General features: G+C 47.0%; 1 protein-coding gene and 1 pseudogene across 1 annotated transcript; one reads left to right on the top strand and one right to left on the bottom strand.

The window, feature by feature from the left end:
* Nucleotides 1-41,115: 41,115 nt before the first annotated feature.
* On the bottom strand, nucleotides 41,116-118,340 carry LOC101559401 (serine/arginine-rich splicing factor 12-like; annotated as a pseudogene).
* Nucleotides 118,339-119,523, top strand: KLF14 (KLF transcription factor 14). The gene has a single exon (XM_055129289.1). It carries the CDS (start codon nucleotides 118,339-118,341, stop codon nucleotides 119,521-119,523), a length of 1,185 nt encoding a protein of 394 aa, XP_054985264.1.
* The last annotated feature ends 1,409 nt before the right edge of the window (nucleotides 119,524-120,932 follow it).

Below are 120,932 nucleotides of genomic sequence, written 5' to 3'. Positions count from 1 at the left end.
CCTGGGCAGAGGGACGGGAACTCCGAGCTGTGTCCTGTGCAGTGAGGAGGCGCGGGATTCCAAAGGACTTCCTACCCCGTGCTCAGCGCCCTGCCTGGTGGATTCAGGAGACCGCTTCCCCGCCTCAGAAGGGCTCTGCTCGCCCTGCAGCCCTCCTCCCTGCCAACGGACGCCGCCGGCGGGTTTTTCAGAACACAGATTCAGTGACCAGTCGCCGTGTCTTGGGAATGTGCTAGTCTTTCGGAGGAGAGGAGGAACGGCTGGCAGACGGCAGCCGTGTGTGAAGAGGTACCAGAGGTACAGTTCCTTTCCTTCTGTGTCTGTGTGCAGCATCACTCCCCCCTCCTTGGTCCCAGCAGAAAAAGTTAGGCCAGGTGATTTTTAAATTGAGTTTCTATTTAAACTTAATTCAGTGTCCTAGCTGGATCTCTCAACACCAGTCAATATTCACCAGGGGAGAAAGAAGGCCAGCTTTTCGCCATACTTGCCGCCTGCCTCATGCAGAACCTTGTGGGGGCTCTGGAAGATGGGAGACCCCACCGGTGTGGGGCCGGGGGGTGCACAGAGGTGGGAGGGCCTAGTTACTGGAAGTGGGGAGTGTGGAGTATGGAACTGTTCCCTCCCTGAAGTGGAGACGTTGCTTGACCTCCTGACTCATTTCATAGGAATTGGGAAAACAACCTAGTGTGGTTTTCATTGTTAGTCCCGGAGAATTCCAGAAGATCTGGGTGTCTGCGGGTGCGAGGAGCTGGGGTGAGGCGGTGCCGCCACTTGCTGTTCCTCTCCTGCAGTTCAGTTCCTTGCTCCCGGGGCCCCGGCGCCTGTGCTCGGCTGCTCTGTGGACTGGGTGAGTACAGATGATAGTGCTTGCTAGCCCTGACAGTGCTTTGAATTTCTGGAGGTATTCCTTCCAGGGGAAACCCCTCAAAGATCAGTCCCCCCCCCCACCACCTGACTGTATCATGTGTTGACCGCATGTTATATTTGCCGGTAGGAAATTCTCTGAGGTGATCCCTAAAAAGAATCACCTGTAGGCAACAAGGGACGTTAAGATGGGTTTTGGCAGACTTGTAGCGTTTTGACGTGGGAGTATGGATTTAGGTGTAGTTTTCATTAAATGACTTTTTTTTTTTCTTTTGGTGGGGGTGTCACGTTCATTGACCCAAGGTATGGAAAGTAACTGTCTGTTCTAACAGGACTGACTCCGTTACTACTGGTTATTGAAGGGCCTAGTTTCCCACTAGTAATTTCCTACGTGTGTGCAGAGAAGCTTTAGATCCTGGCGTTTGTGTGTTCATGCTGCCAAATACGTTCAAGGTGTCAGAAAAGGAATCCGAGCATGATAGAGACTGGCCTTGAGGTGGCCGAGAGCTGCTGACAGTGTTAGCTCGCCGCTGCCTCCACTCAGGCTCACTCGCTTCTTCACGGCGAGCTGAGAAGCGTGACTTCAGAGCTGCCGCGTCTCTGGAGATGGCCGAGACGCGGAGTCGGTGGCGGCTTCTGTGCTCTGTTCGGTTCGGTGCTTTGCGTCTGGGTGATCGGGAATTCCTCACCTGTGAAAAGGATGGCTTGTGCATGTAGGGGGAAGCCAGGACCCGCCGCCCTCTCTCTGTCGCTCCCTGCTTTCCCGGGAGGTGCCCCCTCATCCCCACCTAGGAATCTGCAGTGGTCGGAAGCAAAGAGGAGGCACCGGAGCAGGAAGAAACTGTTCTGTGGGGGACTGGGTGGGGGCCTGGGATGCAGAAAATCAATTACTGCTAGTAAATAAGGGAGGAGAAAGGTTGGCCTCCAAACAGATACCCACAGAATCCCTAGATGTTTAACCACGTCTATTTGCAAAGTCTGTTGTTAATTCCGGTAAAGCCTCCACAACAATCAGTTGGGGAGAGTTTTCCCAATACTTAAAAAGCAAACAAACAAACAAAACCTTTTTTTTTCCTGTTCCATGGTGTGCATTACCAAGTAGAGCTGCAGAATCATCTGAACTCTATAATGTATAGTACTTGCAGCAGACTGGAAAATGATTCTGTATTGGCAGAAGAAATTTGGGGGCATAGCTAAGACTGTCTAACTAGAAAAGAAATAGTAATACTTTTTTAAAAAATAAAGTGTAGCCTTTATTACCCCTCAGCTAAATTTAAGTCAGTGCCCTAAGGTTCTGTGGGCGGGGGTGGGGGGGTAGAGGAGTGATTCTCGGGTCCATTAAAAGGCATATAAGGAAAGGGGTAAGAATATGACGATTTGCATTAGCCTGATCCATTATTGTGTCCAGAGTCAGTTGCACTTGATCCTGAGCAGGCGATACAGCAGCAGAGTCACTTCGTATGCCAGCCTGGGAAGGGCTGTCCTGCTCTGGGGCTTTTAAGCAGTGACAGTCTGATTCATTCTTCTGCTGCCTGGCTGGCCTCTGGGGGAATGCTAGGAACACTCCTGTGATAGGCTTAGGCGGAGTAAATAGATTCAAATAACCCCATTTCGTAAGGCTCACGATGAATGCATTTGGTTGGCTGGTGAGTTAGGTAAGGAGGAAATCTTGATTGCCAGGGTGATAAACTAGGCCTTGCCGGGGAAATTGGGAAAGTTTGGTGGTTGAGATCTCTTCGAAGACAATAGATCTGATGGTGGAGATAATTCCCTGAGCAAATGTGAGGTCCAGCTGGAGCAGGTCGAGAGCTCCAGGGGGCATAAAAAAAATGGACATGCCTCAGGTCCTCCTGGCACCTGCTGTCTTCCCCGCCCCCCCCCCCCCCGCACACCCCAAGCTTTCAGGGGGAGCTGATGTCAGGCAGAAGGGCAGCCAGCTAGGAGTGAGCAGGACGAAGAAGGCAGAGCGTGGCAGGGATGACAGGAACCTGCTGCAGAGGCTTGGCAGAGGGAGTGGGGGAAGAGGAAGTAGACAGGGTGTTGAAGACAGAGCTCTGACCTGCCAGCTAGGCTGGCCCCAAGGCCTATGTCCAAGGGGATGCAGGGCAGGTAGCCCTGCCCCCCAAGAAAGGTCTCCTAGGCCACATGCAGCAAAGAGCAGGTGATGCTGGCTGAGAAGGGGCAGGGCTGGCAGTCAGGCTAAGGGGAGGGCACCAGCGAGGAAGGAAGGTGCTCTGGTCATCCAGCCTAGAAACTGAGAGTGTGGCACTGACAGGCAGGGGACTCCAGGGAGATGAGAGAAGTGGGGAGAAGAAAAGAAGGGCAGTGGCCTTAGAGGTTATTCAGCAGCATCTCTCCCCGCTGAAAAAGGCAGTGGAGAGGGTAAGTGTTGTAGAGCGAAGGCCCACAGCGTTTGGGCCCAGACCCAGAGCACGGGGGAAGGCGGCCCATGGCAGCCCACGTGGAACAGGGGGCTTTGGGGTGATTTAGCAACAAACAGCCCTTACCTGTGTCAAGAGCAGTGGACCGTTTCCACGTGTAAATATGGTTTATTTTTATGACCATTTGGGAGAAAACGTTAAATATAGAATACTGCAAGGAAGAAACAGAATGTTTCTCACTGCCCCACACCCCAAAAGCCCTCTCAGCTGAGTATTTCCTTCCAGTATTTTCCTGCACACACACACACACACACACAAAATCATTATAGAGTTGCCATCATTCTGTGTAGGCATTTTGGGCATTTTTTTAAAAAAATGAGTACCTTTTTCACATGCTTGAAAATGCCTTAATAAACACTGGTTTTATAGCCTCTCATTTGGAAGTGTTTAATTTGCTTCTGATTTTTCCCCAAGTTATTTTTACATTAAAAGCCACTTTTTAATATCTGAATCTTAGGCTTTTGTAGAGCGGGGGGAGGGAGACCTATTTGAAGCTACTCTGCTCAGGGATTGACCCCAGCGGTACTCAGAGAACCATGTGATGCCAGAGATGAACCCCAAACTCCTGCATGCAACTTGGACAGATTTTTTAATGAATTCCTAAGGGTAAATTCCTGGCAGTAATAAGTGTGGAAGAAGTTTAACTTTTAAAAAGATCCTTGATATCCTTTGCCAATTTTTTCTCTAGAAAAAGTGCATGTACTGTGCACATAATGCACGTTCTAGCAATGTATCACATCAGCTGTCCTTCCCGACACAGCCTCATCAGTACTGTGTGAAGTTTGGAAGAAGTGCTTTAGACAGAAGTGTTGTTTTGGGTTCATTAATTTAACAGGTAGAGTGAGTATTCACTCTGGGCCAGGCATGTCGCACTTTATAATTGCTACTACTGGTGTAGAACTCAGCAGTTGTAGTTTTCCTTTTGTTAATGTTCTGTTCATAATCATTAATATATTCTCTATTGGGTGTGCCTTTGTCTTTTAATTTATTTGAGGCCATATATTGTGAGAGACAGAGACAAAGCACAAGTGCATTGTTTTTCCCAACTTCTTAGGCGTTTTAGTTTTGTTTGGAGTTATACACAACTTAAAAAAATTTTTTCAGTGGAAATTCGTTTTGCTATATTTTTTCCTTCATGACTTGTGCCGCCTTAGACGTGAGAAAATACTAGTCTGATTTTTTAAATTTCATTTTTATATACAACTTTATCAAATTAGAAGTGAAGTATAAGAAAAATTATGCAAATTTTTAAACGTAAGTCCCCAATTTTGTATGCTGCTATATTTTTTATTTCTTTCTGGGGATGTGGATGTTTGGCTACACTTGGCAGTGTTTAGGAAACCATATGCAATGCCGGGCATTAAACCCAGATCAGCCATGTGCAAGGCAAGTTCCCTAATGTCTCTGTAGCCCCTGAGTTGTATTTCTGTCCTGTCCAGCTAAGTTTCAGTATATTTCTAGTCTATATTTCAAGACTTTTCATTGTTATATCTTTGCTGACATTCTCTGCAGTTTTTCATTAGCACCCATGTGGAGGATGTGATCATACTTGCCCTCAACATTTTATTATGAAGAACCTCATACAGCACAAATGAGGACTTTCTCAAGAACCCCCACATACACACCAGCCTCAGCCTATAATAATTCATGACCTTTTCCTTTATTACCTAACTGCACATGTGATCACTTTTTAAACCTGCTGAATCATTACTTGAATTCAAAAGTGGAATACCAGAGACATTTTCTCCAGCTCTGTTTCCTAAAATTTCCTTACTTAATTTGTAAGTTGGACTTCCAGGAAACCTTTCACAGTTAGTATAGTAGGAGAGTGAACAGCACCATAAAGGCCAGGAAGGACCCGCTCTCTGGAATATGCTTTGGAAACTCAGTGTAAGATGAGTTGGTTTGTCAAAAAAGGTTCCTTGGCGAGAATACCAGCCTCAGATGCAGAAGAGTTGAAAGTGAAGCTTGCAGCAGGCACAAGATGCATGTAAGGGTGTGTGTCTGTGTCTGTCTCTCTGTCTGTCATGAGTGTGTGTCTGTGTGGGTGGGTCTGAGCCAGCCAGGGGTTCCTGAGCCACAAGGGACTTCAGAGGGGAATTTGGCCAGGGCTAGGGCCTCTTTCCCAATGACCACAGTTCCACCTTGGCGATTGTATGTCTCTGGCGTCATGGTGAATGTTGGGGCTGAGTCAAGTCCTAGCTCCTCTCCCAGCCCAGATGAGGCACACCAAAAGCTCCCGTGATCCTCAAGACTCCAGCACCCCTGCTCGGAGTTGCAGCCTATCCCCGTACCTCACACCAAGTGCAGGTGGGGCGAGCGCCAGCCCATCTTCCTGCACACCCACACCGGCCACTGACAGTGGCTGAATCCTTGTGCTGTTTCTTTCTTCCCCTGAACGAGCCTCCTTTTCCTCTTTGTAGAACAAGTTGATTTTATTTGACTAAGCCAGAGACTGTTTTCCTGGATCCACGTCTATTGTTCCCATCTAGAACACTGAATGTAGGTCAGCGCCCGCCCTGTTCTCAGAACCCTTCCAGCGTCCGTGAATAATCCTTTCCCCAGTCCTATGACTGACGGGCATCCGATGTGGAGAGTCGAAACCGTTGGCGCCTGAGAAAAGAATGTCAGGGTGTCATCGGGGCGCTCCGGGGAGGCTGCCTCGCCCAAGGAAACGGCTGGCTCACCAGCTCCTCACCCCACAACTCTTGCCTGGCCCTCAGGCTCCCCTCCCTCCACCCCCACCCAGGGGCCCCTTCGTGCAGCCCTCCCTGCCCATCCTGACCAAGGCTCTGAGTGGAAGGACATGGGGCCAGGGAGAGACAAGTGGGCATCCTGATAACGTCAGTGTTCCGAAGAGGCACCCCAAAGGGGTGCTTTGCAGACCCAGAGTGTTCCCCCTACTGCGGCCCCTCTCTTTCTTGGTCAATTGCCAACCACACTGCGTGCTGTGCATCCACCCCCCACCCCAACACCAGCATGGCAGCAGGCATGCCACAGGCCAGGCAGCCCGCCCCAGGGTGCCCTCACCCTGCCTCACCCCTCCCCCCCTGCCTCTCCCCCCACCGGGGCTGCCTTTCCCTCCACTTGTCTGTGATGGAGTTGGCGGGAGCAGAGGAGGGCAGTTAGGGCAGCCGGCCTGTCCGTGTGCCCCGCTGCTCCGGGGAAACCGAGAGGCCTGAGATCAGACTCTGTTCTCTCCACCTGGGCTTTATGAGTCAGCTCCGAAATCTGCAGCTAGCTGAAAAAGTTTACCTTCCAGGCCAGCTTGGCGGGAAGGACGGGGGTGAGGTCATGAGTGCCGGGGGGGAGTGATGCAGAGCAGAGCCCAGCCTGGCAGCCCTGGGAGGCACAGCGGGTGGCCCGAGAGCAGTGGCTTTCTGGTGGGCTTAATGCTGAGCCCGGGCGTGGGCATGGTCACTCTCAGGGGGACTAGGTAGCCGGTTAGAAAGGAGAAGCAGATGCTGGAGGCGAGACCTCTGGGCGCTGCAGAGCGTGAGGAAGAACCGGACAGTGCTCCCCGTGGGGGTCACAGCCCCTCAGGGGCCCAGGAGGCGTGTAGTAGACGGTCCTGTGGTCCGTCTCTGGCACAGCACTGTGGGAGAGCAGCCACCTAGGGACCCAGAGCGTCCCTGGCACCGACCAACCATACCACGTACCCAGACGCGCCGCCACGACCCCGAGTCCTGGGGTCAGGGTTATTAATAGAGGTGATTATCTCTGCATTTGGGTCTCTCGGCTCCATGCTGACGCGGACTGAGAGGAAAACCAGCCTTGTCCATCACAGGGACAGAAGAGTCACTGTGGTCATCACTGGGACAGGACAGGAGCGAACGGCCCCGGCCGGCCTGTGCCCAGGCCCCTGTTGTCTGGTGACTCTCCCTTGAGACTGCCAGTGCTCACGTCCCCTCGTGCCCTCCCAGCGTGGCGAGTGGAGGAGGTGGGATGGAGGCAGCAGCACCTGGCTTCCGAACCCCCATTTCTCGAGGCGCCCTCTGCCCGCCTCATCAATACTCAAGAGGGCCGTCGTTTTCCATGGGGAGCCCCCCAACTTTACCTATTATCATGGTGCAGCAGGTTCCAGCTCCTTGTTCCTGCCCAGCCCACCCCTGGGCCCTGCTGCTGTGCCGGTGGGCATGAGACATGGTCCCAAGCATGGCCGCCAGTGGGACAGCTGTGCCAGCTGCTCCCGGGACGACATGGCGGGGACTGGGGCGGGCCCTTGCCCTCTACTCAAGATGGGGCCAAGTGCTTCCACAGCATCCTGCGCTTGTCTGTTTGTGCATGAATCATCCCAGGCTCCAGTTTCTCCCCCTCCTGCTCCAGCCCCCAGAAGCCAGGACTGGTATTGTTTACTTTGCCCTGTACACCGGGCTCCCCTCTGCAGGGGCCTGCTGGGTGCAGGTGGGGGCAGTGGAGAGTCCCCTGCTGGTGTCCGGTGTTTGAAGCTCTCAGGCAGGGACAGCCCCCCCCCCACAGCAGTGCTGGCAAGTACCGCCCCCGTCCCCCTGCGTGGGGCTGGGTGTATGACCCAGGTGAGGAGTGTGGGGGAGGGAGACCCATCTCCTATACCAGCGCACCCTATCCAAACCCATAGCAGCCAAACCCTTGCCCAGGCCCCCAGTTTCTCTCCCTCTGCACACCCCCCCTGCCTCTACCCTTCTGGTCCCGGACCCCTACGCAGGGCTGACTCTTGTTCCCAAAGCAGCCTGACCACTGCCTTCAGGGGGACAGTGGGGCCTTTGGGGGCTGGGTCAGACCCACAAACTGTCAGCATCAGCCCCCTGTGGATGGGGAATGCAGTGTGGTTGCTGGAGGTGCGCTGTGAGCGGGCCTGGTCGCACGCAGCTGCAGCAGCTCTGGCTTGAGGACCTGCAGGCGCGGTGGCCGGGTCCCAGAGGCTCACTGACCCAGCTCCTTCGCACATGCGGGGCTTGCTCCGAGAGGAAGCCTCACCTCCACCTGGGCACGAGATGTGTGCTGGCTGTGGGGGCCACACCCAGCTGTTCTGGGGCACCACGTGGGGGGCCAGGATCCAACCTGGGCCTCCTGCCTGCCTGCAGAATCCATGCTGCAGCCCCGGAGCCACTTCCTGGCCCCAAGGGAAGGGTCAGGCCTCCCCGAAGGAGTGAACTGGGCCGCTTGGAGGGAACCTGAGACGTGGTGCGCTCCGCTGAGCGAGGGGCTTCTCTGGCTTCGTTCTTGCCCCCAGAGGCTGTGACAGGCCATCAGGGGAGGCCATCAGCGGACTGGGGAGTCCCCTCTAGTGAGCCAGGCCCTGGCAACACAGAGATGCCAAAGGAGGGGAGCAGAGGGCGGTGCCCTTGCCCTGCCCTTGTTCCGGAACCCACAGGAGGCAGAGCAGGTCTTGCAGCATGTGGGGAGAGGAGCCAAGTGAGGAGGCGCTGTTCTGGGGGATGAGCATGGGCAGGACAGAGGAGCAAGCATTGGCCACCCCGCTCGGGGACCTTTCTTCTGACCAGTGGGCTGGAGTCATAGCGCAGTGGGTAGAGCACTCACCTTGCAGGCGGCTGGCCAGGGTTTGATCCCCAGCATCTCATATGGTCCCCCGAGCCCACCAGGAGTGATCCTTGAGCACTAAGTCAGGAGTAAGGCCTGATCACCACTAGGTGTGGCCATAAATGGAGGAGGGAATGGTACTGCCCAGAGATACCCCCAGCCTGCAGGGCCCCCACAAGCCTCCCTGTCCCTGTGCGGCGGTTGGGGGAGGGCGGAGCTGGAAGCCAGCTCCCCCCTCTGCACATGGCACTGTGGCTTTGGGGGACACGGGCCAGCCCCCCAAAAAACTCGGCCACATAGGAGGGAGTGGCCCTCACCCCTTCTTTTGGGGAGAAGGAAACTTTGACCTTGGAGGAGGAGAGAAGGGGCTCCTGGGCTGAGTGGGGAGGAGCCTTGGGTACACAGGACACTTCTCCCCTTTACTGCCTTTGGGGACAGAAGGACCGGGACAGGGTGGTGGAGCCGGGGGCTCTTTGAAGCTGCCAGGAGGGCCCCACAGGGGGGGCAGTGCTCCCAGCCTAATTGCCCTGAGGGTGCCCCAACAGGAGTCCCTCAGAGCCCCTGGGCTGGCGCCGGGGGCCTGTGGAGTGAAAGGCAGGTCAGCAACTTTAAGCTGCGGGGCAGGGGGGCTACCAGTGGAGGCTTCCCCAGGTGCCACTTGGGGCAATCCCCCTGCCCAGCTCTCGTCCCTGACCCCTGTGAGGGCGAGGCTATGGGGCCTGGAGAACCCGGTGGGCCCCGCGGCCCGGCCGTGCTGAGCTTGCGTCTGGCCCCGGAGCAGACACGGAATGGAGAAGTGGGGATATTTTTAGTTGCCAGAGCTGCCGGGAGACAGGGCTCTGCCCCGCTCAGCCCGGCCTGGTGGTGGGGACGGGGACGTGGAGGGGGTCAGTGGGTCCCCCTGAGCTTTGCCCCTCGGGCTTTGCCTCCAGGCTGCCCCGGGCTGCCGCTGTGAGGAGGGCAGACCCGTGCCCGTGGGTGTCTCTGCGATGGGCTCTTCGGGTCTCCTCAGCCCTGCCCCGCCGCGGGGGGATTCTGCCAGGGCCGCCGCCGCCCTGGGTCCCCTTTATCTCAGAAACGCTTTTCCTGGGAAACAGGTTCCTGGTTCCTTTCCCTCTGCGGGTATTGGCGGCAGGGGTGGGGGCATGCGCATGTTGGCACCATGACCTCAGACGTCAGGCTTCGAAGGTGGGGGCCTCCCCGTCTCCCGGAGCTGGGCAGCTGCATCTGGGTGGGACCGGCCGGCTCGGTGTCCTTTGCGGACCTCAGGCTCTGTGGCTGTCACAGGGTATGGACGCTTTGTGGGGAGGGGTGGAATGGTTTCCCCGTGAGGGCACCCCCTTTTTCCTGTGCATGCTTGCAGGCTCTAGTGCGCTGGGGAGACAGTGGGTGCTCGAAAGGGGCGTGGGCCAGCCCCAGGGGCTCCTGCTTGTGCTTCTGCAGCTCAGCTGCCGCGTGGAGCTGTCAGGCTCTGAGGCCTGTGCCTCCTCCTTCCGGGTTCTCACCCCTCTTTGCTCACTGCAAAGCAGGGCGTGGGAAGGTTGGTGCGGGTGGGGGGACAAATCCCCCAGAGCCCAGTCACTGCCAGCTCTCCCAGGCTGGACTTTCAATTGGATGTGGCTACCGTGGGGGGAGGGGGAGCCAGTGGGCGCACAGTGTCCCTCCTGGTGGGGACCCTGCAGGCACTACCCCTCTCTCCTGCCCTATGGCCCACATAGCGCCATGCCCAGAACCCCAGAGCCCCGGATAGCTGAGGAGGGGGCACGGAAGTCATGGAGGGGCGAGGGGAGGGTAGTAGGCCACAGAGCTGCCCTGGAAATGTCCCACAGGGCACCTCCAGACCTGAGGGGTTGCCCAGCTGGGGGAGCAAACTAGGATGCAAAGCCTGGGTGAGAGCAGGTGTCTGAGCGTTCACCCCAGAACTTTGGCCAGGACTGAGCCGCCAGGAGAGCGAACCCTGAATAGATGTTCTGAGATCTGCTTTGCCATGAACCAAACGGTGAGGATGGCGGCTGGGGTTGGGGGTGGGGGGAGATGGGGAATGCGGGAAAAAGAGTGAGAAAGAAATGGCCATGAGTCATTTGGGATGGTCAGGGGCCAGCGTCCTGTCCAGGCTTCCTCCAGCAGACCTGGAAACTCCCTTTGCCCAGCCAGGGACTGGCTTAGGCAGAAGGGCTGTGTGTGGCTGCCACCGTGTGGCGGGCACGGGGCGCTGCCCCGGGATAGGGGGAGGGGTCCGTGTGGAACCCACAGGGGCTCCGGTGTCATGTGCAGACGTGGCCCCGCTGCCCGCTCAGCGCGTGTGTCTGTGTGCCGTCCTGCTCCTTCTGCCCTGGCTTCTGTCTGGTCTCGGCGCTGCTGCCTTGCAGCGAGCGCGTCCGGCCGCCAGTGCCCGCTTTCCCCCTCGCCTCTGGGCCTCTTGCAGGCTGTGGCCTGTCTCGGGCGGTTCCCCAGTCCAGGTCTCCGCCTATGCTCCTGTCCCTCATCCGTCCTCCCCACCGACGGCCCCGCTCGTCCTTCAGGTTCATCTCCCCATCCACCCCAAGACGGTAATATTCCCAGGATGTGACGGGAGGAATGCCGCTGAGCGCTGGGGTGCAGGCCTGGCTGTCCCTGTAGCGTGAGCCTGTCCCTCCCGTGAGCGCAGAGGGACGGCCTGAGTCGGTTCTAACCAGGTGCTCTTCCTTCTCCCACAAGATACAGGCAGAGCCCACCCGGGCGCCTGCAGCCTCTGTGACGCAGCAACGTGCCGTGCGTGTCGTGGGTCATCCGGAGGAGTGGGAGGAGGAAGGGGCCCCAGAACCCGCAGGGGTCTGTCCCCTCTGGTTCATCTCAGGGGGGGCAGAGCTCAGAGGGAAGGTGTCTCCTCTCCAGCCTCGCCCTTGCCCTCCACCCCGGCCTCCGCCCCCCACCCCCTAGGCCCAGGTGGCTGTGTGGCACTATGCTGGCAGCTCTAGAGTGCTGAGGGGAGGGGACGCTGTTCTGTGCCTGAAAGCACCTGGTAGTCCAGCGGACAGAGGAGAGGAAAGAGCACGGTGACGTGAAGGAACAAGAGAGCAGACGTGGCCTTGTCACAAGGCCGTGGGTGATCGGTTGCCAAATAAGTGGCTCGAGGACGTGGCGATACTTAGGCCAGATAATGCAGGGCAGACGCCTCCGCCCTGCACAGCCCCTGGTTGCTGGCGGCCCACAGCCCAGCCACGCGCCCTGGCCATGGCGGTGGCCCACACTTCCTGTACCCGAGGTCCCCACCTCGAGGCCTGAGCCTCCTCTTCCTGCCCACCCTGCCCTCTCCCTCTCCGTCCGGCCCAGACCTCCTGGCACACACCGTCGCCCCTCCCCCACTCCGAGCCTCCCCCCTCGGCCCTGCCTGGCACAGGGTGCAGAAGAGCCTCACATACCCCCTCGATGTCCCACATCTGTGACCTTCAAAGGAGGGGAGCCCCCCTCCCCACCCACCACGGAAACCATGGGGTGCCTGCCTTTCACACCTCGGTGCTTAAGGGTCCAAGCAGGCACCCAGCCTTCGAGTCAGTCAGCCTGGAAATCTTGGCCCCCACTCCTCCCCGCCCCCCCCACCCCCGTGTGCCCTGGAAGGGAGGGGCTCCACTGGTCAGGGGGCCACCTCAGTTGCATCGTGCCCGTGAAGGTTTTGATGTTTGAAACGAGCAAAGAATAAGAGCAGACTGCCCGGTCAGTGTGTGTGTTCGGTGGTGGTGGGGGGAAGGGCAGAGGTGCTGTCCTTCGCTCCCCCCAGGCCTCCTCTCGAGGGCCGGGGTTAATGGGGGACGCCCACCTGCCCAGAACTGGCTCTCTGGGCGCTGCCCTTGACCCGTCTCGGAGCTGCTGGTCTGTTGGGTCCATTCAGCTCTGCCCCTTCCCTCTGCCCGCGTGACTGGCAGTGACCCGGAAGATGGCAGCGCCCACACAGCAGGTGGCTTCGGAGCTGAGTCACCGCCCTGGGAACGGTGCCCTGGTGAGGCCGGCTCGGGCCAACGGGCTGCTCCCCCATCCCCCGGCTCTGTGAGGCCTGAGAGAGTGGCAGGCCAGCTAGAGAAGGTGAAATAAATAAGGCCCCTTGAGGGGCCACGGGGAATGGGTCCCATGGTGGGTGGTGTGTGTGTGTGTGTGTGTGTGTGTGTGTGTGTGTGTGTGTGTGTGTGTGTAAACACTCCGAAGCCACATAGTTGCAGAGGTCTTTTAAAATGGGGTGAAGGAGGTCTTGCAAAGATATTTAAGATTGACCTTGTGTGTTGTTTTAGCTTGTTCATTTTTAAAAGCTAGAGGCTGGCTGCTAAAAATTCTGGTATTTTATGCCCAGGGAAAAAATGTTTAACTATAGTGCTTATGAAAGGGAAGTTTGAACAATAATCTTTAATAGGCGTGTTTACTGCCCCAGTGACTCGTGGCCTCAGTCTGTTGGGGGACCCCGGGGAACTCCTGACCCCTCCCCCCCCGCCTGTCAGCTTTGCTGCTCCTCCAGATTTCCCAGAAAATAGCAGTTCTCCACATTTCCACAGCCAAGGGTCGCTCTTGGGATATGCCACCAGCTTGCTCAGTTCTTAGAAGGCCATGGCAGGCTGGGTGACAGTAATACATGTGCCATCCATAACTCACTGTCTGTCACCACTGTGAACCTTCCCATGTCAGAGGAGGAATCTTCCCACATCTGGATTTTTGACTCAGGAATGTGGGGCGGGGGAGCGTGGTACGCCCAGCTGTGCTCGGGGATCAGCCACAGGGTGTGGTTCTGGTGTCCAGGAGAACCCACCTTGGTTCTTGGGCCTCCAGGGACCACAGGGGAGCGAACTTGGGTCAGCTGCGTGCAAGGTGAGGGCCCTGCCCACTGTAACACCTCGTGGCTCCAACTCTGGATTTTTTTTTTTTAATCTATATATCTTCAAAGTTTTGCTTCTCTTCCCCTTTCTGCATAACTGGAGGAAACCCCACTTTCTTGGACAGGCTGCCTTGGGCCCTGGGTGCCTGTGCGTGCGTGGGGACTCGCCGGAGTGGCAGGCTTTTCCCATAAGTCCTCCGACGTCTCTATATCAGTTGCCAAGTGGCCGGTGACCTGGAGGCGGGGCGCTCGCGCTTCCTTTCCTGTTTCCTTGTCCTGAGTGCTGTGAGTGCGCAGCAGACTTGACCACGCAGAAGTGGGGGCAGCCAGAGGGCTCCCCGGTTTCCGAAGGCCCAAGAACCGAGGTGGGTTCTCCTGGACACCAGAACCACACCCTATGGCGCCTGCCCTGGGACCACGTCAGATCTGTGAAAGTGGAATTACAGCAAAAGTGGAATTACAGCACCGGGAGGTCAGAGGTCAATGATTTTAGAAGCCCTTCCGGTCCAAAGAAGCTCTCGGGGGCAGGATGGGGGGCGGGGGTAAGGGGGTATTAAAAGGTGCTAATGAGTTTAGGCTTTATTTTTTGAACGATTGCGGCGGGGTGCAAAGTATCCTGCCTCTGGGTAGAGGGTGCAGAAGAGGGGGGAACCTTCCAGAAAGGCGGGTGCGCAGGGAGCAGCCTCTGGGGCTGCCTCTACCCTTGGAGCCTGGGTGGAGGATGTCTGCTCGCAGGCAGGGATGAGGCAGGCCGGGGCCCTCCCCGCTCTTGTTTCTCCTGCCCTTCTGATGTCCCGCCAACGTTCTTGCCACTTCCCGGTGACTCAGACCGTGGCTCCTTTGGCAGAGCCGCAGCCCACCCTCGCTGTGACTAGTACTCAGGTGCGAGCAGAGCTGCCCTGATCTCTGTTCGAATCATTGTCCTGGAGAGTAGGAGAAATAGCAAAGCCCTTGGGCTGGGGTCTTGCTCTACCTCACCCACAGCGCCCAGATCAAGTCTGCAGGGTGGGGATGGGGGACACGGCTCCAGAGCCTCCCTGGACCTCCTGCCCTCAGAGGAATGCTTTGAGGGTGACTTGGGTCAGTTGAGAATTTGCTTTCCCTCAGTTTTTGGTCACCCGCAGACTCAGACCTCAGTCAGAAGTGAGAATCTCATTGCTTTGCTTTGCTTTGCTTTGTTTGGGGGCCACAGCTGGTGATGCTCAGGGCTTACTCCTGGTTCGGCTTTTGGGGATCTCCTGGCCATTGCCTGGGAGACCCTCTGGGGTGCTGAGGATCAAACTTGGGTTGGCCGCAAGCAAGGTAAGCGCCGTTACCCACAGTAGCATTACTCTGGCCCCAAGAGGTTTTATTATTATTATTATTATAATCGTTGCTGGTGAACCCCTCTCTATCTGATCTTTGACCTGGAAGAGTGCTCGCTTTAGACTACGCCCTTCTTAATAAGACAGACTTCAGAGTCTCCCCTCAAGCGAAAGAATTGGGAGTGTCATGTGAGGGCTCTGTACCTCCCTTGGCAGTGCTCTGGGACCGGCTAGAGGGAGACGAGGGAAGAGGGCGCAGGAAGAACGGGGCGCCCCTCTGCCTGCCTGAAACTCAAGGCTCTGCCTGCCCCCAGGAGAGGACTTGCCGACTCCTCAGCCGCCGGTGACCCTCCTGCCCCAGCCAGGTCACCCCCACACCAGTTCCCCATCGAGAGATGCTTATGACATTCCCTCCTGCCGCTCGGAGACCTGGGGAGAGCATAGGGAGCCAGGAGATAGGGGACAGGAGCAGGGCTTGCCCGGGCTGGGCCCTGAGTGTCCCTCCCCCCGCTCCTCCCCCCCCAGCCGGGGAGCAGCCTGGCCGCCTCCTTTCCAGGAGTCCGTGGGGTTCTGGCCAGAACCTTCCTCCAGGGGAATCTCAGTGCATCCTGCATACAGCGGCAGCTGGAGCCTCTCCAGCCGGAGGTCTCCTGGGAGGCACTGAGCTGTTCTGAGACTTGACCGTGGGGCTTTCTGCCCCATTGACCCGCCCCTGCCCCTCGCCCCCTAGGTCACACCTGGAGAAACAGCAGAGCCTGGGCCTTCTAAGACCCGTCTTGGAGATGAACGTCCAGTTCTTCCCTCTTTGTTCCCAATGCTGATGCTTTCCATAAGGCACTTCCAGGGGTGGAGTGGAGCCTTGGGGGCGGGGGGGGGGAGAGGTGGGAGGGGATGGGGCATGTATAAGTCTGTACCTCATGTACTGCACGCATCCTTGGCCTTAGTGATCAGGAGAAGGAACCATTTTTCCTTTGCACATTTAGAGACGGAAGCAGCCTCCGGGCCCAGGAGCATGACCTGAGGCTGGGGGACACACCTCCCCTTCCCCAAAGCTTCCAAGCAGTCTCTGCCCAGCTCAGAGGCTATTGGCTATAAAGGCAGCACACGATGGTGTTCGCCGGATAAAGGGGTCCCCAGCTGGGAAGGCAGCGACAAGTTACACAGACTTCCTGCTGGGCTGCCTGTCCTGAGGACTGGCTTGGGACAGCTCCAGGAACTAAGGTGCAAGAGAGTTGGTGCCCTATTGGGGGCCCCTTAGGGACAACGGGGCCACTGTAGAGCAAGTTAGAGCACCACAGGAATCCCTTCATGGTGCTGCTAATTGACTGCTCGTGGTCCAGGGGTCCAGGGTCCACTCCCACCACACTGCTCAGCCACCCAAACGGACAGTTCCATGTTCTGGCCTCGTGGTGCAGTGCTCCTTGTGTCTGGGAGTGCTGGAATCTCTTTGTTTTAAAATACTTTATATGGTAAACGTACAGCAAAAAACAGGTTGGGGGAGTGGCTTTTTTTTTTCATTTTTTGGTTCAAATAGGAAAAAATATACTGCTATGGTCACGGTTCTAAGGGTGACTTAAGTAGTCTCTGAGTGCTGGAATCTTCAGGGCCACAGGCAGTGACATGTGTGAGTGGGTGGGGGTGGGGATCAACCTTGGGTTCTTGCGCGCGCAGCACCTGTGACCCAGCCCGAGCTTCGGTCCGCCCCATATTCTCTGGTTTGGTTTGAGGTTTTGTTGTTGTTGTTGTTGTTGTTTGAGGGTCTCACCCGGTGGTGCTCAGGGCCTACTCCTGGCTCTGTGCTCAGAGATCACTTCTGGCAGGCTTGGAGGACCCTATGGTGTCCCGGGGATTGAACCCGGGCCAGCTGCATGCTCTGGCCCCATATCCTCTTTGGTGGAAGGTCTGGTCACAACTTCCGTTCTGGACTTGGGTGAGAACCCCCCCTCCCCGCCATGGTCCCCCAGTGCTGTGGAGAAGGCCCCAGTTCCACTTCCGGTGCTCACAGACCAGGCAGGAACATCAGAGGGAAGCTGGAACCTCATGCTCATGACCCACGGAGCTCACTGCGTTTTCCTGATCCAGCATTGGTGGGGGAGGGTTGTTCCCTCCCACCCACCCTTGGATGCACACACCCTGGAACTGGGGGCTGCAGGTGCCCTGGTTACAAAACCACAGGCGACAGGGAGGAGGCCAGGAGACGCCCAGTCAGGTCATTTGACCAGGTGTCGCCTCAGGGAAAGCTCCAAGATGGAGGGGAGGCTCTCCAGCAGCCAGGGCCTCTCCCAGATCACAAAAGGCCCGGGAAGGAGAGGAGGGTGCTCGGCCATGGGGACCCCCACCCACCACCACCCCCCGCCTCGGAACCTGTCCCCATTTGGGGGTCAGTCGATTTTGCCGATAATGCGTCCCTGCATTCCAGAAGCGGGCGTGTGACTCAGCAGAGCCACGTGGGGTCGAACTCGACCTTTCCCCGGCACGGCCTCTTCCTTCCCGCCCGCCCTGCTCGGCTCCGGTTGTCGCGAACCTTGGCTTTTTCCTGTGGCGAAGGCAGCCTGGGGTCTCCTTTTCCGAACCGCCCCTCTTCGGGTGGGAAGCCTCTGGCATCGTTCCCCAGCTCACGGGCCTGAGCGGGCCCCCCACTGAACCCACAGGGCCTGTGGAGAAGCGCGGGGCCGAGGGAGCCACCGAGGCAGCCCCTGCTGACCCCTGTGTCACCTGCCTGCCCTGAGAGGGGCCCGCCCGTGGCCCAGGCCACTCCCAAGTCCTCTGCGCTGTGATATCACGACTCGGGCCCCGCAGTAGGCGGTGGCCAGACAGGGCACGTGTGTGTCCTGCGCAGGGCAGAGTCACGGGACCGCGTCCTGGGGGAGGGGGCAGCTCTGGGTCCTGACCCCCAGGAATGGCCCCTCCTTGAGCTCCTAAGCCCTTCCCATTTGCCGTGGGGAGGACAGAAAGCTCTGTCACTTCCGAATGACCCTTTTTCCCCTCGGAAGGCCTATGGGACGCAGCTCCCTCTCCCCAGGAGCTGTGCCTTCTCCGGGGGGGGGGGGGGGGGGCACTGTTCTGCCTCTTCCAAGCGGCCAGTGCGTCCCCAGGCCTATCGGCCTGGCTGCACACTCAGGCCAGTGCTGCCCTCTGCAGGCCTCCTGGCGGCAGCGCTGCCTGAAGGTTGCAAAATCTGTGTTGAAAATAGAAACCTCCTCCTAGCTTCTGAGCAGGCGGCTCCCATGCCCGTCTTCCGTGACTGTATCTGCTGGGTGGTGCCATGTTTGGTTTCGTAAGACATCTCGCTGAACTGTGAGACGCGCAGTCTCTGATGGCGGTGGACAGTTTCCTCACTAGCCGCGGGCCCCGGTGCGCCCGGCCCTGCCGGAACTTTCCCAACCCCTGTGCCCCGGGAGGAAGGAGGAGGCAATCTTCAGCTTTCTGTTTTTGAAAATTCAGCCCTCTCTATGACATTGGTAGAGTGAAAAATTCAGCCCTCCCCCCGCCCCCGCCCTAGCGGAAAAAAAAAAAAAAGAAAAAGGACAAGCAGTGGCCCTTCTCACTTCCTCGTCACCCGGGCACTCGTCATCGGGGTTACAAACACCTTGCTGGCATTTTCATTGCAGATGCGGATCTCCTGAACTCAGGCCTCCTGAGGACTTGTCCCTGCCAGGGAACATCAGCCGGCGCCCCGGGCAGGAAGAGGCTGAGACGGGTAAGTCGGCCCCGAGGCGGGTGTGTGCTTCCCAGAGGCTTGTCCCCGGTCTCCTTAGACGGCGCCCGCATCCCGGCGCTTCGCCTTCTCAAGCCCCGCAGCACCCCGCTTACTGTCTGGAGGAACCTCTCTAAGGGGGCTGCCGCTTAAGGCCTGGATTCAGGTGTGACTGGGGAGGAGAGGCGGGCAGAGAGCGGCTAAGAGGCTCCTTTGGGCTCCTTCGGCTGGAGGTGTGAGGCGTCGAGGGGGCTTCATTCGATGCCCGTGCAGCGGCTGGGTGCGGGGGCAGCAAGAGCCCCCGGCGTTCAGGGGGGCCCGCCTCGGAGCCGTCGGTGTCCACGCCCCTCCTTGCGCAGTTGCCCGCTCAGATTGCTTCGTCTTATTGATCGTCTTGGCCTCTGGGAGCAGAGCCTGGCGTGGTGGCGGCTGTTGTCAGCCTCCTCCTGCAGAGCTGGAGACCGGGATGTGGACAGCTCGAGGGCACCCCTCCCCACCCCCGCCAGCCACGCACAGAGCTTGTCCCAGAGCTTGACGTGCCGTCCTCGGATGTCGGCCTTTGCCCCTGACCTTCGGGCGGAGGAGCGGTGCGGCCAGGCTTGGAGACAAGGGCACCTCAGCACCCTGTTGCTCGCTGCCATGATCCAGCGGATGGGGCACGTTCTCCGGGCCCCTGACTTTCCTTGGGAATCATGGGACGTGTCGCTGCTGCCCTTACTTTGCCTCCAGGCCCAGGGTTCCACCGACCCTCCCGTGCCTTCCCGTGCGGCCAAATCCTCTCGCTCGCTGACTGTCCCCGTGCCGGCTTGTTCGATGCTCCAGCTGCTCTCCTTGACTGAAGCTGCAGTCAGTGGTTTGTTTGCTCAAGTGCTTGTCAAAACTTGGGATCTCGGGTGCTTCCCACCCTCTCCCTGAAGATGCGCTGGGACGGTCCGTGTAAAGCTGGGGGCTGTCACCATTGCCGCCTGTGGGGGTAGTGAGGCTGAAAACTGCCGGTCCTCTGCCTTGGTTGGTATGGCGGCTGGTACGCAGGAGAGGGCCTCTGAGGGGCTTCAAAGGTGGAAGGGCTCTTGACGCTGCTATAAAGCACCAGGCGGCAGAATGAGGCAGCCTGCAGTCACACGTCAGGGTTGGAATTCTGCTTTGTGACCCAAAATGAGGTCATGTTGCCGCTCAGAATCTCTGCTCCCCTAGAGAACAGAGACCCCACCAACCAGGTTGGGCGCCGTGAAAACGCAGAATGCAGAGGACAGACAGGCCTGGCCATGGTTCGTGTGCTCCCATCTGGAAGCCCTTAGTACCATTCTGAGAAGTGTCCTGGCACCTCTCGGCTGGTTTTTGACACCCCTCCACCCCAGGCTCGCCTGATCCGTAAACACAGTGCCGCCCTGGCAGGGGGCTTTAACGATTCCCGACTTGCTGTGTGTCTGGAATGGCTTGTGACCCAAACACGCCGCTTCCACGCGAGAACTCGTGTGTACACTCTCGTGACCAAGATATCGAGGCTTAGAAAGCTGTCGGGGGATGGCCCAGGGTCACCGAGGCAGTAGCCCGTGGTAGACACAGCTCCTGCAGCACGACTTCCTGGTCCCTCTGCTCCCGGTGAGAGCCAGAATGACTTGCAGCTCTGACTCAGCACCGTGCGACCCACAGCGGCGCCAGGGGTCTGGCTGACGAGGGAGGGTTGCATCCTGATCCGTATCACTCGGAGCTCCGTTTTTTTACACAAGTGTCATCGTCAGATCCTGGCTGCTTGTGAAATCCAGCCCCAAGGCGGGGGCTTGGATCCAGGCTGCCCCAGCAAGAACAGACTGGCATTGCCCCCGCAGGGAAAACAATGGCCTTCCACAGCCCCGCCTTGGCCACACAGGAGTGACCCGGGTGGCTGATTGGTTCACCTGTCAGGCTCCCAACTTGACTGTCAGACTTTGGACGCACGAATATGGAGAAGGGCAGCTTGCCCCAGCGGGCGGGTAGGGCTTTGAAGTGGAAATACAGCCTCCCTTGCTTGTGGGCCAGAGATGCCAGGGATGGGTTTTGTTCTGGAAAGGGGGTGATTTTGACTCTGGGGACGATGGAGAGGGTGTGTGAGCAAGACTCCTTAGCCAACGGCATTCCTGCCCAGTGTCGCAGTGCTGTAAAATCATCGGTGGTCAGGAGAGAAACGCAAGCCAGAGCGAGGGTACAGAGTAGGGTGCTGGCCTTGTACTTGACCAACCCCAGGCTCGATTCCCAGCAGCTCCTGAGCACAGAGCCAGGAGCCCCAGAACCAATAGAAAAGACAACCAAAAGAAACACCCGGAGAAATTTCACCCGACAGTCTCCTGGACTAAAAATATGCAACAGTCAGATTGATTGTTGCAGGTTGGAGGCTCTGAGGGAATGGGAACAGTACTAATTAGTGAGTCTTGCACCGAAAGACATTAAAGGCCGCGGCTGTGCCATCCTGTTGTTCTGTGGGAGTCCTGGGAAGAGAATGAATGATCTCGTGTTACCGGCTGTGCTTTCTCATTTCGCTACAAGTGAACAGCACGATTTTCCCCCACTCTGAGTTTTGGTGCCCAGGCTCCTTCTGCAGGCCTATTTTAAGGAAACTGGCTGTTTGCGTGAAAGAATGTGAATGCAGGTCCCCAGATAGAAAATCCTTATGTCAGTGTGTTTCAAGGTACTTTACAGTTACGTATCAACTGACTGCCTCAGTTTCCTCCTGAGGACTTCAGAATTGCAGGAAGTCTGCTCAGTGTCTGATCCAGTGCTGGTTTTCTTGGACTTGACAGTGCCTTGTCAAGCCGGGCTGAGGTGGGGACGCATTACTCCCTGAGACTTCTTGATCCAAGTAAAGGATTTCCCCGACTTCCCACCAGGGGGAGACAGGCTGACTCCAGTGGCAGTTGCCTCCAGAGGGTAACACGTAAGGAATCCCAGCTGCACTCCCAACCCCGAGAGTGTGTGATGTCACTCTCACCTCCCTGGTGCCTGCACGAACTCTGCAGACAGCCGTGCAGTAACCAGGTCCCACCTGTCCCCTTTCTAGGCTGTCTCGCATTGACTTGCGAGCACATTCTGAAGACCGGAGATCATAAAGCTTCTTCAGGAAGCTGGTTTCATATGGTGGTTTAGATTTAAATAGTGATTGTCTAGCACCATTTGAAATCAGTGTTCTTGGGGGAGGCCAGCGGCGCGACTAGCCACGGAAGAAAGGAAGGGGACGGCGGGGAAGGATTCTAAGGGAGAGGCGGGGGTGGGGTGGGGATGCGGGCCAATCCACTCTGCCCACGACAGGGTCCTGTGGAGCAGATTATTATTGGGGGGGCGGGGGGTGTTTGGGGAAATGCAGACTCCTCCTGGGGACTCCTCCTGGGGACTCTGGAAATGCAAACTCCTCCTGCCTGGGTCCGAGGAGACAAGCGTGCGGCCCGGTTCATCTCACGGTCCTCCCAGCTCTCGCCGCCTCCTGTGACCCCTTAGAGGATGACTGATTTCTTTTGGTGTTCAGAGTCAATATAATTTTCTAGCACCATCTGAAATCGGTTATAATGATGGGGGAAGAGCACCGTGCAGCTGATTAGCGAGAGGAGACTTGCTGGTGACCTTTAGAGAAGAAGCAGGAGAAAAACAAGCAAAGCAGAAACCCCAGGAACTGGCATTTTATTTTTTCTTTCGGGTTTTAAGGGAACGTTCACGGCCCTGAATGGCAGGAGTTTGGATTACACTAACAAATAGTTCATCCTTTCCATATTCATGAAGTTTTAGAGAACTGCTGCAGAATTCGTGGGTTGAGGTTGTTTTGATAATTCCTGGGGTTGGTGGGGGGGCGGGGGAGATAGATAAAATCAGGGCTGCTGTTGATCACTTGAGAGTGCAGTGAGGGAGTGAGCTTGGCTCAAAGGGAAATAAAACGGGCATTTTTGTCCCCATCACTCCCATTCTGCAGGTGAGCAAACAGGGAACTAGATCATTGGCACTGTTATGCGGGAGCGGGGCCCGGCATTCCCTGGTGCAGTGTCTATACTCAGCTGCTATAACAGGGTGGTGTGCTCCCTTGCTTGGGGGCCACTAAACTGTTCCCGAGGGTCCCATCTCCTGGCATGCTACTTCCTGCCTTGGGTGTGGGCTGGACCATGGCTGCAGAGATGGGAACGTGATGGGAAGCTGCTGCAGACTGTGCTCCGGCCTTCTCTCTCTCTCTCTCTCTTCCTCCCTCCCTTCCTCTCTCTCCCTCTCCCCCTCCCCCTACCCCTCCCTCTCCCTCTCCCTCTTCCTCTCCCTCTTCCCCTCCCCTCCCTCTCCCTCTCCCCCTCCCCTCCCTCTCCTTCCCCTTCCCCCTCCCCCTCCCTCTCCCGCTCCCTCCCTCGTCCTTGCTGCCTCTGCACTCCTCTCCACCTCCTCTCTCGTAGGGAGGCGCCCAGTGGAGAGGCCCACGTGCAGTGGCTGCTGTCTGCGGTAGTGCATGGAGGCCAGAGCCTCCCCGCCCAGAGCCACGTGAGTGACGTGAAGTGAAGTGAAGTGATGCTGCCTCCAGCAAGCCGGGAGATGGCTGAGCTGCAGGACCCCCTTAAAGAAGTTGGCACTAGCAGGTGTGTGTGACGACGACCCCCGGTCTCAGACTCATGTGCCAGGCGGCTGCAGACTCATACAATACATAGACCCCTAACTTACACCGCTCATAATCATCCACAGCCCAGGTCCAACGCTGTGCTTTCACCACCTCATTGTTTTCATGGAGAACTTTGGAATAACTAGATTTCTAGAAAAAACTGCAAAGAGAGTCCACTGTTGGTTCTTTTCCGTTCCATCGTAACCCGTGTGCTTCATGGCTGACATCTTTATGCCATAGCATTCTTGCCAGTGCTGTGGAACCAGTACTAGAATGTCATTTGGCGACACGTTAGACTATTCACATTCTGTTAGTTTCCTCACTGATGTCTTTTATCTGTTACAGGCTAAGTCATATTTTCAATAGCTTAATATAGCAAGCCCATATAACTCAGTGTATATGTATGCACGTTGGTGTTTTTTGTATAGTGTTTTCCTATTATATATGTTTCCTGGTTTTGATCTGTATTTGCTAAAGATTGGGAGATCCACCTAGAAATAGAAATATTAGCCAAGTCTTTATCAGTCTTGGATACAATTATTTAGAAAAATAGCCATTTTAAGTTACTTGAAAGCTGCTGCTATGGGGGCCAGAGTGATAGTACACAAGCTAGGGCACTTGCCTTGCACATGGCCAGCCAAGGTTCAATCCCCGACATCCCATGTGGTCCTCCAAGCATCCCCAGAAGTGAGTCCTGAGTGCAGAGCCAGAAACAAGTCCAGACCATTGCCAAGAGTTCCCCCTCAAATCCATCCCTGCAAAAAAAGAAGAAGAAAACTGTTATGTGACATTACTGAGGGATGCAGGTAGAACCCGCTCCATAGAAAACATGTTGTGACCCTAAACCAGTCAAAGACACTTTGAAAGGACCAACACATCCTACTGAAAAGCTGTGTCTGGGTAAACAAATGTTGGGGATTTTAATTTCTTTTGTTTTTTAATTTTTATTTTGTGGCCACATACAGTGGTGTTCAGGGGTTACTTCTGGCTCTGCATTCAGGAATTACTCCTGGCAGTGCTCAGGGGACCATATGGGATGCTGGGGATCAAACCTGAGTTGACCATGTGCAAGGCAAACACCCTAACTACGGTACTATCACTCCTGGAGTTTCAATATCTTTGAGAATCAGTTATTACGGTATCATATTGGTGCAAAATTAATTTCTATTTTTATAACAAGTACTTTTCTTATAACTGTTTAAGTGGAAACTGGTAAATTAAGTATTAACTTACATTTTTTTCCACAATCCTCATGTACTGGCCAAAACTCTGGGTGGGTATATGTAATGTTGGATTTTTGTTTGTTGTGGGGATTTTTTTTTAACGTGAGTAGATTTTTACAATTTATCAGATACCACAACCACTTAATAGTTGTAAGTACACCACTATACAAAGTTCTCTGTAAAAGGATATTAAATTTATTTCCCTAATTACGTAACTAGCTACATTATAAGCAGTATTTTTAAGTGATTCTTAAGGAACAATCGGCATAAAAGGAGAACTTACTGAAAAAAATGTATGCATACAAGTTAAATTAAGGATAATGTTGCTTAAAGAACAAAGCATATCATTCTAGGACACCCATCGTCTCCTGGGTGAATTTTTCAGCTAGAATGTATGTATGAAAAAATCCAGGACTTAAAAATAGTAGATAGAAAAGCTTGTCAGATGCAATTAAGTGCAATTAAGAGAGACAGGATTTAAAAAATTCTGCTGGTCAACAAAAACAAATAATCTATAAAAACACTCCAAAAGAGTCTCCCCAGTGAAAGGTTTGTGCATGTGAGACCCAGCCTTGGTGGTTAGTGCTGAGCTCTTGGCCCGAGTGTGAGGAGCCAAGGGGTCAAGGCCACAGTCTTCCTTGTATCAGTGTTGAACACTGAGAAAAACAAGACCATAGAAGGTGTGGTGGGAGGAGAGGATGCCAGAGGACAGAAAAGTGAAGTATGATTAGGAAAAGAAGCAAAACAGTGTAATTGCCTGCACAATGATTTCCTGCCCAGAACTCCAAATTCATGAATCTTCTGAAATTTTATCCTTTGAAATAAGTGTTAATAAAAGAGTGCGTTAGTAAGTTTACTAAAAAACTGCATGCATATATATATATCTCTAACATATTAGCACATCGTTTCTGTCTGACCCTTAAAGACCATGGAAACCATAAGTCATCAAAGATTTCTGTTTTATCTGTCTTTGGTTATTAAAGCCAGAAGAATGTAGAAGTTAGACATGATAAACACGTCTCATGTTGCCAGAAATAGAATATAGAATAGACTCTGTACACTCCCTGGACAACATCCAACCTCAAGCGTCCTTAACACTTCTGTTAAGATAAAAGTCACGACATCTGCATTTCTGTGTTCATTGCAGCACTGTTTACAATAGCCAAAATCTGGAAAAAAACAGAGTGCCCAAAAACAGATGACTTTAAACAGTTAAAGAAACTTTGGTACATCTACACAATGGAATACCATGCAGCTGTTAGAAAAGATGAAGTCATGAAATTTGTATATAAATGAATCTACATGGAAAGTATCAAGTTCAGTAAATTGAGTCAGAGAGAGGGATAGACATAGAAAGATCGCACTCATCTGTGGAATATAAAATAACGTAGTGGGAGACTAACACCCAAGAGTTGTAGAGATAAGGATTAGGAGGTCTGCCTCACAGCTTGGAAACTGGCCTCACATGCTGGGGGAAAAGGCAGCTCAGAGAAGGGAACACCTAGTAGAGGATGTCGGGAGGATCCATTCAGGTTGGAAGATGCGAGCTGAAAGTAGATTATAGACCAAACATGAAGGCCACTCAGTACCTCTATTGCAAACTACAACACCCAAAAGGAGAGAGAACAAAAGGGAATGCCCTGCCACAGAGGCAGGGTGGGGTGGTGGGGGATGGGGTAGGGGTGGTGGGAGGGATACTGGGATCATTGGTGGAGGTGAATGGGCACTGGTGGAGGGATGGGTAAACGATCACTGTATGAGTAAAATGCAAACACAAAAGCTCATAAGTTTGTAACTGTACACCACAGTGATTCTCTAATAAAAATTTTTTAGAAAAAAGATAAAAGTCACCCAATATAAAATCTTTCATTTGAACCTTTTGGTGGTGGTGGCGGATTTTAGGGGCCACATAAGGTGGTCCTCAGGGACCACTCCCAGCTTGTTACGTAGGGAACATTCCTGGCAGTGCTCAGGGGACCATTCAGTTTTGGGATCAAACCCAGGCCCCCCACATGGCCACAGCCCATCAAGCTATCTCTCTGGCCTCCCAGTTGATCCATTTTTTTAAATGTACAATCCAGTGGCCTATAGTACACTCCTGGTACCATGCATGTACCACCACCATCTTATTCCAGAACATTTGCATTGGCAACCCCTACAAAGAACCCGGTTCCAAGACATTAGGGGACACTCCTCGTTCTCCTGGCAGTCAGTGGCCTGCGGTCTGAGAGTCAGCCCGTTGTGGGCCATCACACCACAGCCTCCAAGGCGCCTCTCACTTCACCTGTTTTGTTCTCTTCCAGCAACTGAGCAGGTCACGTTGTGTTGATCCCCGTGTTGATTTAGTGGGCACTGGGCTTTTGCCTTTTACCTTCCCATTTTATTTCAATCCAAGCCATGCATGTCATAGACTCAGCCAGTCAGAAGGTTTCTGCCTGCCCACAGCAGCCACTTTCTCCCCAGTGAGGCTTCCTTTTTCACTCTTCACTGGGTTTTCCATGTCCTCTTCTGCTCCAGGACATGAGGACTCCCCTCAAACTTACTCCCCTGCCAGTCTCTACCTCCACCCTGTCATCAAGGCAGGCTGTGGAGTCACCTCACAAATCCATGTTGATTATGACAGAAATGCTGCTGGCACATAGTGTGTCTGTTTCCTTATGCAAATCTCTGAACCTGAAGTGAATCAGGTCTTCACGTTCACTTGCATAACTGCCCATAACTTAAAGTCCTATTTTGGCGTCTGCAGACAGATCCAACCGACAGTCATTTGTGCTTTTTCTTGGAGCCAGCATCCTTCTGGGTGAGCTGCACGGGCTACCATCATTGTCCAGGGAATGGCACCTTGCTTGGGTTCCCATCCCTGGGTTCCAGGGCGGATGGATCTTTTCATCCTTCCCACTTCACCTCACATGCTTATTCTTCCTATGTTTTCTTAGGCTGATCCTGGCAGTCGTGTAGGTGTATATTTATGTAGGGGTCTCTACTAGTGGCTGGAGAGGGAGCCTGCAGGATGGGGGATGGAGGTCAGGGCCTAACATATGCTGGCCTCTGCTCCACACCGGGGCTGGTCTCCCAACCCTAGAAGGGGCTGTTTGAAGCTTGCGATTTTACTCCTGTGCTCATGTGACTGGTTATAGCATTCCCAGGTGGAAAAACAATTGCTCTCAGCTCTTTGCTCTCTGTGGCCTGATGTTGTTGAGGAGTCAGATTTCAGGCTCTTTATCTCTGGAACATTCTTGGTGATGTTCTGTTTACTCCTTGCGCTGTTGGCATCTTGTTACAGTGTACAGGGTGAAACTTATTCTTATGTAGTTGTCTCTGTCCTTCAACTCTAGAAAATGTCCCTCTTTTGAATAGGGACCAGCCACAAGCAAGGCAAGGACCCTTAATCCACGTACCATCTCTCTGGCTCCTACTATCTCTCTTCATTTTTTTTTAGATAGTATAGTGGGTAGGGAATTTGCCTTGCACGAGGTTAACCTGGGTTGATCCCCAGCACGCCATATGGTCCTTTAAATACCACCAGGAATGATCCCTGAGTACCCGTGTGGCCCAAAAACCTAATAATAGAAAATAGAATGATGACTGTGTGTGTGTGTGTGTGCGCGCGCATGCGCGCATGTGTGTCATGCACACATCTTTTTCTTTTTGGGCCATGTACCCTGTGGTGTTTGGGAGTTCCCTTCTGCTTAGTTGTCCTGAACTCAGTCCTTAGTGCTTAGGGGACATCCTGTGCCAGGGAGGGAACCCGGAGCCTGAAACATGCAAGACAAGAGCCTTACCGCCAAGTAGCATCCCTGGACGTGCCTTGTTCTTTTTGTTCCCAACTATATACCCAAAAGTTCATACTGAATTCTATTGTCTGTTAACATATCTTAATAACTTGAAAGGTTTTGTCATTATTTTAACCTCCACCCCCCATTTGAAGATCCACAAATGTTTCTTTGCTGTTTTCTCTGTTATTTAAAAGATTCATGCCCTCTAAGAAGAATTTGGGCCACTCCAGCGGGCGCCGGCTGGAGACTGCTTCGGACCCCAGACCGGGCTAACAACACCGGGGGGCCAAACGGAGAAGGTACAGCTGGCACGCCTTCTCCTAATGGAGCCCCGGCGACACTGAGCAGCTACTAACACAGCTCCGGTATGCGGGACTGGGACACCTCCAAACCTGATATACAAAATATATGCTCGGGAATGGCTCCACCATCCCTGAGCGTTCATTATCCCAGAGGCACAGAAACCAATCTCAGAACGCAGCGACTGCTAGCAGTTATAATCCCTTTGCTACCAGCAGTTTCTTGCAGAATGTCTCCAGACTGAGAACTAAGCCACGGCCCCATGCCTGCCCTGGAGGGGAAAGGTTTTTCTCTCTCGCCTTTTCCTTGCTGGGGGAGAAGGGTGTGGTGACTACCATATTATGAGGACCACTAATGAGAGAGACAAGCTTGCAATGGTCCAATTTCTGGAAGAAATTTCCCTGGACTTAGTTGCTAAAATACAGAAATCCAAAACCGTGTGGCCGCAATTGCTGCCGCGTGAACTCATATCTCTCCACAGCAGGTCTGTCTCTAGTGGGGAACTCCTAATAATAATAGTGAGTTTTTTGTTGAAATATTGAATGTAACCAAAGTAAAGAAAAAAATAAATTATTCATGACTTCTATTTAAAAAAAAAAAAGATTCATGCCCTCTAGATTCTCTGTATAATGTTTTTTTAGGCCCTCTTATTTGCATTTTTGGTTTTATCTTTATTTTGGGGGTCACACCTGACAATGTTCAGGGCTCACTCCTGGCTTTGTACTCAGGAATTACTCCTGGAAGTGCTCGCGGGGGTGTATGGGATGCCAGGATCGAACCTGGGTCGGCTGTACTCACTCCCCACTTGTACTACGGCTCTGGCCCTTTAGTTCCATCTTATATGTTGGAGTTTGCTCAGATGTCTGGGGACTCGACACTAGCTAAAACAGCTAGTTTTAGCTGTTGGTAAGTACCTAAGGTAGAGGCCGGAAGCTGCTAGGTGCTTTTTGCAGCCAGCAGGTTGTGTTCACCAGGTGTTTGGCAGAAAAGTGCCCTTCCCCCAGAGGTGCACGTCCCCCGCCCCTGAATCCATGACAGCAGAGCGACAGTGCCGTGGTTGTGCTTTCCAAGTTGTGTGGGGGGGAGGGGATGCATGTTTCTCCTGTCTCCTGCCTTACCCAGGCAGGGTCCGGTTTGAGGCTCAGCCCCATGGTGGATGGGGCGTTTGTGAGAGACGCTCTGTGGCTGGCTGTGCAGTGGAAGGAATAGCTGCCTGGGCCACGGGGCGCAGCCATTCCCAGAGGAAGCTGGAAGAGGCAGGAAACATGATCTCCCCGAGCTCCTGAGAAACTCAGCCTGCTGGCATTGGATGTGACCCCAGGGTGACCTGGCCGAAGACTTCAGACCTGCAAGTTGGGTCAGACAATAAATTGGTGCTATGAATCATGGCACTTTGTAAGGGCAGCCATGGAAAACGAATCTGGGGAGCCTGAGTGGAGATTCTTTTGGTCCAGAAGAAGGACCCTTGTCACTGCTATACTTTTCATTTGCCAGTGTTGGGGGACTCCTAAGTGGTGCTCAGGGACTCGGGAGCCCCACCAGGGATTCTCAGCCAACCGGACCCTGGGGTGCAGCTGCCGGGTGCACGTGTGCACTGCTGCTAGGTGTCGTGAGGTGCAGGCGTCAGTACCAGGGTCACCCAGGCCACTCATGCAGTGCTCGACTCTCCAGGGCCACACCAGCTGCTGCGCAGGGGCCTCCCGGGCTGCTCCCAGGAGTGCTCATGAGGCGCTGGGGAGGAGAAGGGTCAGGCACACGCGAGATGTGGGCTCTGTCCCCTGTCCTGTCTCCCCGCTCCACCTGTCACAAGTCTGGGGCTCAGTCACACAGAATCCGGGCACATTCTACACATGTTTCTTTGGGGGAGCAGCAAGGGGTCTCCTCACGGTGCTTGGGGCTCAGTGGCCACTCCAGGGGATGCCACCTTGACCGCAGTCAGCAGTGGCCTGGGCTCACATAGGAATCCAGCTCAGCAGCTTCTCACACACTGCAGGTTTGCACTGCAGCCCTTCACACCCGCTCCCCAACCCTACAGGATTATTTTTCCTTTGGTTTTGGGGCCACACCTGGCTGTGCTCAGGGCTTACTCCAGACTCCGCCCTCAGGGGACTCTCCTGGTGGGGCTCAGGGAACCAGCTCAGCTGTGTGCAAGGCCAGCTCTCTGCACCACCATCCTGTCTCTCCAGCCACCACCTAGAGGATTATTTTTTTACATTTATTTTAAATTTTATTGAATCACTGAGATATCCAGAGGATTTTTAAGAGAGCTCAGCAGCGGGTGACAGGTCGGCTTCCGGACCTCGGCTTTCACTTTTGAGAAGCCCAGCTTGTTTCTTGTCTCTGGTGAAAGGCAGAGCCACCACCCTCTCCTCCCATGGGAACCAGTATTCATGACAACACATAGAACTTCAGGTAACAGAAGGGCCACGGGTCCCCCAAGGCCCCCAAGAGTACTGGACCCTAAGTTCCAGAACACCTGGCTCAGGTCACCTCTGAGGTCACCTTTAGATCTAACCTTCTCAAGGCTGTCAGGCTTCAATATAAAAGGTTCCAAGGGACATTTCAAATCGCCACTGTGGAAATGAATGAAACCACTGCCAACGTGCCGTTTATCGGGAAACTGAAGTGAACCTGGAGCCCATGAGTCTGAATTCCGTTCAGGGCAACCAGCAGGCTTAGTGACATCAGTGGCCTGTGGCTGCCCAATAACTGATGAGCAAGATGAGGTCGGGGGACCGTCCTGGTGAGGGCTCAGACCCCCGGGGCCAAGGCTGCAGAACACTGTGGAAGGAACGAGCCAGATGGAACCCGAGACCTGGCTTCAGGCATCCAGTGCAGGCCGAGAGCCATGATCAGTTGCTCTCGTGACACCTAGTTTTCATCGTGCTGTCAACAGAAGGGAGGAAGGTCTCAAGAAGCACAGAGCAGGTCCTGGCATCACCGTGTACCCACCCCCCAGACCCAGCTCCCCAGGACTCCAGGACAGCCTAGACCTGTTCTACGTGCGTGGCCACGTGTCTGCGTAAGGAGGGGGGGAGTCTGCGTGTTGGCAGCTGCAGGTACGTGGCTGACGACAGAACGGCTCTCTGCATTGCCTAGAAACTGTGGAGTGGAAAACATTGGCTGGGCAGAGGTGATTGCTCACAAGGGGCTTTCTCCTTAGGGAAGGAAAAACCTTAGAGCGTGGAATCACCGAGGCAGTTCCAGCGCAGTCTACCATTGCTTTTCATTGAAGCTCCTCTGGTCCGCAGGCCGCCCCTGCACATTGGCCGCAAGCCAGTATCCTTGCCAGTGTTTGGTTACTTTTTTTTTTTTTAATACCACCTTCACCTGCCATCTTGTGTCCTCTGCTCCTGGGAGGGGAACCTGTCTCAGTTGGCTCTACCTGCATCAATGCAGTGTCCAGTGAAGGAGTGGATCTACCAACTGTACAAAAACGTGCCTGACCTCCCGCGCAGATTGAGGACATCCTGAGGGACCTGCTAGGGCGTTGCACAAGTAACAGTTGGTGACGACAGTAAAATCTCCAAATCTTTCTGAGGATCTCTACTACATGAGTAAGAAAGCTCTGCATGCAGGTGACCAGGATTTGATCCCTAGTACTACACGGGATCTCCTGAGCCAACTTCCAAGCATGATGTAGGCCCTGACACTCTGGTTGTGGCTCATAAACCCGAAAAGAAAAAAAAAGTCAACAAGAAAAGAGATCTGAAAGCATCTTAGGAGGAACAGAAAGGATAAGGGTGCAGAGTTCTGTTTGATTCTGATTGAGCACCATAGTCATCACTTGCTATTCCATTGATTAGATGTGTTTTCTTTCCCCAGAATTGGGCATATGAGTTGTCAAAGCCTCTGCCTTAGTTTCACAAAATTTGTGCATCCAAGCAACGAGAACCATTGTTTGACTAGAAAAGCAAGTAGAAGTTAACATTCTCAAGACTTGCCTCTTGCCCCGACCTAGACTCCAACCACTTCTCAGTTCTGCCAAGTGTCCATATGGGTAACCCGCCCAAGCAGTTGGAAATTCCCAGGAGCCCAGCAGCAGACCAAGGCATGGTCTCTTCCTGGCTGACCACTAGTGTCAGCGTCTCCTCTATCAAAGGCACCCTGCTTTGATGTCAAAGGTACATAAGCCTGAAGTTTGTTTATACGGGGGAGTTGTCAAACACTGACTTCTTCCTTCAGGCAGAAACTGAAAAATTCAAAATCTTCAGTGCAGAGAGGATTTAGTTAACAGTTGATTGGGATGCGGATACAGTTTTGCTGAGCTCAGGAAGACGGTCACGGGAGGGAGGGTCTTCCTTCTTGAGCTCCAGTGCTTGGAGCAGCTCTGAGTGAGAGTCATGTGCCCCTAGAGCAGCAGTGCGTTTCCTCAGTGCACCGTGGCTGACCACGTGCACTCTCTGGAGGAAGCCCGGGAGCCCAGCTGCACTGCCGCCATGCATTACCCCGCGGGGATGGATGCGACAACACCTCGAACCTGTGTGCCATTGTTCCATCTTTCTTGTGTAATGTTTTGTTTACAGTTTTGGGGCCACAGTTGTCCTCAGGATGTACCCCTAGCTTTGTACTCAGGGGTGACTCCTGGTGGTGCTCAGGACCGTACATGGTGAGGGAATCAAACCATGTGCATGGCCAAAGGTCCTGACCCCTTGTACTCTCTCTCCAGCCACCTGAGAATTTTCCTTCACACTCTCTTTTCTTCTCCATGCTTGCTTTATGTAGAGGCCAGCCTGCTGAGTAAATTATTATAGCAGAGAAGGCACAGCAGCCAATCATTCCTTTACACAGACACACACACACACACACACACACACACACACACACACACTGTGACATGGGCTTTGATCGTATTTACCCTGTACAGCTGGTGAAACAGGAAAAGTGCCAGATCTGTCCCACCCTCACCAAGGCAAATTGCCTGCCCAGTGCCATGGGAATGAATTTTCCTGAGGACAATGCTTAGAGTGCAGTGGCAATTGTGTTTTGTTAACAGTTGACAGAAGGTTTTTTTTTTTTTGGCATTTATTATTTTTTCCGGTTTTCATGATCTGCTTCTAGAGAAGTTTTGGGCATCACACCCCAAAACTTTGGACTTTTCCTGAGGTTCAAGAAAAAAACTGGAGCCAATTGCTTTGAAAAGGTTCATTCCATCCAGATGGCCTTCAGTGCCCAGTAGCCAATCCTGCCCACTGTGTGGGAACAGTGGGCACCGCCCTGGAATGTGGGTGTGCTCAGGTTGGTGGGGGCCAGCTGTGCAGACTTGAGGTCTCAGGATTAGCACTTCCTGAAGCTAGAGAAAAGATGAGCGGCTGTAGGCATGTGGCGCTTCCTCCTGGTGGCAGAGAGGGCCTGTTGGTGGACAAGACACACCTGTGCATTAAAAGTCATTGGAGGAAGTTGGAAAAGAGGAAGGAGGTGGTACTTCCATCACTTGAACAAACTGTGCGTCCCTGCAGATCCATCCATGCAAGTATGGCCCTGTACCAGTCTGTCAGCACCAAACATGTTGGACACCACCCACTGTGGATTGGGCAGAAGATGGTGCAGGCCTGGCAGAGACTTGAGTACCAGTCCTGTGCCAAAGGCTTGATGTGGCAGGAGGTGACAGGACAAAGGCACTAACGAATGCCAATTTGGGTGCCAGCCTTCTTAGCTGTTAGAACTGGTTTTGGGAAAAAAAAAAAGTATCGCCCTTGGGTATATTTTTTGTAGGAGGCATTTTCACTCAAAAAACAACCGCCTCTCCTTCAGGCTTCCTTCCTGTTAAACAGGCCAGAGGGGAAGGTCAAGGGCAGGCAGAAGAATGAGGACAAAGGAATAAGGTGTGGGTTCTACACAAAGCCCTGCTCTAATCCTAGCACACTTAGTTCCTGCCTATGCAAAGCAAACACAAAGCAGAGAAGGATGGGGGCCTGAGAGATAGTACAGTGAGCAAAGCACTTGCCTTGCACGCAGCCAGCCCCAGGTTCCATCCCTGGCACTCCATAAGGTCCCTCAAGCGCCACCAGGAGTGACCCACGAGCACAGAGTGAGGGTAAGCCCTGGGCACTGCTGGGTGTGAAACCAAAAATAGATGGGGTGGGGGGAAAGACTGGGAGACGAGTGAACAGGACTTCAGCACGGTCAGGAATAGGTACACAGTCCGCAGAGGGCAAAGTACCAGAGAGCTTTGAAGTGATCTTGAAATGGGTCCTGACTCCCCAAAGTGATATGAAAACAAACAGACCACAAGCTTCATCTTTCCTATCCAGATGGTACTGAACATGCATCTCCCTGAGATGCCTCAAGAGTGAAGGTAGCAGCTTTTGGGAGTGTGGGTGTTGAAAAGGCTCAGCTGAAAGAATGGCGCCCGTGGAGAGGAGTCGCTCTCACCTCTTCCCTGCAACTGGGCTTCCGGTGCAGTGAGACGCAGGGCCTGGCCTTTCCTGAGTGTTGGCTGCTCAAGGGAACAGAACATGGACTTGATGCTTCTATGTCCTCCGGAGACACGAGCCCCAGGAAGCTGGTTCCCCTCTCAGACACCCCAGCAGTCACAGACGGACCTCGCCCCTCAGTGCTCCGGCACCTCGGGACCGTCTCTGCTGACGCTGAGGCTTGTGACCCTGTCCCAGGTTGAATCACTTTTAATCGTCTGTCTTAAATTTTTCCGATTGACTACCAGTAAATGTTTGGTTTGTATCCCAGTTTTATAGAGCTGTTTCCCTGAGGTTGCGGAAAAAATGCCTTGGGTGTGAAGGAGTCTCGAGGGGAGGTGGTTTAAGAAGCGCTGCTCCAGACCAGGGGCTTTGAGGCCCTTCACACCTGCAGGCCAGCGTGGGAAGGAGGTAATAGAGCTGTTTCATCAAATTCGGAATTTGTGTTTTAATTCTAAAATCAAAGGTGCTTTCTTGCAGACAGGCCATGGTTCGTAGACCACCCCCCAATTGAAACCCCAGTCTAGATGCAAAGCAGAAATGGTGCCACATTGCTTTAGGCTGACTGCAGGAGCCGTGAGAAGCTGGTGTCCGCTGATGTGTGGGCCAACAGCCACACTGCTCTCTCCAGGCTAAGTCCTGGGAAAGCGAGAGCCTGGAAGGCCGGAGGTGGAAGGTGGTTTCATTAGGTGCAGATCAGCCCAAGTCAGCTGCTCGTATGGCTCCCCGCCTGCGTCCCCTGCCTCCACACGCTGTTCCCCTGTTTTGTTCCTCTGCAGGGTTTGGTAAGCACGAAGTTGCACTTTGTCCGGATTAAACACCTTTTGCCCCAACCTGCCCTGGACTGCCCCTCACTGGTTGGCAGGACTCGAAGGAATAAGCAATCCACCCATCTTCAGAGCCATGAGCGGGATCTGCACAGCGGGGAATCCCTCTCTAAAGAGGCTCAAGCTCAGCAGACTCCGCCAGAGCCCTCCCTGGAAGGAAGGTTGAAACCAGAGATCAGAGCCCTGGAAAACTCTTGGATTAAGGTTCAGAGCAGAGGGGCTGGAGTGATAGCACAGAGGGTAGGGCGTTTGCCTTGCATGCGGCCGACCCGGGTTCAAATCCCAGCATCCCATATGGTCCCCTGAGCATGGCCAGGGGTAATTCCTGAGTGCAGAGCCAGGAGTAACCCCTGTGCATCGCCAGGTATGACCCAAAAAGCAAAAAAAAAAAAAAAAAGGTTCAGAGCAGAATGGGTCACTGGCCTTATCACAATTCCTTCTCTTATAATTTTTTTTTAATTTTATTGAATCACCATGTGAAAAGTTACAAAGCTTTCAGGCCTAAGTCTTAGTCATACAATGATCGAACACCCATCCCTTCACCAGTGCACATGTTCCACCACCAAGAACCCCAGTAGACCTCCCATCCCACTCCCACCCCCCACCTGTGTGGCTGATGATTTTCACTTTACTTTCTCTTTACTTTGACTACATTCAATATTTCAACAGGAAACTCACTATTATTATTTGAAATTTGCCTCCAACAATTAGACCTGCCAAAAAGGCAGCATTTGATAATTTGTTTTCCATTGCTGAGAATGAAGAGCATATGAGGCCTTGGATTTCTGGTATTATAGTAACTAAGTCCAGAGAAATTTCTACCAGAAATTGCATCATTGCAAGCTCATACCTCTGTTTAGTGGGCTGTATAAAATGGCGGTTGCCATGCTGCCGCCGGGGAAAGGAAAAGCTGAGAGAAAAACCTTTCCCCTCCCAGGGTGGCATGGGGCCATAGCTTAGTTCACATTGTAAAGGCATTTCTGCAAGAAGCTGCTGGTGCCGAAAGTATTTAGTTGGCCTTTAGGATCATGGGTGTTCAGCATCGGAGGGGTCACGTGTGTGGCCGCTCAGATCACATCTGGGCGGAGAGCGGCCTCTCTTCTAATTTTCTAAAAAACGTTGGAGTCATATCCAGAATTACTAGGAGACTACTCCTTTATCAGTGCTCAGGGGAAACTTGTGGTACCAAGGATTAAACCCAGGCCCCAGTCCTTTGAGCATCTCCCTCGCTCTATAGTTCTTATGACATTTTAGTTCTTCTGAGCATCTTAGATACTGAAGTACAGCCGTTCTTCTAACAGCCTCTCACTTACTCATACACTCCACCTTGCTGGGGAATCACTCTTTTTTGTGTTTTCTCATCACCTGGATTACAAACTCTTAGTGAGATGTGAAAGTGAAATGACAAATGTGGAATAGCACCATGTGACTTGCACATGATAGGCCCTCGGGCTAAGCTGAACAAGCACAGAAAGTGTGTCCTAAGAGGATTAACCTACAGAAAACCATACATAAACCCAAGTCACTCGGTGTCTGCAGCCAAGCAGGCCCATGCTGATGTCAGAAACACACTAGGACAGACAGACGATCCTTTGTGGTCATTGTGCAGGGAACATGGCATTGCTGCTGCTGTTCCCTAGAAACAGGATAACCTTCCTTGACCTTATTCTGAAGGTGGTTTTCTGACTATCGAAGCACTTCCACTCATACTCAGGTGAGACCAGGGACTGGACACCTCCCAAACTCTACAGTTTAGCTACCCAATTTAGTGCAATTTGGACAACTTCGTCTCCCCAAGTCCTGCTCCTTGGGAGATCAAGGGAGGAGACAAGGGGTAAAACTTAAACTGGCACTTCACAAAGACCCCAGAAGGGAGGGAGTGTCCATGCACCCCTATCAATTTAACACATCCCATAGCTATTTGTGGAATTGAGTTTACACAAACGGTTCAGCACCATGGTCAGAGCCCAAAGAGTAACATATTCTGCTTGAAGTTAAATCCAGGCTGTAGGAAGAAAAATAAGGGCTCTCTTTAGTAGAAGCATTTTTCTTCTGAACGCCGAGCTCACACCACACACCTTGAGAATGCTTACACCACCCAGTTGGCAAGAACGCCTCTGACACTTTCTTGGCGGGAAAGTGGAATGGGACAGCGTCACTTTGAAGGCGGTTCAGCGCTGTCTTACAAAACCAACCTCACAAGCCCAGCTGTCACACTCCTGGGTATTTCCCTGAAGGAGTCGAAAAGTTAACATCGATACAAAAACCTGCATGCACAGGTTTATAGCAGCTTCATTCATAATCGCCAGAACTTGGAAGCAGCCAAGATGTTCTTTAGTTAGCGAACAGATAAAATGCTGCACCCAGACAAGGAAGTATTATTGAGCTACAAACCATGGGGGAAAAAAGCATAGTAATAAGTAAAAGAAGCCAATCTAAAAAACTATGATAGCACGATACCGGTTCTGTGGCATTCTGAATCGATCAAATTAATGAGATGTTGAATTCATGAGCAGTTACCAGGAGTTGGAGGTGCAACACAGAGGATTTTTAACTTGAAATAATCCCCTGGGTCCTATAATGGCTATATGTATGCATTTGGTAAACTCACAGAATGAATTCACAGTGCACTGAGGGCTTTGGTTTGATAATACGTCACTGTCATTTTATCAGTTAGAACCACTAGGTGATGGTTATTTCTCCCCACAATCCAGTGAGCCTCTGGATTACAGAGGAGAGGCTGGACCTGCTGAGGAAGAACAATGGGTGTGTGTGACTTGAGTCTTTCATTTTATACTGCTGGGAACCTAAAACTGGTCTTCAAAGGACTTCAGAAAATTCTTCTTTAGGGCTTTGCATGTGAGATCCCCAGGTTCAATCCCCGGCACCTCACTGTCTCCCAGGCACTGCTTGAAGTAGCCTCTGAGCACCACTGGATGTGATTCAAAAACCAAAAATTTACTCCCTGCCCCCTTCTGATGGCCCCAAAGGCAGCGTTAGGTCAGGCTGGAGTCCATGCTCTGAGGGGCGCCTTCTGTCCTCAGCAATGCCGGCTCCCAGGGTGGAATTCCCAAGCACAGGCCTCCATCGGAACTTAATCCACCAGGAGTCCTCACTCCAGAGCTACATGCATCCCTCATGTTGCTTTTCAATGCCAGCTGATCTGTGCTAGGGAAAGAGGATCTGTGAGCTGTGTAATTAGAGTAGTTGAGAAATCTTCCAAGACAAAGATGCTAGAGGGCTGACCTCAAGGGCCCTGGAAGGAGGAAGAAGATCTTTTCCCTTAAGAATCATTCCTGTGTCATTGCTAGCGGCTCTTCTAAGGGAAAGGCTAGGCCTTGGCAAGTACAGTGAGCCGAAGAGAGTTTGGGAGCTGGGAAGATGGCAAGGCAGCAGCTTGATCTGAACGCCCGAAGGATGCCAGGAGTGAACACCGCCTCCTCCCAGCCCCTGAGCCCTAGCCGGGAAATCCTCTGGATCTCTGTGTGCTTCGCATTACATAATTTATGCATTCCTAAAGAGAGAGGGAGAATTAAGCCTCATCAGGTTCTGCTGATTTGCATTTTAATTTTGGATTTTCTGCCCTGATGAAAATGAAAAGCTAGTGCTGTGAAAGTTCCTATCTCTTTTTGAGCTTTAATAATTCACTGCTAGGTCTGGTGTGAAGCACTGTGGACTCTCTTGCTTAGACATCACCACCCTCTCCGTGAAGCAGGTAGGTTACTGTCCCCTTTTTTCACAGTAGGAAATGGAAATGCAGTGTGGCAGAGCAACTTTGGCGTGCACGGTCCTTAAGACTGTCAGCAGTCAGCTCTGAACTCCTCTGACTTGGACAGATCTATCTCCTAAGGCTTCCAGAAACTTGCACCATAGCAGATATTTAAGCTGTGTATTGGGAAAGAAACCTTTTACACTGAACATAAAAGCAAAGTTACAAAAATCGAAGATCACATCAAATTTGTGGTTCCGCTCTAAAAGCAGCAGAGAGGAATCTCCAGGGGGTTTATTCCTGGATTCTCCTGCAGTAGGCTGTACAGGTGGGCTGTTTGTCTTCTTTATTAGTTTTGTTTGTTTTGAGCCACACCCAGCGATGTTCGGGGGGTCACTCCTGGCACTGCACTCAGAAATCACACCTGACAGTGCTCAGAGGACCCAGGGGATGCCAGGGATCAAATCTGGGTCAGTGGCCTGCAAGGCAAGCGCCCAACCTGCTGTAAGATTGCTCAGGCCCCATGTTTGTCTTCTTTTAGATGAAGAATGTGGCGTGGGTCCTAGAACCCATCGTCAATCAAGGGTGGGTTTGTTTGGGTTTTTTTTTTATCTTATGCCAAGTTTAGAGCCCAGAAAAGTAAGGTGTACAGGCCTTTCCCCAGAGATAGACCCCTGTTCAGTGAGACACAGGTGGTGAGGTACGAATCACATCCCTGACCAGCCCCAGAGGAAGGAAGACAACCACAGCAACGCTTCAGGACTCAGCGCTCCTCTCCTCCAGGTAGGGCATTTCACGCACCTGTAGGCTCATCCCAGGTGTCCTGAGAAGCAGAGGACAGCCACTCCCCTGCAGCCTGCTGTGCGCACTCATTAATTACTGGCTAGGAGTTGAGCACCTCTGGGCTTTCAGCCAAGCGTGCCTTCAGATTTTTTTTTCTCTCTGCAAGTTCCAAAAACCAGATGCCACTTTTATGGTGAAGTCTAATTTCTGTGGAATCTAGCGCCTGTGTCATGTTCATATTCAAGATACCCGCCTTCCTGTTGAATCCTCTGCACTCCTGTGACTCACCGTCAGGTTATGAAAGGCACCACGCCTTGCTGATCCTGCCCGCACAGCGTGTAAGTGCAAAGGGCATGTTCGTGTCTCCGACTTTGGAAAGACGCTTCCATGAAGCTAGTTAATAATAGACACAATAAGAGATTTGTCTAGCAAAACAATTAAAGAACAGATTCAAATTTTTAAGCTCCATGTGTATTTCTCCCACACCCCCACCCACCATAAATATAAATGTATGAAATCTTTAGCATTTTTATAGCATGAGACATAGCTGGAAAATTCAAAGGATAGCTTGTGTCTAATTCAGTCTTTGTAGCTTCAAACATTTAAAAGTGAAACCTAGGTATTACTGGGTGTTAATAAAGCAAAAATGAACCAATGTTCTCCTTTTTGCCCTGGTGGAAGTGGGACAGTGGAAAATTTCAAATAATTTCCCAGCATTCATCATATTCGGTGTTACCATAAAAAATGTTTATAACATCTGTATTTCAGAGTTCTTATGCCAGGATCTTCCTTCATCTTTCTCATCGAACAGATTACTAGTTTCATCTTGATTTCCTTCCTGAGCTAGTCTGTTTTTGAGGTGACCTTGATTGTGACTTTCCTGTTGACTTGGACTTTTTTTTTGTGAGGACTTGGACCTTGAATGCCCTCTAGAACCAGAATTTCTCCTTGGAGTACTTGACTGCCTTGCTGAGGTAGACCGCCTTGGAAGCGATTTGGAGCAAGACTTAGGCTGTAGGAAAATGACGTGTGCTGAGACTCTGTAAGACTATCAGACCGCCTCCAATTTCTTCCCCACGAAGAGCTTCTGCTTCGAGTTCTCCCCTGGCTGGGACTTCTTGATCTTTTATGATCACTCGGAGAACAAGGCTGACATTCTTTCGATTTTATCTGACCCGGTGTTTTGCAATCCCCCTGTGCAAACTATTTCAGTCTGCCAGCCACATACCCACTTTCTGTTGAGGTTATAAAGAGCATCTTCAGCATATCGAACATCTTCAAATTGAACATAAGCAATTCCTCTAGGGCAGCAGGTGTAGAAGTCAAGTGGAATAGTAGAATAATATAAAATATTTCATCCACATAATATAAAATATTTCATGCACAATGAAGCAACATTGTGCCCTGTGTAGTCCATGGTGCTTAAGGAAAAAAAGGGGGGGTCTTCTGGGTGTTTATGTGATAGCTCTTGTATTTCTCATGTAGGCACTGCTGCCACTTTTCTGCCTTGAGTGCTGATGTGAAGCCTGGCACTGCAGCAGCCTTCTTGCAGCTGTGAGGCAATATGCATACTAGTAACCAGCCACTCATAGGCTAAGGATGACAGAGAAAAATTATGGGATCCTGGATAGGGTCAAGAATGACCCTACTGCCTTTGTTACCTACCCGGAAACTCTTGGAAATTGACATCCACTACATTTGTTTAAATCACTACTAACGTATCTTGGATGCCTGCTGCCAAAAGCAGAAGTAGTTTTTATAATCCTACATCTTCATTTTTTCCCTAAGTCCTCAGAGGTGAACATAGCTCTTAAATTCAAAGATAATTAGACAGATTTACTTAATTTTAGGTCTATGCTTTGAGGATCTAAATAATTTACTGCATTCGTTACAATCATATATAAATACGTGAGTTAAAATGTGAAGAATCCCTGTTAATAATAATTACACATTGATAATAATTACAAGTTGTTGCTGGATCAGGATGAAGGGCATATATAGTATATTTATATATACCACATACACGTACATACTCCATAGTATGTATGTATATATAGTGTGCAAATACACGATTTATGGAGTTCCACCTTTTAGATGGCAAAAGTCACTAAGTCTGACCACTCCAGAGCTGGCAGGGTTTAAGGAATGATATCTCTATGCCACCGCTGCCCACAAGCACTTTTCCACATCTCTTCACCCTGTAGACGAACCTGTGCTGTGCTAAGAGAATCTTAACATGTACATTCGAGGGGTCTGTACTAGAACGTGTGCTGTAGAACTTCAGAAAAATTGAGATTTAATTGACATATACTAGTTTTACGTACAGCAGAAGCCAATACGGGCATATAGCATGGGAAGCTGGCATATGTCACCACAGATCTGCAGGTTTTTAAAGGTATACTCTTAGCAGCTTCCAGATACACAGTATCAGCCAGAATGGCCAAAGCATACACTACTTCCCCAGCACATTATTGAAGGTTGTTGCCTTTTAATCCCCATTTACTCTCATCCCACCCTACCATTCTGCCTCTGGCAACCCCCCCCCATCTGTTTTTCCTTGCTTTAGGCCGTGTTCTTGAGCTTCCCCCTATTATCAGTCAGAGAGTACAGCCATTAAAGCACTTACCTTGCATGTTAATTCGCCCCAGTTAACCGCTGGCACTGCAAATGTTTCCCCAAGCACCACCACGAATCACTCCTGATCACCTTCAGGTGTGGCCCCCCAAACCGAACCAAATAAGTTTAGGCATATTAGAGCATGCGCTATTGATCTGACTTCTTTCACTTGGCATAATAATGCCCATCTCAAATAGTCCTCATTTTTGTTGATGCAAGTGGGAAGATTTCACTCTTAGGTAGAATCAAGTCCTGTGAACGGGGAAGGATACATATATATTACTGAGATAGAACTTTTCTTTTATACTCCTGTATGATAGTGAGAAACTAGAGATAACTTAGGTGTCCATCAATAAGTGAATGGATAAAATTTTGTGAGACATGAAACTAGGGAGCTGGTACAGGGCTATGGCTTGGGTTCAAATCCCAACACCATACGATCCCCAAAGAACTGCCAACTATGTATACATACAACCTTGGAGGCCCACAGGCATCACCAAGTCCTATGGGTCCCCAGCAATGCAGGGCCTGAACAACTTTGACTGACTATTGCTGGGAGTGGCCTCCAGGTCCTCTGAGAACCTCTTTAGAGGTCCCCCCATAATTGTGAGGCATCATTAATATATTAAAGAGGAAGGGAGCCTGAAGAGGGTGCAGAAGTTAAGTCATTTGTCTTCCACACAACCAGCCCCAGTCAATTCCTAGCACTGCATATGGTCCCCTGAGCACCAACAAGAATCAGTCTGTGGCACACATTCAAAAGAACAAAAGCAACCAGTGCTGGCGTGGATGTGGGGAAAAAGGGATGCGCTTTCACTGTTGTGGGAATGCTGATTGATCCAGCTTTTCTGGAAAACAATATGGACAGTTCTTCAAAAATTAGAAATTGAGCTTCCATATAACCCCGCAATACCACTTCTGGGAATATATCCCGAGGATACAAAAAAGCACAGTAGAAATAACATCTGTACCTATATGTTCATTGCAACACTGTTCACAATACCCAAATTTGGAAACAACCCAAGTGCCCTAGAACAGATGACTGGTTAAAGAAACTTTGATACATCTACACAATGGAATACTATGCAGCTGTTAGGAGAGGTGAAGTCATGAAATTTGCTTATAAATGAATAGACATGGGGAGTCTCGTGCTAAGTGAAATGAGTCAGAAAAGAGAGGGACAGAGAAGGACTGCACTCATTTGTGGAGTATAGAATAACATCACATGAGGCTGACACCCACGGACAGTAGATACAAGGACCAGGAGGATTGCCCCATAGCTGGAAGACTGCTTCATGAGCGGAGGGGAGAAGGCAGATGTAATAGAGAAGGGATCACTAAGAAAATGAATCAGGATGGGAGATGCGTGCCAAAAGTAGATAATGGACCAAACATGATGACCTCTCAGTGTCTGTGTTGCAAGCCATAATGCCCAAAAGTAGAGAGAGAGTATGGGGTATTTTGTCTGCCATGGAGGCAAGGGGAGGGTGGGAAAGGGGGACTATATCCAGGATATTGGTGGTGTGGAATGTGCACTGGTGGAGGGATGGGTGCTTGATCATTGTGTGATTGTAACCCAAACATGAAAGCTTGTAACTCTCACAGTGATTCAATAAAATTTTTTTAAAAAAAGGGAATCAGTCTGGAGCACAAAGCCAGGAGTAAACCCCTGAACACACTAGGTGTGGCCCCAAAAACAGAAAATTCAAAAGGTCTATACAACATTCACCAACTCAGAAATGAATTTTCTGTAAATAACAATTCATACTAACTGGCTTAAACAAATAGGACATTTATCTTATTTCTCGGGCTGGAGCGATAGCACAGTGGGTAGGGCGTTTGCCTTGCACTCGGCCCACCCAGGTTTGATTCCTCCGCCCCTCTCGGAGAGCCCGGCAAGCTACCAAGAGTATCCCGCTCATACGGCAGAGCCTGGCAAGCTCCCCATGGCATATTCAATATGCCAAAAACAGTAACAACAAGTCTCACAATGGAGACATTACTGGTGCCCGCTCGAGCAAATCAATGAGCAACGGGATGACAGTGATACAGTGATCTTATTTCCCACAGTAGAAGTGCTGATGTGCAGTCAAGGACCCTGAACTATCTGCATAGTTTGTTGAGGGACCCAGTTTCCTGTGTTCAGAGTTACTTCATGGTTCAAGGTGGCTCTTGAATGGAGAGCCAGCTGTCATTGCCGTTTCAGCACTAAGGCAAAAATGCCTTCTAGTGAAGTCAGCTCCCTTTCAGTTAGGTAAATACTCCTGCATGCTGTTAAATGGGAAAAGCTTATCAAAGCCAGACTCATGACTTTTATCAGTGCACCTCTGGATCTTGCATAAGACAGAGTATATTGACCACTAAAGCTTGTGAAAAGATATATATGCATGAAAATAGATAAATGAATTGTATAGCCATTTAGATCCAAAAAGAAAAAATGGGAAAATATTTTTCACAATGTAATGTATGAGAGAAGATTGTGTCCCTAATTTTACTGAAAATGTCCATGTGTGCATTGTAAAAAAATACTTAAATATACTGATCTAGCAAGTGATTTTCTAAATCTGTGGTGAAATTGCCGATTTTTAGTAACTCCTTCGTACTTTCACATGTTTTCTAAATGCCTGTAGTGACCTTTTTCTAATTAAAAAGACAAATTTTAAAAATGAATAGCTCTGCATTAAGTTTAAAACTTCTTCATTGAATAGGAAAATTGATAAAACTAAAATGGGGATGGGGAAGCATTTGCAAATAATTTATCTGATAAAGGGTTAATACAAACCAATGAGAAAAAAACTACACAATATAACAGTAAAAATAAAGTCTGAGAAATGAGCAGAAATATTTCACAGTGGTCCATCACTTGCCTTAAACATGGCCAACCCGTGGGTTCAATTCCCAGCATCCCATACGGATCCCTGAGCACCAACAGGAGTTTTTTTTTTTTTGAGGACAGAGCCAGGATTTACCCCTGAGCATCTTTAGGTGTTCCCCTCCCACCCACACAAAAAGAAAGGACTAGAAGATAAGAATACACATCCCCCCATAAAGATATACAAATTAAAAGGTATAAGAAAAAATACTCAACATCCAGAAATGCACATCAACCCACCATGGGATATCACCTCTTACCTGTTCGAATGACATATAAAAAAAGCAAGTGATGAGAACAAGCCAGAAAGAGCCTCACTGACTCTGTAGGAATGCAGACGGAAACAGGTATGGAAAATGGGTTTTGTGAAAAGTTAAAAATAGTCCAACTACCACATAGTGTGGGGTTGCCACATCTAGGTGTTTATCCTGAGAAAACAAACAGTAGCTCAAATGTATATGCACTTCTCTGCTCATTGCAAAATAATTTAGAGTAGCCACATAATGGAAACAACCCTCACTGTCCACTGATAGCCGGATGAGTCATGGAATTGTGGAGCATATTTGAACATTGGAACATTCCCCATAAGACAGAAGCCTTGTCTCCTGCACCAGAGTGGATAACCCCCAGGGCATGGGGCACCATAAAATAAATCCTACCGAGGAAGACAATACATAACATTTATCTGTACTGTCTTTAAAGAGGTGTTTGAGAGACAAAATCATGCATTTTGGGGACAAAGTGAATGGAACTTGAGGCAAAATATACTCAGTGAAATATAAAAGGAAGTGAAAAACAATCCAGAATGGTTTCACTCAACTGTGGAATATAAATAAAGGAAATAAATCATCAAAACAGCAAAGCTAACTCCTAGAATTTGAGAGAGTCGTGGCTACCCACGGAGAAAGGAGAAAGTGACGGGAGGAGGGCAGGGGGACCCTTGGGGGGGATGGTTACCACTGGAACTTGAGGCTGGGTATAAGGGATCCTGTACACACATAGCTTTAATTCTGAAATTCTGAGCTGCTAGGAAGCAGTGACAAGTTCATTCAAAAGATGGTAAATAAGTTGAGGGAAGTATAAGCACAAAAGTGTATAAATCTGTAACTGTAAAAAAAAAAGATGGTAAATAAGCAATCAGGACTAATAGTTTGATAAAATAATTCTTTCAGGGGCCAGAGAGATAGTACATTGGGTAGGACACTTGCCTAGCATGTGGCTGACCAGGTTCAGTCCCCGGCATCCCATATGGACCCCAAGCACCACCAGAAGTAATTCTTGAGTACAGAACCAGGAGTAACCCCTGAGAATTACCAGGTGTGGCCCAAAAAAATAATTTAAAAATGTAATTAAGTGATATGACTGAGAGCTCCTTAAAAATGCATATTTGCTTTAAAAGAAACCATTTGAAATCAAGTTGATAGATACAGACTGGTCTTTGCCAAAGTAGAGATGGGGGCATAGATTAGAGTCAAGGTATAAATTACCACTTACAAAAATAATCCTGAGAATGTCGCATAGAGGCATGGTTAATGGAGATGTGAGGGAAAACTTATAGGGAAGGATCCAGCATAGAAGATAGATGTTAACCATATTTCCTGAGATTATTTTGCAGCACATACAAATGACAGTCACTTCAGTATATACACATTACCTATATGAAACTCATAGGCAGTGGCAATTATACTTCAATTTAAAAACAAACCTAAAAGAAAACAAGTCAGCATAAAAATCTGTTGGAAAAATATGCACGCAGACTCTGATCAAAAGACTACCTCTACAGCCTTTGGACCCTGCTGTGGAGCGAGCCTGATGGAAGAGCCCAAGGAAGCGCCCTTGGACTCCAAACAGCCCACTGAACTAATTCCGGCATGGGACCAGAGACCCCACGGTGCGCTGAAACAGTGGGAACCGGGCATCCCCCAATTCTTTTAACCTCTCTCTCTCTCCACTCCTCCCTCCTGAGCACAGCGCAGGATTCGCGGTTTTCCTGAGCGCAAAATGGAGACGCCGAGCCTCTCTCTAGGCTTCTCCATCTTATGAGCACCATAAAAGGGTAAAAGTTTGTAGTGATGTTATTTCTGGTTGTACTTTCCCTGGACTTTATACAGAAACCCATAACCCCGCGGCCGTGGCCGCGCGACCTAATGTCATCTTAGCATCAGCAATATGTAATATGTCCCTTTTTAATGGGTCGGACTTTTGTGGGAGATCCTAACAAGAATAGTAAGTCTGTTGCTGAAATATTGAAGGCAATCAAAACTGTAGCCATCTCTCTAGACTGAACTAAGCTATATCCCCACGCCAGCTGAGAAGAAATTTTCTTCTTTCTCGGGAAGAAACGCGGCGTGTCGTCAACTACAGTGTGATGTCCATTAAGCAAACAGACCTGGTGGCGTGGGAATGGGATATAAGGGGAAAAATTATGTACATGGAACAGTGGGACGCTGGTGGAATCTCGAGCCGGAGCCGATACCAGCGCAAGCCCTTCGGTTCCAGAAACTGCTTGCAGACACTCTACTAGTCTATCAACTAAGCCAGAGCCCCACGCCTGCCGATGACGTGAAATAACCATCCTTTTCGTTTTTTTTTCCCTTGTCAGGCAGCGTGGCGATTACTAAACAGGCATGAACTCGGTGGCGCGGGGCAAGGGGGAAAAAGAAAAGTTATGTAACAAACAGCGGGACTTAATATCTCTATATTCTTAGCAGTGGAGAACTATCAAATGCCTCCTTGGCAATAGGACTGCTCTCCTTTTTGGGGGGAAACCCCAACAACGGTAGTGAGTTGTGTGTTGAAACATGGAATGTAATCGAGATAAGGCATAAATGAAGTGAAACTTATCATGTACAAGGGTGGGGACTGGGGAGGTGGGAGGGGGCGGCAGATATACTGGGGGGGTTGGTGATGGAAGATGGGCACTGGTGAAGGGAAGGGTGTTTGAGAATTGTATAACCGACATAATCCTGAGAACTATGTAACCCTCCACATGGTGATTCAATAAAATTAAAAAAAAAAAAAGACTACCTCTACAACCTTTGAGAACATCAGTCACTGCAGTAAAGCAGCAGCTGCAAACTTCTGTTACATTCCTTCGTGTAGACAAAGAACTAGCACTGTAGCACTGTCCTCCCATTGTTCATCGATTTGCTCGAGCGGGCGCCAGTAACATCTCCATTGTGAGACTTGTTGTTACTGTTTTTGACAAAGAACTAAAAGAGAAATATTTTTAAAAAACAAAACACATTTACTGTTATGTCCCAGAACATCAGAGAGCTAAGGAATCAGCACTTAAGCAGGGACACTAGAGGTCACCATCCAAGTCAAGGAGAGGCCTCGGGACAAATGAACCACCCTGTTTGCTTTCACCTTGATCTAGGATCTCCAACTTCCCAAACTGTGGAAAATAACATTCGTGGTTTAAATCACCAGGCCCAGGGTACTTTGTTACAGAAGACCTTGCAGATGGCTAGTTTGGGTGTGGGACAGAGGACTGGGCCACATCTTGAGATGCCTAGGGTTTATGCTTGGCTCTGTGGTCACTTCTGGGAGTTGCTGGGAGACCACTGGTGGTACTGGGATTTGAACCAGGATTAATTACTAGCATTGCATGGAGGGCAAGTGTATGACTGTGATGGCTGATTTTTATGTCAACTTGACTAGGCTACAGTGCCCAGTTGTTTGATCCAATACCCATGTTGCTGCTAAGGTATTTTTCAGATGAGAGGAACACATAAATGAATAGACTTGGTGGGGACACAAGGAGGAGACCCCACCGTGCCAGTAGAAAGCAAGCCTTCCCTAAAACGCCCGGGTCCCCTGAAGAGGAAGAAGTTCTGACACAGCACTCCAGCACTCCACAACCAACATCGCCAGACGTTCCAGCCCACCTGCCTGGCACGTATCGCAGCCACGAATTGCCAACCCCTCTGTGAATTTGTAATCACATGAGCCAGTTCTTAAAATACGGTACATTTTAAAAATCCATAGATGCTTGCAAATAGTGACATTAAGTGAAACCTAACCAAAGAAGGCCTCAAACATGACTATTACTCAACATGTGGGGGGGGGCTTTGTTCCTCATCAATGTTAGGAAAACAAAAAAATGCTGTTAGTGAGATGACAGCATTTTCTCTTCCTCTCCCCTCTCTCTGCCCCTCCTTTCCTCTTCTCTTCCTGCTCTACACACACACACACACACACACACATACACACACACACACGCTACAGGCTTGGACATAGTGACTAAGAACTGATCATTCCATGTACTTGTTGCTTTTTGCTCTTGGTTTTATGTGTAACATGTTTACATATTTCAAAATTTGTGAATGGAAAGGATGGTTCAGTACTTGCATCCAAGTGAAATAATTCATCAGTGGGCCCCGTTCCTTCTTATGTTTTCAAGATGACATGGAGCTTTGCCGGGAGGCGGGGGGAGTGATGGGGTAACAGCCCGGAAGAATGAAGGCCAGCACCCTCCCATAGGACTTACTCTACACCCACAGTGTGCTGACAGCCAGTAAATTCCAGCAGAGTGAACAATGAGGGCTGTAATTGAGCTGGCTTTGTGAGAGGCATCCTGCACTTGCCTTTTGATCCTGCCTAATCTTGTTCTACCCTGTACGTTGACTGCCTCCCTCCTTTCTTCAGAAATGGCAGTTTTTCTTTCGACTCAGTTAAGTACATAAACGCAGCAGCGCTAATCCAGCAGCCAAGGGGAAGGTGGGGGAAAGGTGTTTGCCAAGGAGAAACAAAGGAGGGAAACATGAAAGAGGCAAATGGGGCGTGGAGGAATGTCCCCAGGCTCACCTGGAAGCAGCAGTGTGTAGGTGTCCTGTGAGGCTGGGGACGGAAGAGAGCTGAGTGACCCGGGGACTGCAGGCAAGCAAACTCCCCAGCAATGGGTTTTCTTGTCACCTTGCTCTGGAAAAATCACTGCCCGGATTCCTGCAGGAACGGGCTGTTGGAGACAAACTAGAGGCCCCTCAGCTCCCAGAAACAGTACAGGCCAGGTGTGGGGTGAGCAAATGGAGGAGCCCCCAAACTCTTTGGGTGGGAGGGAGGGAGTCCTGCCATCTGTCATTAAAGAAGCAGCACCTTTGGGCGGCTGTGGGAACCCACACGGAAACACACCAGCCACGTGTGGCTTCTGAGCCCTTGAATTATATTGCTAGTGAGGCTGAGCAGCCGAACTTGAAGTTTGATGTCATAAAATGGAATTAACCACATGTGGCCCAGGGCTGCCACATCGGCCCGGTCCAGCCTTGTGGCTTCAGAACACACCCGTGGGTCTCCGATCCTCTTACTCCTAGGAGCTCTGATTATGATTAATCACAGTCCTTACAATTCTCGTGACAGAACTCAAACTCCCGCCCCTCTTCCGATTTCTTTCATTCCAAAGGTGGCAATTTTTTTTTTATTCCCTTTTCATTTGATGTCTGGTCAGTTTAGAAGAATAGCTACGAGGAAGGTTTTAAGTAGGAGAAGTTAGCATTGGTCAAAACGGTGAAGAGAGAATTTGTGTTCAGTTGATTAAAAATGGGATGTTCTTACAATGTCCCGGGAGTTAGAATTTGAAACCAGGGCAGCAGACTGTTGAGCAAGATAATGACTTGGCACTTGGCTCCCAGCGCGAATGCATGCCCACAGCTCCATTAGCTTTCGTTAGGGAGAAAATAGGCGCTGGTGGTAACTGCCAGGGCTTCCGGGGAGGGGGGGGGAGCACTCTGCCCCTCCCTTCCTGACGACTTTAGAAGGCACCCGGCCCAGATGGGCTTCTGCTGTTTTGGATACATAGCTCAGGGGGGGAAGGTGGGGTTCCTTTGCGGAAAGAGATTAGAACTTTATAAAGCAAACATATCTCAAGGGAAGAAAAGGCAGTTCCAAGAGTTGGTCACAAGTGTCGTGTCAGTTCTTGTTGATGTGGGGCTACAGTCACCGATGCTCAGGGTTTATTCCTGGCTCTGTGCTCATGGATCGCTGAAGATGAAATCTGGGGGCTGGAGAGATAGCACAGCGGGTAGGGCGTTTGCCTTGCACGCGGCCGACCCGGGTTCAAATCCCAGCATCCCATATGGTCCCCTGAGCACGGCCAGGGGTAATTCCTGAGTACAGAGCCAGGAGTAACCCCTGTGCGTTGCCAGGTGTGACCCAAAAAGCAAAAAAAAAAAAAAAAAAAAAAGATGAAATCTGGGGGACCATATGGGGTGCTTGGGATCGAGCTGGGCAAGGCAAGTCCCTTTTCTGCGCTTGTTTCCCCGGCCCCACATGTCAGTGCTTAAGAGGATTATTGCCTCCAGGAAGGAAGGGAGCTAGTCTCAGTAAACCCTGTCACCAGCTTTCTAATGACTGTGACCTGAGTCATTTCTGAGGAATAAGTGAACAAATTCTTCCACTTTAACTACAGGATTATATTGCTCAAGTCCATCTGCCTGTAGCGTCGGGAAGGCTTCGCTTCACATTGTTTGGGGACCGGTCAGCCTGAGTCAGGCTGAGTAAGCACAGTTAACGAGCCATGCTGTTTTTTCTTGTTTACTTTTTACTCCATCCTCTCACTCAACCCACATTTTTCTTCTTCCCTCGAGACCACCTGAACACATGAGTAACATCCTCATTTTTTTTAAATCAAATCCAATATTTAAAAAAAATTATTTTAGGTACCATGATTTACAATACTGTTAATGGCAGGGATCATGCATCCAAAATTCTAGCACCACACTCTACTCAAATGTGTCTGCTTCCTTCTGTCATTGTCCCAGTACCTCCCTATTCACCCCAGCCCCATTTCCCCCCTTCCCCAGCCCACCTGTCATGGTGGGCTTTCCACTAAAGGATCAGTGCTCTAGTTTCTGTTGCCTTTGAACTTGTGTTATTCTTTTTCTGTCCCACATAGGAGAGTAAATTCTATGTGGGCCCCTCTCCTTTTGACTAACCTCTCCGCATGATAAATTTTATTGCACTTTAGAAAACATGATTGCAGTTGTGTTAACATGGCTGGGTTTGTTGTAGAAACAACCTAAGGCTAAAAGAACAAGAGCAAACTGCCACATTGGCAGAGGAACTCGATTAAGAGTATGGTGTGTGGGACTTCCTGTGCCAGCTGAAATCTGCTAGAGAATGAAGCAGTTTGTTTCGATAATTAGGCTGGGGCAACAGGGATACAGTGGCTGTCTTAACTAAAGAAATAGTCTAAACACATATGTAAAGATGGCACTCTGCATTAGTAATCAAAGCAAAAGTAGAATGAGACCATCATATACCTACCAGATTGGCAAGCAGTAAGAAGTACCCAAACTTTTAGATGTGTTACCCAGATGTGGGCATCACAGGACAGCTGGAACTCCTGTGGGGAGCACATTTTACCACCACTTTTGCAAACAGTTTGACATCTAATACAGATGGCTGTGAATTGACCAGTAACACAGCAGTCTTATCCCATAGTTTATGTTGGACTATGCATAGAAACTTTGTAAAGACCTAAGCTGGGAGCAGCAGAGATATAGTAGAACATCAAAATAAATACATAGCCAATGTATAAATATAGAAAGACCTTACAGATGCCATAGTTTTGGAAAGATCCATTTATATGAATCCAAATGAGCCTAAATTAAATAAGTATGCTTTGATGGTAAGAATTAAAGCAGATATTGTTATTATTATTATTATTATTATTATTATTATTATTATTATTGGTTTGATTTTGGGATCATACCCAGAAATGCTCAGAACTTACTCCTGACTCTGTACTCAGTAATCACTCCTGGCACCTCAAGGGACAGTATGGGGTGCTGGGGATCAAACCTAGGTCAGCCATATGCAAGACAATGCCCCAGCTGCTGTACTCTCTGGCCCAGGCATGGATATTATTAATTCAAACTTAGATCATTGGGAGGTCTTAGATCTTGAAATTATTTTATTTCTTAACCTGGGCAATACTTAAGAGTTCTTATCCTTTAATTACACTTTACACATATAATGCTGATTTTATAAAACTAGAGCAGAATTGACATGTAAGTTTAAATGCATAACATATTGATTTTTTATTTCAATAAGATTACCAGTTTAACTTTTTTTAATTTATTTTTTATTGAATCACCATGTGGAAAGTTACAAAGTTCTCAGGTTCATGTCTCAGTTATATAATGCTCAAACACCCATCCCTTCACCTGTGCCCATATTCCACCACCAAAGACCCCAGTATACCTCCCATCCCCCGCCCCCCACCCCCATCCCTGCCTGCTTAGTTGATAAATTTCACTTCATTTTCACTTTACCTTGATTACATTCCATATTTCAACACAACATTCACTATTGTTGGAGTTTTCCCCCAAGAAAGATAGCCCTACTGCCCATGCAGCATTTGATAATTAGTTTTCCATTGCTGAAACTGGAGAGATATGAAGTCCTGTTGTTTCAAGTACATAGAGTTTTTCCCCACTCCTTCCCGCGCCACCAAGTTCGTGTGTGCTTAATGAATAGTCCTCATCTTATGGCTGACACCACGCCGCCCTACGAGAAAAAAGGATATTTCCAGCCCTCTGCCGGCGTGGGGCTATAGCTTAGTTCAGTCTAGGACATGGTTACAAGTAGTTTCTGGGACCGGAAGTAGTCTAGTTAGGCTCCGGATTCTGGTTGATCAGCAACATCTCGGCCACTCAAAGTGTGGCCACCCGGGTCGAGTCTCGGCGGAGCATGCGCTGGTACTGGCCCGAGACTTCCCAAGTGTCCCACTGTTCAAAGTATATAGTTTTGTTTTGTTTTTACCCCTCCCATTCCCGCGCCTCTAAGTTCATGCCTGCTTAATAGACTTCATAATATGGTGGACACCACATCGCGTTTCTCCCAGAAAAGGGAAAAGAACCAAGAAAGAAGGATATTTCCTCACCTCGGCTGGTGTGGGGCTTTGGCTTACTTCACAGCCTAAACAAATAGCTGATACTTTGATTACCTTCAATATTTCAACAAAAAACACGGTACGCAGGAGATTGTTTCCATGGCTTGGAGGCTGGTCTCTCATTCTGGGTAACTCAGGGAAGGGACCACCAAGTAAAATGTGGTTGGAGGTCATGTGGAGGAAGAGTGATGTGGGCCGAATACAGACTAGAGACTGAACACAATGGCCACTCAACACCTTTATTGCAAACCACACCACCTAATCAGAGAGAGAGAACAAAAGGGAATTCCCTGCCATAGTGGCAGGGTGGGGTGGGGGGAGACGGGACTGGGGAGGGGGGGAGGGATGTTGGGTTTACGGGTGGTGGAGAATGGGCACTGGTGAAGGGATGGGTTATCGAACTTTGTATGGGGGAAACATGAGCACAAAGATGTATGGATCTGTAACTGTACCCTCACGATGACTCTCTAATTAAAAATAAACTAATAAAAAAAAAACACGGTACGATTATTTGGAGTTTCCCCCCACAGTAAGATCTGCTAAAAAGGAACCTGAGATACTAGGTCGCAGCCACGCGGTTTAGGATTTCCATATGAAGTCCAGGGAAAATTCTTTTGGTAATTGCATCACTGCAATCTTTTACTTCCCTTTCGTGGTGCTCATATGATGGAGAAGCCTGGAGAGAAGAACCGTGCCCCGCTGGCAGCGCATGGGCCAGTAGCTACGATCACACAGTTTGGAGGCATTTTGGGAGCGCTGCTCGTGTCCAAAGGAGTTCAGTTGCCTCCGGGGTCGAGCTCTCGCGGTGGCAGAAAAGACCAGTTTAACTTCATCATGTCTCATAGTCACAATTTCTCTTTAGAATTTAGCAACTTTGAAGCTAATAATACATTTCTTTTTAGATCCCAAATATAAGTGAGATCTATGGTAACTTTTTCTTGGCTTGACTTCTTTTACTTAGATAATACCCCCAAGTCATTTCTGTCTTGTTTTAAGGCAAGATTCTAGTCTCATTTCAGAGCTGGATAATGTGATGTAATAAATGTGATGTAATAAACATGGGAGTGTATATATCTTTTTTTAAAAATCCTCTCCGTTTCTTCTGACTCTCAGAGGTAGAATTGTTTGTTCATGTGAGTTCTGGTTAAATTTTATGTGGCATTTCCATTTGTTTTCTGTAGGGGCTGAAACCACCTACTTTCCTGTCAAGAGTGCCCTAGGGCTTCCACTTCCCTCATCCTTGTCAGCATTTGTCTCATATCTTTTTGGTGCCAAGAACTCTAAATCGCTTGAGAGATGCTGTAGTGAAGTTTGGACTGGTGCTGTCCTAGCAACGCTGATGTTGGGCATCTCTTGACATACACACTGACCACTTGGTACTTACTGGCATGCACCGGATGTTTGACTTGGGAAATTGTTCACCTCCTCTACTCATTTTTTTGGAAAAGTTGGATTTAGTTTTGTTAATCAAATGGTGTATATCCTCTATCAAGACAGGGATATAGATATAGACATGTCTGAATACAGACATATTTTAATTTTTTGGTTCATATGTGGTAATGCTTAGGACCCACTCCTACTCCTGTTTTGGTGCTCCAGGTTTCCTCCTGGTGATATTTGAGAACATGTAGTGGCAGGGATCTAATCTAACCCAGGGCTCTCACATTAAGGTGTAGCATTACTTCCAGCCCTTCGAGCACAGGGTGTCCACAAGTGGATGTACTCATACATGAGCTGAATGTGTGAGACCCTGGGTTCAGTTCCTGGCACCCCCTAAGAGTGGGCCCTCCCTGTTCTCTGAAATCCCTACTGTTATATTGCTGCTTAGCTCTCCCTTCAATTTTTTTATATTTGCTTAATATAAACATATTAAGTGCTTCAAAATATTACATGCTCATAATTGTTAAATCTTCAGGATTGATTCTGTATCAATTATACAGTGCCCATCTTTGTCTTCATTACTGTATTTGGCTTAAAACACATACTCGTCAGATCTCACCCCACTTTCTTAAGTGCTTTCACCTGCTCGGAATATCTTCTTCCTTCACTTTGAGCTGGTATGTCTTTAAAACCAGTGAGTCTCTTACAGGCAGCATTTAGTTGGACTCCATCCAGTACTCCATTCCTTGGGACTAGTGAATTCAGACCATTTACACTTAGAATTATCAGTGATAAGTGAGGACTTCCTAATGCCTGGTGTTTGTGCCTATCTCTGTGCATTGGTAGTTTCCCCTGGTGGTATACTTCTTTCCCCATGTTATCTTTAGGACATTTTAATAGGTTTTTACTTTGTGATAGCTATGATGCCTTTTTATTCGACATCTCACACAACTTTGATGGTCTATAACAGTTTCACTCTTTCACCCCAATTTTTTATTCTTTTGGACATGATTATTTGCCATTTTTCAGGTTTGCCACTTTTATTGAAGTCATGATGCATGATGAGGACCTCCGGAACCCAGCCACGTCCATGCTCAGGGCCACTCTCCACACATTCGGACGAGCCTCACACATGGGGGAGCCGGCAGAGGAACCCAGGTGTGCAGGACCTGGGGCTGAGATCTCCAAGGCTGCTCGGATGGGGATTGGGCCCTCTTCCACCCAGATCCCCCATTTTCCAGTAGCTAGGCAGTCACACCCAGAGACTGCCCCCCACCCCGCACCGTGTAATCCCATCAACAGCCAACATCCAGAGACTATAAAACCAAGCTCCCGGAAGAGAGCAATGTAGTCTCTTGTCCCCAGGGCCCTGGATGTCTTCACCGGGGCCCCTCGGAGGGGATGCACAATGCCATGTGACATCTAATAGCCTAGTTCTCCCTCTTGGAGAACCTGACAAGCTACCAAGAGTCTATTGGGAGATTGGGAGAGCCTGGCAAGCTCCCCGTGGTGTATTCATATCTAAAATACAGTAACATAGCAGAGCCTGGCAAGCTCCCCGTGGTGTATTTGATATGCCAAAAACAGTAACAATAGGTCTCATTCCCCTGACCCTGAAAGAGCTTCCATTCATTGGGAAAGGCGAGTAAGGAGAGGCTGCTAAAATATCGGGGCTGAGTGTGATAGAGACATTACTGGTGCCTGCTCGAATAAATTGAGGAACAACCAGATGACAGTGATACAGTGACAGTGATGCATGATAACATAAAATTCAGATCTTAATAATTAAAAGTAAATAAGTAGTTTTTGCATGGGATGCTGGGATCCAACCCAGGTCAGGCCTTTCATTTTTTTTTTAACTTTTTTTTTTATTATTTTATTTTATTAAATCACCGTGTGGAAGATTACAATGCTTTCGGGCTTAGGTCTCAGTTATACAATGCTGAAACAACCATCCCATCACCAGTGCCCATATACCACCACCAAAAAAAAAAAAGAAAACCCACACAGTACACCTCCCATCCCGTCCCCCCACCCCCTACCTTGTAACTGATAAGTTTCATTTTACATTCTGTTTACTTTGGTTACATTCAATATTTCAACACAAACCCCAATATTGTTGTTAGGAGTACCCCACTAGATTCAGACCTACTGTGAAGACAAATAAAGTCGCGCGGCCGCTGTAGCGGTTTTGAATTTCTGTACTTTAACAAGAAGTCCAGGGAGATTTCTGTAGCGGCCGCACGGTTTTGAATTTCTGTACTTTAACAAGAAGTCCAGGGAGATTTCTTCCAGATATTAGATAATTGCAGGCTTGAAAACCCAATCTGTGGTCGTCTTAATATGGCGGCCACCGCGCCCTTCATCCCCGGAGAGAAAGAGGCGAGAGAGAGAGATAACCTTTCCCCTCCTGGGCGGGCACGGGGCCGAGGCTTGGTTCTCAGGCTGGAGACATTCTGCGAGGAGTTGCTCACACCGAAAGAGGTTTTGCTGGGTCTGGATTCACGCTTGTACAGCTGCGGAGAGGCGGCACATGCGTGCGGCCCCCAGGATCACATCTCGGCGGTGGGAAGGCCTTTCATTTTATCCATTGAACTTTCCAGCTCTAGAATCTCATGCTTTTTCAGGTTCTGCATGTTTAGGGAAAAATTCATTTATTTTGAACCATTTTTATTACAGTGAAGAGTTTACAGTACTGTTACTCACATCTTTCATGCATGCCTCATTCCCGCACCACACCCATCAGAGAGCTCGTGTCCTTTCACCTGTGTCCCAAAGATGCCCTCACCCCACCCCATGTATGCTCATATCTGTAGACAAAATCTTCAGTTCCAGTTCCTAGGAAAAAAAATGTTAACGATGTTTGGTTTTTGATGATCCGTTTGTTTGTTTTGGGGCCACACCCAATGATGCTTTAGGGGTTTCTCCTAGCTCTGTGCTCAGGAATCATTCCTGAAGGTGTTCAGGGGACCATGTGATACTGGGGAACAAACCCAGGCTGCCTGCATGCAAATCAAGTGCCCTACCCACTGTACTTTCTCTCCAACCCACTATTCTGATTTTTTATAGCTCATTATGTTTCTTTAAAATAACTGTTTTGTATTTTTATCAGTTAGATCACAAAATTCCATAGAGCTTGGAAAATTTGTAAATTAATTTTTTGATGGCATATCTCATTGATTTTGCCTGTTTCTGATAGTTTAGTGTTGCTGCCTTTTCACTTGAAATAGCAAGTGTCTCTTTAAATTTTCCTCGTTGGGGGCCAGAGAGAAATACCATTGATAGGGAGGGCACTTGCCTTGCACATGGTTGACTCAGGTTTGGTCCCTGAACCATACATGGTTCCCTGTGCACTGCTGCGAATGATCCCTGAGCACAGAGCCAGGAATAAGCCCTGAGCACTGCCAGGTGTGGCTGAAATATTTTTTAGATCTTTTTGCTAATTGTTTCTACGTAAGAGTGCTTGACAGCGCTGTTGTTCGAATGACTGTTTTTCCTGTTAGTACACCTGCTCTGCTCTCTTGCTCCCTCTTGTGGCAGGATAAGAACTTTTCCGTCTTTTACATCAACCAACCTGGCTACGGGAAAACTCTCGAGTTTTCCAGCAGGTGGCGCCATCACTCTAGTTTATCTTTTCTCCTTTGCTCAGGTCTCACGGTCAGGTTTCTGCCTACACCCCAAGTCCTTTTGAATTGGTTGTTATGGCTGCACTATAAAGCACGCACGAGAAGCTGTGGCAGAGTACAGGAAGGTGTTGGTTTATTTCTTACTGACGTTTGGTTTATCACTTACTGACGTTTTGTTTGGGGAACTATAGGGGCCAGCGGTCTAACCTGAGATTCCCACCTGCAAAGCATTCGTTCCCACCCTTTGAGTCAGACTCTCCCCAGCCAAAGGTGTGGGTTTAACCCTGAGACAATGGGGTCCCCATACATTCGGTCAGGGGGTCCCTGTGAGTTCTCTCCGCGGCTAGTTGGCTTCAGAAGCAATGGCACCCCAGGTCTGCGGCTTCAGAAGACCGGTCCCTCCTGAACACTGAGCCCTGAGCCACTGCTGGGTGTGCCGCCAAAACCAAAAGGAAAAGAGAAAAAGAAATGACAATTTTATAGATGAACAGTAGAGGGCACCCTGGTACCGTGTACTAGTGACATACAGCAACGCTCTAAAACCTTTCCCCATGGTGTACCGGTTCCAAGAAGAAGAAAAAAAAATCTTTTTTTCCCCCCAAATGAATGAGAAATGTCTGGTAACATCCCAGACAAAGCCTGTCTATAACAGGAACCCAAAAACATTTTGGGTGATAAAAGTTTCCTCCCCCAAATGAAGCAGATGGCACAAATCTGCAATAATCATTCTGAATGGAACCAACACCAAAGAGGAAGCTATAAAAAGAGAGGCTTGCAGTACAGGTGGGCAGGTGGCCCTTTCGACCGCCCTTCCTGCCAGCAACAGCTGCAAGTCCCAGCCAGAATATCAAAGCCACCACTCAGGGGCACAGGACGAAAGCCAGAAGGAAGCGGGAAGGGGAAGGTTCACACGAGGGGGACAGGGTCCCTGGAGTTGCGTGCCTGGAATCCACGGACTGTTTATGTCTGTTGAGCTCAGGATGCATTTTGTGTATGACCACCTTTAGCCCAGAGGGAAAGCTTAGCTGCCCGCAGGCTCAGTGATTCACAAGACAGATTCTGAGGCTCTTCAGCAGATTTAAAGGAGGAAGTTACGCATTGAGCATCTGCCTGTTAAAGTCCTTCCCACTAGTCCCACAGAAGGAGAACTTCTGTGGGAACAGGACCATGAGGGTAACTATCTCACAGTGAGTCAATGAAATATACATAAAACTATAGTTAGCACAAACGCTTAACTATATAAGACAGGAAGCCATCGTGCAGAAGGGTGGGCGTGCTGGTGTAGCTGGGGCCCTAACGGAAGTGCAGATCTTGGGCTCGACACATAGCACAACTGGCTGAACACAAGCTCAGCACATGGAAGGCCTGGGTTTCCATATCTGGTACCACATTTTCCCCAAAACACACATCTGGGGTGCGGGGGATCAAACTCAGGTCAGACTGATGCAAGGCAAACCCCCTGCACGCTGTCCTGTCTCTCTGGCCCTGCAGCTCCCTCTCGAGGGAGTGGGAGAGGGCTCAGAGGGCCGGAGCACAAACCTGGCAACTGTCCATCTTCAGCACATTGTTCCTGAGCACCCTGGAGTAGCTCTGGGGTCCCCAGCTCTGCTGTATTAAGCAACAGACTGAGCTAAGAGTCCTGATAGTGGCCCTGGGCCTCCTGAAGGTTGCTTGGGAGGCCCCGATACAAACACTCACATACACACACACACTCATACACATACTCATACACATCCACACATGCTCACTCACACACACCCTTAAACACATATACACACCCCTACACACTCATACATAACCACACATGCTCACACACACTCATATCCTCACACATACATTCATACACATACACACATATACACCCACACATGCTCACACACACACTCACACCCTTACACGTACACACATCCACACAGACTCGTACATACCCACACATGCTCACACACACACTCATACACACCCACACATACACACACCCTCACACATATACACTCACACACACCCCATACACTCACATATACAGCTCTTTCTCAGCCTGTCACCACCAGCAAACTTACCCAGGCATAGAGAACTGTTCTTGCTCTATCGTGCCCCCAGAGCCTAAGAAATGAACAGTTGTCCTCATACTGTCCTTCCAATGGAAGTCTGACCCTTAAGGACAATCTCCTGGTTGAGTATCCTGCATCTCTGGCCCCCTAAGTGATCCACCATGCACTATCAGGAGTAATTCCTGAGCACAGAACCAAGAGTAACCCCTGAGCACTACCAGGTGTTGTCCCCAAAGCAAACCCAACCCCATCCCGCCCAAAATAGAAGCAGCTACAGAGAGTCCTAAAGGTCTCAGTAAGAATATAAACAGGAAGGAATCCAAGGCTTTTTCTCTGTCACAACACCCAGATTAACTTCTATATATGTGGAGAACACCAGGCCAAGACAGTTTGAAAAAATTGTCTAGAACTTTCTCCCTAAAGCTGTCATCTCATACAGGACAGGCTGCCCCATTGCTGGATGCCAGAGCAGTGGGCAGTGTGGAAACCAGTTAGCAATTAGAGGCGACCTACGAGTCACACGGCTAGGAAAGCTGAATTATTTTTCATGCCCCATGAGTTTGTCCCACATCTTAGGACAGCAGGGCCCGTTACTACCGAATGCTTTACCTCCAGCTTCTTTCTCTCTCCCTCACTGTCCAAGAGTCTTTGGTCTGCCCTCTTTCATTTGTGGGCTGTGTGAACACTGGGATTTGCAGGGGGTGCGTCTTTGTGAGTCGAAGGTTTGGGAGTGCATTGTTACTCCATATGTGCCTCATTACGCAACCTTTGTGGGTTTTGTCAACTGGGCGCTGTCTGTTAGAAACCTTGGGAACCAAAGAGCAGGCTGCAGAACTAGCACTCCGGATGCAGTAAGGTGCTTGCCTTGCAGGCAGCCGACCCGGGTTCAATTCCAGGCTACATCTAGATCCCAAAGTTCCACTGAATGTGCCCCCCAAACAAACCAAAAAGCTACACAATTTCAATATGCAGTGGGCACTAAGTGGACACTCAGTTTAAAATGGTGGATCTAAAGATTAAAAGAAATGGGCTTCCGGGAACTGGAGCGATAGCACAGTGGGTAGGGCGTTTGCTTGCATGCGGCCGACCCAGGTTCGATTCCCAGCATCCCAGATGGTCCCCTGAGCTCCGCCAGGAGTAATACCTGAGTACATGAACCAGGAGTAACCCTATGCATCGCCAGGTAGGACCCAAAAAGAAAAGGAAAAAAAAAGAAATGGGCTTCTTAGGTCTAGGAGCAGCGGGAAGGAAGGGGTATGAGCTCAGGCTGTCTCACTGTCTGCTTTTGCCTGAGATCCCTTTCTTTCTGATTTTCATGAAAGGAAAATTAATAGATTGAATTAAGTAAGATTTCCCCCCTTCTGTTGACAAGAACTGGTCTTCACTGCTTAATCTCACAAATAAATGCTGGTTGGAATTATCATAGAGGTCATTACCCAAATTCTGTTAGGAATTTGGCTGTCTTGTAAATGAAGGTGTGGTTTTAGAAATTAAAAATGTCATGCATCAGAGGCACAGAACTCATTGAAATTAACTCAAAGCAAGTTCTTAGTTCTTGTATTTTCAGATTTTTTTTTCTTTTTGGGGGCCATACCCGGCAGTGCTCAGGAGTTACCCTGGGCTCTGTACTCAGGAATTACTCCTGGTGGTGTATAGGGGATCATATGGGATGCCAGGGATCAAACCCGGGTTGACCACAAGCAAGGCAAGCACCCCACTCGCTGTACCACCACTCCAGCTCCAAGTTCTTGAATTTTTATGAACACTGGTTACTCAAGTATTTTCTTTTAAACTAGTGCATATGTTTGTTTTTTTTCCCTGGGCTTCACCTGGCAGTGCTCAGGGATTACCCCTGTTTCTGCACTAAAGGATCATTCCTGACAAGTTTGGGGGACCTTATGTGGTTCTGGGTATCGAACCCCTTGGGCCACATGGCCAGCACTTACCTGCTTTACATCACTCCAACTATATTTGAATTATTTTTTTTTTGGCTTTTCGGGTCATACTCGGTGATGCACAGGGGTTGCTCCTGGCTCTGCACTCAGGAATTACTCCTGGTGGTGCTCAGGGGACCATATAGGATGCTGGGAATCGAACCCGGGTCCACCACGTGCAAGGCAAACACCCTACCACTATACTATAGCTCTAGCTCCCCACCCCCATTTGAAATTTTAATAAAAACTAAGAAATTTCTTTCGTGTTTGGATATATGTTTGTGCATATACCCACTTTTATTTTGCTCTTGGACAGATTTATTAAAAGAATTTGATTCACATGCTCATAATAGGAAGTAATTTTTGGTAAATAAAATGTGGTTTAAAATGGTATGGTGTAGTATAAAGCATGCTTGTCTTCCAAGTTATACAGTTGGGTGTATGAATCTATCTGACTGGTATTTATTAAGCAGAGCTCATGTAATTTCAGCAAGGACAGTATCTTAATCTTACAAGGTTTTTGGGAAAACTTGTGCTGAGTCTTCCCAGAAATGCTAGTATGGGTCTCCCATGTCAGGTAAACTTGCTTAAGAGGTAAGAAATTAAACAATGATTAGAACTCTCCTGCAATATTTGGTTGCTAATCATTTTGGTCCATCAACGTTTTTAGAATTACTCAATGAGCTAGAGAAAAGAAGATTATTTTGATCCAGAGTTATAGTACAAAAGGTAGAGCATTTGCCTTGCTTGCCGCTGTCCCGGGTTCAATCCCCAGCATCCCCGATGGTCCCCCAAGCACCGTCAGGAGTAATTCCTGATTGCAGAGCCAGGAGTAACCCCTGAGCATCACCAGGTGTGACCAAAAAGCCACAGAAAACAAGAAAGGAAAGATTATTTCCAGAAAGATAATCTCTACATTGAAGTTGAAAACCACAGTAGTGCTATCTTACTGAAAAGGACTCCTTTTTCCAGATCTCTTGGGAAATTCAAGTTTGATTAATTTTAATAATGGAAATTTATTGAGTAGCCTTTTTACTAAAATATTATTTAGCTTGATTTACTTTTAAGACTCGTAGTTTACACCTATAAAATATAATAGATCTGTGCTTAAAGTAGGAAACACGATGAAGACTTCTTTAATGAGGGAAAAAAGGATTCTGTTATAATGGCAGACTAGATGTTTATGACATGGAATGAAGAAAAAGTATAGGATTAATGTGAATGTGAAAGAAATATGTAGAAGATTTATGAGGGATGGATTTTAGAGTAAGAAACTTAAAATGTGGTCAAGTTGAATATAATCTAATAAACTGTTATAAGGATTTTTAAATTAAGTTTTAAAATCTGCAGTGTACTTGAGTAAATAAAATTTAAACTTTCCTTTATTAAAGGATAAAAGTATTTGTAAGCCTGGTCAGCTTTTTAGAATGTAAATTGTTTAATTGGTCTCCATAATAACTGAACATATATGTTTTTAAAATAACTACTTCACATCAGTTTTATCATCAGGTCATTAAGTAAATATAGTCTTCATAAAATAGCTAAATTTTATTTGCAGCATGGAGAGTTATTAATGTCCCTTTAGAAACCTTTGTCGTCTGGCTAAATGGGCAATTAAATACTTTTTAAAAATAATCTATGTGTTGAAATATTTAATATCTATGACAACTTCCCAGAAATCAAAATTCTAAGAAATTAAAATCTTAATTGTTTAAAAGGAAAATTAACATGGGAAGCCTTAGGGTTTTTTTATGGCATCCTGTAATAACTATTCTCTGTCCTTCTGGAAAGAGAAATACATGCAGATCGGTCCCATTTGATAGGTTGAAACTTCATGGTAAACATTGTCACATAAGGAGACATGTCTAAACTTCTTACCATATATATGAATATATGTCATTCTGAAATTATGTGAATCCTCCTGGAGACTCTATTATGTTCTGGGCGGTTCAGGTATTACAGGCACAACATCGAGTCAAGTTCCTTGCCAGTGGTGTTAGAATAAGCTGTTGGAGAGCAATCTCAAGCCTTTTCCCATTCCCAGAGTGGCTCTCACACCTTGTATTCAGAGCAGTCTGTGGAAAGAAGGCAGAAGACTTTGACAAATACTGCAGAGTATAGGTTTGTCATGAACCTAATAGAAGAACTGGAGAGCTTGGGAGCCAGCGAGTACAGCGGGCAAGGCACTGGCACCCTACATGGGTCCCTGAGCACATGAGCATAGACAGGTATGGCTCAAAAATGAACCAGAACTACAGAGCTTTGGGCGGGGGGGGGGCGGGGGGGGGCAGTGGACGCTTAAAAGTGGTAGAAAATAGAGAATGTGTTCAAGAGAGGAAAAACAGGCTTCTCCAGCGTGGAAGACGAGGCGAGCAAAGACGGAGACAAGCAAGACAGATGTTCAAGGGAGAACACAGACTAGAAGAGTGAGCCCAATGGCCCACAGGGGGGTGTTTTTACACAATTACCCTGAAAGGGCTTTTCCTAGGGTTTTGCATACTTACAAGTTCATCTGCAGGGTTGATGGTCTCTTCATAATCTCTTGGGCTCTTCTGTAGCTTCTCATTTTCTGAGGGGCCCACCTTTTTCTGGCGAGGCCTTGGATTTCTGTATCTGGGTGATGCCTCAGTTTCTCCTCAGAGCCCAGGCTTTGCATCTCTAAGGCATGTGGTCTTTGCATCTTCTCTCCAGGGTTTTACATCTCAAAAGCATGTGGTCTTCATGCCTGTGGGCTACTGCAGAGCTAGGCAGTCTCTTCTGAAATTTTGGGGTTGAGGGGGTGAGAGAGAGAGAGAGAGAGAGAGAGCCTTCAGGGGCCCCTAAAGACAGGCCAGCCTAACCAGTAACTTGGAATGTCTCCCTGCTAACAAACGAACTTTGGAACATGAAATACTGAGATCTGCTACCCTTTGCCAGGCCCTGTCATCATTATCTAAATAGAAGTCTGGGAAATGGGATTGCTCCCAGCCCTAGGCAGGACGAGAAAACTGAAAAGGCTCAAGACTACCTTCAGTTCACCACGTTGACCTGATTGTCACATCAGGCTACACTTTAAGTAACTCTTGATATAGCAGATAGAAATATTAAACTTTTCCAGAGTCCTCACCATCACCTCAGGACTTCTGAGCCTTACAGTAGCAGCGGAACTTTACCCTTTGGAAACAGGTGCTTGGGTCCCTGTGGCTGAGAGCTCCATGCCTTCTTGGCATCAGGATGTGCTACATCCCCCCACTTCCTGGTACCTCCAGAAGCCCTGGCAGTCACACCCACTAACCACCTCTACTGCCATGCAAACTCAACAGTAAAAAATTTAACTCCAACTGGAGTGACCAGTTAAAAAAAAACTGGATTTTCTGTGGCGCATGGTTGTGAATGCCAAACTCTACATCTCCAAACTCCACAAGATTGACAATCAATCCAGTAGCAGCCCACCAGCCTGGATGCGATGCCGTGCAACCAGTTTCAACAAACAAAAACATTAACACAGAAGCTTAACTTGTAACATTGTCGTCATCCTTCAGATAACACAACATCCGCATGGTGAGATACAACAATTTTCACTAACTTGTTTTTTGATCATTCTGTTATAGGTAACAGGCAATATAAAATAAATTATTGTGGGCCTGCCACGTGGGGATGGGGGCAGGCTTGAGGGGTATTTGGGAAAATGGTGACAGTGGAGGTGGGTTTGGTGTTGGAATATTGAATACCTGAACAAATCATGGACAACTTTGTAAACCACGGTGTTTAAATGATGTGTGTGTGAGTGTGTGTGTGTGTGTGTGTGTGTATGTAATATTGAGCAGTTTTTGGAAAAACTGAATTACCACCCAGATACATGAAAGGAGGCACTGCCTACCCAGAGGTGGGTTGAACCCCTCAGCAAAAGAGAAGCTACAGGAGAATCTAAAGGTCATAAGAATATGAAAAGATCATCAAGCACCCAAGACTTTCTTTGTGACAATGCCCAGGTTTTTCTAAATGTAGAGTAAGCCATGACAATTTGGAAAATTTATATGTAACCTTCTCCCTAAAGTCATTCTCTGCTTTTACAAGTGTTCTTCCTCTCCTGTTTCTTTTAAGTAGATTTCTTTCAATAAAGCTATTTTGTTTCGCTTAAAAAATATTAAATTCATAATTGAGACAGGAGACACTTATTGTCCTCAGCCAATCCTTAGGACTTCTCTCAGCAAAATAGTAGAGGTAAATGTGGAGCCCAGAATGGAACGTTTGCTTAATATCTCCATTCTTCTGTAGCACTGCACTGTAGCACTGTCGTCCCATTGTTCATCAGTTTGCTCGAGTCGGCACCAGTAATGTCTCCATTGTGAGACTTATTATTACTGGTTTTGGCATATCAAATATGCCACAGGTAGCTTGCCAGGCACTTAAGCAAAATCACTAGCCACACTTATTAGAAGTAAATGTAATAGTTTACTGTAGTTATTTGATAGATTTGGGAAGAAAATGGATAGGAAAATGTTTTCAGTTACCTACCTTTTTGTGGAGACCATATTATGATTCTCTTCATCATTTCTTGAAGTTTTTGCTTTTTTTAAAAAAATTTATTTTATTGAATCGCCATGACAAAAGTTACAAAGCTTTCAGGTTTAAGTCTCAGTCATATAATGATCAGACCCCCATCCCTTCACCAGTGCACCTGTTCCCCCACCAAGAACCCCAATATGTCCCCCTCCCACAACCCCCCCGCACCTGAGTGGCTAATGATCTTCACTTTATTCTCTCTATACTTTGGATGCATTGAATATTTCAACAGAGACCTGACTATTATTATTTGGAATTTTCCCCCAACAATCAAACCTGCTGAAAAGGCATCAATTGATAGTTTGTTTTCCATTGCTGAGAATGAAGATTATAGGAGCTCTGTTGTTTATTGGATTTCTGTTGTTTTAGCTCAGTTTACAGTCTAGATGCATTTCTATAAGACTCTGGGTGCCAAAATGGGTTAGTAGAACCTCCCAGATCATAGTTTTTAAGGAGCAGAGGGGCCGTGTTGTGTGCGGCTGTTCCGGATCTCATCTGGGCAGAGAGCATGCCAGTAACACCCCCATCCCATGATCTCTTGCAAGCCACGTCACTACGAGCTAGTATCTCTGGGTTGTGAGTTCTAGAGAATGGCAGACGCCACATGGGCGCTGCTGCTGCTGCCGCTGCTATCTTCCCCGTAGAAAGAAAGCATTGGGAGAGAAAATCCTTCCCCCTCCCCAGGCGGCATGGGGTCGAGCTCAGCTCACAGTCTAGATGCATTTCTATAAGTCTCTGGGTGCCAAAATGGGTTAGTAGCCCTCCCAGATCATAGTCTTTAAGGAGCCGCAGTTTTTGCTTTTTGCTTGTAAACGGGAATATATCTTTGAGCTCTTGACTGGATTTCCCATTTAATTTTAACTAAATTTTTTGCCTCATTCTGCATAAAGGATTTACAAAAGAAAAGTCTAGAAAATGGGATTTTACTACTTGAAGGAGTTGTAAACACAACTCTTTGTAAACTGACATACCCTTAGGATGGAGAGACTGTTTTTTTGTAATACCTAGACAATATGAAACAAAGCTGAGTTTCGGAACTTCCCAAACTTAAACCCAAAAAGCTAAATCCCCATTCTTCTCTACTGCACATAAAATAGACCATTTACTGGTATTCACAAAATTACAAAAATATAAATCATTCTTAGTATCTTAACAAATCATGGTACCTTGAAGGTATAAATTAACCATTTTTTTAAAAGGGAAGAAAAAAATCCAACAAATTCGACAAATCCTTAGTGAGACTCGTGAAGAAAAGTGGGGGAACAGGATCAGAGATTAAAGGGGGGAAAATTACAACAGACACCTCAGAAATGCCTATGATCATAAGAAGTTACTGTGAACAACTCTAATGCCACTTAGCTGGAGAACCTAGAGGAAATGGATGAATTCTTAAAATTTAAAAAAAAAAATCCCAATATTGGACCAGGAGGAAATAAAAAACCTGAGCAGACTAATCACTAATAAAGAAACTTAAATAGTAATTAAAAAAATCCAATCCAGAGAAGTTTACTTGTGGGTTCTACCAGACCTTTAAGACTTACTACCTAAACTCTTCAAGCTCTTCCAAAACATCTTAAGGAGTGGGAATTCTTCCCAACAGCTTCTCTGAAGCCAACCCTAACATCTTACAGATGTTAATAAAATAGAACATTACAGACCAATATTCATGGTGAACATTAATGCAGTAATCCCCCCAAAAAATCTTGGGAAACCAAATCCAACAACATATCAAAAGGCTCATCATATGCCAGGGTCAAATGGGGTTCATGCCAGTGATACAAGGGTGCTTCAGCAGACCCAAATCAAATGTATTATACCATACACATAAGATGAAAGGTAACAGTAACATGACAATATCAACAAATGCATAGGAAATTTGATAAAATTCAACATAACATAACTATCAATGAGTGCAGAGAAAACTTGGTAAAATTCAATATCCACTCACGATAAAAACCCTGAAGAAATAAAAGATAGAAGGAATCTTTCTCAAGATAGTCATGGCCATTTTCAACAAACATACAGTCAGTATCATACACTGTGGCAAAAACTGAAAGCCTTCCCTCCCTCTAAGCTCAGCCCCAAGACAAGGATGTCCACTTTCAAATGGGTGTTTATATATATAGTCTTGGAAGTCATTTGATACAGCAGCTAGGCAAGATAAAGAAGTCAAAAGGATCCAAATTGAAGAAGAAGATAGAAAAAACTATCCCTATTTTCAGAAAACATCAGAACCCTGACTGTTCTACTAAAAACAAACCCAAAAAGCCACCTAGAAACAGTAAGCCAGTATATCAAAGTAAAAGGCTACAAGACGAATGCACAAAAATCTGTTGCACTTCTATATGAAAATAACGAGAAAGAGCTGGGAAAGTTTACCTCATTTAAAATAGTGTCCCAAAACATCAGCTACATAGAAGTCAACAAAAAAAATGGGAATAAACTATGCCTTGAAAATTGTAAGTCCTTTGTGGAAAAAAAAATAGATGAGGACCCTAGGAAATGGAAAAATATTTCATGTTTATGGATTGGGAGAATGGGCATTGTCAAAATAACCATCCTCCCCAGAGCATGATACAGATCCAGTTCAAGTCCCATCAAAATTCGGGTGACATTTCCTAAGGACCTAGAACAAACACCCGTGCAGTTTGTGCAAAATTATACAGCTCCCCAAAGCCTGCCCCCTGCCAGGTGGGGTGCAAAAACAACAAAACGCCCCTATTTTAATAGTGCCAGTTAAAACATGAGGTGGACAGAACTTTTCATTGACCACACCAAATAATAATGTTGCAAGTTGCATGGCACTGATTGTAACAAAAAAGTAGATTTCCCTGAGCTCTGCATTTAGGTCTGTGTGCCTAGTTGTTTTAGGACCAACCCAGCAATGCTTGGGGGACCTTGCACAGTGCTAGAATTGAACCTGGCCTTTCCACATGCAAAGCCTGTCTTCCAGGCCTTTTCGCTATCTCCCATCCCTCACAGATACATTATTTAGAATTTACTTAACAGAGCTGAAAATATTTTCCTTTAGTGAAAAGAATCCAAAGACTTGTTGTTATGCCTGTGATTCTATTTCCCTCCCTCCTGACTATTGACATCAGCAGAGCAGTACTAATGTACTTTAAAATTGAAAACTTGTAAACATTTCCAGGTATCAGAGTTCTGCGAGATAGCTTTGATGTTTAGACATTAACAAAGGGTCTGCATTTAGATCAATGCCAATTCAAACGCAACCTTGAATGGGGCTCTCTGTATTTTACAGACCTGTTTTTGTCTGGATATAAATAGAGTACCAGGCAGCAGTGAAATGCCCACACAATTTTTTCTCTTTCGTTCCATTTACGGGAATTTTTTTCCTCCTGTAGGTACGGTACCACTTATGTGTTCTGCTCAGCAGAAGTGGACATTACCAGGGAGAGTTGGAAACAATCGAGCAGATGCCGTTTTAAGGCAGAGAGACCAGGAACTAGCTAATAATCACATCCTGGAGGAGAATGTGAGTTGATTTACTCGTGACTGATTCCGAGTATAGCGGCTGCTTTGAAAGCATGGAGGCTCTTACTAACCAATGTTCGTTTGTTTGTCTTTTAATCTAGTCACCCTGAAATCACAAGATTATTCATGATTGGGTTTCAGGCATAGGGTCCTTCAAAACAGTCCCTTCATCAGCATCCATTTCCCTCTACCAGTCCCCTCCCCCAGCACCTCTATCAGCCTTCCTCCATCCCTTCTTCTTAAGTTTTGCTTCTGAAGTTTACAGTAGTTACTCATAGGTTTCACGCATAACATTTACTGCCTTTCAGAGCCACCCTCCCCCTCCAGTAAACCCAGTGATATCTTGTTGTTGTTGTTGTTTTTGTTTGGTATGGTTTTGAGTGTGTGTGTTTTGTTTTGCTTGGGGGCCATAGCTTAAGATTTACTCCTGGCTCTGCACTCAGGAATTACTCCTGGCGGTGCTTGGAGCACCATATGCGATGTTGGGCATCGGACCAGGTTGACCCAGTGCAAGGGAAATGCTCTACTCTCAGTACTACTGCTCAGCCCCAGACCATTGCTTTTTAAAGAAACAACTAAACGTAGTCACAGCTTATGGGACAGCAGCACACAAAGAAGCTTGTCCTGCTCTATCTAGGTCGGGCCGTGGGCTCAGATGCAGTGATTTTGCTGCATTTCCAAGATGGCAGGGTGGAGAGTTGGGAAAACTGCTATTTTTCGTCTTCTCTGGCTAAGCTGACTTCTAATGTGAAGACTCCTGAAGAGTTGATGATTTAGTTAAAATGTATGAGCTATTCTTTGCCTAGTTTCTTTTTTTCAAGTTTTCTAGTAACTACAGTGTGGGCCTAAACCCAATTATATTAGCACCCTAATATAATTCATTCTCTTAATAAAAGATGCCTTCAGATTTATGGGCATCTCGCTTTGTCCAGCTAGTGTTGTAACGGCGGAGCCACATTTTATTTTGAAATATTGTGTCTTTTCTTAGTTCTTCTTGCACTCTGGGGGTAGTTAAAAGTATGATCATTGTTAAGCACTGAAATGGGCTTATTTGATTTATTGCCTGACCCATTCCCTTTGACAATGGAAACAGACTGCCCTCCATTAAATCTGTTTCTGTGACTGCAAATGATTTAGCTCTTTTTTAAAAAATAAAAAAAAAAAAACTAACTTGTTTGAGGTATTGTGATGCACAGTAGCACTGACATTCATTTTCCAGGTTCGCAGTGTCACTGGCACTGCACTACACCCACCAGTAGAGTGCCGTCTCTCTCCACCTCCGTCCCGCTCCCTTGGTTTGCCCCTTAACTGCCCTGATGGCTCCCTCAGTTCTGTTGGCAGAGACTTGGGGTTTTTGTTGGTTATTGTCTGCTCTCTAACCCTGTTACTTTTATACCATATACGAATGAGATCACTATTTGTCTCTCTCCTTTTGATTTACCACAACATGCTGCAGCAAACTGCAAGATTTCATCTTTCTTACAGCTGGCTAGTACTCCACTTTCTCACCATTTCTTATCTGTTGTTGGACACTGAGTTGAATGGATTAGTTGTTTGTTTGTTTTTTAATAAGAACATGCATCTTGTGGGCCTGGAATGATATTACAGCAGATAGGGCGTTTGCCTTGCATGCGGCCAACCGGGTTTCGATTCCCAGCATCCCATATGGTCCCCTGAACACCGCCAGGAGTAATTCCTGAGTGCAGAGCCAGGAGTAACCCCTGTGCATAACCAGGTGTGGCCCAAAGACGAAAAAAAAAAAGCATGCATCTTGGGACTGGAAAGATTGTATGGTGAATAGGTTTTTTGCCTTGCACGTGGCCAACCTGAATTCAATCCTGTATGGTTTGAACCCTGTATGGTTCCACAAGCCCTGTCAGGTGTGATTCCTGAGCACAGAGCTGGAAGTAAGTGCTGAGTACCAGATATGGCCAGAACAAAAAAAGGGGGGTGGGTGGGAATAGAATTTGCATCTGCAGATGTGCAATTACTACTTTGGGAAAATAAAAGATAAAATAAATTTAAAATTTGTTTTACATTAAAAAGATTTTAAAAAGATAAAGCCTATTTGGAGTTTGGGAGAAAATGCAAGATATTTTCACAACTGTTTTCCTAGGATTCCTTTCACATGCACACAAAATGTGAACACAAAATAAGGCATGGGCATAAGAGATTCAAGAACTTAGGGTAAGCCAATATGTGTTGTTTCATGTGTTTATTTGCTCGTTTATAATTTTCATGACAAGTAGGAAAGAGTCCCAAGATAGAATATAGGACAGCGAAGAGTCATCTGAGGGAGCCCAGGAACTATCTGTCATACGATCTAGATCATTCTCACAGCATTTGTTTTCCTGGGTGCAGGGGTCACTGTTGAACCTGAGAGAGAGAGGGAAAAGCTTAGTTCCATCCACACCAATTTCAGCTGTGACTTTCAGCATCCCCAAACAATTCTCCAGTGTTTCATGGACACCATCTGGGGTCAGCACAGATGACCTTGGGTTTCCACAAATTCAGAATTCAGTCTCCCCAGACTGCCCCCCACTACCAGAGTCACAAGTTTAGGTCGTGCTGATGCTTGTTGTTCTGTTGAGGGGGGTCACATCTGGCTGTACTTAGGTTTACTCCAGGCACTCCGTAGCACAGTCTGCACAGAGGGTCTCTACCCACTGGGCTATCCCTCCGGCCCTCAGTTGTGCTTCTGATTGGCCATCAGTCCTTGAGACACACCCACCTCCTTGCACTTTGTTGACTTGCTAGAGTAGCTCACAAAGGTCCGGGAAGCCTTTCCTCACATAAACCCATTTATTACGAAGGAAATCATAAGCAAGCGATACAGGTAAGTGACCTTTCTACTCCAGAAGGTGCCAGAAAGTCCCCAAGTACAGGAGCTATTTCCCTGTGGACTCAGGGTCCACCACTTTTGACTTGGAAATACCTTCACTGACCTTCACCAACCTGGAAGCTCCTTAAACCTCTTCATGCAAGTGTTCTTCTAGAAGGATCTCTCCAGTTTCTCCTCATCCTGAAGGTCAGTGGGTGAGGCTCAAAGTTCCAACCATCCATCCCTCAGTCCTTGGTTTCTTTGGTGACTGTCCCCTGCTGAGGCTCCTGAGGGGCCCCACCCTGTCCTTGGGAAACTGAGGTTTGGAAGTGCAAACTGAGGGCAGAGCAAATGGGTCTCCGTTCTCCCATGCTCGGGAACCGCGGGCCTGACCCTGTCCTAAGCTGTTCGCTAGTGTCCCTGCTGTGTTGGGGTGGGGAGAATTACTCCTGGCGGTGCTTGGGGGCCAATCAGGGATGCTGGGGATCAAACCCAGGTCAGTCATAAGTGGAAGGCAAGTACCCGCCGTACTCTCTCTCCAACCTGCAAGATACCATTTTGTTCCCCTAATAGCTTTCCAAGTATTCTGACATATTTGAAACCTGTTTAAGAGAGTTTTGTTTTTCAATGAAACAATCTAAGAATTGCTTCTGGGGAAGGGAGGGGGTTTTCTGATTCTGGAGCTTGTTTTATAAATCTGGGACTTCTCAGAGAAAGAATTGAAGATCACCGCTTGGACCTCAGCATCAGCTAATGAATTTTAGTTTTAGGTTTTAGTTACATTTTATTCCTTTCCAGTCAGGCCTAGCATTATAAAAATCAGGTTGTACCGCACTGCAAAGGGCTCCCGATTCACCCGGGACACAGCCTCTGGTCCGACTGAATGCTGTCCTGGAGCCGTGTGGCTTTAGATCAGCTTGCCCCAAAGGGGTATAGCGGAGAAGAGAACACACAGACCAACCGCTGGCTTCAAACGCCAAGTTCATGTAAAACTGCAGATTAATGTAAACTTCAGACAAATGTCAGAATAGGAATGTGTCTGCATGCAAGCCGGGCAGACAGAGAGCAGCATTCTCTCCAGATGCAGAGGCTGAGTGAGGGTTAGCATTTCCCAGGTGTGGGCAGTGGAAGGCAGGGTTAGGGGCCCGGAGCAAGCCTGCAGAGACAGGAGCAGCCTTTGGTTGGAAGAGACAAAGGGAGAAATATGTCACAGGGATGTGCACCCCCCTCCACCACCACCACCACCCCCCTCCCGGGAATTGTTTTCTTGGAAAGAGCCAGAGGTTGCCCAAGATGTGGCTCAAAACATCGGAAGGGGGGCGGAGCCAGAGCCCGTCTCTCCTGCCCTTCAGTCTCTTGGCTCCCGTTTACCAAACTCACCCAGAAGCCATTGGCAGGGAAGCCTGGTGATGTAATCCTCGGGGGAGGTCACGCCCCGGGCTGTGGGACAAAGCAGCAGAGGAGGGTGAGAGTCAGGGGGTGGGTCGGGAATGAAGGATAATGAGAACAGGCCTGCGTGTGGCGTGGTGCAAGGGCACACGCCTCAAGTGTGTGAGGCCTGGGACCACCCCGGGCGCAGTCCTTGGCATCCCCAAAAAGAAAAGAAGAAGAAGGGCACGCTAGGGTGCTGCCGCACTGACTCTCTTTTAACTGTTTAAGGAAATAAACACATTTTCTTCTCCTAAAAATGTGCCAAACTCCTGTTTTTAGGTGGTCTTGAAATATTTGTTGTCTCCAAGGCAAAAGATAAGATATCTTTATCTTATCAGCAAAAGATATCTTTAAGGCTAAAGATACCAGCAACTGGGGGCAAATGAATGACTAGAATTTTCAGACCGATAGAGCCTTTAAAAAAAAAATTAAAAAAAAAAAATAAAAAAATAAAAAAAAAATTATATTTTTACTTATACAGATTTTGATCTAGAGACGCCATTGGATGAATTCATGTAGGCAAATTATTTTAAACTTTATTTCACTTTTATAAAGTTGTTCACAGTAATTTATTACAGTCAATGTTCCAACACCAATCCCCCCACCATTATTTCAAATTTCCCCAACACTACCCAAGCCTGCCCCCGTAGCAGGTCCTGAATAATTTATTTTGTGTTGCTTGTTGTGAATATTCTGCTAAAAATTATCCAGATAAAGTTTTCGTGGAGAAAAGTGGGTGAAGATTGTTGTATCTCTCCCGGGAGCCATTAAGCCCTGGTATGAGATTACTAATAGGTTATTACAGGTTGAGCCTGTGCGCTAATATATATATGTATATATATACACATATATATAATATACATATATTTTGATTGAGATCAGTAGGCAAATAACCTTAAAACACTATTTAGGGTCAGAGTAACCATTCAAGGGGCTGAGCTTTGCATACGGGAGACCTGGGCACACAAGGTCCCTGGGCCCCACATGGCTCCCCAAGTGCCGAGCCAGGAATAACCCCTGAGTACTACTGGGTGTGGCCCCCCAAAACTAACCCATTGTTTTACACAAATAACATTTTACATAAATAACAAATATACTAGCATATTTTAATTAGCACATCTTAGGAGCAAATTACCTCGGGGTTGGGGGCAAACAAGGTTGGGCCACACTAGTACTCTGGGGTTACTCCTGGTTTTATACTCAGGAGTTACTCCTGGTTTTATACTCAGGAGTTACTCCTGGCAGTGCTTGGGGGCCTACGTGGGATACTGGGGGTCAAGCCAGGTCAGCCACAAGTGGAAGGCAAGCGCCTTCCCCGCTGAACTGTCTCTCCAGCCCGCTAAATACTTTTGTGTTCAACGCCCTCTGACATAATTGAAACCCTGTTGAAGAGAGTTCTGTTTCAGTCTTAGCATTTAGCAGCATGCATAGAAAGTGTTGTGTAAACATTCATCCACGTTTTGAAAGCAGGCCAGGCCCCAGTCCGGGGTCTGGGGCAAGTGCACAGCCCGCAGAGCAGAGGCTCGGACACAGAGGTGCCTTTGCGTGTAGGCAGACATCCCTGGGTGTGCGGTAGACACAGGGAGCGGGTGCCCGAACCCTGGCCCTCGGGAGCCAGGTTCGTGCATTGGTTCCTGCCCTGGGGGAGTATTTACATTACAGCAATTGAGCAAAATAAAGGCTCATTTTTTCCTGCCTTCCTTTCTCCCTTCATCCCTCTCTCCTTTCCTCCTCCTTCCTCCCTGCCTCTCCCTTTCGTGTATTTATTTGAGAAAACAGAGCCCCACCTGGTGTATGCACTATCTCAGGTTGTTGTTGTTGTTGTTTGTCTGTTTGGTTGGTTGGTTTTTGTTTTGTTTTGAGACCACACCTGGTGATGCTCAGGGCTGAACTCCTGGCTTTGCATTCAGGGATCACTCCTGGCAGGCTTAGAGGACCATCTGGGGTGCCGGGGATCAAGTCCAGTTGGCCGCACGCAAGGCTAAAGCACCCTACTGCTGTATTATCGCTCCAGCACGGGACCATGTCACTTGGACCTGGATGAAGCCTGTGAATTTATGTTCTAATGTCTGTTCCCATCCCTTTGCCTGGGATGCCTCTATCCAGATGATTTCCAGGAGGTCACTTGCAAGTGAACTCTGGAGCTGAAGGAGGATACGGCAGTTTTTGAGGTGCCCTTTGGGGCCTTCATTGTCTCTGGGGGCTTTGAACTCTCTCAGGAGGCCTCTTAGAGGACACACTGCCCAGGGCTGGGTCACTGCAGTCCCCTTCCTGTCCCTGGAAGCACCCCTGCAGGTCCCCAGACCCTTCTCAGTCCATCTGTCCTAGTTCCTAATTTTGACTCATTTCAATAATCTGCACTTCTTGTCTGATGGATGTCCCCTTTCCCCATTTCTCCAGTGCTCGTTCTACTAATGGAAGGAGGTGAAGCAAAGCTCAGGCCTCCCTCCTTCACTTTCTCAATTCAGATGCTACCTAGGCCTTGGCAACCAGCCAAGATCCCAAATTAACCGAAACCATCATTTTTCTCCCAATACTTGAAATCTTGGCAAGTTCCAGGCAGCATGCCAAATGTGTTCTATCCCAGGCAATGCGGGCCATCATTACCTAAATAAGATTGCATCTGAAATAGAAAAGTCAGCTCTTTCATTCCTTTGTGACATTTTTCTTTATGCCTGTATAATACACTCTCCTTAGGAACTACAGGAGCACCAGGCTAGGGATGAAGTTTTTTACTTGACAATTTCTTAGTCACATTTAAGCCAGATAATACACTGCTTCACCAAAATCCAATAACAGGCAAGTTGGAAGTTAAAGAATAGATGCATGTCCCTCCTTACACAGAAACCTGTCAAGTACGTGGGATCTTTCTGAGTTCAAAATGGAAATCAAATATGTTGCTTTTTAAAATCTTTTGTTTGTTATTGTTGCTGTTGTTGTTTTGGGTAATACTCAGCCATACTCAGGGAATACTCCTGGCTCTGCATTCAGGAATCACTGTTGACAGTGCTCAGGAGACCATATAGGATGCTGGGGATCAAACCCAGGTCAGCTGTGTGCAAGATAAGAGCTGTATCCTTTGTACTAACACTCTGACCCCTTTAAATTATGTTTCTGTATAGAATAGTGTGTGTGTGCGCGCGCGCACACACGCACGTATTTGTGTGTGTGTGTGTGTGTGTGTGTGTTGGGGGGCTTTCCTTGTGTGGAGAGTAAGAAACACCACATTTATGGAAAGCAGCTTTCTCATTACCTTTCGGTGAAGGTCTCCGTAGCAGGGGGATTGAAAACTATTTCTTTCAAGTGCTGCACCTTGCATGTTGCCAACCTGGGTCTGATCCCCTGAGCACTGCCAAGGGTGGCACTTGAGCAACAAAGCCGGGTGTAAGCTCTGAGCATGGTCAGGTATGTCCCTCCCTCCAAAAATATCACTGTCACTGTCATCCCGTTGCTCATCGATTTGCTCAATTGGGCACCAGTAATGTCTCCATTGTGAGACTTGTTGTTGCTGTTTTTGGCATATCGAATACACTACGGGGAGCTTGCCAGGCTTTGCCGTGAGGGCGAGATACTCTCGGTATCTTCCTGGGCTCTCCGAGAGGGATGGAGGAATCGAACCTGGGTCGGCTGTGTGCAAGGCACATGCCCTACCCACTAAAAAGATTTAAAAAATAGAAGGTGTTTTTCTGGTCTCCAGGCACTGTGCTTTCCCAGGAGGATTTTCAAGCACCTCAGAGACCCTGACTATCCTCTGAGGAAGGGGGACAGGCGAGTGTGAGATGGGAGAGGACCAGAGCCATGGGAGGGATTTCGTCACAGGCACTGTGGTACTGCGACTCAGCCTCTGCAGCAGTATCGCCTCTCTTACAGCAAAATCATGTCCAAGATGTGATCTGTCAGCTCTGACGAGAGCTTTCAAAGTAGAATAGGCAGAGATGGGTGGGGGGCGGGGGGACAGCAATTTATCTTAAGTTTTATCTTAGTGTTCCTCAACAAGGAATCATATGGACCTGTGGGCTCCCAGGATATTCAAAAGTGGAAATCGCAGAAGTGGGAGGCCGTGGAGTGAGGCTAGGGGGCCAGTCAGGTGGGGGTGATGACGTCATAGGAAGGAAAGAAGTTCAAAGTGAGATGTGGTTAGGAAAGATTGAGAGAGACCACTTGATCTAATAGTCATCCAGCTGCAAAATCTGGCCAATTACCTGATCAACAGATTCATTTAGTAACCAAAAAAAAAAACAAGGCCAGGGAGATAATTCTGTAGGGTGGAGCATGCAGGAGCCCTGGAGTTTTGCATGAGCTTTGCATGCAGGGGCCCTGGGGTCAGTCCCTCTAGTCACACAGTCCCCTGAGCATCACAGGATCAAGCCCCCAGCAATGGGCCAGGAAGGGCCCACCCCCCCAGCCCCTGCACCAACAGATGTAGTCCCCAGACCCCAAAATAAATACAAATGAATGAACGTGTTCTAAAGGACATTTACATTTTGACTACAACCAAAAATTTGCACGTATCTAATAGATAAGATTTTTGTAAAAGCTTTAATACCCTGAAGAATACATACAGAGCAAACAATAATTATAAAACGAATTCATCTACACACACAGTCACTGGTTACAAAAGTCCACACCAATGTGAGAATTTAATCATGTACTCTATCGGGAGATTTGTATCTAAAAGGCTGGAGTGTTTCTCCCCATAGTCTCATCTGCACAGATCTAAAACCTTGGCATGCGTCCAATTTCACTCACCCAATTAGGTTAAAATCATTTTAGATCTTTTTCTGTTTCACAACTAAAATAAGGATTACCAGCTCATCTATATTTTTATTGTAAGTAATGCATCCAGTTACAGGGTAATTGTAGGTTTGTGCTTCCTAAAGCCCTTTCAGATATAAACAGAGTTACCTGAATCTAATTAACTAGTCAGGGGAATTACAATTTAAAATTATCCTGGATACAAAAAAAAAATGGGCCACATGTAAATTGATAGTATGGTATGAGTGTGTTATCTCACTCTGTGAGTTCTTATTCACCCCATTTTTAAAATCCCCCTGACGACTACCACAAAAATATAATTCTGTTAAAAATATCACTGAAGTTTTTGCCTTGCAGGTAGGGTGCTTGCCTTGCACTCGGCCAATCTGTGGTAAATTCATGACACCACATATGGTTCCCCTGACCACACCAGGAGTGATCCCTGATGCCGAGCCAGGACTAAGCCCTGAGCATCACTAGGTGTGGCTCAAAACAAAAAACAAAGATATCATACTTGGCCTGGACTGAGATTATATAAAGGTGCAGGATGTCCTTCTCCACATTTCACACTGTATAGTTCGTTTTCATTTTAGTTTAGGCACCACGATTTACCATATTGATAATGGCAGGGTTTCATACAAAAACATACTATATTCCCCCCAAAGTTAACCATGGGAGGTATGTTTCCTCCCCTCCCATGGTAAGCTTCCAACTAAAAACCAGTTCTGAATTGGACTATTGCCTTTGGACATTTGTTGTTTCATTACTATATTTCTTTATATTCAAGCAATGAGGGAGATTATTCTGCTTCTGACCCTCTCCTTCTGGCTTACCTCACTCAGCATGATACTCTCCAGATCCATTCATATAGTAGCAGATTGCATGGTTTTTTCTCTTTCCTTATAGTCACGTATACTACTGCATATACGCGCCATAGTTTCTTTATTCAGTCGTCTGTTCTTGGACACTAGGGTTGTTTCCAGATTTTGGTTATTTAGAATAGTGCAACAATGAACACAGAAGTGCAAATGTCTTTTCTGAATAAAGTTTTTTGGCCCTTAGGGTAGATGCCAGGAAGTGGAATTACAGGTCATATGGAAACTGAATTCTGAGTTTTTTGAGAAGTGTGCATATTGTTTCCCCAAAATGTTGGACCATTTGATTACCAGCAACGTATGAGAGTTCCTATTACCCACGTCCACACCAACACCAGTTGCGTTTGTTCTTTTGTGATGTGAGACCGTCTCACTGATGAAGGTGGTAGCTCATTGTTGTTTTGATTTACATTTCCCTGGTGATAAGTGATGCAGGGCATATTTTCATATACCCATTGGCCTTCTGGATGCCTTTTTTGAGAAAGTTTCTGCTTGACTTTTCCTCCATTTTTTGATGAGGTTGATTGTTTGCTTCTTTTTTTTTTTTCCTTGTTAAGTGCTACCAGTGCTTTATAATACTTGGATATTAAAACCCTTTGTCAGATGAATGGTGGAAAAATACTTTCTCCCAGTCTGTGGAGTGTCTTTTTGTTTTATTATTCTTTCTCCCCACCCCACCCCCACCACTTTATTTAAGCACCATGGTTTACTAAGTTGTTCATGATGCATTTGTTACAGGCATTTGATATCCCAACCCCAATCCCACCACCACTTTGACCTTCCCTCCACCATTGCCCCCATTTTTGCAACTGGTGCACCTGAAAATTTTGGCAGTTTGGCATCTCTGTGGAGCTCAGCCGTGAGGCATCGCACCAGCTGTTGGGGTGTGAGGGCAGCTGCAAAGCTTCAGCAGGGCAGGAACTTGGCCCGTCCCTCTCCTGAGGTTGCCCCTGGGGTCTCAGCCAGGGAGCCACCGTGTATCCGTGTATGAAATTTTTGCAACTTGTTGATCTCATTTGAGATTTAATCACGAGTCTCTGAAGCAGGGCCGACAGGTGAGGTGACATGGTGGCAGTGGTGGAACGTGGATCGCTGGCCGTTCTTTGTTTGGCAGTGCAGGAAGCTTCTTAGCTTGTTGTCCCATTTCTTTATCTTGGCTCTCCTTTGTTTGGCCAGTGGTTGTGAATCACCAGAGATGCCTCTAAAGTCAATTTCATGAAATGCTCCATGTTTTGCTCAGGATATGAAATACCATGGGTTCAGGTATTTAATATCAAGGTACTTAATCCATTCTTATTTGAATTTTGTGCATGGTATGAGAAAGGGGAACCACAATATCACCAACTTTGAGGGGGAAAAACAGAATATGGAATAACAAGACCAGAATTAACTAAAGGAAAATCTCCAGTAGAAAAAAATTAATAATGTGAAGAATAATTTAGAATTGGAAAGGAGCACCTAGCATTTTTACAGATACTTAGGGACTATTTAACTCTTGAGCAGACTCCCCCCCCAAAAAAAATGGGGGCATCAATGACTATCAAAGAGCATTCAGTACACTAAAATGTTAAAATGTGAATTGGAAGAAAAGATCATCATACAGCCCCTCAAAGTTCAGGCAAGGAATTCTAAACAAAAGTAAAGCAGGTCTATAGGTTGCAACTTAGAAAGAAAAACCAAGTCGAGAAGTCAAAATGAGTCAAGGAGACCCAATTTGACAAGTCATGTTCTAATAAGAGAAAGCACTAAAGTAGAAGGAAGGAAATCTTCAGAAAGTACCAGATAAAACAGAAGAGCATTTCCCAGAACAGGAGGCTAGTAGACTTCCAATCGTGCTTTCAGGCTGCCCCCTTGAAGGCTATCCTGAAGACACTAAAGAGCACTTGAGTTTCTTTTAAGAAATACTTTAAGAAAATGCATGATGAAAGATCATCTTATAATCTCAAAATGCTTTGAAATGACCTGGAGAAAGGATGGTAGTCAGAGGCACCACTCAGATGCAGAAACTGAGGACCACCTGGAGAAGGGTGATGCCCCTCAGGAAAGGGTAAGCTCCAGGAGAACCTAAAGGTCATGGCAATAATATGATGAAAAAGACCATCAAGAATCCATGGCTCTTCTCCTTGACAACACCCTAGCAATAGACTGACTCATGGCAGGGAGGTCTGGGGAAAGTCCTGCTGTACAATCAGCTCTGTGAAGGGGGCACATTCTAAACTCTGAAGATTGACCCACATCTCAACCTGAGATGTGCACTCTTGGCACACCTTCTCTCTCTCTCTCTCTCTCTCTCTCTCTCTCTCTCTCTCTCTCTCTCTCTCTCCCCTCTTCCTTTTCTTTCTCTGTCTGTCCTCCCTTAGAACTTGGATAGTGGGAACCAGTTCTGGGCTATGCCGATCAGATGAACTTCAGGCACAGTTTGACCGCTGCCTGGTGGCACTGGTGAAACACTATCCTCCATGTTGCATTTAGATGCTCAGACGAGACTGGACCAGTAGAACCCACTCCAGAATTTCTCCCCAGGTGACCAAGATGGGTGGGACAAGAGATGGAAGACCTCTTCTCAAAGAAGGCTGTACCCCCTTGCTCTTCATTTCTCCTGAGTCACCTGCTGCACTTGGTGATATGACCAGGAGTCAGATGACCTACTTCTGTATTTGTGAGAACATGGTTCTTTTGGTGGGGATATCTTTTCCACCGGCAACATGATTAGAATGACAAATCCAAAGATATGAGAATTCTGAAAACATCAAGAGAGAAGCAGAATTACATAAAAAGGAGCCCCCCAAATTCTCACAGGAGGTTTATTAATTAAAACCCTAGAGGCCAGAAAGGAATAGTAAGGCATAACTAATGTGTAAAAGGCTTTGAAGTAACACTACTCCATTCTGCTAGGTTATCACTCAGATTCAGAGGAGTGATAGGAAGTTCATCAAACAATGGTTAAAGAAATTGATGGCTACAAAACCAGATCTGCAAGCAATATAAAAAGGCAAATTATTAGTAAGTTGTAAGACACTGTATCACTGTAATATGTCATCCCATTGTTCATCGATTTGCTCACGCGGGCACCAGTAACGTCTCTATTCATCCCTGTCGCGTTCAGGGTCAGGGGAATGAGGCCCATTATTGTTTCTGTTTTTGGCATATCAGATACGCCACAGGTAGCTTGCCAGGCTCTGCCATGCTAGATTCTGAGTTCTCAACCTAGGTACACATTACTGCTGCATTCGGAGATGTTCCTTTGAGAGCAAATGGAACGTCACAAACTAGTCCATTTCTCATGAACATTGTCTTCGTGAGATTCAGCTGTAGTCCGGCCTTTCCACACTCATGGTCAAAGTCGGCCAGCATTTGTGCCACTTGGCTAATGTTTGGTGTTATTAGAACGATATCATCAGTGAAGCAGAGGTGGTGTAGTTGCCGACCATCTGTCTTCACTCTGATTCCTTCCCATTTCAGTTGCCGCATGACGTTCTCGAGGGTGGCACTGAAGAGTTTCGGTGAAATGGTGTTGCCCTGCCAAACCCCTCTCTTTACATCGATGATCACTTCCTTGTAGAATGGTGAGATCCTGGTGGTGAATCCATAATACAGCTCACAGAGGATACTGATGTATTGAGTTTGAATGCCGTTTGGCTAGGGCTTCGATGACTGCTTCAGTCTCAACAGAATCAAAGGCCTTCTTTAAATCAATGAACTTCAGACAGAGCGGCATCTTGAACTCTCGAGAAACCTCAATGAGTTTGGTCACTGTGTAGATATGGTCGGTCGTGCTGAATCCTTTTCGGAACCTGGCTTGCTCGCATGGTTGTCCTTCATCTAGTGTTCTGCCAACCCTATTCAGGATGACTTGAGTGAATAACTTGTAGACAATGGACAATAGGCAGATCGGGCGATAGTTGCCGATGTCGTGGATGTCTCCCTTCTTGTACAACAGGACAGTCTTGCTGGTTTTCCATTGGCCGGAACCTTGCATTATTGTAAGACACTAATAATGTAAAATAAATTGTGGATCAAGAATAGAGTAATAATGTGGTCTCCTATAAAATGAGCTCAAGACTTATTTGCTTTCATGTAATAGGGTATATGAATTTAGAATTACAAAAGTAAATGCACAGTAACTTTAAGACAAATAAAGTTAGGAAATACAAACAGGAGGCAAATGGAACATGAACACTACAAATAGGAAGATATCAAAGTATAGGGGAAGAAAATAAGAGAAAGTTAAAGAAACAAAAACAATTTTACCAACACCAAGAATCCATGTAGAAAAGAGGGCAATAAATTCATTAATTTCACTAAACATCAATGATAATGAACTCGCTCATCCAATAGATGCCTTGAACTTCCATGATAATTATGGGCTCAAAGTACAAGGCTGGAAAACAAACAAATAGACAAATGGTAGCTTAGGAATAGCAAATAATTATACTTAAATCAGATAAACTTAAAACTAAAAGAGGTCATATGAGAGCTGGGCATTATACAGTGATCAAATGATCAACCTATCAGAAATATTGTCAAACACAGATGCACCAATGAAGGAGCATCAGAATGCATAAAGGAACTGCTGACAGACCCAAGGAAAGGTACCAACTGCGGTACTGTCATAGTAGGGGACTCTGGCATGCCTTTTACCACTGGTAGATCAGCCAGAAAAAGAAGACCAGTAAGAAACAGTAACATGAAGGGAGCAATAGGAAGAGCTGAGCGAAAGTCCCATTCTCCTTCTGTATCCATGAGGCATCCTCCTGGAGGGTCCACATGCTGGGACACTAAAGCAAGTGTCCATACAGCCATGAAGACAGAAGTCTTACTAGAATCTTTTCATATCACAATACTCTAAAGATTAAAAAATAAATAAAAATCATAAAAGAATTTGAAAATAATGGCAATGAAACATACTATTGGGTCAAAGAGGAAATTAAAAGGGGAAATAAGATTCCTGGAAGCAAATGAGAAGGAAGACATGAGCTGTCAGAACAAGGCTGGAAAACAAACAACACACGGGGCAGCAAAAGCTATACCGAGAAGCTCATAGCAATACAGGCTTACATCAGAAAGCAAGAAAAGGGTCAAATAAATAATCGAGCATCTTAAATACCTCAAGCAGGAACAACAACACGACGAAAATAGCCTAAAACAAATAGAAGGAAATGTAAGAATTAGAGCATAATAAAGGCTATAAATGATTTTTCTTTTAAATTCAGGAGCCAGGGAGATGATGCAAAGGGCTAGAGCATTTGCATGCAGGAGCCCCAAGTTTGAACCCTGGCACTGCATGAACCCCTGAGCACTGTAAGGAGCAAGCCCCGAGTGATCACTGGGAATGTGTTCCCACCTGACCAAAAAAAAAAAAATGAAGAACAAAGAGTCAAATGAGCAAGACAAAATTCTTGGCTAGATTCATGAAGAAAACAATGGAGATAATACTAATAAGTTGTATCGTAAGTGAAAGAGAAGTTACAACAGACACCATGGAAATATGAGACCATAAAGGATTATTATGATCAACCAACTTCATGCTAGTAAATTGGAAAACCTAGAAGTGGATCAATTTTCAAAAATAATGGGGCTGTAGTGATAGTCCAGTGGGTAGCGCTCTTGCCTTGCACACAGTCAGCCCAGGCTGGATCCCTGGCACTCCAGGTGATCCCCTGAGCCCACCACAAGTGATCCCTGAGTGCAGAACCAGGAGTAAACCCTGAGCATCTATGGCTGTAGCCCAAAATACAGAACAAATTAAAAAGCCACAGAACAATCATACAACTTCCCGAGACTTGAGAGAGCAGGAAACCTGAGTGGACCAGGGGACTAGCCTGAAGATTGAAGCAGTAATTAAAAATCTTCCCTGCAAAACAAAAGCCAAGGTCCAGGTGGGTTCAATAGTGAGTCTTTCCAAAACATTAATGAGGAACTGTTAACTGTCCTTTTAAATTATTTCCAAAGCAACAAGAAAACTAGAATTCTTCCTAACAGCTCCTGTTTAGAAGCTGCTTAAGGAAAAAAAAAATGTTCACGGATTAGAAGAAATCACATTACAAAATCTTCTCCAAAGCATTACACAGATTCACTATAGTCCCCATAATGGCATTTTTTAAGGACAGAGAACAGGCATTACTAAAATTTGTATGGAACCAGGAAACCCCCTGAGTAGCCAAGGCAATTGTGGGAAAACAAAAGAAGATGGGATACGTTGCATTTTCTGACTTCAACTTACATTATAAAGCTAAAATAATCAGAACATCTGGTACTAGCATAAAAGCAGACTCTTAGAGCAGTGAAATAGGGTGGAGAGCACATAAACCCTCAGATAAACGGGCAGTTAACTTATGGCAAAGCAGTCAAGAGCATAAAGTGGAGGTAGGAAAGTCTCTGGATGAAGAGTGCCCGAAAAACTGGTAAGTGACATTGCAGGAAGATAAAACCGACCACTACCCCACACTGTACATAAAATTTAATCAAAATTTATTAAAGACAATGTTAGTATGCTTATTGCAGCAGAGTCTAAAATATTGTGAGGAAACCAAAACAAAGCCAAAAATCCAATTAATTTTCAAATGGGTGAGGGACTTGAGACATACCTCCAAAGAGAATCACACGTGACCCATAAGCACAGGAAAAGATGCCCAACATCACTAACCATCAAGGAACTGCAAATCAAAGCTACAGTAAGAACCTCCTCTTACTAAGGTGGCTATTTAAAATAAACGTGGGGTGGGGAGTACTGTTAGCAAGGATATGAAGAAACCGGAACCCTTTCACACCACTGGTACGAGTGAAAGATGCTTCAGTCACTGTGGAGAACAGTATGGTGGTTCCTCAAAAAACCAAAATGACTGGGGCCAGAGCAATAATATAGTATAGTGGGGGGGGGGGGGGCTGGAGTGATAGCACAGCGGGTAGGGCGTTTGCCTTGCATGCAGCCAACCCGGGTTCGAATCCCAGCATTCCATATGGTCGCCTGAGCACCGCCAGGAGTAATTCCGGAGTGCAGAGCCAGGAGTAACTCCTGTGCGTGGCCAGGTGTGACCCAAAAAGCAAAAAATATAAAAAAAATATAGTATAGTGGGCAAGCACTTACCTTGCATGCAGCCGACCTGGACTCAATCCTTGGTATCCCTTATGCCCTTCCCCCACCCCCAAACCCAGCACCACCAGGAGTAATTCCTGAGTGCAGGGCCAGGAGTCACCTCTGAGCATCGCCGGGTGTGGCACCAAAACAACAACAAATCAGAACTAGCATCTCATCTGACCTGCAGTTCCACTTTGTGTTAATACTGCCCAAAGGCATTGAACACAGGGTCTCCGGAGAGATAGACAAGATGCACACTCACAGTAGCATGGTTTTCCACGGCTAAAACGTGGGCAGACCCCTGCATGGCAGGCAGGTTTGGGGGATCGTATGGGATGCCAGGGATTGAACCAGGTTAGCCCTGTGCAAGGCAAATGCCCTGCCCGCTGTAGCTCTGGCCCCTCTCTTGAACTTCTGATTCAACTTATGCTTTTCTGTCTTTCTTTTGTAGTGAGTCTTGTTCTTTTCAAAGAACCAGCTGTTTAGTCTTGGTTTCATTGATCTTTCGTATTGTCTTTTTGGGTTCTAATTTTAAGAAGGTTCTAATTCTGGGTTCTAATTTGGGGTTCTAATTCTAATTTTAACCTTTAAGACCGTAATACTCTTTAAAAAGGGGGGGGATGTAAGGTTGTGTCTGCACCTCCTTAGGATCACACCCCAAAGATGCCACTATGTCCCAGAAAATCAAAAGCCCACACAGAGGTCTGTCCCCAGCCCTGAGGCCTCTCTGAGGCTGGCCTGCCACCCTCCTCCCTGCTTCCCAACCGCCACCTTGTCGCTGGAATTGGGAACTATTGTGAGTTCACAGAGTGAAAGGTGGGGCCCGCTGCTGCTGTGACACGTGCGTGAGGTGGCCCCGAGCCGCCTCCCTAACAGAGAGACAGAGAAAAAGGGAGATGGGGGCTGATCAGATGTGACCCCCCCACACACAGTGGGACACGAGACCAGCCTTTAAACCTGCTACAGTTGCTGTCGAACCTTGAGGACATTATGCCAAGCGACATAAGGCAGATACCAAAAAGACAAAGTCTGGGTGATTGCACTCAGGAGAAGGACAGTTTCATGCTTCTGGGAGTGGTCAGACTCACAGAGACAGAAGGTGGAATTGTGGTTGCTGGAGACGGAGAGTTATAGCTTGGTGGACACAGAATTTCCGTTCTTTGAGATGAACAAAGAGTTATGGAGATGTAGGACGAGGGTGACTGTCCACATTATGGATGTAGTTAATACCACCAAGCCGCGCACTTAGAAATGGTTAAAGTGGTGAATTTTATGTCATGTGGTCACACAATAAAGAAAATGGAAAACAAAGCCAGAAACCAAGAAACGAACCATTCAATTAACAGAAGACCCAGAGGCCTAAATAATCTTGTTAAAGAGCTCCCAAGAAATAAAGTACACCACCAGATACTTTACACATATGTAACAGGGGCCTATAACATCCATCAGGTACTTTGGGGCAAACAAGAATAGAATCAAGGACAACGTAAGGTCCCCTATTTCCTTCTACCAATGCCAGAAGGAAAAAAAAAGAGTTCTAGTTATTGGAAAGGTGGGTAAAACGATCATTTCTGATGTAACTGTTCACAGAGAAATCCAAGGTAATCAAGTTAAAGAAAAGGTTATTATTCAGACATCCGGCAGTTCTCCAAAATAATGAAAATTCAGTTGCATTTCTGTAATTGTCCTAGTCCAAAAATAATGAGTTGAGAATACTGATTGCCAGTGTATTGGGAGTACATAATACCTGAGAATAATCCCTATTTAAAAATTGGAATTTTATAAAGATTATAACATTTAATCAAGGGAATATAGAATATGAATCAAAGAAATGATGTGACTTATAATATTTCTACATGGAAAAACAATTTACCATTATAAAGATAAAAACTCTCCTGAAATTATTCTATTACCAATGGGATTTTTTGGGGGGGGCGGGGAACTTGTGATACAAAAAAAAAATTGTCAATGTGTTTGATGATACAGTGGTCATTCTTTGTAGCTCTTCTGAGTTCTTAAATTGTCAACAGTAAATATTGCAAGAAAGAAAAAGCATCATTTATCTTTCTAACAACTTAGATCATATCTTTGTGTGTGAGGGAGTACTATGAATCTAGCTCTGGACCTTCACTCTTCCACTTCCCGGGATCTTAGATTCATTTTGTTTTATCCTCAGGAATCTTTCTCTTAAAGATTCCTTCCGATCACGGCTAGTGGATTTGCATGGTTCCTTTTATTATTACAGGTATGGTATATCACAATTCTTTGACTTTCTTTATTCCTTGTGATCCTTTTACAAGAAATACTCTCTTTTTCCTGTGCGTAACAGGCCTGTATTTTTATTTTATCTGTTTTATCTGTCCCTAATCTGTGCCTAATAGCGTCTAATAACATATAGCCGGTCCTCTCCAAGCGGTGACTGAATGATGAAACAATAGATCCACAAATAAGAAAATGCACACGCCTCCTTTTATCGCCACTAGAGGGCATTATATCCCCACTAAGACTATTCTTGGTGCTGCTGCGTGATTTTTGTTTTTTTTTTTTGTTTTTTTTTTTTTTCTAAAATGGTTCAAATCTGAGAAGCCCTTCAGAAAGCATTGTCGATCCACAGGGTGGGGGTGGGATGGTACGGATTTAAATCATTCCCAACGGTGACATGTCTGTTCTCTGATCAGATATCCCACCTTACCCAAACCCATTATACTTAATATCCATCTGCTCACTAGGTCCGACACAGATCAAAAGTAGTTTTATTGGCTATCAAATTCTACCTTCTGCCCTGCCTTGCCTCTGCAGACAGAGAGGACGCTCAGGTCTCAGCCCATCTCCCTCTCTCTGGCCAGCTCTGTTCTCATCGGTCAAGGTGTGTAGCTATATTTTTAAAAGGTGGGCGTCTCCTTTAAATCACGTGCCGTTTTCAAAACAGCTAATTAGCAAATTTCTAAGTGCAGGAAACAAAATGTGCGCAGAGCGTCTCCGTAGACCCCTCCGACTGACAGAAGAAGGTTTCCATGCAGACCTCTTACAGGAGCCTTTAAAACGTGACCTGGTTCTGAGAATTCCTGGGAGCTGCTTTCACAGGGGACAGTTGTTTAGACGGTCACGTGTGGAGGACAGTCCGTTCCAGGTGGGCAGGGCGCCCCCAGGAGAAGACGTGACTGGTCTGTGGGGCTAAAAAGAGAAAGTGGGGGTGGGGGGCTACGTCCGCCCGGGCGTGTCCAGAGCAGAAAGGCAGGCAGCGCTGGGCTGGAGCTGCTCGGGGAGTGAGACGCTTGGAAGTGACTGCCAGGGGCCAGTCCCAGCGCCCCCCTCCCTTCCCCACACTGCCGGTCTGTGTGATCTCGACTAAATGACTCAACCTTTCCAGGGGCAGAATGGGGGCGACCACCGGGGGCGCCTGGGATGCTGAGGATGAAGTGAGGCAGTTCATGTAAACCATTTGGTCCGCAGCGAACATGAAAAATATTCAACAGTTACCCATAGACTCTTTTTTTTTTAATTAATTTATTTATTTTTGGCGGCCACACTTGGTGGTGCTTAGGGCTTAGTCCTGGCTTTACCCTCAGGAATTAGTCTTGGTGGTGCTCAGGGAACCATATGCGACGCTGGGGATCAAAGGCCAGTGGCCCGCAGGCAAGGCACACGCCCTCCCTGCTGTACTGACACTCCAGCCGCCAACCCCAGCCCCAGAGACGCTTTCAACAAACTACATGGGAAAATGTCAACCACACGTTCCTGGCACAGCTGCGACTGCACAGTTGGGGGGGGGGGGGTTTGAAGGAGGGGGGTGCTCACATGTGTGTCCCAAGCCACCATGAACGGAGACTCGGGAGTGATTTTCTTGCTGTTCCCTCCGCTCCAGTCATCACCGGGTACCAGGTCGGCCCCAGGCTGAGGAGCAGCGTGCCCGGATGTGCCGCCCCTCCTAATCCTGGACCCAAAGCCAGGTGACCTCTGGTTCTGTATTCAGTCTGGAGAGACCCACAAGTGCCGTCCGGTCACACTTAGGAATGGAGGCTTCGCGGGGCTCTTCTCCAGAGAGCTCTGGGTTTCTTCTCACCGTGTTCACTGAAGCCCCGGGCTTGACAGTGAACGACCGATTCGTGCACGGACCCAACACCACCCCCACCACCAACATGCCCGCTTCCCCCCCCCACCAGTGTTCGAGAGGCCCCTTCCTTCCACTGTCCTATCCCGCCCCCCCCCCAGGCTTCCAGAGAAGTTAAGGAACCGGGATCCCGTGTCCCTTCCATCAGCAAAAGTCCGTTGTGCACCTGCTGTGCTGGACAGCGCTGCAATGACAGGATGAAGAGGGCAGCCCTCCCCCCTCCCCACCCCTTCCCCCGCCCCCCTCACTCCCCCTCCCCTGCCACTCCAGAGCTTCCAGTCCAGAGGGGAGCAGAGTTTAAGGACAGATCGGAGGGTGATGAGTTCTGGGGCTCTGTGGGGGAGGCAAGGGCAGGGGTGATGCGGTTAGACAGAGGACACGCGGGTGGCGTCCACTGGCCACCTTGGGACTCATCTACTGTGATTTGAGGCAAACGGGGATTCAATTGCCCTCTCCCCCATCCCCTTGGGGATAGTTTCCCCTCCTGTTCACCCCAGGCCATTTCTCCGGTGGGACTCACAGGCATCAGGTGGAACTCCAGTCACCAGGATCATCCCTGCCGTGTGTGGCACCCTTCACGCCAGTACCCACAAGCCCCGGGTCCCTGAAAACCTCTAACAAAGACAGTGGGGGGCCCAGAGTGAGTCAGTCCAGGTCTCTCCCTGGGCCAGACCAGCCTGCCCCCTCCCACGGGCTTCCCCAAACCTCTCTGGGGTAGGAGTCACGGAGCATCCCATCTGGAGAGAGGGCACAGCGGGACATCAGCTGTGACCCCTGTCCGTGGGGAGGAATGCATGGTTCCCGAGCACTCCTGCTGCTCTCGTGCGGGAGGCGTCTTCGGTAACGTGGACCCCTGGCAGCATCCAGTCACTGCAGAGTCAGGGCAGGGTAGGAAATGTTGGAACAGGAGGTCCCCGAATTCCTAGGGGTGGGAACTGCCTCCTGGAGAAGACGTGAGGGAGGAGAAGGATGCCCAGCATCCCCGGGCGAGAGTCGCAGAAGAACTGGTGAGCGAAGGAGGAACAGAGAGGTGGAGGATGGAGAGAAAGATGGAGGTGTCCAGTGGCCCTAAGGACATGTGGACAGAGGGTCAAAAGGCCTTTTTTTTAGAGCCACCCATGGTCCAGGGAGAGAGCTCACAGGGCTGCGTGCAGGCTGTCCACAGGGGGACCCAGCTTCCATCCCCAGCACCTCCTGGCCCCTCCGCATCTCCAGGAGTGACCCCTGAGTCCTGCTGGGTGCAACTCTGAAGCCAAAACAACTGGAATCTGTCCAATACCCCATATAAAGTTGTCTTGCTATGACAGGAGCCCTTTCCATAGGCGAGCCTCGACCTGGGGTCTCTTTCTTCCCAGGGATGGCGACACTGGTTGGGATTTGGGGACCAGACCCCGGAGCTGCCGGGAATGCCCCAGCACTGGGATCTAGCAGCAGGACGGGCGACTGAGCTCCATAGATGGCCTCTGCCCTCCAGATCCAGCCGGTCACTTCAGCAACCCCCCTGTCGGAGAGGTGGCTCCTCGAAGCACTGGGATCCTCTGGCCCTGAAAGAGGGTCACCGCCAAGAGGTTCCCTCACCCAGCTGCACCTCACTTCCCCCGAGAGGGGAGAGAGGTGTCTGGGGGGTAAAGAGAGGGGCCAGGCCCTCGCCCCTCCTCTCCTGTTGGGTAGAAGGAAGGGATCAGCCACCGAAAGGGTGAGCTCCATGAAGACAGGCTCAGACCCTGAGGGGGCTGAGAAAGGAGCCCCTAAAATGCTTGGGACTCCCAGAAGAGGTCTCTGGAATCACCCTAGGATGTTGGAAGGGCTTAGACCAATTTTATGAAAAATGTAGTGGATGTGCCTTTCATTTGTGCCCTCCCTCTACATCCGTGGCTCTACAGGGCTGGTCAAATGGAGGATCTGTTCTTACGTCTTCAGGGACGGGGGCAGGCACCTCTGAGGCTGTCGGGGGGGGGGGGGGCGGCCAGTCCGTCTCCAGTTCAGTATCAAAACTATCCATGATCTAACTCACACTCCAGCCTCAGGAAGACCCTCACTCTGTAGACGCCAGGGGTCTGGAATCAAGAAAGGACCTTTTGGAGCTGGAGTGCTGGTACAGCAGGTAGGGCGTGTGCCTTGCGTGTGGCTAATGCAAGTTTGGTCCCCAGCACCTTCTATGGGCCCCCAAGCACCTCCAGGAGTGACCCCTGAGCTCTTAGAGCCAGGAGTAAGCCTGAGCACCGCTGAGTGTGGCCCACAAACAATAAAAAAAAGGAGCCCTTGAGCTCCTCCTTTCACTCACTCACCTGCCTGTCGGGGTGTAAAGAAAGTTCTGTGTGGGTCCTTAGCAGCAGCATCAAATATTAGCATCCACCTGGGAACTTAGAAATTTTCATTCTGAGAGAATACAGGGCCTAAGGTGTTTGCCTTGCATGCGGCCCATCCTGGCTCAAGTCCCTGGTACCAGAAATAGGTCCCCTGCACCCAGGGTCACTCCTCAGCAGAGCCAGGAGTAGCTCCTGAGCACTGCCAGGTGTGGTCTCAAACCACCCTCTCAAAAGAAGAATTTATTCCTCCGCCCCTCTCAGCAAGCCCGGCAAGCTACCGAGAGTATCCCGCCCGCACGGCAGAGCCTGGCAAGCTCCCCATGGCGTATTCGATATGCCAGAAACAAGAATTCTCACAATGGAGATGTTATTGGTGCCCGCTCGAGCAAATCGATGAGCAATGGGGTGACAGTGACAATGGCTTTTTCTGGGTCAGAGAGAGGGAACTTACTGGGCTGTGCATGTGCTTTAGATGCAGGGGACACAGGGTATCCCCAGCCCACGTGATACCCTGACTACTGCTGCAACAGCATCCCTAAGCCCTGAGCTAGGAGCAGCCCTGGAGCACACTGGTGTGACCCCAACACCAAACCAAAACTAAAAGAAACGACATAACTCATTCTAAGACCTCACTCCCACCTGCCAAGGCAGAAAGTCAGGGGGTGGGGCCAGCAATTAATATTGTCATAAGCCCACAAAGTACTTCTGGTGGAAGCTCAGCTCTAAGAAACACCAGTTCACAATTCACTAAAGTCACTGATGGAGAACTAAAAAGGTTCTAGTCTCTCTATAGTTTATACATCAAAACTCTACTAGAATGTAGCCATTTTCTCCCTGTATGCACAAACTACCACTATTTCATTCCAGTTAATCCTGCCCCTGATAGATATATAGACACTGTCAATGCCACTGTCATCCCGTTGCTCATTGATTTGTTCGAGCGGGCACCAGTAACGTCTCTCATTGAGAGACTTATTGTTACTGTTTTTGGCATATCCAGTATGCACGGGTAGCTTGCCAGGCTCTGCCGTGGGGGCACGATACTCTCGGTAGCTTGCCAGGCTCCCTGAGAGGGGCGGAGGAATCGAACTTGGGTCGGCCACGTGAAAGGCGAACGCCCAACCGCTGTGCTATCGCTCCAGCCCAGGTATATAGTACACTATGTATTAGAAGATTCTGCCCCTATTACAAAGTTTGATTTTCCTTGTTTTTGGCAAAGTCGCTCTGACTGTGGTTCTGGCCTCGTGGTTCTGGCTGTGACTCAGGACTGGTCTTCTCCAGTTATTTCATTTCCATTTTGTGTTTTATATATCACTTGTATCACTTGTCATCCCGTTATTCATCGATTTGCTCGATCGGGTGCCAATAATGTCTCCATTCGTCACTGTCGAGTGCTAGTATAACCCAGTGGTGTCTGCTCGCTCCAGGAACAGAAAGAGCTTCAAACCATTTATTCAGGTTCTTGGTGAAGAAGTCTGACCATCTTGTAGGTGAGCGACCCTGTGGTCTTTTGACGTCCCGTGGAATCCAGTTGGTAACAGCTCTAGTCCAGTGGTCGTCTCTGAATCGCATTATGTGTCCAGCCCATCTGAGTTTTGATGCCTTGGCAAACAAGACAGCGCCCTTGATTCTTGATCATCAACGGAAGTCAGAACTCCGGATTCCTTCTCTCACTTGAGTGGAACGTGATACTCCAAGCATAGCTCTTTAAATTCCTCTTTGGGATACCCAAATAGTGTTCTCATCCTGTTTGCATAGGGCCCAGGTCTCTGAGGCATATGTTAGTGCAGGAAGAACAGTGGAGTCGAAAAGATGTGCCCAGAGCTGGAGGTTCTTTGTCCTCTTAACCACTTCTTCGATGCTATTGAAGGCGTTCCATGCTGCTCTCTTCCTCCTGCGCAGTTCTGGCACCAAGTCATTCCTCATGTTGAGTTCTCTACCCAGGTACACATAGCTGCTGCATTCGGAGATTTTACATTCCATTGAGAGCAAATGGAATGTCAAGGATTAGTTTATTTTTCATGAACATTGTCTTCATGAGATTTAGCTGCAGTCTGACCTTTCCACACTCGCAGTTGAAGTCAGCCAGCATTTGTGTGGCTTGGCTAATGTTTGGTGTTATTAGAACGATGTCATCAGAGAAGCAGAGTGATGTAGTTGCCGACCATCTATCTTCACTCCCATTCCTTCCCATTCCAGTCGTCATATGACGTTCTCGAGGGTGACACTGAAGAGTTTTGGTGAAATGGTGTCACCCTGCTGAACCCCTCTATTTACATCAATGATCACTTCCTTGTAGAATGGTGAGATCCTGGTGGTGAATCCATAATACAGCTCACAGAGGATCTTGATGCAGTGAGTTTGAACGCCCTGTTTGGCTAGGGCTCTGATGACCACTTCAGTCCCAGCAGAATCAAAGGCCTTCTTTAAATCAATGAACATCAGACAGAGTGGCATCTTGAACTCTCAAGAGACGTCAGTGAGCTTGGTCACCTTGTGGATATGGTCTATCGTGCTGAATCCTTTCAGAACCCGGCTTGCTTGCATGGTTGTCCTTCGTCTATTGTTCTGCCAATCCTATTTAGGCTGACTCAAGTGAACAACTTGTAGACGACGGACAACAGGCAGATCGGGCGATAGTTGCTGATGTCGTGGATATCTCCCTTCTTATACAACATAATGGTCCTGCTGGTTTTCCATTGGGACGTAACCTTGCATCTTGACAGGTAGCGTGTGAAGAGCCAAGCCAGTGTATTGACGAGTACTGGTGACAGATTCTTCAGGTGTTCCGGTCTGACCTTGTCTGGACTCGGTGTCGTATGCTTCTTTACCAATGAAATGGCGTGTCAGATTTCAGAAGGGAGAATGCTGAGAACAATATATCCCTTGGAATTTGGTATGTGGGCAGGTGGACTTGGCTATCAAAGAGATCCGAGTAGAAGTTGTGGATAACCTTTCCATTGCCCTTCTGGAAGATGTGATAGGTCCATCAGGACATCAGAGAGTAGTCATCTTGGTCTTATAGTTGGAGAAGGACAGGCAGGTGTCACGAATACTTTTTCTGACTTCTGCCACATCGGCCAACACTGCTGCTCTTCTCTCTTTGAGGTCTTCCTTTATCGCTTCTCTGCACAGCTTCTATACACAGTGTGTGTATGTGTATACATATACATATATACATATATTAACAGCGGATTGCTATGTATTTTTTTTACCTAGTAAAAGAGCCTTTTTACTTTTGAATAGGATCTAAAAGTCATTTACTTCTATGATAAAAATTAAGTCTAGTCTTTGTTCTGTTAATTCATGTTATACATTCTGTTTTTATTCTATTTGGGGAGGGGGGATTTTGACCCACACCCAGCAGTGGCCAGGGTTTATTCCTGGCCCTGCACTTAGGAATAAATAGGGTTCATTACTAGCCACGTGCGAGGCAAGGGCCCTACCTGTTGTACTATCTCCTTGGCCCTATTTTAATTTTTATTATAATTTAGATGACATGGTCAGTAGTGTCAAAATGTTAACATGGGGCTGGAGCAATAGCACAGCGGGTAGGGCATTTACCTTGCATGCCGCCAACCCGGGTTCGATTCCCAGCATCCCGTATGGTCCCTTGAGCACCACCAGGGGGGATTCCTGAGTGCAGATCCAGGAGTAACCCCTATGCACCACCAGGTGTGACCCAAAAAACTGTTAACATGATTCTGAGTGTTAACCGTTAACATTCACAACACTGCACCCCCACATCCACCAACGTGCATGAGACCCCACCACCACCGTCCGTGTTACTCCTACTCCACCTCTTTTTCTTTGTCTATTTTCCTTAGTAGAGTAATAAAATTTACTTTCCCCCTTCATTATCTGGCAGAGTTAACTTATTTTTCAAGATAAGGTACTTCTGAACTATTTTGTTTATATTTTGAACTATTTTGCTTCTATAGTTCAATAAAACTATCAGCTTTATTGTTAAATGAAGCAAACATACTTGCATCTTAAATTTTCAAATAAGATTAAAGTAGTAAAATTAAAAGATTTTAAAAGTGGACAGCCCTGATCTCGTGGCAAATCACCCTGATCAACAGCTGCCTCACCGTGGTGTATACCTACGCAGAACCTATTCCTTACTAAGCAAGTGTGAGTTTTATGAGCAGATTGGTAGATTTCCAAAACCAAATAGGATCGGTGTGGATTGCTTTAACTTGCTTCTTTATGAGAAATGAATGCAATACTACCTGAGTATTTATATATGTAAAATGGGTCATAGTAGCCCATGATAGGGATTTATCTAGTTTGTTTGATCATTCTTTAGCTAATAAAGGTTTAAATTTTTCCTGTTTTTTTCACTACAAACAATACCATCATTAAAAAAATAAAATGCACACACACATATTTTTGTATACAACTTGAGATAGCCATGCAACTATTTCTATAGTATTAATACCCAGAAATGAAATGGCAGAGTCTAGGTATATGTTACAGTTTTCTTTGGCTGTGACTGATCTAGGTAAACAAATGTTTACACAAAGCTCTCCCCAGAACTCGACAGGGTACCTGTCGCTTCACATCTTCGCTAATGTTGGCTTTTAATCATCTTTAAAACCTTTGCCCAGCTGACAGCTGAGAATGATGAGATAGTATCACTTTAGCTCGCAGCTCACTGAGTGACAATAAGGCTGTGAATTTTCTCATGTTTATTGAACGTTTTGATTCTCTGTGTAAACTCCCTGTTCTGTTTCCTTGCATTTCATGTACTTTGTTGTCTGAATATCATTTATTTCTTTTTTCATATTAATTTGCAGGCATTCTTTGTATTAGGGATCTCCATCTGTGTATAGAGACTAAAAATCTATATTCACCAAGTCAGTGGCTTGAGTTTTAGATTTGTTTCTGGTGACTTTTGTCCTGATTCTGTTAGGACTTTTGTCCTAATTTGAGTTAATTTTGTAAAAGGTGAAAGGGATGAATTGCAGTTCAGATCAGTACTTCATAATAATCGTGTGTGTGTGTGTGTGTGTGTGTGTGTGTGTTTTAATCACCCAGTGTCTGGATTTCTGGGTTTCATGGCCTCTTCACAACTGTACACTATAATTTTTGCAGTTTTTTAAAAATTCACATGAAATGTATCTACAAGTAAATTCTCTTTTTGAGTATATCCCTCTATGTGTTAAAATAATTAATTCAGACACACAGTCACCATCACAAAAACAGGACGATTCTTTGGACCGCCAAATTCATTCATTCCCACACCTTCCCACCACACCCTCTACTGGTTTGTTTCAAGAGATTTCTCACATAAGTAGAATTGTAAAGTATGTTGGCTTTTATTTGACTTCTGTCACTTAGTGTAATTCATGAGAACCAGCTGTATTGTGGTTACTTGCAATTTATCTTTTTTTAATTGCTGAATAGTTTTCCTTTGTAACAAAGTATCCATTTGTTTGTTCATCTACTGACATTTGGATTGTTTCAAAGTTTAGGTTGTTATTAATAAAACCATTATAAATATTCATATAAAGCTTTTAAGTGAATTTAAAAGTACTCTCTCTAGCCTAAGTTCTCCCTGACCCTTTATTTAAACACCATGGTTTACAAAGTTGTTATTTGTGACAGGCATTCAGTATGCCACCATCACCTTGACCTTGCCTCCACCACTGTCCCCATTTTCCCAACCACCCTCCAAGCCTGCCCCCTTAGCAGGCATAAAATCATGTATAGTGCTTGTTACAACTAGATGGGATTATCAAAAAATACTCCAGTAAAAGAAAATTCGTAAAAATTGTTACATCTCACCATGGGGGCATGAAAGTCCTCACATGAGGGTTTACTAAGCTGTTGTTGATAGTTGAGTCGTCTGCTTTAAAGTTTTTGTTTATTGAGCTTAGTTGGCTTTTATGTTACTTTCCCATCTACTTTAGTTTGTTCCTACTGGGATGTCAGTATTGTAGAATATGAAGCCTTTGCAGGCTAGCTAGGAACTTCAGAATTCTAGCCCAGTTTTTTAAGAAATTGCTGTAACATACACTAAATGTGTATTTAACTCTATAAGTTATAAGACTGTCTTCAAAAATGACTTATTTTGCATGACTACTTGCAATGTATGAAAGCTGTGGTCAAGCTTTACTTAATAGTGAAGGGTTTTTATTTTTGTTTTTTTGGGTCAAACCAGGAGATGCTCAGGAGTTACCCTTTACTCCTGACTTAAACTCAGAAATTACTCCTGTCAATGTTCAGGAGACCATATGGGATGCTGGAGATTGAAACTACCCACTGTACTACCACTGTATTATCTCTCTGGCTCCTGGAGTTTTAAAAAATTCTATTAAATATATAAAAGTTACTACACTATAGTTAAAGACGAATGTTGCTGAACTTTTAAAAATGTAATTATTTGTCAGTTATATTCTTTGGTCATGAATCTTTGGTATTTTTTGTTCGTTTAAAAAATGGGGTTGTTGGGGCCGGAGCGATAGCATAGCGGGTAGGGCGTTTGCCTTGCACCAGGCTGACCAGGGTTCGATCCCCGGCATCCCATATAGTCCCCCAAGCACCGCAAGGAGTAATTCCTGAGTGCAAAGACAGGAATAACCCCTGAGCATCGCTGGGTGTGACCCCCCCAAAAAAAAATGGGGTTGTCAAAAGGAGAGAGAGAACAAAAGGAAATGCCCTGCCACAAAGATGGGGTGGGGAGGGGGCAGGGTAGGGGTAGTGGGAGGGATACTGGGATCATGGGTGGTGGAGAAGGGGCACTGGTGGAGGGATGGGAACTCGATCATTGTATGACTGAAGTGCAGACACGAAAGTCTGTAAGTCTATAACTGTACCTCACGGTGATTCACTATTAAATAAACAAGTAAGTAAGTAAATAAATAAATAAATAAAATGTGCCTGCTGAGAAGGCAAGGCTGGAGGGTGGGAGAGAACCTGGGGACACTGATGGAGGGAAGTTGACACTGGTGGTGGGATTGGTGCCGGCACATATTATGCTATGCCTGGAGCTCTTTATGTACAACTTCATAAATTACAGTGACTTAATCAAAAATAAACTAATATAATAAAAAAATTAAAATAAATAAAAATAAATAACTGCTTAAAGTCAGAAAGTGAAAAAGTATGACCACACCACTCATTTGTGGAATAGAAATAAAGCAAATGAACCAGACTCAGAAAAATACAGCGTTGCCAAAGGGGAAGTAGGAGGTGGATAAGAGATACTGTGGAAAGGGAGTCAATTTGAGAGCATAAAAGCAATAGGACCTGGTGTTGAAAGCAGTGAGGTAGAGAGGCATATTGCAAAAAATAATAATAAATGGGGTTGATATTTTTCTGCATTAGATTCTGTAAGTTCTTTACATTTTTCAGTATAATGATGTACCTTGTCAAATAAATACTTTGCAAATATTTCTCCCAGTCTTGTTTTCTCATTTTCAAAGAGTGCCTTTTGTAGAGGAAACAAATAATTTTAATAAAATCCAGTTTTACAACTTTTTTTTCTGTCATGTATCATGGTTTTGAAATAATCTTTTAAAGAAAATTTCCCAGTCCAAGTTCACAGACTTCTTTTTCCAAAAGCCTTTTTTCTAGAAGTTTGGGATTATACTTTCGATCTCTGATCCATTTGAATTCACTTTATATAAAATACGAAAAGAAGTTCTTTTGTATATGAACATTAGTTATTTGAGAGGCAATCTCACTGCAGTTATTCTCCTTCCTCCACTGACTTGTGTTTGTACCTTTCTCTCAATCAGCCAATTTGATCTTTCTGAGTTGTTGTTGTGTATGTCTGTGTGTTGTTGTTGTTGTTGTTTTGGTGCCAGGCAGTGAGCCCAGGGTGTCATCTATGTGAGCACGTGCTCAACCACTGAGCCACATTGTTGGCAATCGGTTTGATCTATTTCCTGAATCTTTCTTCTTTCCTCCAGCAGTTAAGTACACTATCCTCATCTCTGTAGTTTTGTAATAATTCTTAAAAAAATTAATCAGCTAGTTTTGTTGAGAAATCAAGACTTAAAATAATATTGATATTATTGTTTTATTTATTTTTATTTTTTGCTTTTTGGGTGATGCTCAGGGGTTACTCCTGGCTCTGCACTCAGGAATCAGTCCTGGAGATGCTCAGGGACCATATGGGATGCAGGGGATTGAACCCAGGTCAGCCACGTGCAAGGCAAACACCCTACCCACTATACTATTGCCCTGGCTCCAATATTATTGTTTTAGACTTGCTGGGAAAATATGCCACAGTGTCAATATTCCCCGACCATTATCCTGAGGTACCTAACTCCCACCTTTGTATAAGGCATCTCTTGAATTCAGATAGATGGATCTTCCAATTTTGTTTTCCTTCTCCAAAACTGTTTTGGAATTATTTTACTTCATTTTTTCCATGTCAGTTATAGACATTGCTGACAAAAAAATACTACTACTGAGATTTTTATTAGGATTGCATTGAGTTTATATATCTGTATATAAATATATATATTACATAAAATTACATATATATATAGGGAGAACTCACACCTTTGTAATATTGTCAACCAATCCATGGGGACAGATGTCTCTCATTATTTACGTAGGTATTTTTTGTCTTATTTTGACAATTTTAAGGACACATCATGTGTATCTTGTTATAATCATATTACATTTTTTCTTTTTGATGGGGTGATTGGCACCATTTTGTATAGTCAATGAAACTACAATTTTCTGTTCATTATTCGCATAAAGATACACTATCAGTATTTGTCTATGACTTGTATCCTGCATCCTGAGTAAAATTAATCATGAGTTCCAGTAACTTTTCAGTAGATTCCTTGGGATTTTCATTTAAATAGGTAAATGTCATTGGATAGTAGACAAGTGGTATTTCTTCCTTTCCAAGCTGTATGCCTTTTCCTGCCACTGTGCTCCACTAACTCTCCAGTACGATGCTGAATAGAATAGGCAGACTAAGTATCCTTGGCTTATTTCCAACTTTGGAAAAATAATTTCTCATTCATTGCTTAGTACAATGTGTTTGTGTGGGGGGTGGGAGAGGGTAGGTAAACAATTTTTCATCAAATTTAATACATTCTACTGTTAAGTCTTCTAAAAGTTTTTTAATTCGGAGTAAATTTTCAATTTTGTCAACTGCTTTAGACCTAGATTATCTCAGTAATTTTATTTTTATGTGTGGATATCTCTCACCTGAATTTATTTTTATATTGTAAGTGAAAGTGGTTATTCATTGTTTTTCCCCCACATTAATAACTCATCAATAATTATTGAACACACGCTAATAAATTGTCTATCACTTCCCCGCTCCTTTGAAATGTCACTTTTATTATATATTGAATTCACACAATGTAGTTCTTTCTGGGCTATCTCTTTTGTTACACCAGTTTAACATTTACCTATTCCAGTGCACATATTTGTGTATTCACCTAATCCACTCACTAGTTTGGTGCTGTTTTAACATCTGCTACAAAATGCTATTCCTGCCTTTTTCCCCTTTCAGATGAACTTGAGTCCACTTGAAAAATTCCATTCAGAAACCAATTAATAGGATATTTGGCACAGCATCAAAAGAATAAATTATGGGGCATAATTATTATTTTATAGCATTTGGACTTTTTCTTTTGAGAAATAATCTTTATTTCTCTCTTTATTTAGTATTTTATTTGTAAACATTCCTTCAGGATAATTTTTATTTTGCTAGATTCCAAGTTTCTTGAATACTTTTCTTGGATTTTTCCTAGTAGGTGAAAATACCTGCCCAAAGTGAGTTTTGTGTCTTTTATCTCTCAATATCTATATATTTGATTTCTTACCTTTAAAAAGTTGTTGGTTGTAGGTTTCTGGAAGAAACATCTTTTCAAATGTGGGATGTATTCTTCTCTGACTTGTTTACCAAGGCTTCCTTCCTTCTCACATCTGGCTATGCTCAGGGCTTACTCCTGCCTCTGTGCTCAGGGGACCACATGTGGTGTAGGGACTGAACTGGGATTGACTTCACACAAGGCATGCCCCTAATCCAGCCCTAAGATTTTCTTTCTTAAATTGAAAATGTTTGTTGTGTTTTACCCACTAGTTTGGAGGCGCCTATTAAGATGTTTTACTTAAGAAAATACAAGAAGTTCAATTAATTTTTTTTAACTTTCTAACTATTCTCCCTGTCCTAAAATAAGCCCAATATCACCCTGATACAGCATTCTTTTAAAACCTGAGAGGACTGATATGCTAAGAATTTTAGAAATGTACTTATAAATGAAATTAAACTTTGTCTTGTGTTCTGATTTCAGAATTAGGGTAATATCTGTCTTTTAGATGAACTGGAATGCTTTCAATCTGCTTTTATAAACTAGAACTATATATGAAATGGAATTCTATTTATAACTTGTTTATTTCTTAGTTTGGGAAGGTCTAGATGATAAGAATATGTGGTTCTGGTTCTTTTAAAAAATAGGCTTTTAATTATTTTTCCATTTATTTTAAAGAGATGGTGCATAGGTTTTCTTGTTCTCATTGAGCAAAATTTGGTGATTTGTCCTTTTATGAATCAAACATTTCACCTTAATTTTTAATTGCATTTACTTAAAGCTGTACATAGCAATCATCTGGTTTTCTTCCCAATTTTTATTCCTTACATTATTTATGTCTTCTTCTTCCTTAATTAGATTTACCAGGCATTCATCTTTTTTATTGGTTTTGACAAAGAAGTAGTAAGTAGTTTTAGTAATTATTTCGTTAATTTCTATTTTAATTCTGAGTCTCCTCCCTTTTATTTCATTAGGATATTTTCCCTATTCTATCTCTAGCTGTTGGATCAAGCGCTTGTTTATTTTCACAATTTCTGTTTTCTACAAGTCCTGAAAACTGTAACTCTTTCCATTTGTACCACATTGGCAACATTCAGAGGTCTTGAAATGTAGTGAGCTCATTTGTTCAATTCTAAGTAGTATGTAATTTCATTTTTAATTCCTCTGTAATCTAAGTTAATTAGAAGTGTGTCTTTTCATTTTCAAGAGGATGGATTCTTGCCTACTTATCATTTTTACTATTTTTCGTTATTAAAGATTCTTTAATGCATGTGGTCAACGAGATAGGTTGTATAATTTTGACTTTACAGAATCTATTGAAAGTTTCTTCATAAATATTTCTTGTGAGTTATATCTATGTGGCATATATATGGTTATTTGCATAAACAACTTCTTAACAGTGTTAATTGAATCTTGTCTTTTTCACACTTGAAGTGTTTGGTTGGTTTTCTTTGATGCATCTGTTTCTGGTATTTTAAGTTCCCGGGGCGCTCTGCTTCAGGCTGATAGCAGTTAGCTCTTTAGGGTTCAGGGAACCCACCCCCACCCCCATTCCTCTCCCGTTTCTTTTAAGTTTGAGAGACTCGGTATTGGTTTCATAGGATTAGTAAATCTGTTCACATCCTGATATTGACACTATGGACCAATTCTTACATCTTATGTTTTCTATTTATCCAATTTTGTTGTTTCTCCCCTTTTCTTCCCTACCCCCTTTGGCGGAACAGACGAAGTTTTCCCGTTGATTTATTTTTCGTTTAATGGTTAGGAAGTTAAACCTGCCATTTCAATTTTTTCTAGTGGTTACTCTAATCTTTAAGCACACACTAAACTGGTATTACCAAATAACTCCCTTCAATCAGTGAATATAACTAGCTTCTCTCCAACAAGGAGAGAACATCTGCATGCTCCCCTCCTTGCTCTGCTGTCTCCTGGCGTCATTAGGAGCTTTCATTGTAGGTTGCTGTTGTGATCGCTCTCTCTCTTGTTCAGTGTCTGTATGTGTGTGTGTGTGTGTGTGTGTGTGTGCGCGTGCGCGTGCGCGCGCATGTGCGCGCGCGCATTTGCGCACGAGCGCATTTTTCTCCTTTTCTCCTGTCTCCTCAGTTAATAAGGATTCTTCCATTCCCCCTTATTTCACTGTTTTGTCTCTAGATTTTTGCGTGCTTCATGCCTTCCCCTCGGATTCACTTTTCATTTTCCTGAAATACATTGTTTAGTTACTCTTCCGGAGAGGGTGCTTGAATGGTGTATTTTCTGAACCTTACATTTCTGAAAGTGTTTTTATTTTGCGCTCACACTCGAGTGATGGGCTCACCTGGGTATAGAATTCTAGTTCAAAATCATTTTCACTCGGAACCTTTGAAAGCCTTGCTCTCGTCTCTCTTGAATCCACAGTCTCTGAAGAGCCTCCTCCACCCCAGGGCTGTGGACCCCCAGGGCGCACCTCCCTGCATAAAGTGTGGAAGGAAACCCAGCAGACTGCTCTAAGGGTCCTTCCCCAACCCCTGCTCTCCCTTCATCACTCCTCTGCTTAGGAAATATTTTTGATACGTGTAATGTTCCAGGTTCTGCATCGTGATTTTTTTCTTTAAATAAAACATATGAAATGTCAGGAAAGTGTGAGCATAATAGAGCAAATAAGAGTGTACCCACCACCTGGGTGCCTAAATCTTACCATTTTGCGTTATTTGCTTCAGATTTTTAAAAATTAAAAAAAAAAATCACAGAGCTGAAGTCTCGCCCCCTTTCCTTCCACACCAAAGAGAATTTCTGCCCCTAAGTGAACTATACATTTAAGATATGCGTACTTATAGATGATATCGAGATCAACAATATATAATAACAGTGCTTACTGCAGACCTAACCACATTACTAACCACATGTCAGTTAGTTTCTCACGACAAGTCAGTGAGGTTGCACTATTGTCATCCCCATTTTAGAGATGAGAAGTACATCAAAGCCACAGGTGATCAGGGTAAGTGATGGACCCAGAAGCTGACAGTCCAGCAGAAATTCGTGCTATTAGTATCTAGTAAATGCTAACTGGTTCGTGATTCCCAGATACTTAAACTTCCGGTAAATTGTATCTGAAGCATGTTGTTCTGAAATCTTTGGATATTCCCCTCACCCCACCCTCATCCCCCCTGCCATTTGCTGACCAGAAAACATTATTCATTACTTAGTTTGTCTAGGTTCATCTTGCATTTTTTGCATTTTTAGAAATAGGTTGCTTCAAAAATTGCAGCAAACACTGTATTGAGCATATTTATGGCTCTTCCCTGTGATCAAAGACAAGTTTCTCTAAGGGATATGCCTGGGCATTACATCTCTAAGTCCCAGGCAGTGCACGCTGCCATTTTTAACAGTTATTGCCAAATTACTGCACCAATTTATATTTGTACACGTGTAAGGAAAGGGACCCATGTCTTGCCAGCATTTGAATAAGGCTTGTTAAGACTCCATGCAGATTGCTGAACTACTGGCCCACTATGCTACAAACCTTCTGTCTCCCCCAGGGCGTCTGTCTTAATCAAGATACTTCAGTTGACTTCGCTCTCAGTCTTGTTATATAAAAATATTTACTGATTATTTGCTTCTTGCTAACTCTTCCTGCTGATGCTTATTTCTCTAAAGCCCACTGCCTGACAGGCACTGAAAAGTATTTTAAATTAGTGAAATAAAGGCTTACCTGTTCTTCATAAGGTCAGGTACACTTAACAGAGACTTGTAAATTAACATGAGCCTGAATGGAACACGAGGAAAGTTCAGCTGGATTTACGAGAAGCCTGACAGCTACCAACCTGGAGCTTTCAGCAGGCACTGAAATTGTATCTAAAACAAAATTATTAGATGGCAGAAAGTATTTGCCCTTTAATCATTTACTAAGGTAGTTGTTTAAAAAATAGGCAGCTAATATCTAATAATTTCTAAAAATTATTAATAATTTTTTGACAATTATAAGACATTTTGTTAAACTCTAATTTGAATGAGAACAAGAATTAGAATCCCTGTCCTCAGGAAACATACATATAAACATATAACATACATACATAAAAACGCATATACATATATATACGTATAAAATAGAGCACCTGAAAACATCCTTCTGCTTTTTTAGTTTTGGGGACACACTTGGTGGTGCTCAGACTTAGTTCAGGGAAACCTTATGTGGTAAAGGGGTGGAATCATTTTGGCCATGTAAACTCAAGTGCCCTACCCACTGAACTATCGCTTTACCCCCTACCCAAATCCTTTTATTTGCTCAGTGAGACTCCAAATAGCCAGAGTTCAAGGAGCTCCAGGTGCCTACCCCAAGCCCCCCACTTGGATGCAATTAATAACCTTCGAGTCACCAAAATCCAACTTGCACTTTCCGCTTTGACCTATTCCCTCTAAATCTTCCTCCCCTGGGCTGAAAGTGTTATTCTTCTGGTCACAATGGGCTGCAGCTCGTGAAGTCCTCCCTGCCACTCCGCCTCCTCTCCCACCTATCTAAGTACATCAGCAAGCATCTCTTCCTCACGCATACTGAGAGGAGTGAGGAGCACCAGCTTGGAACACCATTTTCCTGCTCCTTTCTGTCCTAGACATCATCACTGTGCTTGGGTTTCTGGGGTATCTTACCAACTGTGTCCTCCTCCTGCTCCTGCTCACTGGTGAGACTACTAAGGTGGCAACCAGAGGGAACCTCTAAACGGTGATTCAGATGACCAGGGCAGGAGTGTGTGCTTTGCATAGGGGACCCCTGGGTTCCCTCCTTCCCCAGGTTCTGCTGGGAGTGGCTCCTGAACAAAGAGCCTGGGTGGTCCCCAAGCACTGAAGGGTCTGGCAGAAAAACCAAACATAAAAGAGAAAAGGTGTCTCAGTTGAATCCTTGCTCCAAATTCTCCCTAAGATACCCCCCGCCCTCACTTCACTCTTTAATAATTTGTTGTTGTTTTAGGGCCAGTGGTGCTCAGGGATACTACTGACTCTTTACTCAGGGATCACTCCTGGTGGGTTCAGGGGACCACATGTGGTGCCAGGGATCAAACCAGGTCGACTATGTGCAGGCAAGCACCTTACCCACCCTCTCTCTCCTGCCCCCTCCCTCACTCTTTATACGGTTTCCAAAGTCTTACATGACCTGCCTCCCATCCACAGAGTCCTTGGACTCACCCATCTCGTCAGGTTCTTACCATCTTCTTCCTCACTTCAACCCTGTGTTGCAGAATTACATTCCACCCCTCCCCCCCAAAGACATCCACATTTACAATTTTGGAAAATGCTACATTATTATATTAGCCAAAAGATGGTGGTGGTTTGAATTAAGGTATTTGGTAGAGAAAATAAGAAATGATAATCAAGATACATTTTGAAGGTAGAATGAAGAAATACTAAGATTAATATTTGTTCATTAATTTGGGGAGACTGATAGAAAGTTAGGTGTTAAGAATTATCCCCTTTTGTTCTGGTTTGAGAAACAGGATGAATGAAAGTGCTATTTACTGAGAAGAGGAAAATGTGGGAGGAGATTTGGGGGGAAACAACCAAGAATTCCATTCGGTATATATTAGGTTGAGTCATCTTTGAGACATCCGAGAAGAAGGGGGCCTAATTATTAAGCAGTCAGACAGATATAAGATTGCCTGTGTCTCTGGAAAATATATCTGGTGTAACAAATTATAAATTGTTGATAGATAGGTGTACTTAAGTCATGGGAAATGTTTGAAATTACATAGAGAAAGTAGGTATACTCGAGAGGGGGTGCCACCAGATAGAGTCCCACAGAATTTTACATTTTAATGGAGAAAAGAGCAATTCGCTGGAAAGGAAGGATTAGAAAAATGGGAGAAAGCCCCAGAGAATGCAGTAACCCAGCAGACAGAAGAGAATTTCAAAGATTACTCAACTGTTATGCGGATTCTAGAAAGTTGAGGATTGGATTTAGCAACATGGAGGTCGCATTCCACTTTTTTCCCCTTGCTTCTTCAGAAAAGAGATTTTTATTGTAGCAAAATATACATAACAAAATTTATTATTTTAATTGTTTTTAGGTTTCCAGTTGAGTGGCACTAAGTATATTTATATTATCATGCATCAATGTTCTCTAGCAACAGAGGGCTAAAGCTTGGAATGATTTTAATAATAATTGGGGGTGAGCCGATGATGACAGACTCTATTCAGATCTTGAGAAATGGGCTTTGCAGGGGAATATAGTTATGTGGCAGGAGCGAGGCAAGAGCAGCATGGGGCAGGGGGAGGAGAAAAGAGGGGATCTTTTATTTGCATTGGAAATATCAGTCCTTTTTTGAGGGTTAATTTAGAATTCTCTTGACAGAGAGAAAGACAAAACTAAGTGAGAGATGAGGTATGCAATGGGTTGAGACTCTTAAGAGGGTAAAAGTAACGGGGCTGGAGCTCACGAGAATGGACTGTCTTTTGCCCCAAATGCAAGCAGGCTTTTGAAAGCAGTATTTCCAGAAAGTATTTCTGGAATTACTGGACCTCTCTTTGAGATTGGCAATCATGAAGGAATAATGATGTTAATCTGCCAATTTGGAGGTTGCTTTCCTTATGAAAAAAAATATGAACACCCTGCCTTGCTCACTTATGGCCAAAGGGATGGACAGGTCAATCGCTGAAGTTTCTTTGGGATAATCTCTTTGATGTTTTTTCTGGAGACTTCTGAATGCACTTGGGAGAGATTCTGTATCCAAACATTTAATGCAGGGATACTGTGTAGACTTCGTTGAGAAATTAACCATATTCTACTTTCCACTTTGAAACATTTAACCCATTTAATTTCCAGAGCCTATTCCTGCAGAGTATACCACAGGCACTAGTCACAGAAAAGCTCTAGTGCTACAATCTCAGCTGGAGAGTGACCCCAAAGTCTTCCCTCAGCCTCAGCATCTGAGATCCCGTTACCTAATTAATCTTCTGATCTCCAACACTAAGAAATGAAGAAACTCCTTTCCTTTCTGGAGAAGTACTATGTACAAGGGTGTCTCCTTCATAATCTCTCCATTTCTGCTTCTGCTTCATCGCATAGATTTCTCCGGGGTCCTATTTAGAGCCACTCAAGACTGGGTCTCACCCACTGGGATTGAAGGACTCAGCATCTACCACAGCAGTACTGAGGTGCCAGTCCCAAACCCCTCATTGACATTACTTTTCCAATTTTTTTCAAGATCTAGACATTTCACATTCTCATCACCACATCCACAAATTACAAAAAGCCTGAACAAATTCCTATGCTATAATATAAAACCCACAAGGGTGGGAATTTGGAGTTTTGGGTTCACAATGTCACTCCCAGGGCTTGGAAGAATGCTTCCTCTATATCCAGGTCTTTATCCTATATCTCTCTATGTGTAGATAATAAGATAGGTAGATAGATAATGAAGGCTATCAACATAACTCGGCTGAATGAATGAAATATCTAGAACCATATGCCAACACCAGGGCAGAAAATCCCTAGCAAATAACATTTCTGGGTACTAACAACATTGCGTTAAAATGGCTCGTGTAACTGGTACCATTTACATTAAACACGGAGGACGCCGTGCTATTCAAAAAGATATTCCTTTTGGTGTACACTTAAACAAAAGCAATTATTACTTTTTTTTTACAGTATTGATAGGAAGTAGTACACTGCCATCCAAAGAAAGCACCTTACTGAAAAATTTAGCATCTAAGAAATCATAGTGGAATTACAAATTATTTAGAAATGACTGACAGTGAAAGTATTATTTTGAAAACTAGTGGGATACATATGAATCAAAGGAAAATCTCTCTTCAAGAGAAACTCACAGTCCATAATGATATTTTTATGAACCAAGAAAGAGTGGAAATTACTGCTAAGTATTTAACTTGAAAATAATTTTAAGGGAGTAACATGTTACAGTCGAAGTTTGAGGTGGATCAAAAATATAAGTCAAACATTGGTATTTAAAAAGAAACACATGATCAGTAAAATATGAAAAGACTGTAGAGAATCCTCTAAAGGTTTGTTTGTCTAAAAACATCAGCCTCTGTTGAGATAAAAAAGAAGAAAATGCAGAATGCACAAATACATCAGGAACAAAATGTAAGACATAACTAGGAAAAAAATACAATTTTTTAAAATAAGAGAATGCTTTGAACCAAAAACCATTTTCAAAGGCTTGGATGTAATATCTAATTTTCACAAAAAGAATGTGAATTACCAAAACTGACTCAAGAATTGAGAGCCCACATAAACAACCATTGGAGGACTTTTGTTTGTTTGCTATTTTGTTTGTTTCTGGATGACACCCAGATGCACAAGGTTTACTCCTGGCTCTTTGCTCAGGGATCACTACTGGCAGTGCTTGAGGGGCCTTATGGGGTGTCATGGGTGGGCCATGTGCAAGGCGCCCACCTGCTGTATAACTGCCGCAGCATTTAGAGAATCTGAACGTTCAAAATCTGATGACTTCACAGATGAGACTTACCAAATATCTAATATTAAGTGTCACAGAAATGATTACAAAAGATAGAAAAAGGGAAAATTCCAAATGCATTTCATGAGGCAGTTCAATCTTGATGCCAAACATGAACAAAGGCAGTGCAAGAGGAGAAAATCACAAGCCAATATCACTTATGAACACAGTTACTAAAATAAGAAAAAACATTACAAATTGCCTGAAGTCATGTTTTTTCTCTCTCACACACCACACACACACATACACACAGAGGCAAAACAAGGTTTAACTCAAGTAATAGGAGGACAGGTCCACATTAGAAAAACCTACCAAGTGACCTGTTGCATTAACATACCAAAGACAGCCCTATCTGGCCAACAGTATTAGAAAGAGCTCTCAGTAAAGCTTATTATTCATTTCATGGTTTTCTAATATTTCTGTTTGGGGGCACAGAGAGATACTACAGCCAATGAGGCAGGTGCCTTGTACATGGCTGAGGTCGGTTTAATCTGGCACCCCACTTGGTCCCCCCAGCCCCGCTTCAAGTGATCCCTAAACTCATTGCCAGGAGTAAGCCCTGAGCACTGCTGGGTGTGACTCAGAAAACAAACAAAAATAATGAAATACTCCTACTTTAAACTGAAATGGGATAAAAGGGAACGTCTTCATCTAGTCAAGGTTTTCTACCAGAAAACTTAAACAAATCAAAATCAGTATGACACATTAGAAATATTCCCAGTGAGATACAAATGGGAAAACACTGTCTGGGTTTCACTCTTACTATTTGATGCTATTCCTGGAGGAACCGGGTATCCAATGAGGCTCTCCAATAAGATACATGAAGGAAAAGGCAAGAATCGTCTTATCTGTTACAGGTAAGACGATTATCACTGTGAAATCCTGGAGAAATCTGTAAACCATCTAACTAATAAACGTCAGCATGTTTGCCAAAGTAAAACTATTCCAATAATAACATTTCTAAACAGCAGCAGTGACCAATTAAACAATTTAGTAGGACAAGTATCCCACTTAAAACGGCAACAAAAGCTGTCAAGTACCTAGAAATAAATGTAACAAAGAGGTTCAGCACAGGGGAGGGGGGGGTGGGGGAGACTTTAAAGGACTGGAGTGTAGGCGTTGAGTGCAGGAGCCCTGCGCCCACAATTCCCTCAGGTGCTACTAGGAACAGCCCCCGAGCACAGAACAGCCTCCGGAACTTACCCCAGGTGTAAACCCCTTCAAGCAAACAAGCAAACAAAGAGAAAACAAACTTCCTTTGTTTGGTTTTGGTTTGGTCTTTGGGCCACACCTGGCAGTGCTCAGGGTTTACTCCTGGCTATGTGCTCAAGGATCTCTCCTGGTGTTGCTTAGGGGACCTTAACCCTTAGGGAATTAAATAGGGTCATCAGCCACGCGCAAGGCAAGTGCCTTAAATCCCTGTACTGTCTCTCTGGCCGGACCAAATAAAGGAGTTTAATAAACAAATTATAGAGCTTTATTTTAAATTACAGTAACAATAAGTCTCTCAATGAGAGACGTTACTGGTGCCCGCTCAAACAAATCGATGAGCAACGGGATGACAGTGACCAGGATTTTAAATTAAATCATAAGAATATTAACATACTGATTCACTCAATTTTACAAAGATGTAACATCGTCCCAAATTTAACCTATATGTTCAACTCAGTACAATACCAGAAGGATTTCCAACCTGATCCTAAAGTATCAGTCTGAAAGAGAAATTGTTTAAATACAATGTTTTTAAATGAACAAAGAGAAGAGATGCCCTTTTGACATGAAGACTTTTTATAAAGCCATACTAATTAAAACAGTGTGGTACTTAGTCTTAGTTGCTTTGATTCATGAAAAAGGAATATATCCATGAATAAATAAAAATAAATTTAGTTTACAATAATATTAGCACTACACATCAGTAGGAGATAAAAGACTTTATTTCAAATCAGATCAGGATAACAGCTTTTCACATACGGAAAGTGGGTGAGTAAAGTTAAATTTCTGATTTACAGCCCTCAAAAGTCCAAGATAGATCAATTTTACAGGTGTGGAAAGAAAACTTTAAAACATTCAGAAAAAAAAACAGGAGAATATGTTCTTGGCATCAGGAATGGGTATATTTATTAAGACACAAATGTAACTATAGGTAAATGCATATGACTTCATTTAAAATTTCTCATAGGACAAAAGATCCAACTCAGTCACAGACAGTACATCTCACATGAACTCTACAAACCAGGGGAAAAGGAGGAAAACATACACAGACCCTGGAAAAATGGATGAGGATAATGAAAAAGAAAAACACATTCAGAAACCTTAGTAACAAATAATGGACAAAAGCTCAGTCTCATTAGCATGAGGGAAACTAAAATGATACAGTGAGATACTGGAGAACCGAAGTGTCAGAAATAAGGAAAGTCTGAATCTACAAGTATGGAAGTTCACGTGAGGGAAACAAGAACTCCATGCTCAGCTGGCTGTGTAAATTGTAAATTAGAGAACCATTTGGCAGTATCTAATAAAACTGAAAATGCGTGTGTAACCTAGCAATTCTCCATCCAGGTAGATACACAGAGAGGTTCTCACATATGTGCAAAGGACACATATGTTCGCTTGAGCACTGCCTGTAATACCAACATATTGGCAGCGGCTTAAATATTCATCAATAGGGGAATTAATAAACACAGCCCATTCATATGCATGGATCTATAATATACAATTAAAATGAATATGCTGGATTTATATTTTTCCGCATGGACAGAGAAAATAAAAACATATCAGGAAGGAATAAAAAGCAAGTCACAAGAAAGGTTCCAACACCACACTTGTTTACTTTAAAAATCAAAGCAGAATTCTATGCTTTTATGGGTTCATATGTAGTAAAAATATATAAAAAAACTGAGATTGGAAAGTTATATATTAAATTGATGACAGTGTTTGCCTCTGGAGAAAAGGCAGAGCAATGAGTACAAAGGGATTTCAGTTTTATCAGAAATGCTAGATAGGTCAATTATAAAAGACCTTGAAGCAGAGAGAACAAAATGTTAACATTTACCAATTATATGACATAGGTATATGGATGTTTGCTATATTTTCTCTGTATTTTGAAAGAGCTTTTTATTTAAAAATAAATAAAATGGAAAAAAAACCACTAGATTCACCAGAGTTAAAGTTTTGAAGCAAGGAACTTTATCATAATTGTTCTTAGAAAGGAATCGCCATAAAAATGAGAAAGCTGACAATAATATAAAATTGCTGAAATGCTGCTGAAATAAGCAATCAACCTGGATAATTCTCAAAATCACTGGGGGGGGGGTAGGTAGTAAGTTGAAAAATATACACTAGCATTTAGTTTTTTAAATGTGGAACATATTAGCACACATATATTTACATGTGAAAATAAATAATCAGGAAATAAAGATAGAAAAACAAAAGCTTCAAGGATGCACTTTATAACACTGAGGAACTAGGGAAGTTAAAGAGGGAGAAGGTGAGTGAGAGTGGAGGGGAAGGAGGAGTCTATCCCATTTGTAATCTTTGCCACAAATGCATTTCTAAAGCAGATATGACAAACACTGCATATTTCCTTACATGTTATTCTTGATATATAAGTATTTCATTTTCAAAAGAAAAAGTGCTGAAGAATCACAAATAAACTTATATGTATAAAACTCAAAATTGTGTACATCAAAACCTGTGGCATGACTATTTGTAGAAATAATTCTGTTTGCTTTTCTGTATGCTTTTAATTTTTTAAAAGTAAAAAGGAGGGAAAGTGAAAGCAATGAGAACCTTTTTTCTCTTTAAAAATCCACATAGCTCTGATATTAAAAGAAAAAAAGCTGTCACAATCATAACATACCCCACGAGCAATTCTATATCATTTGCTGCATTTTCTTATTTTTAATTGTTGTCAAAGGGGGGGGGAGATGTTGTCTAATTGGAAACGTGACTTTCTATTATTAAAATTGTTGGAGTCCATTTTAATGTGTCTATCTCGCTGCTACTCTATAATTTATATTTCAGCGTGGAAATTTGTTTGTACGCCTCTGACAGGTTAATGCAGTTTAAACATGCATTTTTCTTTCGTTCGCCGAATGGTTAAATCGTTACTCCAAGGATTTTAAGTTTCCATTTCAACAGCACGAGAGGATTCTTTGGCTTTTATCAAGGATAAGAATGTTTCTGGTTGCAAAACGCTATTAATTAATAGCTCCGGGAGTGGCTCAATTTCGGGGACGTGCTACCGACCCTGGATTGACAGTGGCTCTGCTAAATGAGAAAACTTTTCTCGTTCTCTCTCCCTCCTCTCTCACTCACTCTCTCTCTCTCTCTCTCTTTTGGATGCAGACTTGGGGGGATATTTAAAATTTGCTCCGCGAGCGGAGAGGACAGAAGTGCAATGCAATCGCAGCCCGCTGAGCTCACGATCGTAATTAAGAAGCGAAAGACAGGTCAGGTACTAGCGGGGCTTTTTCCTTAAAAAAAAAAAAAAAAAAAAGCAAATACCCAACTTTCTCGGACTCGGCAGCCGGACACCCGGGTAGCTGGCGGCGGCCCAGCGGGGCGCAGGGTGGGGGGCGCGGGGGGGGGGGCCAGGCAAGGGGAACAGGGGGCGCGACGCCGGCAGACTGCCCAGAAGTTGCGACCGGGGAGTTGGCTCCTGATGGAAATTACCTGGCTCGCCCGCAGAGGCAAGGAGGCGAAGACAAGATAATTTCGGCGGCGCTTTAAAAATGACTTAGGCCGGCGGAGCGCGCGTGGCGAGGGGGTGCCGTGCGGGCCGGGGCGGGTCCCGCCGCCCCCGCGGGCTCCGGTGCGTCAGGGGCGCGTCAGGCGGGGCGGGCTCGGCGCGGGCGGCGGCGGCGGCGGCAGCGGGCAGCGGGCGGGCGCGCGCGCGGAGCCCTCCTGGAGCTCGGCGCTCCCCGGCGGCGGCGGGACGGACGCGCCCGGGAAGTCTCCGGCCCGCGGCCGGCCGCGCTCGGAGCGCTCCCGCCGGCGGTCCGGCGGGGCCGCGGGCAGCATGTCGGCCGCCGTGGCGTGCCTGGACTACTTCGCCGCCGAGTGCCTGGTGTCCATGTCCGCGGGCGCCGTGGTCCACCCGCGCGCGCCGGACCCCGAGGGCGCGGGCGCCGCGGGCGCCGCGGCCACCGCGGCCACCGCCGCCGCCGCCAGCTCGGAGGTGGGTGCGGCCCCGCCGCCGCCTGCGGACTCGGCGGGGCCGGGGCCGGGACCCCCGGAGCCGCCTGCGGAGGGGTCCCCGCCGCCCCCGGCCCCCGGCCCCGGCGCGGCGCCCCACCTGCTGGCCGCGAGCGTCCTGGCCGACTGGCGCGGCGGCGCCGGCGACGGCTCCGGGGAGGACCTGGACGCAGCCGCTCCGCGCGCCTCGCCCGGCTCCGGAGAGCCCAGCCGGGGCTCCGCGACCAGCCCCGAGCCGCAGGCGGACCCTGACGGCGGCGGCGCCGACCTCCCCGCACCCGAGCGCGCCCCGAGCGAGCTGGAGGCGGCCGAGGCGCACGACGAGTCCGCGACGGCCGAGGAGCCGGCGGGGGAGTCGGACGCGCTCCCCGCCGCGGGCGCCGGCCCCGCCCTGGCCCCGGGGCCCCGCCGGCGGCCCGTGACCCCCGCCGCCAAGCGCCACCGCTGCCCCTTCCCGGGCTGCAACAAGGCCTATTACAAGTCGTCGCACCTGAAGTCCCACCAGCGCACCCACACCGGGGAGCGCCCGTTCTCCTGCGACTGGCTCGACTGCGACAAGAAGTTCACGCGCTCCGACGAGCTGGCGCGCCACTACCGGACGCACACGGGCGAGAAGCGCTTCTCCTGCCCGCTCTGCCCCAAGCAGTTCTCGCGGAGCGACCACCTGACCAAGCACGCCCGTCGCCACCCCGCCTACCACCCCGACATGATCGAGTACCGCGGCCGTCGTCGCACGCCCCGCGTCGCCCCGCCGCCCCCGGCCAGCGACCTGCCGCCCCCCGGCCCCGACGACGCCGCACCCGCGGCCCCGGCCGACGACCCGCAGCCGCAGCAAGGCGACGCCCCACCGCCACCCCCGGCCGACGACGCGCCGCCCCCGGGTGACGCCCCACCGCCCCCGGGCGACGCCCCGCAGCCCGCCCAGCCGGCGGACAGCTCCGACTCCAGCTCCGGGACCGACCAGGCTCCCGGCTTCACCGCCTGCCTGTCTTTCGGTTATTGCTTTTAGTCTGGTCCATCTCCTTCCTGAACGACCACCACCACCACCACCACCACCACCACCACCACCACCACCACCACCACCACCCCCAAGACCCTCGTCCGTGTCTTCTCTCGGACCCTCCCTCTTCTCCCCGGTGCCCTCAGTCCAAGGGACAGACTGATTCCGCCCCGCTCTGAGCGGGGGAACTGGCTGGCTCGTTGGACCCTGGGGAAAGACGAGGGGTTAGGAACTGAGGGTACGAACACTGCAGGAATTTTCACAGCACGCGTATTACCCCCTCAAAGGGGGGGGACTTGCCTGGAAAGAACCCCCAGGAACTGACGAGAAGGGACCAACCTCCCGGGTACTCTCCAGAGTCCTGAAGTTGCGCAGGCGCGCCCTTTTCCTGAATGCAGAGATGGGAAAAACTGGAATTCTCAGGGCCTGAAGAGACCCCCGTCTCCAAGAACTCTGGTGTTTCACCCGCACAACAGGGAGGACCTTGGGGAAAGTGGTCTTTTTTTGGAGGGGGGAGAGAACGGGTGGTGGTCCAGGACTGAGATGGTGAGAGGCCTTTGGAAACAGAAATGATTTCTGTTTCTGTAAACAGCGATGTTTACTAATTTATTTTTAGTATCTTTTAAACAGGAATCCCAGGTTGATTGGAGGTTGCTGCCCCGCTCCCCAGTTGTCCCAGCTACCTCTGCTAGGAGGGGCCCCGTGACAGGCCCGTGGAGGCGTGGCTGGGAGATGCTTCTTGGTGATGTGGGAGTGGAATGAGTCAGTGTGCAGGTCCCGTCGCATGGTTTGGAGCCCTGCACTCGCCTTGTGGCCTTTCTTCCCTTTTAGGGAGGGTGACTTCTCGGCGCACTCTCGCCATGAGGTTGGTTTAGAAATTTGTGAAACAGCCATACACGCACCAGGTCTAAAAAAAAGAAAGAAAAAAAAAGGAGTGGGTCTATACTAGCTCCCCCTGCACCCAGGAGGCAACCTGAAGTTGCTTTGGGTGATATTGGTTCAGAACAAGACGTTTCAGAACCATTCAGGGAAACCGAGGCACATGGTCCCGGCAGCCCACTCCAGGTAATCTCAGGTGCGGTAGATTCTGTTTGCTTCTTAGTGGTGGACTAGAGGTTTGTTTTCTTGGGGTCTGTGCATTTTTTTGGTTTCTGCAGTAGGTGAGTTGGTGGTGGGGGAAGGAGAAGGGGAGCATGGCTTCTTCCCAGGAGCTGGCTGCTCTCGATTTGGGACATAGCAAGGTGAAAATTACCACCTCATAGGAGGATTATTCTTCCCTGACCTTGGAGTTTCCCCGAGTTGTGCCCTCAGGACCCCACTTTCCCTATGCAGGAACTGAGTATCTATAGTATTTATTATTTTGTTTCCTGTTCTTGTCTCTGCTGCTATGGATGAAATCGTTGGCCACTTTGCTTATG

The sequence above is a fragment of the Sorex araneus genome, chromosome 1 (genome assembly GCF_027595985.1).
Source record: "Sorex araneus isolate mSorAra2 chromosome 1, mSorAra2.pri, whole genome shotgun sequence".
NCBI classification, from domain to species: Eukaryota; Metazoa; Chordata; class Mammalia; order Eulipotyphla; family Soricidae; genus Sorex; species Sorex araneus.
This window is presented reverse-complemented; position numbering and strand designations above follow the sequence as displayed.

What these genes read in the sequence shown, in the direction of transcription:
- KLF14 (XM_055129289.1), top strand. Translation starts at nt 118,339, where the DNA reads ATGTCGGCCGCCGTGGCGTGCCTGGACTACTTCGCCGCCGAGTGCCTG.